This window comes from Naegleria gruberi (assembly GCF_000004985.1).
Source record: "Naegleria gruberi genomic scaffold NAEGRscaffold_1, whole genome shotgun sequence".
NCBI classification, from domain to species: domain Eukaryota; phylum Heterolobosea; class Eutetramitea; order Acrasida; family Naegleriidae; genus Naegleria; species Naegleria gruberi.
Window position 1 is genome coordinate 1,288,902 of NW_003163326.1, and position 135,541 is coordinate 1,424,442.

Below are 135,541 nucleotides of genomic sequence, written 5' to 3' on the forward strand. Positions count from 1 at the left end.
ATATAAACCTTGGTTTCACCTTCACCATTTCTAACTTCGATGGCTTCAATGACAATGTCTTGAACTGATTCAAGACTTCTGAATACAAATGTGTCCAATTCATTTTCATTGACAATATCTCTGATAAAGACACCTTCTGGCAAACGCATAGATTCATCATTAACATTAACAATAACACTGTAGACTGATTCAGAGAATGCAACAACGGTAATGTTCAATTGGGTCAATCCTGGAACAACCTTAATTTTCAAAGCATCGAATCCATAATCTTCAGAAGTCCATGAAACACCATTAGAACCAGTAACATAAAGATCTGGATCACCAAAAAGACCGTTGACAGAGATTGTTACCAAAGTAGCTTCGCTTGGCAAATTAAAATAGAAGGTATTCTTCTTTCCTCTTGGAGATTCAGCAAAGATGACTTCATTCTTGTTAATATTAATAATTTCTGTGATCAAAGTGCAACTTTAAGAATTTCATAAAAGAATTGATATTACATACCATTAGATCCCCAAGCAATAAAAGAAAAATCAGCAGATCTTTCTTGAGCAATAATACCAACATAGAATACACCTTGAGCAAATTCAGTGGTATTGTAGTAAACAATTCTAACATCACCAAAACCATTGGCATCACGATCAAGGCAATCAGCACAAGCAGTTTTTGGATAGTCAACGGTACTGATCCACATATCACAATCACCCGAGAGTGAGTTCAAACTAAGGGACACAAAATCTCCTTCAGTCATACCCCAGGTAGTAGTATTAACGAGATAATATTGAATTTCTCCCTTTGAAAGAGTCTTTGGAAGATTCTTGCCGGCAACGTCATAATTAACAACGACGTTTTGACCAAAAACCAGAGAGCAAAGTAAAAATGTGGTAATTGCAATGATAGCTAAAGGTACTCTCATTTTTTTTAAGGCTGATATTTTCTTTCTTGCGCTGTGTGTTGATTTAGGGGCGCGTCTTTTGTTAAGGATTGTTGAACAAACAATAAGCAATCCTGTAAACCAAATATTTTTAGTGGACGACAGAGCTATGGTGCCCTACACTATTATTTTGGTTAGTTGACAATTTCTATTGCCTATCGACCTATGAAGGTGGTGCCAAATGAGCTAACTTTGTACAGATTTAATTGTTATCAAGTCTTGAAAGTGCACAATGAGAAGACAAGAAGGAGAAGCAACAATAAGAAACTCCTCAAAGTGGAATCTTCACTTTTTTGTAACTCTAGGAACATTGAACAAATGGAAGAATTAATTTTCAAAGTCCTGTTCCAAATGTTTTATTTGAAATACCAAACTTCAACCTTCAAAACAGAGAAGGTTGTTTTTGAACCAACTAGTGGCTCATTGTCAAATGTTGTGCATCTATTACTTGTACCAATACAGAGCTGATCATCGATTTGTAAGGCAGGACCATCACCACCAGCACCAAATACCAATCTGTCCTTTCTACCCATTACGAAAAAGTCATTCTTCCTTGACCATTTGTATCTGGCTTCCACGGGATACATTGAGAATAAGAAGGTATCTGTCGTACCTTCAAAACGATAGGTCTTATCATAGGACTCACCACAGTAAGCTCCAAAAACACAAACATCTGCTGTCTTTTTCTTCTTTTCTACTGGTGCTTCCTTTTTAGCATTAGGGTCCTTCTTTAAAGACTTTCTTAATGATGTACCTTGCTCCTTATGTTTTCTAATCATTTCAATGACTTTCATGGCATCTTCTTCATTTTCAGAAATTTGTAATTCTTGTGTGTGAGGTTGATTTTTTTCTTCCTTTTGTTGCTTCTTGATATCGTCAATGTCACCATCTAATGAGATAGGAACGGCTGATATCAGAAGGATATTAGGGCCAATATCATTACAAATACTATACAATTGTGACAAACTATAACCATCTCTAGAGGTGGTGAATCTCAGTGCAAGAGTTCTCAACTTTTGCTTATATGAAAGCCAAGAAAAGAGTAACTCCCATTGAGAGATATCCTTAATGATTTCTGATTGTGAGGAAATCTTTGGCTTGACAAAGGTGGACATTTTACCAGTTAATTTGGCAGGATTAATTTCTGCTCTATTCTTTTCATCCAGCTGTGTAAGATATTTTCTTGAAATACCAAATTTGAAGGCTGTCTTGAAAAATTCATCTTCATCAATACTCAGAGAGGTATTTGTTGTGAGAATTTCTTCCATAAAGTTTGGTGAGAGAATCTTCAATAATTTTGGTTCCATAGTTTTCAATACTGCAAATGCTACTCTGTATAAAATCTTGGCACCTTCATTAATGAATGAATCCATAGTTCTCAAAACAAAGTTGAATGGTAAATATGGAACAAAGAGTCTAGAGAACCACTTATAGGTAACAGTACTGATATCAAAACCAATCTTTTCAAAATGACTTCCCAAGTTTGGAATATTCTTCTTAATGATATCACTAAATGATTCAATAAATAAAGCATGTTGCATCTTGTTAGTTCTAAAGTACCATTTGGATTCTCTGGACTTTTCAAGCATACAGTGGGCAGTTGCATAAGCTTGTTTTTCATTCATAATGATCAATAATAATTGAACAAGATCTGGTAATGGTGGGCAATAATCAATGTCCAAGTGATGATCAGCAAGAACACACAGAATTCTCTTTGCTGATTTGATACCATCAACATTGAGTAAACAAAAATCTCTATCAACTTCCTTCTTCTTAGTTACAACCTTTGGCTCACCAGTCTCTTCATCAAATTCTTCCTCTTCCTTCTTTGGTTCTTCTTTAACAGCTCCAGTTGGATTATCTACATTATAACCTGGTAACTTTGAACCAAATTCAGCAACAATTCTTGGATCTACAGATTCAATAAATTCCTTCTTGTTCTTGTGAACCTCGTTAGTGGTATAGTGACCGTATGTCTTTTCGAAGTGATTTTCATAGAAATATGGACTCTGTTTCAAAAGAGATTTTGAGCCAGAAATTCCAGTCCATAATAAACATCTCTTTGACTGAGGAATTCCAGATCTTATCAACCCTTTTGTGGATTTGGAAACTTCAGAGTGGCTGAGAGGGAATTTTTGAACATCCTTCCAAGCACCTTCCCTTTGTCTTTTATCGTCAGTGAGTAATGAATCAATTGGTATCTTTTGAATATCTACATAACGTGAAAGATGTAAATCCTCCAATCCATCAGTTTTTTCAATAAAAACAAAATCATCAGAATTGTCCTTTCTTTCATCATCAAGATCAATGTATGGTCCTTTTTCATCCACTTCATCCCAATTAAACCCACTTCCAACAGCAGAGTCATCATCATCAATAAATCCACCAGTCTCCTTTTTACTTTCCACAGAATTTAAAATTGAGTCTTGTTTTTCAATGGCACTTGGTAAAATGTTTTCAATTAAAAGTTTAACCATAGATTTACCTGTTCTTCCAGGTGGAATTTTCTCACCCTTGTATAATCTTGTATATCCGTTATGGAAAACATCATAGTATCTAATGGTTACATTTCTATTCAGTCTTAAAAAGGCTGTTTCTAACCAAGTCTCAGCACCACCAATAGACGAGAATGTCATTGTACTGTATGTTCGTTCATGTTGTTGTTATTGTTGTACATTTGATGAGGAATTGTTGTTATTATATTTGATGATGAGTTAAAGTTTGATAATGATTTGATGAAAATAGAATTAGGGTTGAAGATGAGAGAAAACACAAACCTCTGAGCTAAACATTGTTGAACTTTTCTCTTTACGTGGAATGTATAGACATTCTCTTGTTCATTACAATCAAGTTCTGCATTCTCCGTAACAATTTCAAATCTACATTCATCAACAAAAGTTATAATTGTATATTCTTCTTCTAATAATAATAATAATACATACTTGTTCAGTTTATCATTATAACTCATGATAGAAGTGATTGGATCGTAGGTAGCAAACCAATCGGATTGATCTCTTGATATTGATCCCATTAAATCGTGTCCATAAACTTTAGTCATATTTTCAGCATCCTCTTTTGATGGTGCTTTGAATGCCTTTCCTGTTTGAGCGGATTCATTTTCCAATCTTCTTCTTAAAATATGAAATGCTGGCCTTGGAATAATCTTGGCATATTTATCAGTATCTTCAAAGTATTTAACTACAATCATTTTCATTGGTTTTCTCTTCGGAATTTTACTTCCTTGAGCAGATGATGATGTCACTTCTTCTGTCATTCTTTTTGGTTATTAATAACAATACTCTTGGCAGCGATTATGCAGACAACGAAATACAAGAGAAGTGTTGTGATCAGAGAGATATTTTTTTTCGCTTTTGTTTATAGTCAGGTCTATTTTTGTGTTTGGTTTTAGATTTGATAATTATCGCACAGGTGCAATGAGACAGTTTATTTAATCTTCGGGCAAGTCTCTTTACACGATGTTGTTCTAATGTGCTCACTGTGTCATTGAGGTGTTAAGCTTCTAAAATCAATATCAATCAGATCAGGGATGTTCAGCGTGCTAAATGTCAAGCAGAACAGGACCAAATATTTCAATCCTTCAATCGAATGTGTAAGGATACATCCTCCTTCAACCATTTCTTATTTCAAATCAATATTGATTATTTCTATTTATACAGTATTTGATTCTTTACGTACACTATGTTGAACATAGTGCAACAATAGCACTGGATTTTGACTGAACCAATTGACTTGTTTTTGAGAATCCTAATTTCGCTCTACATTGGAGAAAATAATTCAAAATCTTGCAATACAGCTTCAAAACTTTTAAAAACGCAAAAAAATGACGACAAATAATTCATGGAATCCATTTCAATCCTCGGTGACCTTTTCCTCTATGGCACCTTCCATGATGAATACCATCTGTAATAATATTAATAATAATAATAATAATAGGAGAGAGATGGATGACAATGGATCGAATCAATCATCTTCGTGTTATTATCAAGGAGAAAATTCGACGACAATTTTGGGAATGAATAACAAGACACATACTAAAATGTTTCTTCGGAATATTGGTGGAGGAGCCTTGCTCAGTAATAATGATAATAATAATACTTGTTCATCTGATATTCAGCATCGACATGATGAGGGAGTGCTAGTTTGTTCTCCTCTTCCTCCAAAGAATATTCAACAACCACAAATTAATTCTACTAATAATATTGAAAATTCTAATATTTCGGAGAGTCAACAACAAGCAATTTTACAATCTGATCCACAATCAGATAAACCAACGAGTTCTCAACTTCTCTACATGAAACTTTCAAAGAATTTACTTGCTGGAGGCTTGGCAAGATGTGGTGCAGCTATGATTATGTTTCCTATTGATGTTGTGAAAACAAGGTTACAATTTCAAAGAGAAGATGCCTTCATGCAAGGAAAATTACGTCATCACTACAAGCACGGAATTGATGCCTTTACTACAATTTTAAAAGAAGAAGGTTTCAGAGGTCTGTACAAGGGTCTTTCAGTTCGTCTTATTTACATTACACCAGCCGCAGCTGTTAGTTTCACAGTATATGAACAATTTATGCAATCTATCCAAGGCAGACTCTCCACTATTTCATCAAAAGATAATTCCTCCGAGGAAAAGTCAAGCCAATTTTCATGGACTACTCCTCTTTTAACACTCTCTGCTGGTCTTTTGGCCAGAATTTTTGGTACTGCCTGCAGAACACCTTTCGATATTGTGAAACAACAATTACAAGTTGAGGGACAATTGAAATTGAATAAGACTGAAAGAAATTTAAGAAATGGAATTATTGGAACAGCAAAGAATATTGTAAAACAAGATGGTTTTTCTGGATTCTTCTCTGGATATTATGTAACTTTATTGAGAGATGCTCCGTTTGCCGCCATCTATTTTACATCTTATGAAACTATTAAGAGAATGCTTAGTATTAAGCAACAAAAGCATGAAATTTCAACAGATGAATTGGCCAAGAAGAGACCAGGAAAATCCATTCATCACTTGTTTGCTGGAGCATTGGCAGGAGCTATTGGCACAACATGTACAATTCCAGTTGATGTTGTCAAGACCAGATTACAAACTCAAAGCAAGACTGGCCTTAGGGAATATGATGGAGTAGTTGACGCATTCCGAAAGATTTACAAACAAGAGGGTCTGAAGGCATTTTCTAAAGGTTTGGGTCCAAGATTAATCTACATTATGCCTGCATCTGCTCTCACTTTCACACTCTACGAAAAATTGAAAGTATTTTTCAAAATTGAAAACAGCAACTCAACTGAATCCACTAACAGTGCTTAATGTAACTTGAAAATAATGTTGACGAGGGCTATTTTGTCAAACCTTAATTTCATTAAAGTTGAAAGTTTTGGAAAAGTGGAACATGGTATTTATTAAAAACTACCAAAAAATGTCATGTAAATAGGTTCAATTATTTCAAATCCTCGACCATCCATCTTTTTAATATAACTCAGGGCATCCTTACTTAATTTATCATCACCATAATGTTGTCTAATAAGATTTACCAACTTTTTAACATACTTCAAATGAAGTCTCTGATCATGCATCCTGCACACCAGATCCAAATCATCAACAGGTACTCCATTAAATTTCCAAGTAAAAGGACCACCATATTTTCCATACCAAAAGGCAACTTTGGTGTTTGATTTTGGGCAGGTTCCGAGAATTGCCAAACATTCCTTCTCACTCTCCAAAAGAGCTGGAGAGCCCTGCTTTATAATTGAAATGAATTGTTCCTTGTATGTTTGCTCATCTTCCAAAAGGTGTGATATTGAGGAATGATGGATTGAGGGTTGTGGGCTTGCAGATGATGGTTGTTGTTTTGCAAGCACAATATTTGAATCAGATGATGACATTATATAGTAGTGATTATGTTCCGACTGGGGCTGATGAATGTGATGATATTGTTTTCAGTGCAATTTTTACCGAAGGTGGTAAGGGTTTAAATATATTGACTATATTAATAATAACAATGTTTGGCAAATTACGTACCGAACAATTTTCATTTATTAAGCAAAGAAACGCTTTTACGCATAATCAGCGAGGGCATTCCATCGAGAATTTATGAGGATTGGGATCTTCAAAAATTAGAGAAATATATTCTGAAATTGTTTCCAAATGATGATTCAGTTCATGGAGAATTTCAAGTCGATCAACATGGCCATAAATATAAATATGCCTTCTTGTCCTCTCTTTAGCAGAAATACGTCTCAATATATTTGATTTGGATATGGACTGGATTCAAAGAAACACTGAGAAAAAACCTTATTAAATTCTTGGATATTGAAACTGGTAAATAAACAATTTGTTGTGATCATAAATTGTTCAAGTTTTTCACTCAACTACACTTGAATTACGAGCGCATTACAGTTCAGAGCTAGTGATCATGTGCTTAATTTAATTTCGTTTGTGCTTTGCATTTTTCAAACCTAATTTCACTCTTGCCAACTTTTATTTAACGGGTGGCACCAATTGCTTGGAACTTCAGATTATGGTGCTATTGTACACTATTGGGAATTAGTTGCTTATGGGTTTTGTTGTTTTCCAAGAATTGCTTATTTGCCCAACTTTTACTAAACTTCATATTTATTTTCAATCAACCAATAAATCACAAGAAAAGAACACAGCTGATGTTTTCTTAAGGTCTTGCTGAAGTACCTGTACGATTTGGAGTGTCAGATGTCCATTCATTAACCTTTTCCACAACCTTATCTTTCATTTCTTTTGCTTTTTGTCCAGCAATACTTGCAGCTTCCTTAACTGTCTCTGTAACAGCCTCACCCATAGTTGTTGCCTTCTCTTTGCCTCTTTCCATGGCATCTGACATGGTATCTTTTACATCTTCCATCTTGTCTTTGGCTTCTTCCTTATATTGAATAGTCTTGTCTCTGACTTTAGTGGTCATATCTTGTGTCTTGTCCATTGCCTCATCTTTCATTTCCTTGGCCTTATTCATGGTTTGTTTGACATTCTTATTCATGTCAGATGCCTTTTCTTTAACATTTTCCTTGATATTCTCCTTGACATTTCTACCCGTCTTTTTCAAATCAGCAACTCCTTCTTGTGCCTTTCTCATTGCATCACCAGTTTCTTGAGAGGCATTGAACATGTTGGCTCCTGGACTTCTAGGAGTAACATTTTCCGACTTGTCCTTTAAAATCCCACCTGCATCATAAATTCCAGGGTTTGCAGATCCAACTTTTTCACTAGTGTTCAAGCCAGAGTTTGGTTTGTTAAAATAGGATTCTCTGGACATTTCCTCTTCATCGATGGAAACTGGCTTGATAGTTACCTGAGGTTTCTTGGAGGTATTCAATTTAGATTCATTCTTCTCCAATGTTGAATCAATGTTGGTGTTCTTATTGATGAGACATGTGGAAAAGGAGCATCTATTGTAACGAGCCAAATACTTGGTGTTTTGTAAAACTATTCTTTTCATTTTCTTTCTGACTGTATAATAAATATATTCAAATCATGATTATCTTTTTAAATCTAATTTGGTTTCTTTCTATTAATCACTTATCCTTTTTAGTTTAGCTTGAAACCAATAGAATCTACTTCTGTACAGTTAACAAATTTATCAATACTAATTTGTTAATTTGACAAATATGGCCGAGTTTCCCAATTAAATATCAGCATTGAGTCCTCCAAACATTTTCTCTTCCATCTTTTTCAACTTTTTCAATTCCTTTCTTTCCTTCTTTTCTTCCTTCTTTCTTTTCTTTTCCTCTTTTGAAAGTTTCTTCTTTGGTTCTTCATTTTCCTTCTTTTCAAGTTGAGTTGGTGATTTCACAACAGCTGAGCCTTCATCCTCTCCATCCTCTTCTTCATCACTAGAATCGTGTCTTCCATTTGATGGTGATCCCTCAAACATGGTCATCATTAGATACTTGTGAAGCCAATTAGGATCTCTCTTTTTCATGGCATCATGATACAAAGTCCACTCAAAATCATCATTAGCCTTCTTTACTTTCTTATAAATCATTCCATCCTTTTCCATAGTTTCATATTTCGGAACATTTTCCTTCTTATCTTGTTGATATCTGTTATTGAACCGACCAGTAGTAGATGATGAATTTCTTCCTCCATTCCTGCCAGAATTTTGTTGTTCTTCCGGATCTTCGACAATCTTCTTATAATAATTAGGAGCATGATCGACACATATTATTCTTCCACCCAATTCAATGCCATTCAAATTATCAATGGCCAATATTGTCGAGCGAACATCTTCATAGGCAATAAAACAAAATCCCTTACTGGTCAATTCCTGTTCCTCACGAACCAAATCAATATCAACAATTTCTCCATATTGAGAGAAAACTGAGAGTAAATCACCTTCCGTCAATCGGAAATCCAAGCCTCCAATGTAGATGTAGGCTGTTCGATTTTTTTCCTGATGATGCCATGAAGATGGAGTGTTTGTATAGCCCAGAGAAAGTTCCTTCTGATTCAACTCGTTGATTTGTTTTGCTCTTTTCATTTTTTTTCTAAAGAATAAAAGAATATAATTCTTGTTGAATATGACATGAAAACCTCTATTTACTCTGACTTGTAAATATGATGTTTCAAAAGTTATTACAAGGCATCGACACTACAATTCAACAAGTATATTCCTGATACTAATTTTGACATCTTCTACTAGTCCTCTCAATTCAGAAAATTTAGTATTAATCTTAAAATCATTAAAGTTCTCTGACTTAGTATAGAGTTTATATATTATACAAAGGTTGATTAATGATATCCTCAATCATTATTTATTATTATTATTCTTGCTAATTAATCTACGCATGTAGTAGAATAAACTCAGTATTTCAGAAACGACAATTTATGTCGTTGTCAAAACGCATCCGGGCTCCCTTTAAACAATCCTAATACCAATCAATTAACACCTGAGAATGATAAACCTACTTGGGAGGAAGATTTTAATAATCATTTCGAACCATGGTCACCTACTAGATTCGAAGGTGGTGAAATTCAATTCCAATTTAAAGGAACAGAGTCTGCACTTTATTCTAGAATTAGTAATGATGAGACAAATCTCTATCAATTAAATGATCTTCCAAAGTTCGAACAATTTTGCAAACGAACATACTCTAGAATCAGAACACAACTCATGTCCAATTGTCAGGCCCATATTTCCATCACAGGCATGGTAAGAAGTGGAAAAACCACAATAGCCAGAGAAATATTTCCTTTTTTCTACACTAGAGAAACTAAATATACCTCCTATAAAATATATATAAATTAACGATAATTAATTGGATTTACAATGGTAATACTAAGCCAATAGTTGAATTTTTAAACAAAAACCCTTCAACCATGCACTACATTATATTTAACGAAATACAGCTATGTGATACAGATGTTTTATCAATCCTTAAAAAGATTTTCAAAATACCTCAATTGATAGGGAGAAACTTATTAAGTATTTGGATAGGAAATACACAAGCAGTGTTATTGAAAAGTTGAAAATGATTCCTTCGAATGCCTATTCTTTTAATGATAACTGTTTTACTATAACATATTATAGGATGGAAGTTTAAAAATTTAAAAGAATTAAAAGTATATTGCAACTACAGAGAAAAAAAGATTATAAATATAGTGAAGATTTTTGATAGAGATTTTGCTAAAACTAGATCTCAGTAGATTAATTAAAGAACCAACTTAAAACCAAGTTTTATCAATACCTTAGTCGATAATGAAATTAATTGAAAATTAAGAAGCTAAATAAATTTTCAAAAGGTTATATATTTGAAATTTAGAAAAGCTTAACAAAGTAATATAAAATACAAAGACCATTAATTTTTAAAAATCTTCTTAAGTTGGTTTATCATTTTTAAGAATCTAAAGAAAATGAATTTAAAGAAAGAACAAACTTTGTAAAAATATAACAAAAACATTGTTATTGGGTCATACTATTCCACCATTCTTTTTTAATATCAATTAGGTCTACCTTAGAGATTCATAATTCATATCGAGATTGATATGAAATATTCATTTTTTGTAAATGGAAAGTGAATCCCTTATAATATTATTATATACACCAAGCTATTTTGGGAGACTTTTGAAACCTTTTTTGTTGAAGTTTGTTGTATTGGGAAAAACAAACTCACCAAATTGTTAAAAAAAGTCAAACAGAACACAAAAAAACATTAATTACAATATTCATAATTTTATTAGCAAAAAAAGGAAATTTATTGTATCCTACAGGACTTTCATTTTAGGTTTTTGTTTGGATTATTGGTACATAATTTGAACACTTGATGTATTTTGGAGTTTATAATATCTCCTTGATATTGAATGTAATGTCATTATGATCAATTAAAAATCAATATTCTTCCAAAAAAATTCTGAAATACTAAGTTTATTCTACTATACGCGTGTACATTAATTGCTATTAGCTTAAAAAACCATCTGATCAATTCAATAAACCATAAAACCAAATCTGAAATATCTATTCTAACAATTTATTATATGATTTGTGTGTTTAGTTAATTTTTAAATTTAATGCAGAGAATAAATTATAGAGTTTTCGTCTTGTTCTTGATATCCACCACCCAACAATTTCTTTAGATAATTGGATATCCAAATAAAAATAACATTTTACTAGATCTGAAATTTCTATAGAAGTCTTGTTTTGTATTGTTATTTTGTGTTAAGGTGATAAGTAAATTTTTCAATAATGACAGACCTAATAAACACCTTCAAATTTTACATTATTTTTCATCAAGAAAACATCTTGAAAAAATGATTTAAGAAAGAAAAATCCAATCCATCATTAATGGTTGGAATATTCAAAACAATCTGATAAGTTGTAGCTATCATTGAAACATCTTAATGGTATAAATGGTCCGCATTGAATTTAATAAAGTGCTTTTTATTAAGGTTTGAAAGTTACTAAGATCAAATAAATTATCTGGCACCATAAAGTAAAAAAAATGAAACTACCCTCACAACCACACAAAATATTCAATAGGATTTATAATAATAATGAAAGAAATAATTTAATAGATGGCACAGAAATACAAGTCCATTATTTTACTAAATTATTTTATAACAATACAAATATTAATTTACCACTAAACAAAACAACATTATTAGGAAAAAAAGGAAATATAGTTAACTCCTTTGTTAAATTAATTCATCAATACTTTATTCGGAACCTAATTGAAGATTCTAAGTTGTATTGTTTTCTAGTAATTGTTATATATTGTACTTTGAATATCGTTGTTCAATTCATCGATAATCAATTTCAATTCATTTCTACAAACAACAACTTCTGATGAATTGACAGATAATCCATCATAACCATGAATGCATTTGCCCTTGTAAACTTCATTCAATTCTAACGTCTTGTTTAGCATTACAAATTTCTTATTTTTGTAATCTAAAATCTTATCCTTGTAAAAAAGTCATGAAATGTTTTGGACTTCTTCTTCCAAAATTCAAATAACAAAGATTAGAATATTTCTGCATTCCTATACAAGTTATGTTTTCCCAAATAAATAGGTGTGTTCTCTAGATAACGAAAATTCATTCCAATTTCCAACTCTCAATGCATAATAATAACCTCTAAGGGCTGGTAAAATTGTCTCAAACTTCTGTTGAATTGATATATAATTCATCATAGCCGTGAATGTATTTTCCTTTGTATACTTCATTCAACTCTAATGTTTTGTTTAACATAATAAACTTCTTATTTTTGTAATCAATTAATCTTTTGTGTTTTTTAGAATTCTCCAAATACAATTTCTCCAATTTCTTCGAAGAACATTATAAAATTTTCTGTAAAAACATCATGAAATGTTTTAGACTTTTTCTTCCAAAAATTCAAATAATAAAGATTAACGATCACAGAAACCCAAAAAAATCAACCAGTATTTTATAAATCAAAACACACTAACAAGAACCACTGATCCAACCATAACAACACATTTAATGAAACCGAAGTACTTTAATACAATATTATACTAAGAAAACTCCAACACACCACTCTCAAAATTAAAAACTCAATCTTCCTTATTGCAGCCATATGATTTGAAACCACGAATAAAATTTGATGAGTGTGGGATTTGAACCCACGCCCTTGCGGAACACGGTATTAATCATACCTTAACGTGTCGTCTTAGACCACTCGACCAACTCACCATCTCTTAAATTTTTTAATATTACTATTATGTTGATTTTTGAGGAAATACTTCCAAATTATTTAATCCCTTGTGTCATGACGTTTTTGATTAACATTTAATCCATTCCATTGCTATCAGAAATACCTTTAAAATATCTGTCGTATTTAAACGTGTTGAAGCTCTTCTAGTTTAAAGCCAAACATACTTGAAACAGACCACACTCATTTTAATTATTCGTGCTTCGCACTTTCGAATTCATTTTTAAAAAAATAACCATGTCCACAAATAAGACCACATCATCATCTGATGGAGAAGAACAGAGGAACAAGCCTGTTGCACGTTTCAGCAAGGAGGATTTACCAATACTTAAGACCTTCATGGAATCTGCGTTGAAAATCTACAAGACAGAAAGAGAATGTTACAAAGCATTTGGGAAAAAGTACGGCTATTCCGAAAGTCAAGTTAAACGTAACTACACTGAAAAAATTCGGCCATTACTTACTTACTGATAAAGATGATTTGAAAGAAAAATTTAAAAAACGAGCAGCCAATGATGACGACGTTGAAATGGAACGGATTTTTGATGAGAAAGAAAAGAAGAAACAAAAAATTGAACAACAAGTTGAACGTGCTAAAGAAATTGATGCTGAAATTGAGTATCAATCCGATTCATCTGAAGATTCTTTATTTTGCACTCCTTCAAAAACACATATTACAAAAGCGTTGAATCACAAGAATGAATCAGATGTTTACTTTTCATCATTTTGAGAGTAGAACACATCATGTTTTTGCTGTAAGATATCCAAATCATTTTCTGTTCGAATTTAAAGGTGTAAGTCGTAAAGAAAAGGAAATTTTGATTGATGTGAGTGTTTCTACTTCTTTAAAAGCAAGTGATATTCAATCAATTTTTGATTCAAACAACGTTAATATTGAAAAGTTAGAAGAAAAGACTGACATATCTACTTCAGTTTACACTTTGAAACAAAAGTTGCCTAAAAGTGCAGACGCACAGCTCATCAAACAAGGGATTGGATTGCTGCCAGATTCTGAAGACAGAGTGTTCCTACTTTATTGTGAGAAGAAAGTGGATATTTTAAAACCATCAAGTGCGAACTCTTTCGCGTTCTTTGCCTCTCCTAAACCAAAAAAACCTCAACTCGAAAGCACTCAGCAAACTCAAGATGCAAGTACAGACAATCAAAGTACGAGAGATGCAGATGAATAAATTTGCTATCCCACTAGGTGTCAATTACTAAGTTAACTTTTGTACCAAAACATTACTTCAATTAATGAAAAAGAACAAATTGGAGCATGACACTTTTAGTTTACAAAATTTATTCTTTTTTGACCAAGGTCATTATTATGCTACAATAATTGATATTTCGATAGCAAATCCGCAAATATACTATATTATCACTCAACTTTACACAAAAAATTAGAATCTCATTGCAGGGTTGTATCCTGGTTGTGGATATCCTCTACCCATCATTGGTGGTCCATTCATTCCCATACCATTGTTGAGTGGTGGAGGTCCATTCATACCCATTCCCATTCCATTATTAAGTGGTGGTGGACCATTCATCATTCCCATTCCATTATTAAATCCTTGTGGTGGATATCCTCTACCCATCATTGGTGGAGGCCCATTCATTCCCATTCCATTATTAAGTGGTGGAGGTCCGTTCATACCCATTCCCATTCCATTGTTGAGTGGTGGAGGATATCCCATACCTCTTCCCATTCCATTGTTAAGTGGTGGTGGACCATTCATTCCCATTCCATTATTAAGTGGTGGAGGATAATTCATTCCTCTTCCCATTCCGTTGTTGTTGAGTGGAGGAGGACCACCTGGAATTGTGAATGGTTGTTGTTGTTGTTGTTGTTGTGGAGGTTGATTACTTCTGGCAGTAGGTTGGAGAGGAGAATCAAATAAATTCAAAACGCTATCCTTGCTAGATACTTGTGTTCTTTGTCCTGTTTGAGTGTTATCCATAATAATGAATTCGGATAAATCATTTTGTTTTGGAGTATCTTCAAAAGTAATCAATGATGGAGTATTAGATTGTTGAACTGGTGGTTGCTTGACTTGTTGAACTGGTCTTGTTTGCTTTTGTGGAGGAGGATTAGCAATGTCATCTTGAGATGATACTGAACGTAAATTTTGTTGTCTGTTTTGTTGGAAATTTTGTGTAGAGATTGATTGTTTGAGTGGAGTGGTTGGTGTAGTGGCAGGTGATGAATCCTCACTATTCAAATCCAAATTTCCGTATTCTCTAGCATATGCATCATTATCAATCCAAAGTTTTCTCTCATATTTTGCTCTGATAAACTTTTCCACTGTTGCAGTATCGGTATCTGCTGTTGGTTTTTCTCTGTCCAATTTGGCTTCGAAAATGGTATTAGCCTTCTCATTACCAAATAATTCAACCATTCTTCTTTGTTCGTCATTCCATGAATCAAGACCAACACTTCTCACCTTGGAAATATGTGTACCTAATTTTCTATGCAAACCAGCACATCTTATACAAAAGAATACACCTTGAGTAGTACTTGCCCATTGTGGTCCTCTTGCGTTACAATCAGCACAAACCTTGTTTGATGGTATCTTTAAAAGATCATTGACAAGTTTCTTATTCCTTGAATTTTGTTCTTGTTTGCTGGACATTTTCCTCTCTTTATATAAACTGAAGATGATAAAATGACTAGAGTTTGATGAGTGATGATGAACAACAAACGGTACTTTTTTTTTAAAAAATAAAATTAATTTGAATTTTAATTATCAAATTTCATAGAGGAGGATTGGTCACAACGGTCAACGTTTATCGATTCTCATCATGGCAAAAACGATGACGACACATGATTACGCGGCAAAGAGAAGAGAGAACTTTTGGATAACAACTTGTATGAGACATTGTCAACAAAGACCGACTACAAGTGGATAATGAAAATTACTTGAAACAATTTCCAAATGAATCAATAATATTTTGAGTATATGAAAATCCTGATATTGGTTGACTGAATCAGTCATTACAACACTATTGGAATTTTAGATTGAAATACCAAAAGCAATCAATGGAGTTTAATTTGGTATTTACAAAAAATCAAAAAAGTTTAGTGATTAAAAAAATTGCAACAATATTACACTTCCGAATAGCTTGCCTTCCTTCTAATTGATCATCTTCATCATCAGGATATTATTTAATTAGATAGATTAATAATTTAGTGATTTTTGGATGAAAGAAAACATCAAATTCTAGAAACTCTAATTTTCATATGAATAATTCAACAGGAGAAAAGACACGATCATCATCATCGACTTCCTATACACCCATTCTACAAAATCAACAACAACAACAACAACAAGAAGGTTATTATAGTATTAATAATACAGAAGATTATATGAGTTTTGATCCTCGTAGACAAAATTATCAGAGAGGAAGTACCAACTATCCATTCACTCCACCATCATTAGCCTACACATCCCGATCGGTTTCATCCCCTAGAATTTCAATACCATCAAATAATGATTATTACGTAAGAGGAGGTACATCATCGTTTCAACAACCTTCAGCATTTTCACCGAGAGCTACTTCAAATGTACCAAATAGTTTTAATTCTAATTATTTACAAGTTTATGGCGTTCCTAAAAGCAGTAGAATACAGGATATGCCAATGGGATCATTGTATACCAGCTCTTTTGAGGATAATTATGGTAGAACTAGTGTAGGAGAGGATTATTATGAGGATGTGGAAGAGGAAGATTCTGATTTCACAAATGGAGAAGATAATTATCACATTGTTACAGGAGATGGAGGGGATTTTTATGCTGATGTCAATAATCAAAATAATGATGTTTATTATACTGACAATGAAAGAGAGGAAAACCCAGAACAAACATTATTGAATGAAAGAGAATCTAAAGAAACACAATATGAATCTTCGACGATGAAAAATTGGATCAGTAGATTATGTTCTTGTTGTTGTTCATCATCAACATCTCGTCACCACGAAAATGAAACCTATAGAAAGGATACACCAACATGGAGATTATTCTTTGCTACCATGTGTTTTTGTGCCATGCAATTGTGTTGGAGTTTGCAAATTTCTCAGCTTACACCTCACATTTTGGAAATGAATTTTCCAAAAATTTGGATCACCCTAGTTTGGTTGTGTGGACCATTGTCTGGAATTATTGTCCAGCCAATTGTTGGAGTTTGGTCAGATAGGTGTAAGAGTTCACTAGGTAGAAGAAGACCATTCATTCTTGTTGGGTCAATATTTATGGTGCTATCTCTTTGTTTCATTGTCAACTGTTTGGATTTGGGGTATTTATTAGGAGACACTATAGATAACACAACCTGGTCTCTCACATTTACAATTATTGGATTTTGGATTCTTGACATTTCTCTCAACACACTACAAGGACCAGCCAGAGCTCTTGTAGCTGATATTGCTGTGCAGAGAAAGCAGGATAGTGCCAATGCCTTTTTCACATTCTGGGTTGGACTTGGTAATGTAATTGGGTATGGTAGTAGCTTTATAGATTTTTCAGAATACATTCCAATGTATGCCACTCCACTGTGTAACAAGACATGTGTCAATATGAAAGTCTCCTTCTACTTTTCCTCCATTGTAATTATTATTTCATGTATTGGTACTTTGATATTTGCAAAGGAGCAGAGTTTGGATGTTTTGAAAAATACTCTCTTCGACCAAGGAAAGAAACCAGACCGATTACAAGAGGATGACATGAATTTGAGGAATAGATTGAAGAAGTGGTTCTGCAATCCAAATCCAATTGTGAGACTTGCAAAGTACATTTACAAACTTCCAAGAACTATGAAAGTTTTGTGTATTTATCAGTTTTTCTCTTGGATTGGTTGGTTCTCCTTCTTGGTGTATATTACAGATTGGGTGGGAGAATCAGTTTTTAGAGGAAATCCTGATCCGCAACATCCTGCTTACCAACTCTACGAGACTGGAGTCAGATTTGGCTCTTTTGGATTGGCTGGGTTCAGTATTGTATCAATGATTTTCTCTCCTTTCATTCCAAGAATTTCCAAACGATATGGCAGCAAGGTACTTTTATTTATTGCTCAAGTGATACTGAGCTTGTTATTATTAATGACCTTTTTCGTCAAGAACAAATACTGGGCAATTGTATTGATTAGTTGTTTTGGTGTTCCGTACTCTATTTCCAATACTCTTCCTTTCACTCTTTGCTCCACTTCGGCTGATGACTTTAATAAGGGTACCTATATGGGTATTCTCAATGTTTTTATAGTTGTTCCTCAGTTAATCATGTCAGTATTTAATCCAGTGATAGTCTATGTATTTGATGGTAATACTGTAGCTACACTAGTAGGTGGATCTATAGCAAGTTTATTCTCTTCAGTAATTGTTTGGTTCGTTAGAATTCCAAAAATTAGAAAAAAGAAGAGGAGAAATAACAACACGAATTAGTATCAATAGGATTGAGTTTACTTGATTCAATTGAGATTTAATTTTCCAATTTGTTGGCAATTAGGATGAAGGTTATATTGCTTTTAGGCTGAGAGAATAACCTTAAATTTACCGCATAAATTATTTTCTTTCATTTATCCTCCTCTATAAAGAAAGGTTGGATTCTAAACTATGGATTTTCAATATTGTGCTATTTACATAATCATCTTAAACAATTAATTCAACATTCCATTTTCAATAACTAGAAAATCAGATTCTGATATTTCCTTAAATCCAAATCTAAAAGCCATGCCCCAATTCTTCTTATTTGTAATAAATTCCAATTGATCCAATACTGAATGAACAGAAAGTTCCTTCACATTCTTTTCAAATTCTACGTTCACTCTCCACGGTTTAAAATCTTCACTCATCACCACCTGATAGGGTTTATCATCACTCTTTACAGTTCCAATTGCTGTAAACATTTGGCATGAATTTGCCTTTCCACTTTCTTCCATTTTAATTTTTGATGAATAGTAAACAACACGGTCGCCTGCCTTCATCCTCTTCAAGGGAGCAACCTTTCCGTGACAAGCTTGAGCAATAGAGAGCTCAATCCCTTTCCGAACATGATCTTTACTAGCAACGATGAGAAAATACTTGATGGCACGAGTTGTTGTTTTCATATTTTTTTAATGTTTTGAATTTGAGTGGATAACAGTTCAAGCGGGCAATAGAAATAGATTTTCAAAAATGTCCTCAGAGGACACTTTCTCATCTGCTGATTCAAGACACATTTTCAAAATTGAAACTTCTTTTGTTGAATTATTCTTGAAAATTCGAACTTCGTGAAAATCTTGAATATTAAAACGGAGATTTGAAAAGTAGTGTTTCTATGAAGATGGTTTAATAATTTAGATTAGTTTGGAAATGAGAAAGGTAAATTTAACAAATTACTGACACTCGATAAAAGGGAAGTCTGTAAGTTTAATATATTGTTTTATGTAATTTCGCATTCCTGAAAATCAGTTCTGATTCAACATTGCTTTATTGAGTTTTAATGTTACTAACTTCCAAGAAACTCTGTATATTAAATATTATTTACGTAAGTAGTAGTACTGAAATATTTACAAATTAATTGTTCACTCTTTCCTTAAATCCACACTTTAGACATTCATAAAATACAGTTTGACCTTCGTCAGCCGAACGTAACTGCATTGTAAAGAATTTTCTTTGAGGATGATGACATTTTGGACATGGTTCGTTGATGATAGAAAATTCATTACCCGAAGACTTTTCTTCCTTTAATCTTTCTTCTAATTCTGCAATCTTTGATTTTCTCGGGATGGACATTTTGAAAGAAAATTGAACATCATTATAGTCAGTAATATTAAATCTAGCACCACAACATGAACAAGCCCATGTTGTTACTGTCGGAGCTGTTGGAAAAGACAATAATGTACCACATTCGTGGCAAAACATTTTTGAAGCATAGAAATGAATGTCGGAAGATTTAGTTGCTGTTATGCCAGTGGCAGTGGTGGTAGCGGTTTCGTTGTTACTCATTTTTTTTGAATTTCAATTTAAAAATGAAAAATGTTAAATTGATGAGAATTTTGCAACTTTCTTGTGAGGTTAATTAGAAAATACGAAATCTAAGTCATACCATGTACTTGAATAGATTAATTGTTTCCACACCACTTCTAACATGATAAGGTAAGCAACAAAATTTGATGAGTGTGGGATTTGAACCCACGCCCTTGCGGAACACGGTATTAATCATACCTTAACGTGTCGTCTTAGACCACTCGACCAACTCACCATCTGTAAATTTTTTAATATTACCATTATGTTGATTTTTGAAGAAATTTTAAATTAAGCATTAATTGAAATTTGTAAAGTGAGAGAAGGAAATTTAGTAAAAGATACAATTTATTAGTTATTAACACAATTCCTTGAGTAAATTTTCTTGGAATCATTTGATAATGGTTCACGATTATCATGTTGGTTGGATTAGAGTTTCTTCTTCTTTTCGTACTGAAATCTTTTCACCTAATGACCTTTCGCGTTTAAGAGTGCCATTAACATGTTATTCTAGTTTCCAAACAGAGCTATCGGTATTTCTATAGTAAACTACGGGTTTTTCCATTGAGGTATTATTGAATATGATTTGTTTCTTCTTGAAATATATCGTTTTCAATTGATCTCAAATCAAGAATGGTTTGATTTTCATACTTTTGATTGAAATTTCTCCAATGAGAATTCATCATTGTTGATAAATATTTGGAACTCGAAAAATTATTTGAAATGGTAAAGTCTTTCTCTTCAAATCGAATGATAACTTGCTCTATTAGTGGTATTTCATTTTCATTTGTTGTCAAATTATTGACATCGCAAGTCTTGAATGGTTCAATTCCAAATTCATCATATGGTTCAATAAATTCAAAATCATTCACTACTTTTGACAGCCAATATAGTGCTAATTTCAAATCCATTTCAACACCCTCTCCTTTTTTGTAACAACAACCAAGATTAAATTGACCATCCTTGCACCCTTTTTCAGCAGCTTTGAAATACCACTCAAATGCTTTAACATCGTCTTGTTCTACTCCTATACCATCATCAAAGCAAACGCCAATATTTAATTGAGCTCTTGCATAACCCTTTTCAGCAGCTCTTAAATACCATTCAAATGCTTTAACATCGTCTTGCTCAACTCCTGCACCTTTTCTATAAATACATCCAATCACAAACTGTGCATCTGTATCACCCTTTTCAGCAGCTTTTAAATACCATTCAAATGCTTTAACATAGTCTTGTTGAACGCCTTTCCCCTCCTCAAAAAATGCTCCAACATTAAATTGAGCAGTTGTATCACCCTTTTCAGCAGCTTTTAAAGTCCATCGTTCTACACAAGTGAAAAGACAAACTGCATAATATCGATACCAACACAGCAACACAGGACCACTGATGGAGGAATTTATACAATTTTTTATTAGAAGAATAGGAAATCAATGCTGTTTGTTGATTTCTCTTCCAACCTTGATTGTATGGTGCATCTAAAATGACATAAATATTGGTTAAACCACAAAGTTCAAGACTGTCATTAATCGGATCTCTGGATGTGTAAGCGAGGATGAAGATAATCTTCTGATCATTTCCAGAAGGTATTGTTAACATCATGTTGTGGTGTAGCACATTGTAGGTTGTTGGCTTGTTTTTTTTTGTTGGAAAATTAAATTGTTATAATAATTCTAACGGTTAATTTCAGCGGTAAAACACAAGAATGATCCTTTTTGCTTTCATTTTTGGACGCTCCGAACTTCTTCAACCAATTTTCAAAAAATCGAGCTGTGGTTAATTATTAGAAAAGGTAGATCACTAGGAACGAAATCTCACCATAAGAATATGTTATTTGATGTTGGCTTTCAGAATATATTCAAATCTTTGTCCTAGAACCTTTCATTCAAAAATAAGAAGAACTTTTTACAAAAAATCAAGGTTTTCCACTGTATTCTTCCTGAAAGTGACTTGAGAGAACCATAGCACCTAGGAAAAGGATTTCAACGCCCTTATACATTAAACAGGGTCTATATTACAAAAATGTTATTATCTTGATCCTAGAACCTCTTCATTATATCAAACCAACCATGCATACATGATTTTCAAAATAACTAGAGCAGAAGAAACAAATCTGAGAACGTATTCGTGTAGATCAGCCTCGATCTATATGAAAACCAAATAACAATTCATCCTAGATATTATATTTATTTGGAGATTAGCTTGAGACAATAGTTACGCTTTGCGTTAACAGGACATTCCGCCCCCTTGCAAGAAATTGTTTATTCTGCTGGTTTGATGAGAATACCTTCAAAGAAAGAATTGGAAAGGATTTGCTTGGCACTTGGTCTCTTACTGGCATCCTTCTCCAGCAAAGATAAACAAATATTAATCAATGTTGATGAATAATTTCCTGATTTTTCCATTTCCTTTGTTAATTTATCAATGGCTTCTTCCTCTCTATTCGAAATAAACATGTGACTGACAGCTGTGGTTGTGTCTTTGGTCATGATTTGATAGATAGCCACTCCCAATGAATAGATATCGGTGTTGAAACTGTACTTTCCTCCAGTTGCGAGTTCTAAAGACATGTATAAAGGAGTGCCAGCATAAGATCTGTCAACTGAACCCATACTTGCTTTGGCTAGACCAAAATCGGCTAATACAACATGAATATTATCGGAATCAAGGTCTCTAATAAAAATATTAGATGGTTTGACATCTCTGTGAATAACTTTCAGTTTTGTGTGAACAAAATTCAAAGCATCACAAATCTGATAAATAATCTGCTTTACCTTTCTTTCACTACACCATTCCGTATCGTTCATTAGCTTGAGTAAATCACCATTCGAATAGAAATCCATATCAATACACAATAATTGAGAATTATCCACAAAAAAGTCATTAACTTTGATAATATTTTCATGATCAATGTTCATCAATTGAGAACCTTCTTTCATCATTCCATTCAATTCCTCAGCAGAAGAGTATTTGATGATTTTAAGAGCTTTTGTTTTGTTTTGCTTGGTATCAAATGCTTTAAATACTGACCCAAAGGCACCTTCTCCAATTTTAACTAAATCCTTATAACGAGAAAGTGGATTAAATGCATTTTGTGAGTCTGAACTCTTGATAGAGGAAAAACTCATGAGTGGTGTGAAATGTGCACTTTCTTGTGATGGGAAATCACTATGAGAGGGTATTGTTACTTCCTCAATTAGTTCAGTTTCCTCTGGTTGTTCTTGTTGGTGTAGGGTTTGTTTCTTCTTTTGTAACACCACCACAACAGCAACCACTACAATGACCACAATAACAATTACCACCACAATAAATAAAGCGACTAGTATGCCAACAATTAGTCCAATAGTTGCTCCATCATCCACAGGAATATTCTTATTGCCTTGACTTGATTTTGGTGATGCAGTAACGGAAATTGTTGGAGTTATTACAACGTTATTATCAATAACTGAAAAGGTTGTAAAATGTTTGGTGGCACAAGTAATTTCATAGATATTTGCTGATTTTGACTTGATAATTGTTTGAATACCCAAGGTTGACCAAGTATTGGAGTTCGTATCATAGTAATTACATGATAGATTAGAAGATTTTGTTTCAATATTATCAAAAACAATGTCTACTGTTTGATTTAGATTTGCAACTGAGACTTGTGCCAAGTTATCTATTTTTTGGATTGAAAGACTTATTATTTTGCTTACAATATTCGAATCTGTCTTCTTAGTCGTTGATTTGAAAATAAAACATGATCTCTTGGAAGACAAATCCACTTGAGAAGCAAAATTTGATGGGAATTTCACAGTAACATCTGAAATTTGATTTTGTTTTGAGTTAAGTTCTTGAGAGGAGAACAGGAATTGTTTTCTTACTGTGGTTTCTCCATCAGTTGACTCCACAACATTTTGAGTTATTGAACCTGGGCCTGATAAAAGAATTTCAGTCATTTGAAGAGATGTTTTGAATTGATCAAATAATATCAAATTCTGTGATTGACCAATTTCAACTAATTCATTCAACTCACTCAAATGAACTAAATCTATCATATAAGGAAGCGTCTTCTCACTATAATAAGGTAAATTACTTGTAATACTATTGACTGACCATGAGATCCATTCTTTCAACTCATCTAATTTATCTATTTTCTTATCAGAAAGGTATAAAAGTTTGTAAGTTTTGTGGAGTGGAGGAATGATGAGTGAAATTAGTTTATCATCCACATTGTAACCAACAGATCTAATGTCAGATAGAACTGATAAAATATCAATCAAGGTTGCTCTAACACTTGAAAGTGATGTCAGTTGGGATGATTGGGATTCCAAATAGGTCAACAAGAAATTCAATTCTTGTAACATTTCAAGACCTGAAGTTCTATTTCCTTTCATATAAGAATATTCGTCTTTGAAGTAATTCAACGGATCAGATGTTGGATTGGAAACACTTGTTAAATTTCTCATGAATTCTCCAACGTTTCCATTTCTGCTTAAAACTTTCACCTTAATGGAAGAATTTGGAAGAATGGTAGAGAATTTCATGGCTACTTTCTTTTTCAATGTATTTGAAATGATGAATTTACGTTTCAAATCCATATTAAATTCCATAAGAATCATTAATCGATTCTCAATCATGTGATCACAAGAAATTGTTAAATAACTATTGGAAAGTAAATTAATATCACAAGAAACTCTTGGTGAGCGTTCAGAGGTAAACGAGTAAGAGTTTGAAGCAACTACATCAACTCCATTCAGAGCTTGAATCTCGAAAATATAATTCTCCTCTTGATAGAACAAATCACCACTCATCCAGATGGAAGTTCTCAAATAATTATCACTTTGAGCTAAAATATTTGATTTAAGAGAATCACTCGATTGTAATCTTCCTTGACTAACCTTCCAGTTATAGTTTGAAAAGTTTCCAGTTATTTCTGCCTCTATGTAACATCCAGAATAGCTCAATGAATTCCAAGCTTTTGTAATCTTCACAGTGATTGGTTTTGATTTGGTTATTTCGAAGCGACCAACAACTGATCCACTTCCCAAATTATCATCTGAAGTACTAGCTTGAATTTGATAAACTCCAGGAGTAAGAGAACCTGCAGACAATTTAGCAATATTGGAATTTACACTGAATACCGATTGAGGAATTGTTGTTAATTTTGTGTCATTTTCAACCCTGAAAAGACTCCAATAGAAAGAAAGTTTTGAAAGTCTGAAGGAGGATTCGTTTTCAGCTGTAACCTCAATGGTGAAACTGTCATTTTGCGAATTCTTTGTGTCAACCCCAACGAATGACAATTTAAGATCCACGCTTGTGAATGGTTTGTACTGGAGAGTGACAGTGATATCTCTGGAAGTGGTGGAGTCTTTGGCAGAACACAACAAAGAAGCTTCACTCTCTTCCAAATTGGCATCTGAAAAGACTCTTATCATATGCTTATTCTTGAGAACATTGGTAAAGACATTTCCATATAAAGAAATAGATTGGGATGGAGCAAAAGTTTCAATTTCTAGAATACATTCAAATCCAGAACATGAAATTATTCTAGTATCCAAAATATCATTGAAAAATTCAATGTTTGGACCTGTGGAGGTGATTTTCAAATCTAGTTTTGAACTTGATTTTGAATTGTTCATCCAGTTGTTGGTATTTAAAACTAAACTAATAGATGATGTCGATGACAAATAGGTTTTTGGTATGATCAAAATATCTCTATTCAATCCAATAAATTCTCCAGTTGACCCACAAGTTGGACATGTCCATTTATAGTCAATTGATTTGGCAAACCTGTAATTGGAATCAATACTTGGTCTAACAATCAGATCAGAAGAAGAGGGAATAGTGGAATATAGTTTGGTTACCTTGATACTTGTGGAAGCGTAAGTTTTCGAATTGGATTTTGCTTCTTCCATACTAACATAAACTGAAATATTCGAATTTTTCAACTTGAGAATATCTCCAGTTTCTAAAATAAAGTTATAACCTAAATAGATTGTTAAATTAGTGTTCCACACACAGATAGGTTGTTCGCCCAATTTCAATAGAGAAGTAGAATCAAATAAACTTTCACATTTTCCATTAAACATCTCAAAGGATTCATCCCTTGCAATAATGGTTTGAACTAGTGGCGCTAGAGTAATGGATTGATAATTCATACTGAAAACGTAATTTTCACATTCCTTTCCAATATATCCATTCTTACAAGTACATGTATGTGGACCTGAACAATTACCATTTCCAGAACAAACACCTGGATCAATTTCAACCTTTTGATAACACTTGAAATATTCGCATTTAGAACCAGCATATCCATTTGAACATTGGCAGACGTCCTTATCTACACATTGACCTTTCAAATTTGAACAAACACTTGCATTATTACTATCGATTCCATAACAAGAAGTCAAGTTACAATTATTCCCAAACCATCCAGACTGACATCTACAATCATTAATGCCTACACATGTTCCCTTTCCATTACAAACAGCAGTCTTATCAGAGGTTATTCCATAGCAATATGGATAATCACATCTCAAACCTCCGTATCCATCAGTACAGATACAATTTCCAGGACCATTACAAGTACCATTATTGGAACATGCCTTTTTTCCATAACAATCGAATAATTCACATTGATTTCCATAGTAACCTTCAATACACGTGCAGTTATTGGGAATTCCACAAACTCCATTACCACTACAGACACTTCTATTATTACTCATTATACCATAACAATATGTGATATTGCAATTACTTCCAGTCCAGGAATTTGCTGTACAAACACAAGAGTTTGGAAGATCACAATATCCTTTTCCTGCACATACACCAGTTGAGTTTGCTTTAACTCCAAAACAAATTGGGATACATTCAGTTCTTTCTTGATTGAAATCATATCCATCCTCACAATAGGGCGTCAGTGATCTTATTGAATTATCTACTATATAATAAATCTTATTAGTTTCAAAGTCAGCTGTCAATTTTACAATTGAAGTACTAGCAATGGAATATCGTTCACCATTCTTTGGATATCTCCAAATATTATTTTCAGTGCTTGATATATAAACTATTGTATCACCGTTTGGCATAATTGCTAAATCCTTTGTCGAAGACTCTGTTTTATAGACAGTCTCAACATAATTATCACTTCTGAGAGTTCTTATGAGATTGTTGCCATTGTCTATATAGTAAATTTGATCAGTCCCATTTGCAAAGGCAGCACCAACACAATAAAACATGTATGTTTCATTAAGCGGTTGTACTATTGGTAGATCTGGACCTTTTACAGTATATTGAGTACCAATTAATGAACTGGCTCTTCCTTTGTAAATTGTTTCTACAGTAGAATAGGCCCAAAAACTATGGATAAGCCTGTCATCAGATGAAACTTTCAAATACTCAAGGGTATAATCAATATGTGTATGACGAGATGGTACATCTTCACCATATCCTATAAGTGTTCTTCTTCTTCCATCTGTGAGATTGTGAAATGAAATTCCTTCGTTTTCCATAACAAGCAAATTACCATCTGGTAATAGAGCCAGATCCATTGGATAAATCATCTTTGCTTCTGTTGAGAGTAAGCCAGGAATTGGCTTCTTTCCATACAAATCAGAGTTTCCAGCAACAATGGTTATCTGATTATTCTCAAATTTCTTAACGAATCCATTAAAGTTATTTTCAGTTATATAAATAGCATCATTAATGACGATTGCCTTATTAGGGCAAGATAAACCACTTATTGGCAAAGTTGTGGTTGCACCTCCAATCACAGTTTGTTGAATAGAATTTGCTTGACAATTTGCAACATAAATGGTATCATTGGCATGCACATATAAACCAGCTTTTGATGAAATTCCGCTCAAAACCGTTACCAAAGTGTTCGAAACTAGGTGCCTTAACCTTCCACCTTCAATAAACACGATACTTCCATTCGAAAGTACTCCAATAGCTGATGGCTCATTGATAGAACTCAAAGCTGGGACAAATTCACCACTATATTCATTTTGACCATTACCAGCGATTGTGATTATTGTGCCATTAGTCAAAATTTTTCTAATTCTGTAATTCATACTGTCTGCTATATAAATTTCATTATTTGAGGATAATGCAATTCCTTTCGAATAAATTGATGCCTCAGTAGCCAAAATACCATCTCCATTATTTCCTGAAACATAGTTTCCTGCAATTGTGTAATATCTTTGTTCACTCCAAACAAACTTTCGAATAACTTGGTTCATGGTATCAGAAACTAAGAAATCACCATTAGGATAAAGTGCAAACGAAGGCGTTGAATAAATGGCATCACCAGCAACAATTTCTAAAGTTCCATTCTTGTGAACTTTGTAAATGTATCTACTATAGTGAAAATATAAGAGATCTCCATAAGCAGCAATTCGTTTAGGATAATCGAAGGAATATGTGCCGAATTTACAATCTGAAAGTTTAGATCCTTCTGAAACAATCTTACTTGAGTAAGGAGAGGATAATAAGTAAACATTTCCATCGGTTGCTATCTTTCTAATAGATTTTGAATCAGAGAAAAAAAGTTCTCTTGTTTTTGGATTATACACAACATCGAGTGGTGAATCTAAATTGGCTTTGCTAGGTTTCACACCATCTCCATAATAGGATGTACTTCCATCAGGAGCACCAACAACTTTAGAATAATTACCTTTCGAAAGTGAAACTTTTACAATTGCATTATTGGACGAATCTGCAATGTATAGCTCATCATTTTGGTTGATTGTTGCATAGTATGGATTTTTCAAGGAAAGAGAGCTATTTTCATTGCCTGCAATTGTTGTGATAATACTAGTGTTCGAAATCAGACGAATCTTATTATTCCCCGCATCACAAATAACTAATTCATTCTTATAATTCATGAAAACACACATTGGTGCAGTGAGTAAGGCATTAATCGCCAAACCTCCATCACCAATAAATCCAGAAGTCCCATTTCCTGCCATAGTAACGACACTTCCGTTTTGAAAAATCTTTCGAATACAATTATTTCCACTATCTGCAACATAGAGCTCACTTTCGTCTAAACTAAATGAAAGCCCTGAAGGTCTATTGAATAGAGCACTCAATCTTGTTTGATTATTGTCAAAACCACTCACACCATCTACACCAGCATAGTTATCAATAATTCCAGTGCTTGAATTAATTACTCTGATGACATGCCTGTCAAAGTCGGTAAAGAAAATGTCACCTCTTTTGTTCATAATAATATCTAGTGGAGCAGAAAGGGTGGAATTAGTGGCAATTTGACCATTTCCATAACCTCCTACCTGTCCATTACCTGCAATATTAATAACTTGTTTAGTTTCGAATATATATTTCTTAATCGTGTGAGTACCCAATTCTGTAAAGTAAATATCCATATTCTTATCCAGTAAAATTCTTGTAGGATTGACAATAGAAGGATTATCAAGTGAAGTAATAATACCATCGTTATCAATTATTCTAATCTTGGTATTAGAAGAATCTGCTATTGCCATGAAGAAAGGTTTCCTATTCTTGCCGCTGTCCCACATGGCAAATCCAGTTGGGAAATTCAACACAGACTTCTCAGCAGGTACATTATCACCCAACAAATTTGTACCTACAACAAGTTCATTTCTATAAAGTATTCTAGCGGAAAGTGTTGTGTGTACAAGAATTGAAATTAGAACCAACAAAACTACCAGCACCGTTCGAAACATTTTTTGAATGAGTTGAAATGTACCACACCACCAATGTTTTTTTTTGTCTGTTGGCAAGACGGCCGTCTTCTTAGTTTGTCCTGATCTACCATTAGTTGATACTGAAAGCTCAACATGTCATGTGAGAAAACTTAATTGGAATTACAAAAAGGCATTTTAAACATAAATATAATTTGATATGAGAGTTGACAGCAACACTGTTACAGATCTCTTCTTGCCAAGTCCAATATTAAATATTCTACATGAAATATTTATTGCTTACCTTTAGATGATTACCATAGGATAATTGTGGTTAGATAGGTAATTTTATATCTCATCTTCCACCAATAGAAGATGGTACAGGGTATCAAGTAATACAGGTGAGGTACCAAGTATATACCAAGTATTTAGTTGGATTGAAAAAGAATCCTCCATAGGAACCTATTGTCGATAAACTTGGTATAATAAACTTTACAATAACAGTTGCGCACCAGACTAGTCTTCATGATTACAATATGTTTGATTGAAATTTACACAAAAGCAATACAGTATCTGTTATTCTTATTGCTTTTGTTGAAAGCAAAGTAATTGTGTAAGAGTTAATAATCTTGACAGGAACTGCACCCACACAAAACAATCTTTGATAGCAGGTTGTAGTTTCTTCATCAACAACTGCTGTGCATCACGAAAACAACTGGGCTATTAGGCAGACTGTGAGGATAACAAATCCATTTACTGTGTTTATGGTAAAACCATTACCGTTCCTTATTTCATTTTAAAATTTGGTGTCCATCAAAGCAGATTCCAGTAGGCTCAGTATCATTCTACAGCTGAGAAAATAACTTTCAAAAACAGTAACATTCCTTCCTTTTCAAATATCCAAATACTGTAAACAGATAAAAATGGACCATAGGTAAAGACCAGTAGCTTTCGCCCTTTCACAACCAAGTAACCAAGCAACATGTTCCACATATCTGTCGATGCACAGACGCACGGCTTATCTGTGAAAAACCAAACAAGAAAAAAGATGCAATCTTCTACTTTAGCTATTCTTTTGCTTTTCTGTTTGGTTGGTTGTGTTACTTGCGCCAGTAATACGACTGTAAGAGCTTACATCCTCGATATTCAATCAGAATATGAAAAGATAGACACTCTTGGGCAACGTCTCACAAAGGCGATTGATATGTTAAATTTTGCAAACATCAACTCGACCTTAATTCCTCAAATTGTTCAAACAAGAGCAGCTCAATTGAAAAAATTAACAACTGCTAGAAGCATGCTCGCTCTTGAAATGTCTGTATTGAGCAATCAATGTAATATGTTTGGAGGAGATGACTGCACCGTTCCTACATGTTCATATCATGGAAAATATATAAGTAATAATCAAACAGCTAAATGTGTATGTGATCAAGATTGGACTGGGTTAAACTGTTCTGTTCCAATATGTTATTCCATTCCTGCAACAAACAGCTCTGTGTGCTCAGGCTCTGGTACATGCATCTCCAATAATACATGTCTCTATCCAACTCCATCAAACAACCTTGTTGTTGACACCATTAGAATGTATGCGAATGGAACTGTTGCAAGAAGTTGTAAAGAATATCTCTCAACATTTAATGAGAGTGGACTCTATTGGATCAAACCAGATAATAACTATCCAAGTTTTGTAGTTCATTGTGAGCAGAAATTCAATGGTGGAGGTTGGATTTTAATTTCATCAAGAAACAAATCAATTCCTCCAAAATATTCTGATGTTGTAAAGCCACTCAATGATGGTTCGTCAATGGCAGATGATAAATGGGCCATTTTCAGAAATGCCAATCCTGACTTAATGTGGAAAGATTCAGATCGTGATGAGTATAGTGTAACAAATATTTTGGGATGGAAAAATGGAGCAAATTGTAAAGTATTAACAACAAAACTAACTGATCTGTTGCTTGCTCATAAGGAGAACACTGGCTGTACAATGTCAGGAAGTGATTATTGCTTGCTTGGTGATACTAGATTCGGTATGACTCCTTGTGCATCATGTGAGGCAACATACACAGCACCAACTTTGATTTGGAAAGAGTGGAAGTTCAAAAGCTATTTTTGGAATGATTCTCCTGAACTATCAAAAGCAGATATTTATTTAAGATAAATATTTTTGACATTGTATTGCAAAACTTAATTCTACCTCTACGATTCAACCCCAAGAATCAGATACAGATGTATTGAAAGAAAATTCAGATCTTTTTATTTTTGTGCTTTGTGAGATTTTAATTTGAATTTAGTTTTCATAAATGAATATCTTATTTGCCATTACAGACATATTTGGTCTCTTTTCAAGTTTTTCCAATAAGTCTTTCCAATCTCTGCATTCAATTTGCCCACCATTTCTTTCAATATTCTTGAATTGTTCCACCAATACTTTTGCTGCCTTTTTCAATAAGGTCATCTCAAAGTTTGGAATGAAATTTAATACAAATGGATTAATTTTAACAATTTTCTCTAATTCTTCTTCAGAGTTAACCTTTTTCTCAATAATTTTAATGCAACATGCTCTCTTCGCCACCAATCCAATCTCAAATTCATCCAAATTTTGAATAAGAGTTTTTAAACCATAACTGTAATATTTGTAATTCATTCCATTCACTAAGACTGCCTTCATCAGGAATTGATTATCCGTTCGAAATTTATCAGGTAATTCATTAATCACATAATCATCCATTTCCACTGCTTTCAAAACAACATCTTCATCATTTTCCCATGGTTCAATCCAATTGATCCAGTTTTTCAATTGTTTCAATAAAATATCCATCAAAATCTTTTCTACTTTTACTCTTCTTATCGGTGAAACCCTTCTCCCAAAAATCTTGTCGTTTTAACAACCATTTCGGAATTTTTTATCAAGAGGAAAATTAATATTTTCCTTTATTTTGAATGATAATAAATTGCTTTAAATTTTGCTATCTTTGCTTGTTTTTGGATGTGATAGAAGTTAGGGATATTCCGATAACTAATTTCAACCATGATCGTCAAATTTCTTCCTTTTTTGATCTCCAAAATAAAGGTAAATATTTTGGCGCCAACCTACCAATATAGATTACCTTCCATATTTAACTTTGTAATTTATTGACAACTCCGTGGCAGATGATTGGACGACTATTGACGATTCTTATCATAATCCCCACAAACATGAATCCATATAAATAGTGCTCATCTCTTCAACTTTAATATTAACTGTTAAAAAAAATGAAACAATTTAATCAAGTCACCATTCAACTTGTCATTGCAACAATAATTATTAGCTTTGTAATTACTTGTTCATCATCCTATTCAACTCCACGTACCAAACCCTATGAAAACACACTTCCTTTTCAATTATTGAAAATACAAGAATTATCATCTAGTCAACCATCCACTTTACAACGTAACATTAACATTCAATCCAAAGATTTAACCTATCCAATATGGCCACTACAATTCAATGCTACACTACTAAAAATCACACCATTCAACACAGATATTCAATGGACCAAACTATACTATGATTATAAGAATCAATTAGGTCGATTTGATTTCTTTGATTCCTATTATAGTATGAATAATGAATGGGGAAGTACAAACTTTACTATTTTATGGTGGAATTCAACTGTTTGGTATATCTATCCAAAATCTAATGAATGTTGGATTAGATCCAAAACTTTACCTTTAATTTCACCTCATTGGTTACAAATGACTCATTATATTGGAAGAAGTTTATTCAGGGGATTATATTCTGATTGTTGGGAATTTCCAAATGTTGATGAATTGGATGGAATGAAATATTATCATCGTGTTGCAGATAAAATGGAAGATAGAATTCCATTACGTTCCACTAATCAAGCTAATGATCCAGGTGCAACTGATTATGTTGATTTTGTTATTGGTCAATCTGATTTATCTTTATATACTGTTCCAAAATATTGTCCAAAATAAATATCCATTCCAATTTTTAATGTTTAAACATCTTCCCATTCGCCCATTATTTCATCATCTTCAAATTCATCTGCAATTTCAAGACCACTTGTTGTATTTCCTAAAAAGAATACAATTTGAAATGCATACTTGTTAAAGTATTTTCCACTTTGTTCTATTATTGTTGGTTTGTAAAATGATGGATTCAGCAAATCACAAAATTCCTCTGAATCAAAATAAAGCGACGTTCCACTTTTACGTTCTTGATAATTCTTCAATTCAATTCTATTATACTTTCTAATTTGAATACTTTCTCTATCAAATGATTCATTTGCAATTAAATATTTAATTTTAAAAATGTCAGTGGATTTAAACACTTCTAATAGATCAATAGAAAATAATCCACTTTTTCTTGATATAGGTGTCAGGTAGATATTAATATTATTTCCAAATACGTTAAAGAGATTGGAGGAGAAATTGTAATCCTCCAATACTTCAAGTGGAGTGAGAATAGAAATATTATGATGACTCATTGGTATATTCTTGGATAATTGTCTATCAATCCATGGATGTACTCCATAGAGTGGTGATGCTGAACTCATTGAGAGAGTATTATTTAAAGATGGTGATTTCTCCAATAACTTCATACATACAACAATCTTGTAGTCATAAGCATCATTTTTGAATTCTGTGGAGAGAATGGAAAAATGATTTTGTGAAATATTATCCAAGGCATGCTGAAATTTGTGGGAGTGTACAGAGTAATGATTTGAATAGTAATAAGGGAAAAAAGCAACATCAACTCTCAAATATTCCAATACTGAGGAAGAATCATCTTCATGTTGTGTCGATTGTAAATATAATGAACATGTTGCCAATGTATTATCTTCTCCACTATGAATAGTCATAAACCAATTAAATCCAAATGCTTTGAAAGTTTCAGAATGAACCTTTTTGTACATTTCCCATTTGATTGGTTTTGAAATTTCAATACATGTTGTGAATGTATTCTCTCCTTTCCAACAATCAGGTATTGGAGTATATTGTGGAATGACATTATTTATACCAGTACCACCCTCGCCAGTGTATAGAAAATTATTGTTATATGCCTTAGCAACCATCAACCCAAAAGGTCTACTCAAAGTAGAGAACCTTGTATTACTTGTAAACTGAGAGATACTGTCATGTGAAAATGATTGATGTAGATTAATCTTATTTTCTAGACATTTCTTCATAAATTTATCAACATATTTTTTAACACCAGATAAATCTAATAAATCCTCAGCAATTCTTGCAAAATGCTTAGCAATAATGTGTGGAACATTAAAATCCAATAAAATACTCAATGCTAAAAAGGTATCCACTGTTGAATTCAATGCAATGAATACTGGAAGTGCCTTAGATAGAGAATAGATTAATGCTTCTCTATCAAATGCGAAATTACCATTCTCAATCTTGTTGGCGAAATATTTTAACAATTTTGTAAAGGACGATCCGTTCATATAGTCAAAGCTAAATACTGATTGTAAAGTATAGCATAATATAGTGAATCTATATTCATCTTTGATGGGTAAATCCAACAAGCGACTCATATATAAATTCAATTCCACTAATTTTCTCTCCTTCAATAGATTTGGAATAAGAGTTGCATTCAATTCTTCAAAGAGATGATTGGCACTCTCTACTTTGATACTCTGTAAATTTTCAGTAATAGTTTTGAGAGCACGTTCCATATTGAATTTTCTTTCCTTAATCTTGGTACAGAAAAAGTGAAAATCTCTTTCATGTTCCAACAATGAGATTTCATTGATATCCCTGAATTGAGGACAATCCACTAAAAGTAATAATGTTAATTGTTTCATGGATTTAAATGTAGAGAGTAATTGATTGGTGAGTTGAGAACAACCGTTAAAATAGATGGATTCAATAGGAGAATCATTAGTACATAATTCATTCACAATTTCATCTTGAATGGATGATTGTTTCAATTTTAAAACTCTTAATTGAGTTAATGATTGAATATTCTTAACAAATCCCATTTCAGATCCTGAAGGATTTTCAAAAGATGAAATTGACAAGGTATATATTCTAAGTGGAAGTATCAAATGATTTGGAAATGGAACTGACATGTCTAAAATATTCAGTGTCTCTAGAGTTGTAAACTCTAATAGACTGATGGCATGATCATATACCATTGATAAATTTCTAAGTTTCTTCTTATTGGTTAGTTTCTTTACAATTTCAGATGTGATCAAATTACCAGTGATTGATTCAAGATGAGGTAAAGGAACAATCACCTTTTCTAAATTGTGATTTTCTATCGATGCATCCAAGTGAAGTGATTTAACATTTTGACATTTGGAAAGGAATTCAAAATTCATTTGATTTTCAAATCCAGTCACTGAAAGTTCTTTGAGGGACCTTCCAACAAGTACTGGAAGTAAAATGCCTGCTCCTTCCACTAAATCACAGGATACACTTTCTAAACGATTAAAACTTGAGGTGTCGGAAAGTTTCTTAATTAAATCTTTTGAAAATGAAACTCTTGTCATGAATAATAGCTTTAGTTTGTTTAAATTTGGTAAAGAACAAATTGCCTCTAATAATGAATTATTATTTTTGGTAGATTCTATTCCAACAATAAATAAACTCAAATCTGTCAAATGTTCAACAATTTTTCCAAAAGCATTATTTGGAACAGTTATATCTGCTCTAACAAATAAAGAAAGTGATTTCAACTTGAGAGGTTCCTTAAAAGTAGTGAAAATTGAATTAGTTAACTGAACATCAGGTATCTCTGGATACATGAAATGGAACGAAGAAAGTTTAGGTAAATTTTTCATTAAAAATTGTGCATTCTTTTCTGAAACACCTCTCAAACGTAATTCCATTAAATTTGGGCATTGGTTTGGAATGTTTTTTAAAACTGCTGTTGGTAATATGTAATCAACTACTAACTTCTCCAATTTTGAAGGAAATGTTACCTTGATATCCACTGAAATACCATTTCCTATTAAAGTTAATTGTTTCAAATTGGAAAATGATGAAAGTGAAAGGTTTTCAATATGAAAATCAAAACCACACATCAACAACTCTTCAAGACTATTCACCATTTGAAGCTTTTCATCAATGGCATCTTGTAAAAAGAATCCAGAAAAGGCATCACACGCCAACAAATCAAGCTTTCTAATTTTACAATTTAAAGATCGGAGAATTTTAAAGAATGATAAATCATCAATTTCTTCTCTAGCCTGAATTTCATCATTATCAATACTTTCTCTACTATTAATTTCTTGTAAATTTACTAATTTTGATAGATAATACTTGTTAATATTTTCCAATTGACCAGCTTTAACTCGGTAGGGAAGAATATACGAAGTTTTGTGGGTAATCCAATAATTCCAAATTAATTTGTTAAAATTATGATTGGTAGACTTGAGAGCGATTAAATGATGTTGTGGAATGAAGGGAAGGAGATGATCAAACAAGACTTCATTGGGAATATCCGAGAGGTGAATGTTGATCATTTTTTTTAAAGGCTTTTCTGAATTTCCTGTTTTTACCCGATTTTAGATTTTACAACAACAATAAAAATTCAAGAAATGGGTCTTTGATCCCGTGCTGATTTTTCTACACTACCCAACAAGTGCTTCGTCAATTGGAATACACTCTTCTAGTACTACTATTTAAACCACTAATAAACATCATATTATTCATCAAATATTTGTCATCATGTCAATTTACCATTGGCAAATCTGATACCAGTGTTGATTTTCAGCCCGATATCAAATTATTGAACAATAAAACAATCGAAGTGTAAAGTATACAAACTCCACCCCACACACTTATTTTGATGTGAATTCACATATTGGTGACTTTAATATTTATATGTTAGAAACTTTGCTTATAAACTGGCTGAATCTAGACTCATAATAGAAGTAGTACATTGATTACTAATAACATCATCACAAGTTTAAGATAGTTATCTTTTCGTTGAGTATGAATTGAATTATTAATGTAGTAAATTGACAGAATACTTTGATTTGCCTATGAATTGGATTTGTTATTTCCTATTCTGAAATCTTGTTATCATGGTCAATATTTTCTAAATGAAGATTCAGTGTTACATTATCAATTTTCTCTCTGAAGTGCGCAATTCAATTCGTCAATTATAATGAAATGGGCTGAGACATTACAATTTTCAAAAAAAATGTTAAACGACTCAGTTTCGGTTGTCTTGGACGAAACTATTGAAAGCAAATTACTGCAAGGAAAATCCATCCACAAATTTATCCCATTCAAGTCATTCGAGAAGATCAAAAGTTATTCATTGGCAGAGATGAATACTCCAGAAACAATTGTGATTTACAATGGAAAGATCATTATTGGTGATACTTACAATAACAATTTGGTGACGATTGACATGATTGAAGGTGAAAAGAAAGTTATTGAATTTAACGATTCTCCATTCCACCCTTTCCAGATTTATATCGAGAATGGATATAAAAAGGATGGAAAGCAAAGTTATGGATCTGCATTGATATTCTATTGTTTCACTCAAGGTGTTCAAAAACATGACATGAGGGATGTGTTAAATGAGTGGAATTCATCAAAAGCTATTTGGAAGTTGAATGTGTCATTTGGTTGCATGATCATTGATAAAACGAGGGGTGCAATTCATGTGTTTCCAAAGTATGAGTTCTTGTCTGCCTATGTTCCAGTTGTATTTCCTGAAAATACATCCTTTGATCTGGAAACTGGAGTAAAATTGAGTGATAACTTCAAGATCAATAGAGAAACATTCACATTTCCAGTATTTGGACCAGATAACTCTGTATTGATTCATGACGGAAATACTATTGAGAAATTAATATTGAAAGATGGAGAGTATTCTGATAAGGATATTGGTTTCAGATCTTTGAAGAAAGAAGGAGTGTATAGATTGTATTATGATAACGAGTTGACTGGACTGTTATTTGTGATTGGAAAGGATTATATTTCTGTATTGGATACTAATCTCATTGAAAAGTATTCTTACCCAATTGATTTTGTTTGCACACAAATAGCTGTCAATAAGGAAACAAGTGAACTATTTGTTTTGAGTGCCAATAACAAGATTTTACATGTTTACAAAATACATACTGATTAAAGACGCACTACTAAACAAATTTATAAATTTAATTGATTTCTCATTAAGAATAGGATTTTTTGCTAAACTAATCCTTTACAATATTAATCCTTAACAAGTGTTCAACTGTTTCTCTAATCATTACATTATTACCAATGAATTCAGTTAAACCCAATTCTCGTTTAATCTTCTTATTCGAATAATAAGATGGCTTTCCAAGATTACTATTAATACCTTGTCTAATTCCTTTTGGTTGAAATAGAGCTATTCCCTTCACTAATAGACTTCCAAGTGCTCCTTCCAAAGATAATGTTGGTAATTTTTTGAGAAAGTTTCTTTCTGGGAATTCCTTCTTGATTATTTCACATACTTGTCTTATTGAAATAGTTTCATCTCCACATGAAATGAAACGTTCTCCTTTGGATGGTAAAAATCTAAGTTGATTGTCCATGTCCAGTTCCATGCATTTCACATGTGAAAGAGCAACGTCTTTAACATCTACAAATGTCATGTGCATGTCAATTAGTGCTGGCTGGCATTTCGCCATTGAGAATTTTAGCTAAAATGTCATGGGATTGGTTGACTTGTTGTGGAAGAATTGGCTTACCAATTACACCACTTGGACAAATAGTTGCCATTTCAATGAAATCTTCTCCATGTTTAGTTTGCATTTCTTTCATCAACTTCCAAGGCTCTCTGAAGTGACTTTCGAATAAAAATAAGGATTTCTATCCACAGTTGACAATTCATTCCAATCATCCTCAGTATAAATCTTATCCTTCTCTGCTGTATCACATATAGCAACAATGGATGAAGTAATAATGATCCTTTGCAGTCTATTGTGATCTTGAGATGATTGTTCTAATCTGAGCTTGATACATTCATTCAGAATATTCAACGTTCCTTTCACAGCTGGATCCACCAACTCTAGCTGTGGATCCTTCACAGTTAACTTGTATGGACTAGCAACGTGATGTACAAATCGACATCCCTTATTTTGATTGTAATTAGTGCGCTGTTCAACTCAATTGAAGTGCTCATATGGAAGTTATCACTTGTTTGTAAAATGGTGTTTATTAATTGATTACCAATAAAATTACAACAAAGGTAATTGTGAATAAATAGCTCCAAATGGTAGCTGCTTGTGATGTTCTTGAAATATCAACATTAATTGATTTGGTATCTGAAAGTGTTTGATAAGTTGCCTTAAGAGAGGCTGAAGATGCAGCTGTTGCTGACAACTGAACTGAGAAGGAAGCAACACCTTCACTTGCCACTTTAGATTTATCACCAGTTATTGTAATACCAGATGATCCTACCATTTCCAAAGTGATAGTTCCTGAACCTGATTTGAGAGTATTTCCACTCGAATCCAACATTGAGACAGTTGCAGTGAATGCTGCACCACTATTCACAGAGGATGGAAGTGAGAGTTTGATACTGGAAGGTTGGGTTGGGTGACTGTGGTGGAGGTTTCACATTTACTACCAGTGTATCCTGAGAAGCATGTACACAAATCTTGACCACTACATGTTCCTTTACTGACAGTAGTACTGGAAGGTGCAATGCCATAACAAGTGAATTGAGATTGAGTGGCAGTCACTGTAAACTCAGCAGATGTCAATGAAGGAGCAGACATAAATTGGGTATTGATAGAAGCGAATAATTTAACAGTACCAGAGCTTGGTGCAGTGATTTCTGGACCTTTCATAATACCATTAGAAGCCATGGAAGAGTGTAAAGAACCAGGGTAGGTTAGATCAATTAAATAATTTCTTGGAACAACATTTCCATCACTATCGACAATTCTAACTTCAGGTGTGAATTTGGATCCAGCCACAACAAGTGAAGGAGCAATAATAAGCAATTTTGAAGCAGATTTGGAACAAGCGCAATAATTTTGTACATCAACTGAACAGGAGGTAATGCTATTCTTACATGAGAGTTTGGTAGTGTAATCAGTGGTATCAAGAATTAAGGAATTAGAGGCACTGAAACATTCTCCAACATTGTACCTGGTTTGTTCTTTAGAAAATTCAGCCACCTTGACAGAGGTATCAGTGGATGTTGTTTCAATAATGTAGGTGTGGTAGTCACCTTTTGGTGAAACCAAGAGATCCATTGCACTGACATAATAACCAGTTGGACATTTGGTAGGACATTTAACTTCAATTGAGAAGAGGAAGGATAAGGTTACACTTCCTCCACATCTAGGACAGGAACATGTGGCTTGGGATGCTCTCTTTTGAAATAAATTGACTGGTTGGGGAATGTTGGAAGTATCACTTGTGGCAACAGTCAACTCGTAAGCAAAAGTGAAGAGGAATAGACAAATGAGTAAAATTATATTAGAAACTTTCATTGTTGTTTTTTTAATACTTTCTCCAGGTGGCCAAGGTTTTCAGCAGCTTTTATTGAGTTTGCCTGAGTTGTGAATTCTGTGCGTCTTTCAACAACAATCAATATCCAATCATTTTAGTTCCGAAATCATTGTAAATTACATTCTCATATTTCAAATGTCATTGGGGTTATTGTTTCTATTGGTAAGTTATGGTTGAGTTTGGTACTTTCAAATTTACAATGAATCTTGCCGTGCAGCAACTTTGAAATTAACAAGAACTGATGCTCTAATGTTGTGGCTGATGAATCAGTTGTTTAAAGGCTTAATAACTTCAATGTCTCTTCAAATGTCTCCTTAATTAATGAAAATTTGATTCCTTGTATTTGGATTATGATATGTGGTGACAATAATGACAATAATGAAAAAAAATTTCATGAGTGTGGGACTGATAAAATTTGATGAGTGTGGGATTTGAACCCACGCCCTTGCGGAACACGGTATTAATCATACCTTAACGTGTCGTCTTAGACCACTCGACCAACTCACCATCTGTAAATTTTATAAATATTACTATTATGTTGATTTTTGAGGAGATATTTTTACGTTGGTCAAAAATGAAATTAAATATTACCGTATTAGAAAGTAGGCGGGAAGGTTTGAAAGAAGCAAGTTTTTTTGTGTGCAAATCCGTCACAAAAAAACTTGCTTCTGCAAACAGTGTGTAAAAATATTTGCATTAAGCTATTTTAACACGCGAACAGATAACTATATTTCACAACAAAAAAAAACAACACAACCAAACAATAATATATTTCACACAACAAGAAAACACAACGAAAATGCAAGCTCAAGTCAATTTTAATCAAATCAAGTCATCAATCTTTGTTCCTTTGGATAAGAAGAAATCTGATCAACATTGTTCTCTCCTTTTCAGCAATCTAATTGGTACTGCTTTACAATTCAGAGACAACAAGTACACATACTGTGGATCATATGATCTTTCACAGTGGTTGGTTCTCTGCTTTAATACTATGGTCAAACAAGATGAGAAGTTATTTGCAGATATTGTTATCCCATTGGTAGCATATATTTCGATTGTTGACGATGCATGTGATGAGAAGATTACAGACATCTCTATTGAAGAGATGAAATCACATTGCATGATATTTAGAGGTGAATCTGTACAAGCAACAAACCCAGCTCACAAGATGGGAAAACTCGTCTATAATTTGATCAAAGACAGTAGATTCGATGGAATTAGAGGAAAGATTTTAGAATTCTTGACCGTTGGAACCAATCTCATAGAGAAGGCAAAGAATGAATGCGAAAATAATGGACTTGTCTCTGAAGAAACCTTGCTTGCCTTTTTGAAAGAAAGAAGAGTCGACTCAATGTCCTCTCTTTTCTTTACTATTAATAATTTCTTTAATGACATTCCAGAGATCGATACATGCGATCACGTCATTGAATATAACCACTTGGCATGTGACATTATCAGTTTGTTCAATGATGTTGCCTCAATCGCTAAAGATGCCAAGAAGGTTGTTAACAATTATATCATTTTGAATAAGGGCTTGAAAGAGGGCATGTCATACAGCCAACTTAAACAACTCCCAGTTGAAGCCTTTGATTCATCCCTCAATGAAGTATTGGAATTAATCAAAGAGAAATTGCAACAAATGGAAACAATCAAATCCTCCAACCCAGACAACTCCAAACAATTTGAATCCATCGATGAAGTGATGAAAGGATATTGTACTTGGTGCATCATTTCAAAGAGATTCCAACATTCTAACCACCTCCTTCCTGAATACCATTCCAAAAAATCAGTACTCAAGGCAATGATTGAAACTGTGTTAATGCCATTCCTCAAACCTTGGTCTGATAATGATATGCTCACCTATCTTGATGATATTGAAAATTCCATGAAGAAATCCTCCTTTTCAAGCATATTGGACTCATTTGCCTACTCTATCGGAAAATTTTGCTCTTTTTCAATCACTAATTAATTGTAAATAAATTCACCTAATTCATTCAATAATATTCACAAGTAATTAATTGCAACAATGATATCAAATAGTAGTTTTTTTGATTCTAAAGTAATTAATTTAAATTTACCCATTCGGAATATGTAATGATGAAAGGTTAACAATTCATTTTTAATTAGTATAGCAAAGAAGAAGGCCTTGAGTATCCATCAACATGTATGCACTGTGTCTTCACTAATAATCACATGTAATTACTTGCAACAACAATAATTATTTTTTAAAAATTGTAAAGAAATTTAATTTTTTATTGTTATTTTAAAAAAATGTTCAGACAAGGTTTGCTCTCACTCTCCTCATCATTAAAAACCGTCTCGGGTTCTTCAAATTTGTTCGCTCGAGGCTTTTCCAAGCAATTATCTGGTGTTGTTGCTTTAAATTCCTCCCAATCATCTCTTCTTCAATTTACATCATCACTCAATGTTCAACAAACTAGATGTTATGCCATCCCTAGAAAAGTTAGAACTAAACTCTGGTATGAACAACAGGAAAAGGAAAAAGTGGACGGAAAGGGTAGAATTAAATATGCTAGACAACAACCTGAAGTTAACAATACTTTTATTCTTCAACAATTGTCTGTTCTGAAGAAGAATCGTAATTGGAAGAGAGCATACACTATCTTTAAGAGAATCTCAGAAACCAAGGCCAGACCAAAGGCTGAAGTTTTTCAAATGTTGTTGTACACAATCGGATATAGAGGAGGTCAAATGAAAGAAGCTTTTGAAGTTTTTAATTACATGAAAAAATGCCAAAAGGATGTTAAATCATACAATGTTATGCTCCACGCTTGTTCAAAGTATCCAGTTGAAATGAATACATATATTCGGGATCATGATGAAACAACAAATTCATTCAACACTGCTGTTAAAATATATAATGAAATCAAGGAACGTAAGATTACGTCGTTCACCATTTCCTACATGGCCAAGTGTGTTGAAAGTGCTGTTCAACAAAATCTCTTGGATGAAGCTGGTAAACAAGAATGGATTCAAACTCTCCAACAAGATGGTGAAGCATTCCTCCAAAATCCAAATGTTCAAAAAGCATTGACACAAGCTGCTCAAGCTGTTTCCACTGTTGTTGAAAAAGTTGAACCTGTTGCCGAACAAAAACAACAAGCCTAAATTCCACTCCAAAAAAACATTTAAATAACTAATCAACCAAATAAAGGATTTTTTAAAATTACAAAAATTTTAAATTGTGTAACAACTCTTGTCAACTTACAGAAATATTTATTAATAAATATGTAGCTCAGATTTTTGTTAATATTGTAAACTGAGTAATATAAACTGTAAGTTGATATTGAATCATTTTTGATCAAAACCCTTTTTTGAAGTGTTTTATAAATCAGTACCCTTATTCCATTGATTTCAGCATTCTTCGTTTTTTTGTCATATAAGTGTCATAGTTCATTACATATTTTTCCATATCCTCATCTTCATCATAACCATCACTACTATTTTCTGAATAGCTTTCCTCCTCTGATGGAATAAAATCTTCTTCATCCTTAAAGAATTTTGGATCCACCTCATAATCCTCCAAATCTTCAGAAGAAGAAGAAGAATCTGACTCGAGTGCTCTCTTCAAATTTTTGATTCCATGAGTAATTCTAGGTTTCTGCTGCTCAAAAAAGTCTTTCTTCTTGTAATTAAAAGCAACTCTTCCTAATTTCTTAACAAGAGCTTCAGTCTTTGCGTCCATGGTGGTTCTTGGTGAAATTCTCTTGTAGGAGAAGACTTTTGGAATTTCCATTTGCTCATGAATGATAGCAGCAGCCTTTTCAGAAGTACTACGATTTGCCTTGTTGGCTTCAGAAGTTAAATCATTAAGAGTCACAGTATTATTTACATTGTTCTGTGGTTGTTTGTTGTTTGAGGCTTCATTATTCTTCTTCTTGGTTTGTTTGTTATTATTATTAGTGTTCGGAGTGTTGTTATTGGCAGACTTTGTTGGTTGACTCTTCTTATTTGAATCATCAGGCTTCTTATTGTTATTGGCTGCATTGTTTGAATTATTTTGAGGTTTGTTGTTATTTGTTGGTTCATTATTCTTTTTCTTGGTTTGTTTGTTATTAGTATTCGGAGTGTTGTTATTGGCAGACTTATTTGAATTATTATTTGGCTTGTTGACTACTTCCTTATTACTATTTGAATTGTCCAATTTTACATTGTTACTTGTTGAATTATTTGCATTCTTGTTGTTATTATTAGTAGGTTGAGCCTTCTTTTGCTTTTTGTTGTTGTTATTGTTATTATTGTTTGGCTTTTGCTTGTTATTATTATTCGGAGTATTATTCTGTTTGTTGTTATTATTGTTACTATTTGGAGTGTTGTTCACTTCATTTGTGTTGGCTTTCTCTTGTGTGTTTTGCTTTTTCTTCTTGGCCATTTTTTTTGAAGTTAAACTATTAAATTCATTGAATGTGCAATATTATTTCATGACATGTAAACAAATAAATAAATATTACAAGAAATCAAATACCTTCATAGATACTTCCATCTGACTTAACATTAAAAGAATCCATAGATATCCATACTAATGGGTGTTATTAGATTTATTACCAATTCTTTGTTTCATTTAACAATATTGTTAAGGTCTTGTTTTTTTAAGGTGCAAAATAGATGTTTGAGCTTCTATCACATCCCAAATGTGAGTTGGATGATTTGGTTTTATCTCATACCCACTTGCTTTTGTGCTTCCAATTCCTTCTTCTTTTCCTCAATCTCTTGTTTGGATCGTTTGTACTCGGTGGTTCTCTTATATCTGACAAAGATGTCCATCAAGTCTCTTTCCACATGCTCTACCAATTTGTAAAAGATAGAATCTGGAATCTTCTTCTTTTCCAAATTGTCTAAAATCTCCTTTTCCCATATGGAACGGTTTGGTAAATTGAGTTCTAAATTGGATCCATACTGGACGTATTTTGAAATAATGGTAGTGGCGAATTTCTTCTTCTTTTCCTTTGATTTAATTTTGAGAAAGGCATGAGCATCTTCCCAAAACAAGATACCTTCTGGAACGAAGGATTCAGTGGCGAATTCCTTAAAGAAGGCTCTTGCCTTCTTGTCTCTCAAAATTTCTCTCACCTCAATAGAATTACCAGCTTCAGTACTATCATTCCATTGATATTTGGAGGTTTGGAATGACAAGATGATTGGAATTAAGCAAGAGACAACATTGTCAAACAAACAACCAAACAAGATAATCCAACCAGCTGGGAAATAATGTTCATATATCAAGTTATAACTTCCCCAAATACCAGCAACGAAGAATAGTAAAACATCAATAATCCAAAAAAGCATGACAACGAAAACTTCCCTTCTGATGAACCAATTTTCCTTAACCTTTCTCCAAATAATAATTAACATGACAAAACTGGTTACATAATAAATAAGTGTAAGCACTAAAACAGCATAGACTTTGGTTCCTACGAAACAACCTTGAAGGAATGGTTTTGTTGAATAATATCCAATATCTGTGAGGATTAAAATTACAAAGACAGCAAAGTGAATCATGTAAACAACAGCAATGATGGTAGACAGGGCTGCTTTGGAGCTCAGCTTGGCAAAGAGGTCGAGTTTCTTTGTTACTGTCTTACCTGATTGTGGTGGGCTATCTGTTGGTCTGTCATGGTCCAAGTTCGGGATTTCAATAGCTTCAATATCAAGATCATCATCATCCAATTCCGCAACATTTCTTGCTTCATCATTGTCTGTTGTAGTAGTTTCATCCTCAGTCATTATACTATTGCTGTTATTAGCTGATTGAGAAGTTATAACAGGTAGTGTTGGAGTGTTCGTTTCAGAAACAGGTTGGTTTGCATTAATATTTGCATCTAATAATTCAGTAGTAGAGAGAGGTGATGTTGGCTGTGATGATGTTTGTACAGCACTAGAAGGAGAAGGTTTTGTAAATATTGGTTGAGGAGGACTTTGCCTTTTCATGACCAAAGATTGTCTTCTTTCATTATAGGTGGTAATGAGCTGTTTCTTCTTACTTATTAAATACACGAAAATTAATCGCCAACATCTATTTTGGTTAATTAGTGTTAATATGGATGTGACTCTCGGTGAGAAAACTTACCTCAAAATGGCAGGCAAAAACAATCCTGGATAAGCCAACAAAAGCAGGAAGGTAAAGAAGAAACAAGGAAATTCATATCTTCCAAAAGCAAATCTCAAAGTTACCATGAGACTGACAAAATAGGTGGCAACAATGCTTACAATCATTAAAAAGATGTCTCTTGCTTTTACAGGTTGATAATTTCTTCTCCAAATTGCAAGAGAGAGAAGGAAAACAAACCACAGTGTAAATGCTCCAAGTAATGCCCATGAAACTGGCGACACATAACTCAAGTCCAATATTTCATGCCGAGTTGTAACAATTCCAGAATATACAGAGGAGAGAGATGATTTTAGGTAGGGAGTTGATGATGAATTGACAGCTAAACTTGCTAGTTGTTGCAATACTAGATCATAGTAACCATTGTTGTCCGAGTTAATATATGGGGATGCAGGAAAATATTGCAGAATGGTCGAATTCGAGTTATTGGACATGGTTAAAGTTGTATGGGATTTATGGAATAAATTAAATATCTAGTAGATGATGTTGTTTAAACAAAGCTTAGGAGAGAGGTTTAAATAGATGATGGATTGTTGATGATTATATGTAGATCTTCACCGAACAACACGTGGAACAACGCAGATATTAAACCTCTCAAAAGAATAATGATGATTATGAATGACTTCTTCACCACTACCACAATAATAATAATTACTGAGAGAGAATATGATGAATAGCAACAACGCTCTCGGCACGTTTTTTTTGAAAGTGTTGAGACGCGATAAAAAGGTGACAATTTGGAAAACAACTTCCGGAAAGAATGAATTTGAGCCAACTAGGCAGGTTTTACGGCTATGAGGCAGGTTTCTGTTCAGAAGAACTCAAACTTCTCTACCAATGTAGATGTTAATGGATGGTGTTGAAATTAATTTTATAAAGTTGATGCAATCAGAAGAAGATATGAAGGAACGATAAGGTAGCAATCAGATGAGCTGTTGTGATGCTAGTTTCAGAATCTTGTTCACCACGTGTGAAAATCATGATTGATCGAAATTGGGGACAGGTTATCATAATTGTCATTTTGTCAAAGTGAGATGATTTTATCAAGTAGACTCAATATATTAAACATTATGATTATGTAGGAGGAATCCTGATACATGGTGATGTCGTCTTGTTTACAGTAAATATTTACAATTCATCTTTACAATTGTAAAATACAAAACATCTACAGTAACTAGTTGAAATAAAGTGACATAATATACAATGTTCATAGATGTCTTCCTAAAAAACAAGCATTGATGGCCATTTAAGGTTCATTCAGAGATATTCTCTCCATGAATGTGGCCTTTCTCAACATATAGATATTTACAAACACCATCTCACATCAAGTCAAAAGTAATTGATAGAGGCTGATACTTTTTCTCGAGAACATTTAATCTTTTGGATAACAGGAAATAAATTACTTTATTGATTCTAGCATAAATATTTAACATTGAGAGTATTATATTACAATGAAGGCTGTTGAAAGTTTAAATTCAACCATCTTTAGTACATTGACTCCTTGAGGAATCTCTAAATTTGAAATATCAGGAACTTCTTCTCTATAGACAAGTCTGTTTTCCTTTTCATATCGAGCTTCGAGCTTTTTTGATTCAGCAAAAATTCTCCTCGTCTCATTCATAAAAGGATTACTCTTTGATATCTCATCCTGCAAATGTTAAACGATATCTGCCGAAAGTGGAACTACTTACAAAAACATCCATTTCTTCCAACTGTCTGTTGGCATTAATGATAAACGAAACTGAGATTCCACTCTTTCTATAATAAAATTAATAATCTGTGATTATATATCATCTAACTTACCCATTTTGATTGGCATCCAAGGCTAAATAGTACAATGTAATTCCTCTATATAAAATTCTATATTGAGCACAAATCAATCTCAATTCAGGATCTAATAAACATCCCATACTTTCGAATAGGGAAATTGTGCTCTTTTCGTTATTGTTTTTAAGTTTTGTATCCAGCATGATTAGAGTTTGTTGAGCTTGATCAAAAATCTTGAATACTGAAACACTGAGACGTGCAATAGTTGCTGCTGTCTTTCCTGTAGCAATTGCAGTGTGAATGGCAATAACTTGTCCAATACCTTGAGTGTATTCAACAAGTCCTCGAGCACAAAGTACATCCATCTCTGGAAGGAGTGAAAAGGCAGATTTTGGGAAGGATAACTTAGAACTGATGGTTGGGAAAGTGGTTGGGTATGGATTTGATAGTGGGGAGGAGGAAACTGGAGAAATTTCTTGGAGGGTATTAAAATCCTGTCCAGTAATATAATGTGGAATACCAATATTTGCCAAATAATTAAATACACCAGAAGCTCTTCTCAAACAAAGAGCAGCATCTTGATAAACTTCAATTATGGAATTATTATCAGCTAGATTTGCTGTCATTTTGATTTTTTCTGATGCCAAATTACACAATGCATATCCATAAGTATATACTACCATAAGTACTTCAAAGCTGATGAGTTTTGATGAAAAGTACTTTCTTGATTTTGAAAATGTTTTAGTTTCCTCTCCAAGTAATGCACTGGTCCATTCAAAAACAATACCATCTCTATCCTTTGCATCCTTTTGTGATTTTAATTGTTCATTTTCTGTTGCATGTAAAATTCCAGTTAAATATGGCAAGTACTTTTCGATTGCCTATTTGTATTTTTATCATCAATTTGTTTCATCAATTTTCCAAATATTATCCATTTAATTATTATTATTAAATTGTATACAATTATGATCACAATAAATACAACAATTCCATTATTTGCACAAATATACATCATCAATAACAACTGTACAAAAACAACAAGAACACATACCGCCACCAACACTTGAAAAGGTTTCGATTTTGACAGGGCAATAATCATGTGATCTCTAGCCTTTGTAGCCTCCTTCAAATTCTCCTTTGTCATATTTATCGATTCCTTCGAAGCACCCGAAGAAATTATCTGCAACTTTTCCAAGTTTACCTTCTTCGTTTGTGGTGCAGTAAAATCGTGAGGGAGAACCGTCATTTTTTTTAAAGTCGATGACTGTCTCGTTTTCTTTCATCAAATTTCTTATCCAATTTATTAATTTCAATGTTTTTAAAGTTTTAGTAATGTGGACTTTTCATATAAAACATTAATAATAATACTATGTAATATGTTGACTCAAAGTAAAAAGTAAATTGATTTGTTTGGAAAATTTGAATTGTAGGCAGAATCTTTTTTCGAATCTTTTTAAAATTTGAAAAAAAGAAATAAAAAATGACTGACGAATCTTCACCACACGTTACTCTCTGTGATGCTGCTTACCACGGCGATTTGGATTCCATTAGAGAAGTTCTCTCTAATAGAGATAATAGATATTATGTTAATGAATTTTTGAACTATGATGAACAAATGGGAGAAGTATGTGTCGCTATTGTTTTTTAAATGTGTATTCTAATATCGTCCGAATTTTTGATATTATTCATCATTATGTAGATGACCCCATTCATGTATGCTGCCGTTAAAGGACACATTGATTCCTTAAAATTATTCTTTGAATTGGGTAGACCGATTGTTAATCTTCCTGATGTAAGTTTGACCTTTTTCTATCTTTTTATGAATAATGAAAATAGTTTGAAGGTGATACTCCACTGATTTTGGCTACCAACTCCAAGCAATATGATGTTATGAGATTCCTCATTGAAAAGGGATCAACTATTGACCATATGGATGAAAATGGAGTATGTGTTTTTTCAATTCAAGCCAATTTTCTAACTGTTATTTATCGGAATTAAATAGATGAACGCTCTTCACATTGCTGCATCAAATGGTGATATTCTTGCAGTAAAGATTTTGCTTGAAAAGGGTGCTAACAAGAATCAATCAACAAGAGGAAAGGAAGGTCACACTGCCGATATGATTGCTGAAATGTACGGACACACAAAGGTTGCTCAATACATTCGCGATTTCCCTCTCTAAAATCATTGAGAGAATGGTGTGAAACATTACAAAAACTGGTCGAACCTTAGTTTGTGTTGCTAGAGTTTAAATGATGAAAAACTATGTCAATGTGTATAGAGGTGGAATTGTGTAATGTCGACAAGTGTTTTTGAAATAAAACCAATACATAGTCTAGGCCAATTTAAATACATATCTAAAAGTCCCATCACTAAAATCTGTCACTTTTCACAGGGGAATATTTCTCAACAAAAAGAAATTGCTCTCTACACTGGCACCTGCTAGTATGTCTGTTCTTTCAACAACATCAAAAAGTAGTCATCAGACAAGAAGAACCTCCGGAAGGGTGCAACAACGTATAGAACAATTAGAAAACAATGTCACCATCGATATTAATAATACAATTCAATCAAAACCAATTCCAATAACCAGACCAATTTCCACAACAAGTACTTCTCATTCAAGGTTGAAGCAATCAACAATTACTTCATCAGTAAACACACCAACCTCCACTTCATCTCTACCACGAAGGAGTAGAACAAAATCGAAAATGGAAATTTTCGAAGATGTTTACGAACAATTAGAACAATTGGATGAATTATATTTTGAAAATATGTCGATTGATGATTGTACAATATCATCATCACCAGTTATTCAATTTGATAACAGCTCCTCAGAATCGGCTGTAATTCCAAATTTACATGTCCGAATGAATAGTTTAATGTCTCGTCAGGAATACGAAACAAAACGAGAATTGATTTGTCAACAATATTATAATGCAGATAGTGATAATGATGATTTTGTGGACTCTAAAGTAGATAATATTTCAGAACATATTTCAATTGAAAAACAATTGAATCAATATTTGGATCCAAATTTGCACAAATTTTCATACTTGGAACTGAAAAACAAATTTCCCAAAGGTGTAAAGGAATCTGAAAAAGAGAAATACCTATCAGATGATGAATTTTTCACAATATTTGGCATGACTCAAACTCAATTTCAATCTCTTGGTGAGTACAAGAGAAGAAGACTGAAAATTGATAAAGGATTATTTTAAATCTCTCTCAAAAACTCATATTTCTGATCTAATCTTTTTCAATAATATTATTGTAAAGTATATTTAGTATTCTTAATAATAATTTAAAAGACACAACACCTTCAATAATTAAGAAATTCTAAAATTAAACCTCAAATAACCCGAAAAAATAACACAAAACATTTCATTAAAAAAAGTTTTTTTTCAAACAACTCTAGGAAATAATCAAAATGTCCCTGCTGGATGAATTCTTTGCCGATGCTGCTGATGATACGACAACTACAACGTCGACACCTCCACCACCATCATCATCATTATTATCACTCTCTGTGCCACCACATGGTGTGCCTCCTCCGCAATCATTGAATAATACAAACCAACAACAACAACAAGTAGTAATCTACTTTTAAATCATCACCATCATCATGTATTTATTAATCCATTTCTACCTTCGACTGTTGCTGGTATTGCTTCCCAATCTATTACAAATTTAACGCCCATTAATCTAAATCCACAGACCCTCTTTCCTTCTTCTTTGAATTCGTCAATGGTTATGGATGACGATGGATCTACTACCACTGATGAAGCAAGTTCTTCCGGAGCACCATCACTCTCTTCTATAAACTTGTCGAGCCATGCCCAAAGATTCCACCAAGATCATGACACACTTTCTACAACTTCATCCATGAGTACTTTTTCTTCGGGATCGTATAGTCATTTCGTCCCAGATATTAATAATCAATCAACCAGTAATGGAGTAGCTACTATTGTGCAACAACAACCACAGCAACCTGTCATCAAGCCAATTATTAATACTCCAACCACAATTTCACTTTTACTTCGTGATGAAAATTTCAACATTCATATGGAGAAAATCAAGGAATTTGTAAAATTGACCAACAGCGGAAAAGTCATCAAAACTGGAGAATCGTTTCAAACCGATGAAGAATATCCTTATATTTTAGCCAGTAATTCATACACCTTGTCAATTGACCAGGATATTGACCAACTGTTTATTCAGTTAAAATTATTATATTCGGAAAAGTTTAAAGATTTGGAGAGCAATATTATTGATCCAATGACTTTTGTAAATACAGTATTGCGAATTGGTAACGGTATTCCACTTGTGGCTCCTAGAGGTTCACAAAATTTCACAGATATTGATCTGAGTGATATTTTACCTCCTTCAACAATTATGATTCTTAAAGTAACAGCAGCCAATGATGGTACCTTTAAAGTAAATCTATCTGAAGATAAGTGGAAGAAAATTGAACAAATTTGTAGAGATGTCATACTTTTGGATGAACATAAGGAACATATTTTACAATATCTATCTATGAGAATGTCCTATGTTGCTCCTAATTTGAGCTTATTGGTTGGAACAAGAATTGCTGCCCAATTAATAGGTGCAGCAGGTGGAATTTTATTACTTTCTCAAACTTCAGCAGATGTAATTCAATGTCTGGGAAGAGAAAAGAAGAAACTTGAAGGATTTTCTACTAAGACTTACATGGGTATGCTCCCAAAGAGGAAACAAACTTCGACTGACTCAAAGGATGGAAACTATCTCCTCTCCTATACGGCCAATGATTTTTCTCATATGAGATATACTGGATTTGTTGGATTGTGTGATTTGGTGATGGAACATACTCCACCAAGAGAAAAACTGAGAAAGAAGGTTGCTCGTCTTGTTGCCACTAAATGTGCTCTTGCTGCCCGTATTGACAGTTGTAATTCGGCCAAGAATGGCTCAGAAGGATTACATCTTCGTGAGGATATTCAAATGGCCATCAAGAAAATGTTAGAACCACCAAAAAGAAAGGAGGACAAACCACTCCCAGCCCCAGATTCTATTAAAAAGTCTGGATCTCGAGGTGGTTCAAAATCAGCAGCTGAAAAGCAATTGGCCAGAACTTCAGAATTGAGAAAGAAATATGCCAGATTACCATTTGGAGAATCAGGTTCAGATGATTCCTATACTGGAGATGGATCAGGAACCATGTTGGGCGATGAAGGCAAGAAGGGATTGGGCCGATCTCTAAGTGTACACAATGCAATTCTTGCTTCTGGCAAACGATACGAAAACAAGCACAAAAAGAAGGAGAAAAAACATACATCTGGCTCATCAACTGGGGTCAATACTGCACTTTCATCTTCCTCGGCTTACTTTGATGGTATCAGCACAATTTCAAACACCTCAATTTTCAAGAGTGGTACTGCTACTCAAATCATCAGAACTGGTACTGCCACTTCCATGGCAATTAGCAATAACAATGAAATGGAAATTCTTAACCCTAATCTTATTGCAGAAGATCAGAAACGAAAGACAGAACAAAAGAAGGGATACTTTTCTATGGATACTAAATTTAAGAAACCATCAGATGTTATGGCACCACCTTCTTCCACTGAAAAGAAAAAATAAACTTTAAGGTTTCAAACAGTTTCTTATTTTATAAAATAGACATAGTTCAGTAAGCTGTTTTATAAAATTATTAGAGTTGAGTATTAAAAAAGTATCAAAATGGAGAATTTATTTTAAAGATCAGTCTTTTTCTTCTTCTTCTTTTTATCAGTATTATCCTTCTTGGTTGCACTGCTTGTTACTGGAACTGGAGTGGCAGCAGCAGCTGTTATTGATGGTTGTTTCAATGTGGAGGTCATGTGATCTCTCAAAATGTTAAATAAAGTGGATTGGAATGTGGCCAAATCCTTATTTAATACAATTGTGGAAAATTTCTTATCTTTACCATTTGTTACTCTAATTAAACATCCTTCATTTAATTTGTTTGCTGAAGATTTCTTTTTGATTCCACTTGAACTCTTTTTTAAACTATCAAAATGTTGTTGTTTTTCAGATTTTGGCTTTTGTTCCTTTGGTGTGACTGTTTAATATGTGCATTTATAAATTTCATCAATTCGATCAAAATTATTGGTTTAATAATTGTATCATGTTGAATTCCAATATAATATAATAATCCAAGTAATTGTCCATTGTTATGCATAAATAATTTCCATCCATCATGTAAATTTTAAATAAAAAGACGTACACTTTTTAAAAGTCATCCATACAGAATGTTTATCCTTATTTTCACTATACAATTGCGAAACTTTTGTAATAAATTCGTGTTTGTTATTAATATAAACCATTTGTTCCGATCAAAAAAGTATTATTATTCTTATTGTGCTTTGGTGCAATTTCCTCGTCTCAATTTTTTTTATTTTTAAATATTTTATTTGATTACATCATCAAGGCAAACTTGCAAGCCAAATTAATTTCATCACACACATAAATATTAATATTACTAGATTTCGGAATTCATGTTTTGCTGCTTAATAGACAGATAAAACGTGATTCACAAAATTTGATGAACAAGAGAATTACCTGACCACATCTAATAATAGATAATAAAAATTGAAAAAAATGAATTGGTATTTTACTGATCAAGAATTGGCTTTGCTTCCATCACTTCAGGGAGAGAATAAAATAACGAGGGAGAGTGAAGCTGAATATAGAAGATCAACAGCATCGTTTATTCAACAAGCTGGTATTCATTTGAAAGTGTAGGTTGAAAATAGTAGAATAGTAATTTTAAATTTCCGAAGTCCACAATTAACCATCGCAACTAGTCTAGTATTCTTTCATAGATTTTATGCTAAATATGAATTTCAAAAACATGATAGATTTGTATGTAGTAGTTGGTAGTTTTTTCGGATAGAATTAATATTTTGGAAATTAATTTGTTTGTGGATTATTGGATGTTGTTGTATTTATAATAATTTATTCATAATTATAATAATAATTATTGGAAATGATTGCAGACGGTTGCTATTGCTTGTCTGTTTTTAGCAGGTAAAGTGGAAGAAACACCAAAGAAATTAAAGAATATTATCGATTCTAGTGATGCTGTACGAAAGAGTAAACAATCAACTAAGGAAATGGAAAAATTAATTGAGGATGTTATTGAAAAGGAAAAATTATTATTGAAATTATTGAATTTTGATTTTAAAATTGAACATCCATATAAATCAGTCATGCATTATATTTACAATTTAAAGAAAGATGACAAGTATAAAGATAAGGTTAAAGAGTTGGCACAATATGCTTGGAATTTTGTGAACGATAGTTTCCAAACTCTCTTGTGTTTGCAATATCCTCCAAGAAAGATTGCTGCTGCCTGTATTTACTTATCAACAAATCAATATATCAATATACAATTACCTGATGGATGGGAACAATCAGATGTCTTTAAAACTACACACGCCGAAAATGAAAAGATTTCAAAAATAATTTCAGCTCTCTACCCTCAACAACCAAAGAAGAAATTACCATTTGAGGTTATTGACAACAACACAAGTGGATCAGCTAGTAGTTCAAGCAATGTTCAAGAACAACCAAGCACAACAGAAAATCCTTCCTCCTCAACATTACAAGACACTCAGGACTCGATAATGAAAGGAAATTCAGAATCTGCCACTGAGTTTTAAAGCACAAACAATGTCAATAAATAATTTAACCTCTTACAATTATGAATCTGATTAATAAGCCTCCCATTCAAGGTGTATCAGTAATGAAGAAGATAATCTGCTATTAACATTCGATTGGTTTTGTTAGAAAATCAACAAGAATTCTTCTTCACCTTCAAAGAATATTTTTTACATTTAAAAAAAATACAAAAACAAATATTTTGTGATCCGATCAATCTTCATCACGAATATTTTTCATCATCATTATTGGCCATCATCGCAAAGAATAATATTTATTGGAAAAAACAACTTGTACAAATGGTAAAACTTTCACCGGAATTAGTAGCATCATCAGCACAATTTTTCAATCCAATCAAGGAGAGAGAATTAGATTTGAGAGGAAATAAAATTGTAACTATTGAAAATCTTGGTACTACGAGGGATAGTTTTGATGTGATTGATTTTTCGGATAATGAAATTGCTAGAATGGAGAACTTTCCATTGCTAAGAAGATTACATACACTCTTTTTTAACAATAATAGACTAAATTATATTGATGAAAAGCTAGGAGAAAAGAATTTACAAAACTTGGAAACTTTAATATTGACTAATAATTATTTCAAGGAACTTTACGAGTTGAACGGATTAAAGACATTTAAAAAGTTGAAATCGATATCATTGCTGGACAATTTGGTAAATAAGAAGGAAAACTATAGGTTATATTTGATATTCCTCTTACCAACTTTAAAGTACTTGGATTTCATCAAGGTAAAGAAAATTGAAAGAGATAGATCTAAACACATCTATGGAACACTTGCCAAGCCAACAGAGGAAGCTCAAAAAATTCTAGGAATTACAAAGACAGCAGCTGTCATTAGTACAGAAACTAGTAACAAACAAGCATCTGCTTTAACAGAAAAGCCAGCCCTCTCTCCCGAGGAAATTATGAAAATCAAAAAAGCAATCATACAAGCCAAAACGCTTCAGGAAGTTGAATATTACAAACAAGCTCTCAAACAAGGTATTCTTCCAAAGGAGCTTCATTAGATTATGTAACATTACAAATTGTTGTTATTAATAAATATTTCAATTTCACTCTCCAAATTTCAATTTCACTTTGAAGCTCAATATCAAATTTTAACAAATAAAAAATGTCCCAAGATCACTCAACTTCATTACAATTAACTACTGATCAGACAAATTTAAAAAGTATTATTTGTAGAGCTCTCGAAAAAAGTGAGATATTCAGACAGCGTTTCGCTGAGAAATTCCATCAAACAACTCTGGAAAATTTGTGTATTAAAAGTTCTGCCATCGATAATGGCATTAGTAACAAGATTTTCACAATTGAATTATCCTCATCTTCTCCCTCATTAGTAGAAACAGCAATCGAGAAAAATTCGATCTGGAGCTGCATGGAAGTGATCCTTAAAATTACTTCTGACAAGTCCACAAATATTCCTTCATTATTTAACAAGACACTGAATGAGGCATGTATTATGAAATTCCTACATGCCAATCTTGCTCATCAATTTAAATCTCCAACAATTTATGATCATACAGATGGGAATGGGAAGGGAGAAAGTGAAATGGATTACATTCTGATGGAGAAATGTGAAGGAATGGCCTTGAATTTGATTTATGATGAATTGAGTGATGAGGAGAGAAGATTGCTCATTTCACATATAAGTGAGATGAGAGGTAAATTATGTGAATTTGCATTCATTCCAGAGGATTCTCATGGAAACTTAAAGGAAACTCTATTTGGATCAGTGCTAGATATTAAGGTAGTTAATGATAAGGTTGCTCATGTCACTGTTGGAAGAAATAGTGATGGAGATGGACCATTTGAATCATTTTCAGACTTTTTAATTGCTAATTTTGAAAAAAGGATTGAAGAAATGCTCAAAGATGAAAGAGTTTCGTCTCTAGTTTACAATTTTCAACAATTAGTGAAGTATCTGAAAGAGAAACCTCTTTCTATTTCTTCAGATTTATATCAATTATGTCACATTGATTTGACCCCAAATAATGTTATTGTCAATCCTTCCACCAATCACATTACTGGCATAATTGACTGGGAATGGGGAGTAATGACTCTCTTAGATATGGACATTAATGAATTAATGACATGGACAAGAAATGATCAAGAAATATCCTTCCTCAAAGAATGTCTCCACCAGCACATTCCCCAAATTGGTAAAAACTCGAATTTTTGGGAGGAATTTGAAGGGAGAAGAAAATTATTTCTAGCACTGGATTGGGCCATTCGATTATCAAGTTACAAGAATTGGTTTAGAAATGATGAAACAGAGGCAGAATCATTCATTGTGAAGGCATTGGAAAATACCAAGCAGTTTTTTATGGAAAATTCATTCTAAATTCTGCATTTTTCTTAATTTGGACTTGGGAATTGCAAAATTGAATTAAAACACAATAAAATTACAATGGTGTTGCTCTTTACAATCATAAAACAAATGAATACCAGACACACAGTTTTCAGAAAATCCAATGTGATGGATTTAGCAACATGTTTGCGTACCTCAACACTCAGAACCAATAATGCTCAGAAAGTTAAGGAAAAACCTCTCGAACCACTCATTCTCTCACCTATTAATCACTTGTGGGAAATATGTGTCAAGATAAATTCCTACTTGAGACCAAAAGATTTATTCAAAATAATGTTGACTTGTTCACAGTATTATGAATGGGTTGTCAAATATAATTTAGAAAAACATGTTCCAATTGGAGTTTCTTCATGTCTAGCAGTTTATTTTAAGTTTTCAGCAGATCGATTTAGAAAATATGAAAAAAGTTTATTGTTCATGATGGATAGGTTTGGGCACGTCATTTCAGAAAGTCAATTATTACAGATTTTACAACAGAGCTGTACCAGTGGATTGGACAGATTAATGTATTCAGCAATAGATTTGATGGATTCTATTAGGTTTGAATCAATCTTGGAATTGTATTTTAGAGATCAAAACTTATTCGATATGTTCTTTAGACATCCCAAGCTCATTGAAAGAGTGGAAGAATTTCAAGATTCTTTTATTGCTCATTTAGAATCAACTGATAGAGAGTTTAGAATGGTATACAAATTCTTCTTCAATTCTGAATTATTTAACTGCTTGATAGAAAATTCATTACCTTGGATTGAGAAGAATAGCCAAGTACTGAGAGAAATTAAGGATTTGGATGTCAAGATGAGACAAATCCCAAAACTCAAACAATTGGTAATTAAGCATTTTGAATCAGTAACGGATTGTAATACTGAACAATTGAGTAAGATAGTTTTGCAACTGTCAAAGAAAGAAAGAGAAACTGTGGAGAGTAAGCTGAATGATGAAGATGATTTAAACATGGAACACATGAAAAGTTATGAGGTCTGCAAAGTATTTGGTAAATCCATTCTCGAAAAAGCAAACTCTCAAGACAAAAAAAGCCACAATTTGATAGCTCTCTGCTTGAGAACAAATCCAGAGTTGGCCAAGGATTTTGATTTGAGAACATTTGGGTATGATCTTATTGTGAATCGTCAATTTGCAATCATTTCTGGTCTAGTCTCAACTTTTTCATTGAAATTCATTGAGCAATTAGCTCCCTCTCCAAGATCTTTCCTTGTAATGGTATTGAGAAGTGCTAATCCGCTTGGATCAAATTCCAATTACATTGGGCTTAGGAGTACTGAAACGTCTTCAAGAATAACTAGACACAAAGTAGAGCTGATCTACTTGATTGAAAACATGTTCCACAAATTCCCAGATATGAAAATTCGTAGGTTCAATGATAAGGTATTGAGAGAGGCCAAAAATCTCCATTCCAAAGAGATTGAAGCATCAATTTTGAAACACAAGGATTATTCAACTGAATGTGATAGCGAAAGTGATTGTAGCAGCAGTGAGGATGAATATTCTTTGGAAAGCGGTAAAAAAATTATGGATGAAATTAATAAGAAACGAATTGAGAGAAATCAAAAAAATAGAAAAGTAAGAAGGAGCTATAGAAATTACTTTGATGAAGATGATTATGATTCCATGTATGGGTATTATTGATCAATTTCTGATATCTGATGATGAATAAATAATCGAGTTTCCATTGTAACATTGAAAGTACTTTTTCCTTTCATTCTTTCTCATTGTCATCACTTTGAATTTCCAAATTTTGCAATATTTCCTTAATTACTTTTCTCTCTTCGTTTGAACATTTTTCAGATTCTAAAATTTCACATAGTTTCCAATCTTCAATTTGTGGACTTACAATATCCTTATCAGTTTTTACAAGCTCTAACAGACTTTTCAAACAGTGCCATCTACATGGCTCAAGACCCACTCCTTCATTAAGAACTGTTATTGCACCTTGTCCTATTAAATATTTGACGGATTCTTCGTCATTGCAGTAGCAAATGTTCATAATGGATATAAAAGCTTCTGATTTGATTTGAATTTCGTTACTTTTGGCAGAATCAATGATGAGAGGAACCAAACCAGCGTCTATCACATGTTTAATTTGAGTATCGCCTCCCAGTATATTAGCAATAGTTAAAAGAGCATCTTTTCTTATTGATATTCTTGGGCTATTGATCAGTGTTGGCATTTCTCGTAGTAATCCAGCATTCAACATATACTCTGTCTCCATATCATTCCCACTAGATATGATTGCAAAAATACGAAGTACAGGGCTATTGTTATTGGAATATTCCAGCTCAATTGATTTAAATCAATATTCAACTTACGTTACAATGGAATTGCTTTTTGATCTGAGAAAAGGGATTATTCTTGTTATAAAACCACTTTCAATAAATAATGAAATGCCCTCATCTTGAAAAAACATAATTTTTTCAAGAGCCCAACAAGCATCACAAAGAATTTGATCATCATCAGCAAACAGCAATATGTGAAGTGCTGACATGACCATTTTAGCATGATTCAATGAAACACATGGTTTACCTTTTGTTAAATTCAAAAGACATGAGGAGACTGAAAGCTGGTCTCAGAATTATTATCAGCTCACTGCAACTTACCAGATCTCATAAAAGTAATAGAATTGGAATTCTGTTCTAACTGTTTCAGTATTGTTGGTAGCACGTCCTCATCCAAAATCAAGTCTCTAAACGAAACCAATTCTTCAGCAATATCCCCAAGTACGTAATTACATTGTTCTTTCAAATCCAAACAATCGCAAGTTTTCAATAAATGTACAATGTGTGGAATGCATCCTAGTGAAACCATATTGGATGCTGAACTTCCAAAACTGAAAACTCTTTCAATAGTAGACATTACTTCATAATAAAGAATTTCCAACTTTTCTCTTGAAATTGTTTCAATTTTCTTTGTATTGTTGTGTCTTCCATTTTCAATATTGTAATAGATTGAAATAAAATCTTCATTGATAAATAATGCCATTCGCTCAACTAATTCAGTGACACGAGAAAGTCTTCTACTAGAGGCAGTAATGATCTTTCGTATTTTCACAACAGTTTCCAACACTTTTTTAAAACTGTTATATTCCATATCAAGATAATAGTGAAAAATCTTGAAAGTATCATCCGAGAGTGGAGCATCCTTTCGTTTCGAATAAAAATTGCCAAGTTTAGATCGTGATTTTGCTTCAATTACATTCCGATAGTTTTGTTTTTTAATCCATTCATAGCCTGGCGATAATTTCACTTGTTGATCGGTGATGTCGTGATGATTAACAAGGATGCTTTCTTCGGTTTCTTGTTGGTTCATTTTTTTTTGCAATTCTATTGTAAACTGTCTTGTTATTAATACATCATTTACAAAAATTCCATATGATCATCATCATTGGAAGGACGATGAACAAACCTATAAAGAGCTACCAGATATCTTGGATCCATTCTACTATAATTCTCAAAATTTTGATCCATAAAATCAGAATAATCCTCCCCTGATAGTATTTTCTCGGTATGTTCAGAAAGTAGCAAATTCTCATTGATCATTGTCAAATGGTAGAGAGTGAGTCGTTCCTCTGTATTAAATACAGTGTGAATCGTGTTTTCCAACAAGTCCAAATCAAAAATATTTGGCTTGAAACAATTTCTGAGCCAATGCAAATTAGTTTCACAATCAGTCCAACCAATGCAGTGATGCACTATGGAGAGAATATTTTCCTTGATTATATCCTCATCTCCCTTAATTTCACTCAATTTCTTCCATTCCACAATTAAGCTTGGAAATATTATGTCAATATGTGATTTCATATCAACAATATATTTAAATGAAGTCAATAAGTTGGATAAAAATCCAGTACGTTCCTGAATCTCAAAAATATCTAAATTGAAAGTGTCCATTATATATCTGATAGTGAAAGAGCTGCTCTGTGAGTAGTGTCGCCAAAAAAGTGCTTCCTCAATACGCTCTAGAGGAAAATTAATTCCTCTCTTATTTGCAATTTTTAGAAACTTGTCAGTAATTTTCAATTTGGCACAATCTAGAAAGGAAACTGCCTCAAGATCTATTGGATACAATTTCAAGAGCTCATCAATATAGACATCAGATAGTTTGCAAATCGAATCTAGGAGAAAACTATGCAAGTATCTGGAAATAATCGATTCACGACTTGTAAATTTCTCCAAGTGCTTGAAAAATCGCACCACTGTATGAGCGAGAGACAATTCTTCCTCCTCAGAGTCAACATTTCTCAAACATTGATACAGACCACTTTCTGGAAGCCCTTTCTCCATTCCATTTCTTTCGAATATTCCAATTACCAATGGTAAAATATCTTCAAAATATTCAATGTTCTGTAACAAGATACTTTCAAACCATGTACTGCTGAGTGGAGTTTTAAATTTAAGTCCAACAAAGTGTTGTAGAACGGTTCCACAATCCTCTACTGGAACATGTGAATGTAAATAATTGATACATGCACGAAATATTGAGAGCCAACACCTTTCAGAATAGTCCAACTCTAAATGATGCTTGTAAAAGAATGAAAATGCTTTCATTCCAAATTGAAAATCCTCTTTTGGACATGAACTACTTGGATGGTGTTCCCTTCCTGTAAAAACTGTCAACATTGGATAAAGGAAGGCCTCACTATGTTCACTGTAATTATACCAATAAAAGAATGTAGAAATTGCAATAGATCCTATAGATAATAATTGTTTTTCCATCAAGTATTTGTATCTTTTCCCATTCACAAACGAATTATTCTCATTTGATATCTCACTAATTGAATCATCATTCACTTGAGGTTTTTCCACAAATTTCTGAAAGGATTTTCTCTTTGCTGTTGAATCCTTCAATATGTGAGCAGAATACGAATTGATAAATGTATTCATCAATGCTCTATTCAACATGCAATATTTCGATTCACCTTTCCATTTGATTCTTTTCAATGATGAAATTAATACTTGTTTCTCCTTAATATTTTCTTCAGTATAGAGATCTGAACTGGAAAGTATACTTCCTATCATCCTAACCACCTCATCATTCCAAGTATTTCTATCACCATTATTAATTACGTTATTATTAATCTTTGCAATATTATGAAATTTAATTCCTCTCCCTATTGCTGCAGCTGAATGAACATTCATTAATTTATGAAATTGCAATTTAATATTAGACGAAAGAAAGTGTTGCAGAATAGTTCGCCAGAATGGTTCAAATCGATTCAAGTGTTTCGTCCACTCGGAACAAACCAGCATTGCATTGGCCAAATTACGAATTGGAAGAAATTCCAACACACAAAATAAATCATCCAGTGATAAATGTTTCATTTTTTTACTCTAAACTGGAGTCGATCAAAGGAATAATGGTTCAGAAATGAACCTGTAACAGGTTCAATAATTTAAAAACTATTTACAATAATATTAAAAAATAGTAAAAATTATTATTAATAAAAAAATGAGTAAAGTGATGATGGAAAAGAATGTTGAGGAAGATGATCGGGATGAAGAATTAAATTCGGATGATGATCAACACGAAGAACAACAACAACAAACTAATTTGGAGGATGCGTTTAGTTCTCTTGATAAACGATTAATTAATACATTAAAAAGTCAATACGGAGATGAAATTGTAGGAGATTTAGAATATAAACTAGGAAGTAAAATGATGATTGAAGATGATGATGATGAAATTGTTGAAATTATAGATGATGACGACGATCAAATGGAGGATGAGCAAGAAGTAAATGGTGATTCTGCAATTCCTTCACGATATGTATTTAGAAATTACGAACCAACAGATTATAAATTAAAAAGATACAAAAAGAGAAATTATGCCACTCTCAATACTAGTGAGAAAACATCCAAGTATTTCGCTACTCCAATAGAATCGACTGAAGTCATTTTACGTGATACACTTGCTCCACTGTTGGAAATTGCTGCAAAACAACAAAGCTTGGCAGGATTGGATAAACTTTTGGTTGGTGAAGATGATAGTGCAGAAATAGCTCTGCTGAAACCTAAAAAGCTCAATGAGGATTTAAAGAGACAGATAAAAACCGAATTGGAATATTTAGAGAAGCAAACTAATGTTGCTCTCAAGGATATGCTCCAAGAAAGAATTGAAGAGGAGGAAGAGGACTCTGAAGAAGAAGATTAATTATTGTAACAATACTAAATTATTTCACTTTTTAAATATTTATACTTGAGTTCTAGATAAAGAGTACATCAACCTATTTGTATTGAATTTTGATTTTACAAATTCTGAATATTTTCAACTTGAAAAAAATGTCATCATTGCGTTCATTAAAAACAATTTGTTCGGGGAATACTAGTCGAGGAATATTTTCTTTATACAGCAGCAGCAGTAGTAATTTGTCTACTCTTTCATTATCGAATAAATTCCACTCCTCATCATCATCATTTAATAATAATGCAATAATAGGAATGAATAATCAATGTGCCTTTTATGCAAGATTGGTGACTTCAAAGAAAATGGAAATACCATCGGAAGCCTCTACTCTCTCGGAGAAGAGGAAAATAATTCCAAAGGAAGTTATTTCAGAGGAAGATTTGGAAGAAACAAGTTTTAATCTTTCCTTGTATGTATATTCTTCTTCAACAACAATTAAATTATAAATAATTAATAGACCAAATTCAAAGAGAAATCACATATTAAAGGAATTGGAAAAATTACCACCAACTCTCGGAGAGGAAGATTTAGTAAAGAGAGAACAAGTGGAAAGAGTTTCTAAATTTTTGGCTCGTGTTGGAGTTTGTTCTAAACAGCAAGGAGTTGATTTGATAAAGGCAGGTCAAGTGAAAGTGAATGGTATTCTTATTACAGAGAGTGGACAGAAAATGAATCCATTCTATGATGTGGTGACTGTTAAAGGTGTAAATGTAAGGTCTTCTTTTTCAATTATTATGAAATATGCTTTAATTTATTCAAATAGATTACAAAGAAGGATGTAGAAAGTAATTTGGAAAATGTTAAATTATATGCCTATCACAAACCAAGAGGGGTTTTGTGTAGTCGTGTGGATAATGGAGGAAATAGAGAAACAATTTATCAGCGATTGGAAAGAATGGGTTTTGGTCATTTGATTTCTGTTGGAAGATTGGATTATAACTCTGAAGGATTAATTCTTTTAACAAATGATGGAAATTTATCGAGACATTTGGAATTGCCACAAACAGGACTTGAAAGACAGTATCTTGTCAGAGTTCATGGCCAAGTTTCACAACCTCTATTGGATTCTCTTCAAAAAGGTTCTACCATTGAAGGAGTTCACTATGCAGGTATGAAGGCCACTCTTCATAGAGAAGGAGAAAAAACTAGTTGGATTAAAGTAATTCTCCATGAAGGAAAGAACAGAGAAATCAGAAAAATATTCCAACAATTGAATCTTCCAGTGAGCCGAATTATGAGAATTCAATATGGACCTTACAAATTGGAAAATATTCAAAAAGGACAAATCAAAGTTCTAGAACTCAAAGAAGAATTTAAACAAAAATGTTCTAACATTTACAAAACAGCAGTCAGGAGTAAAGAGAAGGAACTGGAAAGAGATTTCAAAAACAACAGGGCTGGCAATCCTAAGTCAAACAACTCTAAAAGGATACCTGAATTCTAAAATATACTGTTCCAATTTAAGAGGCATTAAATGCATTTACTCTCGTACATGAAATCCTATTCTAAATCTTATTTTCATCAAGAATAAATTTTGATAAAGAGCAAAATGCACAATGTTTTTTCATACTAATAACTTTCTTGAATTTGACAAACCGATATTTCTACAACAAGTTCCCAAAAACTCATCAACCCTCAAAACCGAAAACTCTCATTCCGCACCATCTCTCTCAATACCTTAGATAAAAAAAATGAGCAACAACAACAATAATACATCGAATCAGTCGACGGTCTCACTCTCGGTGAATAACAATAGCAGCTCTTTGAATTTAACTACACCAACGAATCGGATTGGAAGATCACGTTCTGTTCTTTCAAAGAAGGCAGGAGTGGCGGGAATTGTGGGCTTGGTGGCAAATAATACGAGTGCCAATAGTAGCATTACCAGTAATACAAGTACTAACTTGAAAATTCCTGTTCAACGATTAAATCAATCAAAGGATGAAAGTAATACGAGTGGTATAAAGGATGATATAAATAATACGAGTAGTTTTAGTTATACTAAAGAATTTGAGGAAGAAAAATTGGGAGAGATGAATGATGATGAACTGTTTCAGAAACTCCGAGATATAATTAAGGGAGAACAATCGGAGGAATCAATATTACAAGCAAAAGTGGTTAATCGAATTGCTAGTTCAATCAATGAAAAGTATACAACTGAATACATTCAAGAATGGAAACAATTGAATTTATTTCATTATAAAAAGCTTAATCAACTTGGAAGTGATGCAAAGGATAACATGACAGATTTAAGTACTCTTGTCTATGATCTAATGGCTTTTAAGGATATTATTCTGGAATATTATACAGTATTACCATACAAATTGTTACAAGATATTGTACTGATTTCATCAAAGTTTTATAGAAAACAAAGTGATTTATTTTGGAATCTTAGCGAGTTTATGACATATATATTTTATTTTGAAAATGGAAATCCCAAACAAGCAGCAGATATTACGGATTCAGATATTAATTATGATTTTTTCTCAATGAGGCAGCTCATGTTTCAATACCACCAACAAGAAAAGTTATTAAAAAAATCATCATCTCAGCTGGAAGACTTGAAAAAACATGCAGAAACAAGTAAGTCATGACTATTAAGATTTCAATTGTAACATTCATCAAGTTATTTCAAAGAGATATCTGCAAATGGAAAAGGAGGTTGAATTTTTGAGAGGAGAAAATAAATTTCTGAAAGAAAATACAGCCAACGTGGAAAAACAAACTTTGAAATTGTATAACGAGTTGACAGATGCTTTTTTAAGAAATCAAGAATCGGCTGTTTCAGAAATTGAAACAGATAGAAGTTCTTCAGATGAAGGAGAAAATATCAAGAATAGCAAATATAATGAAGAATTGAGAGAGTTGGGATACAAGTTGGATTCTGAATTGAGAGGAGCTTTCCAAAAAATCAATGCACTCAAAGAAGTTTTAGACAATTCACTCACTCAATCCAACACTCTCAAGTCAACAGAGGCCAAAGTTTTCCAACAATTGCAATCAGTCTCAGTTCAATTGATAACACTCTCCAAAAAGTTTGATGGCAAGCTTCAAGATTCTGTTCAAAACATTTCCAAAGAAATTGATAAAGCTCTCGAGAAGAAACTCAAAGCTTCCAAGAGAGATATGGTCCAGTGGAGATTGTTCAACAAGGATGTAGTCTCAAAGAGTCAAATGAAGGAATTGTTAATGAAGGCGAGGGAGGATTTACTCTCCATAAAGGATGATAATGATGCAAAGGAAGAGAGTAGGGATGAAAAAATGGCTGAAAAGATATTGCAAGTTGATGAATCTCTCAAATCACTTATCCTTCAAGTTGCTCCAAACGAGTTTTCGAGAGTGCCAGAGGAGAACCAATTGAGAGGTAACAATACAGACACAAAGAGACCTATCAAATTACTCCAACAAACTCTCAATGAGATTAGGTACGAAAAGAATGCAGAGAAAGCTGCAAAGCAGTCATACCTTAAAAAGTTCACATCTACTGTTGCATTGGCAGTTGAGCAAAAAGATGCTGGAAGAAGTGCTCCCGTAAAGAAAATGTCTGCTTCAATATTTGACGAGCAAGCTCCCCAAACGCCAACTGAAGAGGACGCTGCCAACAATAATAGTCACTGTACTAGTGTAAACAATAGTAACACTGAGGAAAAGGAAGAACCATCCTCAATTAACGTTCAACAACCATTTAAGGTGGATCAAATGTTGAAACACATCGAAAAAATTACAACCAACATTCAAGAAGATAACAAATCGTTCCAAGTCTATCAGAAGAAACTGCAAGAAACGGAGAAGAAGTATGTTTCTAAAATTAAGGACCTCGAACGACAAGTTCTCATTCTACAAGAAGAGTTAGTTAAAAAGAATACAAAACCACAAGGAAAATCTCCAATCAACAAGGTGACAAATGCTGTAACTGCTGTAAATAGAATGAAGAGTGCAGCTGAGGAATCGTCGTCCAATCTACTCAGTACTGACTTTTCTACAAATCCAATCCTTTCACCATCTCCAACTCCTAATAATCTTCAAAATCTATTTGCAACACCCAAATCGGCTTCTACCTTAGATGATCAAAGATCATTTTCAAATAGTCCACAGCCTAAAGCTGTGGACAAGTCATTCCAAAATACTAACAGTAATTCTGGAATACTCAAGAGCCATGGCTCAAAAACGAATGTGCAACAACAACAACTGCAGCAGCAACAACAATCTTTTGTTGACACACCTTCAAAAAGTGTGACCTTCCAACTTCCAGCCAATGGAAGTATCAATCCAAATAATCAAACAATTCAGAATTCTGTTGACGTAAGGCAGAGTGTTGATTCTAAAGTTGGAAATCTTAGTATTTCTGTCACAGATAGCAGAGTCAAATTCCCTAATTCCAACTCTCAAAACACAACACCATCGAAATCATATGACCATAATACTGACAATCTAGTTACTCCTAACATTAATACCAACACTAGAAATGAAACAGAAACTATCATAATACCTTCTCCTCTAACTCAAGTTGTCATCTCTTCAAATGAGACCTATAATGGAGAAGTTTCCAGTCCAACATCTTTCCACACAGAAAATAATCCTCTAGTTCTTCAAATTTCATCCTATGGAGGATATCCTCAGAAATATGCCTATGGTAGTGGCATATCTACTAGCAACACTGCTAATAATTATGTTGGTATTGATATGTTACAACAACAGCAACCACAATACAATTACTATGACAGTGAAAATGAAATGGACTATCGAAGAGACATTTCTCAAAACCCTGATGCTGTTAAGGAGTGTCTCACTGCCCAGTCAATTGGTCCACTAGGCACAGCATCAGGCAGAAGAAGACCAGAGGAAATTAATATTGTTACCTATAACAGATCTAGCTCACCAGTTTCTAGATCAGAATCAGTATCACCAACAATGAGAAAGACTAGGAGAACTAATTCCAGAAGGAAAGAACTTGAGGACGAACAAATTGTTGTAGCTCCAAATGAATACGGTATTACAACAGATGAAGTACATGCTCTCCCACTTATTACATCCTTACTTTTAGAAGATCCTCAACTTCATGAAAAGGTTATGAGGAAGAAGAAATCAAGTCTTCCTTATCTTTTCAATAACAATAATGAAGAGGTAATAAATTAATGTGTGAAGTTTACTGCATTCATACATTACACTCGAGTGTAATTCGAATCAGATTATATTGGTTGGATAATCTAGGGTTGGCTTAGATGTATTTTTCTTAGTGCGATGCTGTTTAATCCTAGAATCCAATCTTGTGTTGAGAATTTCGAAATGTGCTAAACAAGTCTGTTTAGACTTTTGGTGATTGTTTACACGCTCGAAAAACCCTTTTCATAAAGACCAGAAGATTTGGTGGTATTATATACTGGTTTTTGGATAAATTCTGTGAATGAATTATCTCTGAAAGGGTCATAATAGTCAGAAACGACAATTGGTTCTTCAAAAATATGACCATCATAAATCATTCTCTTTACAATTTCAGAGATTGTCAAACAATCACACAATCCACTGTGGTGTTGGCCAACAAAAGACAAACCACTTTGATCAACCATAGATTTCAAACCACGAACAAAGGCATATGGATAGCATTTGGAATATTCCTTTCTCAAATCATAAAAAGTTCTGAAATATGAGTCGAATGAAATACCCTTTGTTGTTGCTTCCTTGATGAGTAATCCCTTGATATCCCATTCACTATCAGTTAGAATGCAAAAAGTTTTACCATCTGTAAAAGTTTTCTTGACATAGTTATGGAAGTTTTGAATGGCATTACTGAGAGAAATTCCTTCCTTTTCTAAAATCTCATCAGTAATACCTGTTAGTTGAGTGCAGAATGGTGTCAATTTATCACTCCAAGTTGGTTTTACATAGTATCGTTCCTTATGAATTACCTCCATTGATGCAAGGTCAAAAACAACAAATGGAAATTCAATCATTTCCTGATTGTCACGAGTAATAACTGGATTTACTCCATTATCACAAGTAGCTTCAAAATCAATAATAACTAAATAATCATATCTATGACGTCCATTATGAATTTCATAGAATTGATTTTGTTGTTGGAATTGATCAAAATCAATATAGGATTTTGACTTGTGTTTTCTAGCATTATTTGGAGGAGAGGAAGAATAATATGACTTGTTCTTTTGATGACGAGAAGGGAATCGGTTAGGAGTGTATGTTGATTGATTAAAGTTAGTAGTATTATTATTCTTTGGTGACTTGTTTTGATTACGGTTATTTCTATATTGATGATTAGGTGATCGTTTGAATGGTGACGATTGTACTTCTTCATTGACTTCTATAGGAAATATACAAGCATCTTCATAATCACTATTCTGAATAGCATTGGAATTTTGATCAAGAGTTGATGATGATGATGATGGACTGGTTGGAGTGTCCAATCTCATATTTGTAGTGCTTTGATAAAACATGATGACAGAGTAGTATACTGATTATATAATAACAATGATAGTAGTGGTTGATTAATTTGATGATGACAATAATTATTAATAATTAAATAACTTTGATGACTATTCAATAAGTAAAGCATAAAAAAAACCGTTAAATAAATAGTAAACTAATAAAAGTGATGTGATGTGTAAATGAGATTGTAGACACTCTTTTTCTTATTGTAACAACTTGATATTATTATTCTCTCGATATCAACCGACAATTTTTGACGTCTATTATCCTAGCAGTAGTGATAGTAGTAGTAGTTCAATGATGTGAATGTGATCAATAGTGAATTCCAATATTTTTGTAGGAATCCAATAAGTGTGTGATGATCAGCGCTTAGAGTTTTTATACTTGAGTATTCTAAACTCTCAACAACCAAAGAAGATGAAGTGAAATAGAATTTCTAATGTGATGATGAACAGTTATTTTGAACTGTCGATTGAGTGGATTGTTTTTTTGCGTTGAGGAGCGTCATCTCCCGCGTTTTTAAAAACCCTTTATATACTAAGCTCTAAAAATATTTTGATGTGGCTTGATGGCACAGGATTTGAACTATTAATATTTTGCTCATGATGGAGCAATGCAATGCTCTGATTGCACAATCAAATGCCAACTTCATGATTTGTTGGTTGACTAAGAAGGATTGATACGGAAGGAAGAAACCGAGATTGTTACAATACATCATCATGTCTTGTTGTATGATGGGTCTTAAAGAAGAGTTTAGAGTTTTTCCAAAAATGTTCATAGTATTTTCCAATATAAATGTACCATTCAACCAAAAATACTGTCAATGCTTTTACAAAAGATACTTATAACTACTACACTTTAAGTGAGTTTTTGGTTCTTTGAAATATGTATCAGTTTCGAACAAATAGAGTTTCATCAATTTGCATGTCCTTAATAAAAGTCATCAAACGTTCCGACGTATCTAGTGTTTTATTGAGGTAAAATTCATCGTTTGTTAAGTTATCATATTTCAACTAGAAATCATCCTTTTTTCTGAAATGTCAAGTTGTGTAATGTTGTGACATCTTATTGCCCCAATGACCTGTCTATGTCACCATTCCAAAAGTCAAAAAAATGAAAATTATTCTCGTCTTGTCTCTATTGTTGGTTATCCTATGCATTTCTTCCTTTTCTCATGCGCAAACTTGTGCTGACACTAAGACAGCCCCTTTTTCTTGTCCTACTTGTAAGACTTGTACAGGTCCTTCATCAACTTGTTGTGATGTTGTCAAAGATGCCGCTTCGGGTGCCTTTATGGACTTGGTGAAATTAAGAAAGGCCTCACAAGATTGCATCGACCAAGCTAAAGAGTTTACATGTGCTAGATGTGACCCTAAAAATCAAGGCCTTCCTACCGACATCAATGGTATTGTCTTGTGCAAGTCTAAATGTTTGACCATGCAAAAAGTTTGTTCGGGTGTGCTTACTTTCAGATGTGATGACGCACCAGAATCAAATTGTTGGAGTAGCGCCGAGAGTATTCGTCTTGTTGATTTAAAGTTTGTCGTGGCACTTGTGATTTCAATTTATTTGTTTATTTGTCATTTGATTTAAAGAATAAAATTAAATTTGCAAGCTATAGTCAACCTGGTGATAAGAACAATTAGATGATTTTATTTTTACCTATTCCCATATTAAGTGGTTTGATGTCTCGAATATCAGTGTGAGTAATATCGAAGTTCCAATATATAATTGCAATGTTGTTTATGTGAAGATTGCTCCTCTTCCATTTAAATAATATTCTTCTTCCTTTTTATTCCTCCTTGAGAAGAATCATAGCTCTCCGATTTGTAGTAATTGAGAAGAATAAAGAAACTACGAGCAGTAATTATCATAATTTAAAGAATGTTGTTATTTCATTGAGGGATTAACACCATCCTTTGAGAAACAGGCGTGCTCAGCTCTAGGCATGACATTTTGTCCTTCAAATCCATTCTGTTGCAATACTTCATGGTAGAAACGTCTGTCTTGATTTTCGGAATCACCATTTGGATTCAATCTGCAGTAATCCCATTCCTTAACATTTTCATTCAAAGTGAGACCATCCTTATAGATATAAGTCCTATCAACTAGTTTCCCTAAATGCCATAATCCCTCCACTTTGGCTCCTGAGCTGAAATATATAGTTCCTCTTCCATGAAATTGACCATCCTTCATCTCTCCTTCATATCTCATTCCTTCGGTAATGTAGGAAAATCTACAATTTTCTCCCTCCATTCTTCCATTATTTTCATCTCCCGAATATTTAGCATTAATAAATTCCATTCTATTTTACTCTTTTCGATATTGGCAATCAATGTGCTAGTGGTGTGCACCTATTTGAATTATTTACAGTTTTTTTTGTAGTTTGAATTTATAAAAATAGCGCGTTAACTTCAATTCTTCGTCTTTGAAAGTAAGAGAACTTGGAGGGTGAGGTCAGAATCAATAAACTCTTTCAAACGATTGTTTGGAGAGAGGTGATTGGAAATTTCAGACCATCTTGTTGTTTCAGTGCTGTAGTGAAGATATTCTGAGAGAAGCTTGATGGATGGATAGGAGGATTTGTTGAGAAGTGCCTCATTAAAATAGGTTGGGCCAACCAAAACAACCTGATCATGGTTTTCAAGCTCTCTTTGTAAATGTTCATTGAAGAGAGTGGAATTGTCAATACCTTCTAATCCTAAAACTGTAATATTTGGATGATAGTATGAAAGTAAGTAACCAGGAGGACTGTAAGTATTGTGATAAATTACTCTGGTATTGCTGCTGCTGCTGGATTGTGATTTGTTGATTAATTGAGGGATGGAAATCAAGCTCTTAACAACACCTGCTTGGTGAACAAACAGATAGAATAATGAAACCAAAATTCCATGTAAAATGCACAGGGACAAGAAGGTTTTGGATTGATATTTCCATTTTGATTCGTTTTGGTGATTAGCACTTGCATTGTCATTCTTTTTACCTTGACTCTGAGTTTCAAAATCATATCCCAACATGATAATCCATGGACAATAGGAAGGAAGAATAAATCTTGGTTCTTGGTGAGGAGCTATACTCAAAATAGCAATACCAGCCAACCAAGAGAAGAATGAAAGCCAAATAATATATGGTACTTGTGTAATTGGAACAGCATTAGAATTCCAATTATTGGTACCAAAGTTTCTGGTTATCAACTTGAAAATCCACATTATCATTTTGAAAATAATTACAAAGAAGGTACATCCAAATAAAAGAGGCATATTTACAAAGAAGTGAAGTCCTCTGAAATGGAGTGTGTGAAGTGCCAAATTTTCCACATATGAATTGTAAATGATATTATTGATTGGTGTAATGTAAATTGGAAAATTGAAAAAACTTGGGAGGGATTTCGAGTTCCAATCATCAATCAATTCCAACTTGTAGAAAATGTATCTAAAAGAGTTTTGATAGTTGCTTGAAAGTACATTGCTATAAAATAAAGTATCCAATCCAATCATTAAACTAAAGAAGAAGAGTGTTGAAAATCCAAATACCAACAAATTCTTAAATAATTGTGACAATCCAGAAGAAAATGAAGGTGATTCAAAAAGTGGAAGTGTTATAACCATAAGAATAACAGTAACTGAATAAAAGGCATAAATAAAGTTGCTGAAAAATCCCAATGTAAAAATAAATCCATAAATTATCAAATAGTAATTATTTCTTCCACTTTCTCTCCTTTTAATTTCCAACATGAATAGCAAAGCCAATAGGGCACTTGAAATAGTATTCGAAAATGTTCTAGTATGAAACACTAGAGAAGTGAAAAAGAAGGAATAAATCAAGAATAGGAAATTAGACTTGGATAAGAGAGTGCTCTTGGTTGAATTTTCAAAATTATGAGCCTGTCTACATTCTCTAGATTTTAAAATATTCCAAACAATTCTATCTGTAAAGAAGGAAAAAATAAATAATAATATTTTCGGAGCATAGAGTAAAAAGTAAGGAGAGAGATTTAACAAACTTGCTCTAATATTTGTATCAAATTCTTGTCCATATTGCATTAATAATTTTATAATATAAATTGGAAGGCCAGTCATTGTGAGAGGAATCAGAGTATTTCTCTGTGGAAAATCAAAAGTAAATTCCCACCTCAGGAAACTTTCATCCAACACTGTTCCGTTCAATGTTTTTACAAGATGATGATTACTATTTGGATGAATATCTTTCAAAATAATAGATGATGAAAATGATGGTGATTGAAAGAATTCATCTGGAAATATATATCCCATCGGAAAGATGAAGAATAATCGCAAAATCAAGCTAATCCATAACAGTAAAGAATATGATTTTTGCATTTTTTTTAAAATAAAAATAATTAAATGGAATATTCTAGTTTATGATCAACTCAGTGTATTCTCAAAATGAAATTTCTGTAATGTTAAATTTATAAATTACTTTTCCATGATAACATCTTGACCACTCAACATGAAAGGAACAAGTGGCTTTGGAATTTTAACACCTAATTTACCGTTTTCATCATAAAATTGATTATTCTCTAAAATAGTAATGATGGCTCTAGGAACAGCCATTGCAGTACCATTTAACGTATGTGGATAAACAGTAGTATTGTTAGATCTGTATCTGATATTCAATTTACGAGATTGGTAATCAGTACAGTTGGAAGCAGAAGAAACTTCACCATAACCTAAACGGCTTGGAATAAATGCTTCCATATCAATCTTTCTGAAAGCAGGATTTCCCAAATCATTACAAGGCATGTCAAGAATTTGGAAATGGAATCCCAATTCACTAAATATTTCTTCTTGAATGGAAACAATTTCATCTAAGAGAGCTTCACTTTGTTCAGGTTCACAATAGACAAACATTTCAACTTTGGTAAATTGATGTACACGATAGAGTCCTCGATCCTTGCTTCCTGCAGCTCCTGCTTCAGTTCTGAAGCAATGAGAAAGACCAGCATACTTCAATGGTCCCTTGAAATTAGGCATGAATTCATTACAATGGAGAGCAGCCAAACCTATTTCACTTGTACCAATCAAGCATAAAGAATCATTACAAGTTTCACCATTCTTAGTGGTGGTTGGTTCTTGATTTGAATTTTCAATTCTATAGATTTGAGAGTGTTCACCTCTTGGTTGGAAACCACATCCTTCAACAATTGATTGCTTCATCAATTCTGGTGGCATGATGATTTTAAAGCCACGTTTTAACAATTTGGAGATGGCAAAATTTTGCAAGGCAACTTCCAATAAGACACCTTCATTCTTCAAGAAGAAAAATTTGGAACCGGAACATTCATTGGCAGGTTCAAACAAGTCCAACTTTTCACAAATTTCATAATGTGATAATTTTGGAATTGTTTCCTTCTTTTCTCCAACATACTTGACAAGATTTGGTTGATTGGAATTTTCTTTAGAGAACTTCATGACACCTTCTTCGGTAAAGTTTGGTAATTTAACTGTCTTTTCACACAATTCTTGATACACTTCGTTTTTAATCTTTTCTAAATTTTGAATTTTAGTTTTAAATTCCTTTCCGATAACTTTCCAACTATCTGCTTTTTTGTTTTCCAAATCTTCTTTGATTAAATTTTTAATTTCAATAGGAACTTGTTCCGATGTTCTTTTACCTGCCAAGTATTCAGCAATTTCCTTTCTAAGATATTGCACTTGTTCATATTCTTGATCAATTTGAATATATTGTTCATAATTTTTCAACACTTGGTCTAAATCAATATTTAATTCTCTCAATTTAATATTTTCCTTCATTTCATCTTGTTTTTCAATCATCTTTTCAAAATTATAATTGTATGGTAAATTCTTGGCCTTGTGTTCTTGTTGTTGGCTTGCTGCTACATTATTGGTATGGAATGTTCTAGCAGTGTTATTATTACTAGTCATACGAATTAACCATGATCTACAACTAGCCCGTGCTGATGATGCGCACGAGCGTAAAAGTGATGAAGGAAGGCTTTTATGATGATGAAACATTTTTTAAAATAAATTTAAATAATTATTTTATTTAACCTATCAATTTTCGTTGTTATTCACAAGCGAAACAAGAAGTTTAACTGAGAGAATATTTGGAACATATATTTATTTGACCTCTTTGACCTTTAAACCAAAATTCAAGTGAATATTAACTTTGTAAATTCTATGTAAATCGGCCAAGGCATAGGTGTGAATATATTTTAAGGATTGTTGAATGATTTTGAGTTGACTGTTTGTTCTCGCAATTAAGTCAGCATCAATGATTAAATGTTCACCAGATTTTGACAATTCCAATTTGGTAATATTAATTACAGTTTGATATGGAATTTCCTTATTACATCTTCTATAGAGCTTCTCTCTAATAATTTCCTTAATAGTGTCCATGGTTGTGATTCCAGGAGTAACTTGATCCTTATCGAAAAACCATTTTCTGTCACGGGTCTTTTCACACAAGTATTTGATAACACTTTCCATACCATACCCAGTCTTGGCACTGATAATAAAGGCCTGATTGAAAACCCCTGAACGAACCAATTCAAATCTATATTCTTCACATCTATCCATTTCAACCATATCAGATTTGTTAATGAGGGCACACAAGTGGAATTGCTTATCTTTCTTTGCATAATTGGCAATTAAATCCAAAATATGATCAATTTCTCTCAATGGTTTAGTAACATCAATTAAAAGTAAAACAACATCTGCCAAATCCAATGTTAAGCATGATTCCTCTTGTAATCCTTCAATGGTTTCTCTGGCAGTTTTATCTGTTTTCAATCTAGAATATTCCATATTCAATATACCTGGTGTATCAAAAAATACAATTTGATTCTCCTCATTATTTAACACAGCCAATGATCTAGAACGTGTTGTTTGAGTTTTTGGTGAAACTGCCGAAACCTTTCTTGAAACAAATCGATTCAAAATTGTCGATTTACCAGCATTAGGATTACCAACAATTGTTACCTTCACTACTTTAGAATTCTTTGGTGAATGTTCAGCTGTACGTTTAAAGATTTTATGTAAATTCTCCAAAGTGAGTTCAATCTTTTCCTCCTTAGTTAACATATCCTTGAATGAAACTCTTTCCTGAACAGTGTTTTTAGCCTTCTTGTTATTTGTATCTATTTTCGACAGCTCATTGGAAGTTTGTTGTTCCTCTTGTTCAATAGGCTCATCAACAATATTCAATAATTCCTCACGTTTTTTCAAATCTTTATAATCATTCGGAAATTGTTTTTCAATGAATTGGTCCACTTTTTCACTAGTAAATAATTGATTAATTTTACTTTTAAATTGATCCTTTGGAATTTGTTGTTTTACTTGATTAATCTTTTGTTCAATTTTCTTACGTTTAGATAAAATTGAATAATTGGCAGTGTTGTTATTAGTTGTTAATATTCCTCCTCCGATAATCCTTGATAATAAATTATGACCAGTATTATTATTAAATATTGTTCTTCCTCCTATCAAAAAGCCACCTCCTCGTGATGTTGTTGTTGTTGTGGCTGTTGTTGAATAATTTATCAAATGTTTTCTCATTGTTTTTGCTTTTTTTCAAAAAAATTAAAATCAAAATTTTTGATGATTTAAAAATGTAAATTCAATCAAAAATTAAAGAACACAGGAAAATATTTTGAAACATGTTAAGAAAGAGTACTAATTAGAGGATTTTTTATGTAATTTGTAAATGTCCCCTCTCGCCTTGGTATTGTCCTAATGTGGCTTTTACGATTGTGATGTGAGAATCAGTTTCGAATACAGCAATATAAGAAGGATAAAAAACTATCAAAACATCTCTCAGAAAATGCGTCCATTATTACTTGGCAAACACTCTACCCATTCTAATAGTGTAGGAACGTTTCAACAACAGGATAATCATCACCAATATATATATCCCAATAATAATAATGGCCTTTCGAATAATAATCAACTAAAATCCAATAGTCCTAATTCGTCTCATGATAACATGACGCCTCTCCTTTTAAAAAATAGAATGACAGCTCCTAAAGCAATTGATAAAGAAATTAGTAAATGGTCTTGTCAAGATGTTGGTATTTGGTTAGATTGGATGAAACTATCACACTTGAAACCGATATTTATTCAAAATCAGATAAGTGGAGATGAATTATTGGAATTAACGGATGCTGAAATAATTAATGATTTGAAAGTTAGGGACGAATATGAACGAAAGTTAATTAAAGAATTAATTGATAATAGGGAAGTTTGGATGAAACGAGGAAGTAAAAAACTTTCAAATGATAGTTTGGATTCTTTGGAAGAATATCCGAAACCAATTTCACCCATTAACATGAGTCCACAAGCAGTGAAATATCAAGTTTTGAATCAAAAACCTATATTTCCCAATACAAAAAGTTCATTAGAATTGGATGAATTTTCAGATTGTGATGATTTGACAAGTGTTGGAGGAATATTTCTTGACAGATCAACTATTGCTTCTCAAAAATTGGAAGTATTATTAGAAACTCTCTATAAGGATGTAGGAAATGTAAAATTCAAAGTTTACAGAGGTAGTGATATTTATCTGATAACTCAAAAACGTTCTCAACTCTCATTCACCTCACTCAAATTGGAAATTATTGAGAGATATCAATGTGTCAAACCAACAATACTTTACAAGACGAGAGACGGTGATTTTATTATAATTAATAGGGACGAGGATTTGGCAAGAGTTATTTCTTCCTATCATCAGAATGGAGGCGATGTTTCTCAGCCAATCAAGTTACAAATTGAAACTAATGATTTGCCAATTGGATTGATTACTGCAACATCAACAGGTACGAATAGCAACACAAATTCCAATGCCACAAATCAGATGAGCAATAATCATCATAGTTTGCATAGTCCTCGGGAGTGGACTTATTCATCAGATCAATCTCAAAGCTCAACCAACAGCCTACCTCCAAATAATCAACTAGCTCAAAAATTAATTGAATTGGAATTGGAAAATATTGAGAAAAATAATTCAATAAGAGAACTGGAAATCAGATTACATAATCAACAGGTTGAACATGAAAAGCAAACAACCTATTCAAAATCTTTGCAGGACGATATTTCTACTCTCAAAATGCAACTCTATTCCTATAAGAATGGTACAGTGTTTAACCCATCGGGCTCTTTGAGCAAACAGGAAGAAATTAGTGAATATATCAAATTATGCAAGTCCTTACAATCATCACTCGCAACTGCTCAGAATAAGCTATTCGAATTACTTGGAAATCAATTGTAATTTATACATTTTGTACACTTAATAACAAATAAATGACTTTTCAGGATCAAAAGCATTTTGAGCACTAATTGCCTTTGGTTGCCACTCATCCTCCACAAAACTTCCTTCAACCTTAATTTGCTTTTTTTCTCCTTTTCCATTCTTTGATGCAAAGAGGAAAGATCCAGAACTGTTTGCTGGTGTTTGGTTAAAGTTCTTAGATTCATAGGTAGTCCCACCAGGCATCACCCAAGTACCAGTCTTGATTTGACCATTCTCCCAATGTGCTGCCTTATATGTACTATTATTTGAAGCAAAGTAATAGTCACCCACTCCATGTTTTTGGTTATTCTTCCATTCTCCATTGTAAATGTCACCATTTGCATAGTACATAATACCCTTTCCGTGCTTTTTACCATCAAAGAATTGGCCAATATACAGAGAACAATCCTTATACCTCATGATTGATTTATCATTGAGTTCAATTGATGGATGTTCTGTATTTTCAGGCACATGTTTTGGTTCAAGTACAGTTTGTTTCTTGTCCTTACAATAGGATCCTTCATAGAATGGATAAGGCCCATATTTAAGAACATAAAAAACTCTATTTGGTCCAAGTTTCTTGAATGGTTCCAATGTTGAAATGTAATCTGAAGCTTCTTGTAACTTCAAGTCATCATTTAATTCCTTAGCAAGTATTTCTTTAACTTTTTCATCTTCCTTCATTTTGACAATTTCCAAATCAACTGGTGGTATCGATTTTTGGGAGTTGTGTTGAGAGTAGTAAATATAGAGACAATCCTTTCCATGTTTCAAGTTTTGTTCGTAACCTCCCTTGTATTCATCAAAGTTGGAATAGATTGAACAACCCAATCCTTCTCTTTCATTAAATTCATTTACTCCACCCGAATATAATCCAAGTCTCAAAACCATTTTAATTCTGTTCTCATCTAATTGTTTTGATTCAACAGTAGATGCAATAAATCCTTCCTTATCAAAATCATCCTCAGCTGGCTCATCTTCTTTTTCACCATCTTCCTTATCCTTTTCTTTTTGATGGGCCTCCCTAGCACTAATATACAAATCCCAAATCATTTTATCAACTTTTTTAAATCCAGTCTCTTCATCAACCTCATCATAATTGTATGTTGGGGCTTTTACTTCTTCTTCCTCTTGTTCAGAGTTGTTTTCATCATCGTCATCTACGTCTCTTGGCATTTTTTTTGAATAGATGTTGTAAATTTATTTGGCGCCAAACATTTTAAAATCATTTCAGCGCCAAAAAAAAATGAAAAATCATCATCACAATCCTGTTCTCACGCTCATCAACAAGGAACCTCTATCACTTTCGAATAGTAAATACACACTAACGAAGATATTCACATTTATAAACAAGGGAAGAGAGGAGAGGATCGTAATTCAAATACCTACGGAATTAAATAACAAGGAATTAGAGCCTCCACAAGTTATTTGGTATTATGGAAGTTCGGATGCTCTCCGAGTACACAGAAAATATAAATTTAGCAGTCATCAACATCATCCGAATATTCCTATTATTCCAAATGATGTTTGCTTGTGTACTTTCTCATCAAATGAAAAAATGTTGTGTATATTATTGGATAATTCAAGGATTGAAATTTATGGCGAGTCTGGAAGATCTTTTATTGTTTCTTTGCCATGTAAAATGAGCAAAATTTGGAGCTTAAATGATGAATATTTATTAGTGGAACGGAAAATAGTCAACCCAGATCCATCTAGCACTATTCCTATTATTTATTATTTAACACATCCATTGGAAGATTTAAAAGCTCTTGCATCTGTTGTTGATAATCAATCAAATGATATGGAAGATGATATATTAATGACTGAGCCAATATATGATTACTTGAAAAGTGAAGAGGAAGTCATTGCTTACATATTTTTGAACTTGTTCATGATTACCTTCAATACTAACACCAAAATATTGTCAATATATTCAATAATGGAAGAAGGTTTTGTTCAAAGAATACCATATGCTGATAATAATGATTTCTCAGACTATTTGAAATGCAATTTGGAAACAGTTCAAATTTCAATCTTTCCACAAAATAATTTTGGTACTGAGTATACCCTCTTTTTGATTAATAACAATAGCCTATTTGCTTTCACCATCTTCAGAAATGATCTAGAAGAGGCATTCATTCTTAAACCAAAATTTTTCAAAGAAGGTGTTGTATCCATTTCTGAATTTAACTACCCTCTAGCAAATGAAACACTTTTTAATGGAAATATAGAGGGATTCTTACATTTGATGATCTTGGCAGAAAATTCCAATTACTCTTTAATATTAGTTTTGGATGGTGAGTTCATCATGTGGGAACAAGCCCTTGACAGTCAATATTCAAAGATTGAACATCTTGTGGACAATAGACTCTCCCTTAAAACAGCCGACTACTCTCTAAGATATAGACTTGATATTTGCCCTAATTCGAAACTAGTACAAGATTGTCTCTCAGTCTTTCAATCAGTCCTAACAAAGGACTTATTTTCGAGTATTTTCTACGACTTTCAAACATCTAGGATTGGAAATGCTAATGACTGGGATATTTTCATTAACCTGTTAAATTATTTAACATTTGGAGTTGAACCAAATAGTCCCACCACTCAGGAATCTGATCCATGGAAATTAATGGAACTTATCCATACAAAAAATAGTGCCACATCAAGTCAAATATTCAATACATCCAAACTGAGAACAAACAAACAGGTACTTATCCAAAACTTGCCTTTGATTCTGATTTCAATACACTTACTCTACGAAAATTACAAATTACACACCTCAGAGTGGAACAATGTAGAAACTCTTGTCAGATACCTTTTCAATCTTTCAAACAAATTGAAATGGAAAGCATTTAGTGAAGTTTACCAAAGGGACTTTAATTACACCTTGACTTTGACAGTGCCATCTAATCCAGTTGACATTGAGTTCCCGGTTGTTGAAAAGATTAAATTCCTCAACAATTACTACACAACTGGTATAATTGCACCAACCATTTTAGGATGGATTGAAGAAATATTTATCAATAAGAGTTTAAATGTTGATCTAATGTATCCTTCAATCACTAATTGCTCGGCAACAAGTCTTTCAAGAAAGATTTGCAGGTTTTTCTCTTTACTTGTTACCAATAAGGAAGATCTTTACAATGTTGAGAGCAATAATAACAGTGTTTCAATGGATATCAACGGTTTACAAACAGGGCTACTTGATTTACCTCCACACGAACGTGTAGCAATAGCTTTATTACAAGAGGGCTTCTCTAGTGTTGATGGATTGAGTTTTTTACCATTTAGTGTCTCACTTCCAATAAGAGAGGCTTTAGTACAATGTAGAAACAGCATTCAACCTGTAACCAGAACCCCTGAATACTGTAAGCTCATAGAAAGAGAGGATTTGGCTGTCAATAATCAAGCCCAATCTGAATCCGAAGTTCTACTGGATGGAAATCAAATCGTTTCAGAATTTACAAAAACGCTGGGAACAGGAGTCCCTTCTATTGCCAGTAATCAAGATTCTGAGGATGATATAGGTCATATGATTTGGAGTGAAGATAGGAGACTTGAGCAAGTGAGTAAAATGCTAGATAGTAGTATACCTACTCAGATTCAAAAGCATACACTTCAACTTAGCGAGGATGATTTGGATGGTTTTGATCCTAACGATGCACCAGAATTACAACGTAAAATCCTACTCAACATGAAGCAACAAGTTCTTTCATTCTGTATTGGAAGAGGAATGCTTTCCATTGCCAGCAAGAAGAATAATAATTCAGGATCTGTTTCTAATGATACCACGAGTAATATTTTGACAATACCTCCAATAGTTTTATCATCCAAACTTAAAAGAAATAGAGCTATTATGACCATAGATGTATCAAAAATAGTACCAGAAAATGAAATTTCTGCCTCGTGCAGCACTCAATGGGCTGAATTCCATAATGGGGTGGCCTCTGGATTAACAATTGGAAGAGACTCTAAAATAACGAAAGAGTGGATAATGTTCCACAAGCCAAACAAGAGGGCTGGACAGTTTATGAACAAGACTTCAAACGATAGTGTCTCTCATGCTGGCCTCTTATTAGCCTTAGGTCTACAAGGTCATTTGACATGTCTTGGACCAACTGATATTTATGGCTATCTTCAACAGAGACACGAAGCAACCACTATTGGAATTTTACTAGGATTATCATGCTCATATATTGGAACACAAGACCAATATATTACAAGATCACTTTCACTCTATGTTCCTTCCCTTGTTGTTGGAATGAGCGATATGGAAATGCCAATGGAAGTAAGTGGTGCTGCACTTGTTGGCATTGGTTTATTATATATGGGAAGTGGTCATAGATTTATGACTGAAGTACTATTGGGCGAATTGGCAAGACCACCAAACGATAATTCCACCAATTCAAGAGAAAGTTATTCACTTTCAGCAGGTTTTGCACTTGGATATGTCCACTTGGCCAAGGGTGCCAATGGAAGCAGTCATGAACTCAAAATGGATCAAAGACTTCTTTCCTACATGACTGGAGGAAGTAAACGACCAGAGTTTGACACATTTGCAATGATGGCATCCAAATCAAAGTCTCAAATGATACAAAAAGGAGGAAAAGGTCAAAATACTAGTGAGTTTGTTAACACCTCTTGTTCAAGAATTAAGGAAAATGAAAAGTTTGTCAATGTGGATGTGACTGGACAAGGTGCTTGTATTGCTTTAACTTTGAAATACTTGAAAACACACGACCTTACAATTGCCTCTGAAATGAAAGTTCCAGACACCAAATACATGTTGGACTATGTCAGACCAGATATGATCATTTTGAGAATCGTTGGATCGTCTCTAATTATGTGGGATCATATTAAGAATACTGATGAATGGATCAAATCCAAACTTCCAGGTGTACTGAATAATACTGCACCAATATCTATTGTTGAGAGCAGTGAACTCTCAAAGATATATGCCTATTCTGTTAGTGGATGTTGTATGGCAATTGGATTGAAATATGCTGGATCCCACGACACGAAAGCATACAATCTCTTACTTGGACTGTTACAACAAGTCATCAAATCAAAACTCAAAATATTCTTGAATAATGAACAAATGCAAATACCATACTCTGTCAATCTAGACAAATACACAACTGATAGAGCTACAACTGTTATTCTATTGAGTATTTGTTGTGTGATGGCTGGCAGTGGTAACATTGAAGTTATACGTATCATCAAATCATTAAGACAGAAATATGTAGCATCACCAGCTACTCAACAGGGAGGATATGGCATACATATGGCTTTGTCTATGTCTTTGGGTTTACTCTTCTTGGGAGGTGGACGTTGTTCACTGAGTACAAATGATAGATCTATTGCTGCTCTTCTTTGTTCTATTTACCCAATTTTCCCTCAAACTACAACTGACAATAGATACCATTCACAAGCCCTTAGACACATGTATATTCTTTCCACAGAAAATAGACTTATAGAAACTGTCGATATTGACACCAAAGAAAGATGTCACGTACCAATTCAAATAGAAACTACTCATGGCGATGTTCTACACAAACTTTCTCCTTGTTTGATTCCAGAGGCTCATCTTCTTAAAAAGATTACAACCATGAATGAGAGGTACTATCCTCTAACTATTAGTGAATTCCCACTTAAGAGCCATATTATTAATGTAAAGAAGAAATCAGGATATTTGACTTACAAGGATGATCCTAAAGGAATAAGATCAACTGTACATTCTAACTTTATATCAAACCTGGTTGATCAAGATCCTGAATCTCTTGTTAAATTATTCGAAAAAATGTCCTATCACACTCATATTGGACCATATGTGAAATATAGAATCTTTACTCAGAATAACATCTCATCGGATGATAGAAATATTGCCAACGCCATCAATTCCCTCTCACTTAATGAGCATACCTATGGAAATGTTGCCCTCATGCTCTATCACGCTCTAACTGAGTCGCTGACAAATGATTGCCCAGATGTTTTGTACCTATTTGAGTGTATCCTTAATTCTCTAAAGATCATCACAGACTCTAAGAATTGCACTCTTTCCAAATCAATTTATACCTCATGTTTTAAACAACTGTTCTCGTACTATAGTTCGAGGGATCATTTATTACAATCGAGAAATTCTACAATTGAACCAATCAAGCCCCTTATTTCTATTCACTTTATAGAATGCGTAAAATCGTATTTGGATAATTATTTCTCTTCACTTTCAATAGATTGGACAAAATTGTCAAACAAGGAACTAGGATTGGGAGCCTATTGCTTATTCTACAACCTTCCTTACCTTCACCTCTTGAAAGATTGTATCAAACAAAATCAAAAAGTCATGAACAGAGAGGCCCTTATTATTTACCTTCTTTCAATCCTTTCTCATTCCTCCATCACTCTCCCACACATTGAAAATATTATTTCATACTTGTCATCATAATGTTTATTTTGTTGCTAAGGAGGAATAAATAGTACTAGAAATTAATATAAGAATAACTTTAATGATTCAGATAGAATGTTAATTGCTTTTTTTCAATTAGTCACCTTTTTATAACATCCTTTTTACCAAAATCATACTAAAACAAATATGAAAATGTTGGATTCTTTTAAGGACATGGAGATGCAGGGTGTCACCAACACTGTAACAGTTTGCAAAATAAATCATCTTAAAAAAACTGTTCGTTTCAAAAAGACCTCTCAATTTCTTCTACAATCCGATTAACCTCAATAACACAATAAAACAACAACAGAAAGTAATCTTTAATAGTATATTAAATCAACACAAGAAGGAATAGTTTCAACAGGCATTGGCAATATAGAAATAGTTACTCTCAAAAACACAAAAGGAATCAAATTACTTATCAAAATATCATCATCAATTAATTAAGCAAAAGCTCATCAAATAATACAAAATATGGAAACTCAACAAATGACTCCTGAGGTTTACCTCTCACTCTCAAGAAGAAGATGCTCCACAGTACATGCTCTTCCACAAGATCCACAATTAGGTGAAGCTATGTTTACCTCATTCACATTTCCTCCAAGAAAACCAGGTCATGATGTGGTTGATGAGGTCTTAGAGGAGATGGAAGAGATGAATCTCAATGAAGAAGAACAAGACTCGACGGATCAATAAGTTTTGTTCCATCATTTAAGAAGTGATAATCATCACCACTATATTTATCATCAATGTAAACGAGGTAAAATATGTACAAAGACTTTCTCAAGCAAAAAGAAAACAAGAGTTTCTTGTTATCAGAATTGGGTTTAAAAACCCTTGTCAAAATATTTCGTTTATGCCTTCCTCATCCTTGATTCAATCCCTAGTACTTTAACTTAATTTATTATTACTCTTTATATATTATAATATTAATAAATTTATTAATATTTGCTTTCAAAAAGCTCACATTTGCAGTATTCAAACATATTCAAATTTCGTTTTGATTTGAATTTATTGAAATCTAATATCGATTACCCTAAACTTGACCATAAAAATTTTGGCGCCAAAAAAGTTGTTAAAATGAAAATTTAAAATAAAAAAAATGAGTTCTCAACTGCACTTGAAACGTCAACAAAAACAAATTCAAGATGCAATCGATAAATACTACTCTGGAATATCTAATGACAATGCTATGGATATAAAAAAGGATACACAATTATTATCTGGTCTTGTTGGATATCTTTCCGGATTTCAAGAGAGTGATTTGGCCTTTGAAACAAGAGGTGATGTCATTGAGAGATTTTTCGAAAAGTATTATAACAGTTTTATGAATGGTGGTAATTATCCACCTGAATTATATTCCGATAAAACAATTTGGGATTTGTGGCTTTTATATGCAGAGGCTCATACCAATGATCCTATTCCACACATTCAAACTCTACTTGAATTTGCTCCTAAATATCCAAAGTTATTTGAGGTCTGGGCCACTTGGTCGAGAAGAACAGGACGTATTGATGATGAATTAACAGCATATGAGGAGGCTGAAACGAGAGGTGTTGTATCCGAATTGTTATCGAGCATGAAACAAGACAGATCCGAATATTTCCAACCTCCACCATCACAACAACAAACAATTCCTGAACCTAAGATTAAAACCACCACCACCGTAACTAATACTGTAATCAAACAACCTGTTGCACATCAATCTGTGGAAACATTGGTTAACAATCCAAGACCACCTTCACCAACCCCACAAAATTATTTGATTGGATATGACAAGAATCTAATCTTTACTCCAGGTGCAGAGTTTACTTTTGAGGAATTGAGAGCAATGCACTATTTAAATACCACTGATTTAATGATTAATCACAAACAAACAATACCTAGTTCATCATCAATTTCACACAACCAATCTTTAATTGAACAACCTAAGCATCATGATTCCTCTATTCTTATGAATAAGAATTTTGAAAAACCATCAAGCAAACCTCAACAAAAAGACGACGACTTTGAATTTGATTTTTCAAGTGATATTACCACAGTACATGCAAGAAAATCAATGGCTGCAACTCCTACTTCTTACGCTCAACATACTATTGCCAGCTTTTTTGAGGGAACCATTGATACTGAAATTGAAAACAATTACTTTGAACAACGAAAGTTCCGTAAAGTGCAAGAACAAGAGAAAAAGAGAAAACTTGATGAAATTTCACAATCAACAAATAATAATTTTGCCATACATGAAGATACAACAGCTGAAATTAAGAAATCTAGGCTGACAGCTCAACCATCCAGTAGTACCTTTAAAATACCATCTCAGACATCTTCTGGCTTTCAAAATACAAGTCTTCAACAAGAACGTTCATTCTCTCAAAGAAATAGATCCCTAAGTGCATTCCATCAGTTTAATGATACAGGAGATGAATCAGGTCTCTATTTTGGAGATGAATCTAACATTTCAAAAACTTTCATTGTTGATAGACAGCAAGAAAGTGCGATATCATTGGAAGGAATATCAGCCCTTATTTCAAAATACACAAATAATGGAGTAATCAATCCGTACATGGAAGATATACGAAAAGTGTATACTAATATTGTTAACATAACTAATTGCTTTAAAGACAGTCGTATTACTGACTGTAAAGGAGTTGAATCTATAGATTTAAAAACTATTCTGCTGGAGCTAAGTAAAAAGAAGAAAGGTATCGACTATAATACTCAAACATTAAGCTTGAAGTTGAGTACAAAGACATACCTTGCCGAAGAAGCACTATCTGAACATGTGATCAAAATACAGGATGTAAGAAGTAACAATGGAATTAATACCAAATCATTTGCCTTGAAATTTAAGCCACCAAATGATTTCTATGAGTACTATGTGATCGATCAGCTGTATAGAAGAATACCAGAGAAGGAAAATCATAGATTCCCAAATATTCAAAGAGTTTATGTTATGGATAATGATATTCTATTGATGGAAAACCTTGTAAATAACATTACTCTCACACAGGCAATATCACAAGCAAAAATTGAGGAAACAATTGCTTTGTACTATACTTTAGAACTTCTCAATATTTTGCAAACTCTGCATAATAAGGCAAACATTACACACAATAATATTTCTCCATCTAATTTATTGCTTTTAAATGAAGATACTGATCTATCTGATTGGAGTATAGATGGAAAGGGTTGGAGTAATAAGGGTCTACTGCTCACCAACTTTTCCAGGTCTATTGATTTAGAACTATTTCCAAACCGTGTTGTTTTCCAAAGTGAACCCAAAACATTACCAGAAGTTTTCAAATCATCAATACAATATCCAAACAAGTGGAAATATGCATCAGATACTTGGAGTGTTTGTAACATCATCCACCAAATGCTTTTTAAGAAGGACATGGAGGTAACAACGAACGCTCAAGACAAGTATCTAATTAAGGAATCCATAAGGAGATTCTGGAAATTTAGAGATGTTTGGCAAACCATTTTCGATACTTTACTAAATCTTGACCAGACAAAGAGTCCAGATTATTACCAATTAATAGAAATGTGTCAACAGGCGTTAGGAACAAATGGAGACACAGTTAAAGCTCTTTTCTTGAGATTCATTGTCTCACTTTCTACTCAATTAAAACACTAATGTACAAATTAACTTAATTTATTAAAATATAAAGTTATCTAAACTTTTTTACCTTCCTTTAGCTGTTGTTAGTATTTAATTTGTGCAGATTATTAACTGAAAAGTTTGCCAATCTGATATTCTAAACACGGTTGATTTTCACCCACTTTTCTAGCTCAATTGAATATTTCCCAAATACCTCTTAAAGTCTTGTGATGAACAGCATAGGGTATTTCTAATCCTCCTCTCAATAATTTGAGTACATCAATTCCCATCATCATACCCACCATTCCTGAAATTTCTCCCAAAAGACCTTCAATGCTAGAGGTTAACACTTCTGTAATTCTGTTCTCATTGAGAGAGGAGTAAGCAAACGAAATGACAACTACATCTTTTTCAACCTCAGTCAATTTGACGATAGAGAGTTTTGATTCCCACCGAACTGAAACAAGAGACGGATCTTCAATTGTTGGCTTCAATCGAGTAGTGACATATTTTGTAAGGACGAAATAATTATCAACCTTGGAGATTGCAAAATTTGTTTCTGCAAACACTGGTGGGACTGTACCAGGTTCGTGGAAAGAAACTTGCAACCCGAATCTAGCATCTCGTTCCACTGGAGCTAGTGGTACTCTAAAGAATAAACTAATGGTGCCTCCATAACCAGTTGCATTGGCTGCCAATAGGTTCTGAGTATCATTATTAAATACTACAATTTCCAAAATGAAAATAATGGTTAGCTTTTCATTGATTCAACCAAACCTACCGTAACAAGTAAAATATTGGCCATTTTGTTCAATCTCTGTTATGGTGTGAGGAAGTTCAAACTGCTCAATAGTTCCATACTCTTGATTGACTGTTGTTGAATACATTAGTGTAAGATTACAATAATCACAATCCAAAGCAGCATTCCAATTACAAACCGTAATAGCAGGATAGTAGAGAGGTAAAGACTCCACATACGCCAATGAGGTTGTTGGATTACCCAAAGAAGTGACATAATTACTAATGGAATTACTGATATACCAAGCTACAAACACAATGACCATAATCCATGCCACAAATGTAATGGCTTCTCCTATTGTAAAATTGAATCTTAATCTTCCTTTTTTTGCCTTTACAACCACCAGATCTTCATCCTTTTCCATCTCTACTGGTTTCTTATCATTCTGTAAAGGTATGTGAATAGGAGAAGCATTCTCTTTAAATTCACCACTCGAATCAGCTAATTGCAATCCAGAAACTATTGAAATAGAGAGTGGTATTTGTGTTTTCGTCTCATATTCCGATAAGCTCTGTTGCTTAATCAATGGTGACTCACTATTTACACTACTAGCTGTTGAAAATTCCCTACTATTTTGTCTTCCGTTTATTGTTGATGATGAGAGAGTGGAGAGATTCCCCCTACTTTGTTCATTCATTTTTTTCTGTTTAAAAATGGCTATGATTCAAAAAATTCGTAAAACTTTTGGCGGAACAACTTTTTGGAAGTTCATCTCTGCAACTCTTAATGTTCCAATGATGGATTTTGAATCATTGTGATGTTGAGGATCTTTATTGTAATAACAATGAGATCTAGTGAAAATTTAAACCTAATACAGTTGATTGAGATAATCTTACTAATTTATACAAGTTTTGAAATGTTTTTGTGTAAATTGTCTTCCGAGAAGGATGAGATGAGAGAACAGTTGAATTCATCATAATTAATAACTCTATTTGTTTGGCCCATTAACATGAGCAAGTCGCCATTCCTTATAACACTCTCCTTAATGATGGTTTTTCCATCATAGTCATACTTAAGATTTGAATCATTACACAGTACTTTCATATGATTGACTCGAGCAAAATCTTGAAGTGAATCAAGGAGAGGACTTAACTCTCTCGAATGTAGATAAAGAGTTCGTTCTCTTTGCAAGATGGTCAGTAATTCGTCCTTTTGGAGTGCTTTCAGTTCTCCACCATTGAGTAGACGATCCGATAGATCAATTTGTATCAGTTCTCGAGTGGAATTATCTCTCAAATCTCTTTGGAAAATGAAATCCAATGGCTTTTTGAAAAGTAAATATTCCACCAATACTTGATTGGAAAACATGGATTCCTTCTCAACACGATAATGAAGAGCAACAATGTCTCTATCACTCCTACTACTTGTTGGTTGCTTCATTTCTTTCAAATTGGGAGCACAGAATTGTGGCTTTTCCAGTATGATATCATTATCTAAACTTGATGTCTTGATGAATCCATATATCTTGGTCTTTCTTCCATCGAGTAAAAGCTCATCCCGTGGCAGCGTTTTATATTCATCCTTTATTTGAGTGAGAAGTTGATCTACATATCGTGATCGGAAGAGTGAAAAATTTCTTGTTGAGTTATGACGACCATGAAATATTATGGATGACGATGATGATCCATGTAAGATGTTGTATTTAATAATTAAATTGTTGCTTCCAGTTGTTAGTCTTTTCATTTTTTTGAATTTGATTTATTTCATTCTAAATATTTTTTAAAACTCAACGATTTGTATTGGCGCCAAACATGAGTTCAAGTGTTATAGGCAGCAATTTCAACTACATTCATGTTGCAATGGCCAATATAAATTTAAGAAAACCTAATTTAAATATTGATAATGATTTAGGGGAATGTCCAAATGTTCTTAATGTTCTCTAAGGTTGGAGTTTTTTAAAAAAAAAATGCTTACAAATCTCCCTCAAGAAATTCATCACGAAATTTTCACCTATCTAGACTATGTGGGTGAATTGTGTCGATATAAGAAACTCATGATTCCTCGATTTAATCTCTCGGAGTGGACAAGAGAGGAATTTGAGAGTAAAATTATGGATTCTAATGATGAAATTTGCACCGATCAACTCGATGTTAACTTTGATAAGAAACCACTCTTTTTAACTTGTAAGGCATTCTACCATTCCGTACAGAGTTTTAAACCACTCTCTTTACATTTTAAAATTTTAGGAAGAAGTCAGAGTCCAAAACATGAATTTGATTTTTATAAATCGTTTTTGATATCTTTGTTTTCAAGTCATGATGATAAGAAACCTAAGAAGACTAATAGAGGTGATTATTCAGAGATGATATATGAATTTATTCAGAATATTGAAAAATTCACAAATTCATCTTTTACCTTTGAAAATGTTGAACATGTAGAATTTTGGAGCAGTGAATTGAAATTCTTTTCAAATTGCGATTTAAGCAAATTGATTTTGAGTAATTTTTACAATGTAAAAGTTGTAAATGTTAACTTTAGCGGAAATTACAGTAAAACTTTGCATTTTAGAGTTATAGAATGTCAAAGATTGAACAAATCATTTGTTGGACCTAAAATACACTCTAATTTCAATAGTACAAGAATTAATGTGGACGATTTAGATAGAATCTTCTCTCCAGGCTATATTTTGAATATAGAGGCGTACTTATTGAGTGCTATTGAAACAAACTTTCAAATAGTATTCGATTACATATTGAGTAGATATAGGATTGACATTGAATATTTCATTTATCTGTGTAATGTACAACCGAATTTTCTGTTTGGTGAAGACAAGAGTTTAGAATCAGTTTTGCAAATGCTACAAAAACTTCATAACAAGTATCCAAAATTTAAATTGTTTCACTTGCCAATTTATTCAGTGAATTATTTCAAATTGCTTCCAAGGTATTCATTTGTGGATTTGGATTTATCAAGAAATTTATCATTGAAGTTTGTTAAAACAATTTGGAGCAACCCTCAATTGAAAGAAATGACCATTACAAGGAGTGGAAATGACCTTTCGGATTGGGGAGAGTTAATTAATTCGCTAGAATTCAATCGTGGTTGTTGAAACTTGGTTTGTTATTAAATAAACGTTTCAGAGATTTTCATTTCCCTTTTCTTCCATGTCACATTTTACTTCTTTCCCGCGTTAAAAATCATCTCTCCTTTCTTTATAATAACATGCTTAGAGGTCATCAATAGATGGTGAGTTGGTCGAGTGGTCTAAGACGACACGTTAAGGTATGATTAATACCGTGTTCCGCAAGGGCGTGGGTTCAAATCCCACACTCATCAAATTTTGTGACCATCAATTGTGAGAAACTTTAAATACTGATCGATAACACTCTCAGATATCTCTAAAGTGGTATCGATAGTCATTTCAAATTTATTTATCCATTAAATGATTATAAATTAATTTTATTATTAATTATCAAATTATTTATTGATAATTTAAATGGATTAAAATCATTAATTGAATTAAATATTTCACATTTTGATTTTAACATCTTAAATTCTAATAGTATATTAAATAATTCTTGTGCTTTAACTAGTATACAAAAACAACACATTATCCCTAGCATTATCCACCCGATTATAAATTATATTAAGATAATATAAAACCAAATAAATCATTTACAAAAGCACATTATATGTATTCATTATCTATTGCAATGATTCAATATATTAATATTTTCATCCAATTAGTTTGTAAAAAATCCAAGTTACTAAAAGAGTTAATTGTAAACAAAGTGGATAGAAAAAAATGGCGACAAGGCAACCACAGCCCTCATCACATCAACCCCTGAATAATATTTCGCTGTCGTTTTTTGATATTTTGGCAGTTGTAGGTGTGATATATATCGTGTTCCGAGTCTTACGTTGGTTATTGAAGAGTTACATCATGAGTGGCGTTGATAAAAAGTTAAATCACGACTCTTCTGTTCAGAAGAGAATGATGAAGGAATATGCAAGTGGCGTGCTACCAACCTTGTCAAAATTTGAATTTATTACCACTGATGAGAATATTAGAGATGATGATGAAGATGCTCCTCTCTATAAATTCCCTTTGAAAAAGATTGTTATTAGTGATCAATCTAAAATTGTTGATGGTATTGAAGTTGAGTACATGTGCAAGATGAGCGCACCAAATTTCAAGAGTGATGACGCAAGAAACTTTCACAATTACACTCCATCATGTAACATTTTCAATTCGCAATCAATTGAAAAAGACGAAAAATTGAGTAGTGTGGAGGAAATTTATGTCTTTGTGCCTGGAAACCCTGGAAATTGCCTCATCTATCACGAGTTCTTGGAACGTTTATGTGAAAGATTAGACAATCAGGAAGAAGAAAAAAACAGATTGGTAATTGCTGTTAGTTTGAGAGGTCATTCCTATTACTATCCTTCCCAATTTTGGCAAGGTTTGACCTTGTTTAAATCCAACTCTTCCTCCTCCTCATTATACCATTCGTTAGAGGCATACAATTTAAATGATCAGGTCGATTATTTTACATTAATTGTGCAAAAGTTGCATAGACAATTTCCAAATGCCAAACTTATCTTACAGGGCCACTCCGTTGGGTGTTTTTTGATTTCCAAAGTTATGGAGCGATTGAATGTTTGCAAAAAGAAATCTCACCACCCAATAGTTCAGCCTCTTACACAAACAATTGTAGATAATGCAGTTGACAAATTAATATTCTTTTATCCGACTGTTCAAAACATGCACAGTGAAACTCCTAATGGACAATCTTTGCTTCAGTATGCAATCAAAGCTCCTCTTAGAGTTTATCTTGCCAATTTACTCTACAATTTAGCTTCACCAATTCTTCCAACATTTGTGATTAGATTGTCAAGAAGATCGTCACCAATTCTTGTTCCATGGATTCCTTACTATGTTGATAGTATGAGAATTATTAAGAATGTTACAACCTTAGCTAGTCATGAGTTTGAAGAAATTTTGGATTCTTTTGGAAATGATTCATCTCAAAATACTTTCAAAGATGCTATGAGAGATCACAAAGATAAGTTGAGGGTTATCTTCTCTACGGCTGATCTTTGGGTTCCAAGAAAACACGTTCTCTCATTCTTAGATCATGTATTTGATGTAAACTCATATGAAGGAAAAACCATCCTTGAATTGGAAAACTCAACAGTTGTGGACGAACAAGAATTTTGTAAGATTCTTGACAAGGCATGTTTGAATGTTGGAATATCAAATCAAGTAACATTTAGCCACACAACGCAACATGCCTTTGTTATCCATCAAGATAATTTGGAAATCACTAGTAAATTGCCTCTAAGATAGATCACAACAATTAAGGTATTAATTTATTGGAATTTTCAAATCATATCAGAAACGAAGTATCGAAATAATTTTAAAATTTTAAAATTCGAAATTATTTTTCGAATCAGTAAAGGTTTATTCACCAGTGTGTGAATCTTTTTATTCTGATGTGATTGATATCTACCACCTCTTGACAAGTCGTGGGTTCTTGTTGAAGCATACAAACTATTGGATCCATACCATTGGAGAGGGAAATTGCGCCAATTACTTTTGTAACGATTCTAAAAAAAATAACTCTTTAACTTGCCATAGTATTTTTTGAAGAAAAAATTCATAGCAAAAGTTTTGCGAGTATTTTTATCTATCACCACAACCATCATCGGCACAGCCAATTTGAAAACTTTACAACAACTAAAGTATAATCCTTAAAGGATCTAACACTCGTATAATAGTCTACTACTACTAAATACAATGTCTGATAGCGAGGAAGAAGTTTTGAAAAACGAATCATCCTCTGAGGCAGCATCAGAAGAGGAAGAAGTTCAAAATCAAGACGATGTCATGGAAGAATCAGAAGAAGAGGTTATTACCACTCGTAAAACTAGGGCATCACGAAATGTACGTTAGTAATATTCAAATAATTTAAATTAATATTTCATCGTGATGATGGTTTCGCTTATTCACAAAATTCCATAATTAAATAGAACTATAAGGAGCCAAGTTCTGAAAGTGAGGAAGAAGAAGTAATACGAGCACCTGTTCGTTCACGAAGAGGCAGTGCAAGAAAGGTATGTATTGTTGATTATGGGTTTATAACATTGGATCTTTGACCTCTTGTCAACACAACATTAGAATTATAATGAAGACGAAGCTTACAAAGCATTGGATGATGATGATATGGACGATTCTAACGAAGTAGTTGTCAATAACGACGATGACGAAGAAGCAGAAGTAGAAGCACCAAAAAGACAACGTAAAATCAGAAGAAATGTTGATCGGGGCTCAAGAACAAAACAATCAAGCACAATTGGTGCAGGAGACTATGAAATCCCAAAGAGAGACCTCAGAACAAGATCCAAGAAGATTGACTACTCTGAGGAAACACAAACCGTTGAAGAACAAGAAGATGAAGTTGTTCCAGAAGAACCTCAAGAAGAGGAGGAACCTTCTGAAGAGGAAGAAGAAGTTAAACCAAAACGTACAGTCAGAAGAAGAGCAACAACAACAACAAAACCTAAAGCAAGAACTACACGTGGTGGACGTCGTGGTGCAAAATCCAAAAAGGTTGATTCGGATGATGATGATGTTGTTGTTATGGATGATGATTCTGATGAAGAAGAGAGCTCTTCATCCGAAGAGGAAGGTGAAACAACAGAAGAACTCGGTGCTGATGAAGGACCTACCGTTTTTATGGATCAAGATAAAGACGATGTAATAGAATTAATTTTAGCTTGTCGAGTAAAGAAAGAAGAAGAAGAAATACAAGATGACGAAGAAGAAGGTTCCGAAGAAAAGAAAACTAATAGTGGCGAGGAAACAATAGAATATTTGTGTAAATATAAGAACAAATCTTACTTGCACTGCGAGTGGATACCTAGGTACGAGCTGGATGATGATATTCAAACCAGAAACAAAATCAATAGATTCAACAAGCAATATGATGTCAAGTATTTTGAAGGATTGGAAGAATATTTCAATCCTGAATTTACAGAAGTAGAGCGTATCATTGATCGTGGTGTTTGGGATGACTCTGAAGTTTATTGTGTAAAATGGAAAGGTCTTACATATAGTGAATCAACTTGGGAATTTGAAAATAAGATTGAAGACAAGGAAAAGATTGAGCAATACAAGAGGATTAATAAATTGCCAACACCAGAAGATAGAAGAATACCTGCAAGACCAGCTCCTCACAAATTCAAAAAGTTAGAAGAATCACCATCATTTAGAGATGGTAATCAATTGAGAGAATACCAATTAGAAGGTTTGAATTGGTTGGTATTTTGTTGGTATCAGAGAAGAAATTCAATTCTTGCCGACGAAATGGGTCTCGGTAAAACTGTTCAAACAGTTGCAACACTTGAATATTTGAGAGCTTTTGAACATATTAGAGGTCCATTCATAGTTATTGCACCTCTTTCCACTGTTGAACACTGGAAGAGAGAGTTTGAAAATTGGACAGATATGAATGTTCTTGTATTCCATGGTAATACTCAATCAAGAGAGGTAATGAAGAATCATGAATTCTTCTTCAAACATCCAAAGACTGGTAACTTAATTTATCATCAAAAGACATACAAGTTTAATGTACTCATTACAACTTATGAAATTGTCATGGCTGAATCATCTTACCTTTCAAAGATACCTTGGCAATATTTGGTTGTTGATGAAGGTCATAGATTGAAAAATCACAACTCAAAATTGGCACAAATTCTTAAGAATTTTAACGCTGTACACAAACTTTTGCTGACTGGTACTCCTATTCAAAACAATCTAACAGAATTGTTCTCATTGCTACAATTCTTAGATCCTGAGACTTTTTATGATCTTGATGTTTTCTCAGAGGAATATGGAAATTTGGGTGAGTCTGGTTCTGAGAAATTGGAAGGACTACATAAGTTAATTTCTCCATACATTCTTAGAAGATTGAAGGAAGATGTAGAAAAGAGTATTCCTCCAAAGGAAGAAATTGTCGTTGAAGTTGTCCCAACCTCAATTCAAAAAGCATACGAACAGGCTATTTTCAAGAGAAATAGAGAATTTTTAATGAAGGGTGTCTCCAAATCACAAAATGTTCCAAAGTTAAACAATGTTCTTATGGAATTGAGAAAAGTTTGTAACCATCCATTCTTGATTAGTGGTGCTGAAGAAAACATTACCAGAGGTATGAGTGACGTGGAAGTTAATGAGGCTCTTATTAAATCAAGTAGTAAGATGATTCTTGTAGACAAGCTCTTGAGAAAATTGAGAGAAGGTGGCCATAAGGTTCTTATTTTCAGTCAAATGGTTCTCGTATTGAACATTCTTGAAGATTACATGAGGTATAGAAACTTTACCTATGTAAGACTCGATGGTACCATTAAGGGATCAATCAGACAACAAGCTATTGATAGATTTAATGATCCTAACATTGATACATTTGTATTTTTAGTTTCCACCAAAGCAGGAGGCGTAGGTATTAACTTGACTTCTGCTGACACTGTCATTATTTATGACAGTGATTGGAATCCTCAAAATGACTTGCAAGCCCAAGCTAGATGTCACAGAATTGGTCAAACCAAGGAAGTCAAGATTTATCGTCTTCTTACCAAGAATACAAAGGAAAAGGAAATCTTTGAAAGGGCTTCAATGAAGTTAGGTTTAGATAGAGCTGTTTTGTCATCAAATAATGAATTTGTCCAATCCACTTCCAAGTCTAGTACGCAAAACAAACCAGCACTTGAAAAAGAAGAAATTGAACTTTTACTAAGACATGGTGCTTATTCTGCTTTCAAGATTGATGATACAGAAGAACAAAAATTGTTGATGGACGAAGATATTGATACCATCATGGAAAGAACAGCAACTATTGTCAGATATGATCAAGCTAAACCATCAGAATCTAATGGATTTTCTAACTTTTCTAAAGCTACATTCTGCTTCTCTGAAGACATGGAATGGGAAAATTTACTTCCACGTGAAAAGACAGCTTCAGGTTTGATGAAATTATTGAGTGAAGATTCTTCTTTGGATACTGAAGAACAAAAAAAGGAATATCTCAATGACGTAAAGGCACTTGTAGATATCAAGATTCATGAAATTGAAAAGTTCAAATATAAGCCAGATGATGAATTGGCAACTCTTCTTACTCAAATGATGTATGCCAGATTGTTAGATGAAGATCACAAACAACAAGCAAAGGCATGGTTATCAATTCTTGAACAACCAAGGTTGAGAAATGGTTCAACTCGTAATGAAGAGTCTGATCAATCAGATGACGACTCTAAAGAGACTGTCTCAAAGAAAAAGGCTGGAGGTTGGTATAAGGCTGAAAGACAAAGATTCCAAAAGTCTTTATTGGAAGTTGGTTGGGGTAAATGGGGAACTATTAGAGAGAACAAACTTCATGCTCATACTATTGAAGATATTCATTCTCTTGCTGAAAGTTTTGTCAGTCAACTTATTACTATGTGTGATGGCGAAAATGATGTCGACTTCCTCAAGATTTTGTTGCAATCCTCAACAGTGCCTGAAGATAATGACGATTTACCAAGTTCTTCCTTAAAGATTGAGCTCAAAAACACACCAGCAAGAGCTGGTGATATCTTGAAGGTTCATTTACCTAAAGATGCTGATCTTTCCACTTCAAGTATTGAAATTATTAAGATTGCTCAACAAGAAGCAAGAGTCTCCAAGAAGAAGAAAGCCAAATCTCAAGCAAGCAGTTCCAAGAGTTCCGGTAAGAACCTTTGCGTTAGATTCTACGAATTGAAGGAAAAGGATAAGGAAGGTGATGTTTGTGAATTATATGCTCCTGGTGTTGGTGGTGAATATTTTGTAAGGTTGAATTATAACGGACTTTCCAAGGCAAGTAAATCATTCGAAGTCCAAGGTGTTCATCCAGTATTAGAAGATAAGGAGTGGATTGAACAAGCCAAAAGAGCTGTAAAGACTTGGGTCAAAAAGCTCAAGTTTAATTTGCGTCTCACAAAGATTCTTGAAGCTTTTACAAAGTTGACCACTGATAATATTCCAAAGGTGGGCATTAAGGCTCCTACAGACTGGTGGGATAGGGAATGCGATAGGGACTTATTAGTTGGTTTTGATTTATATGGCTATGGTCGCTTTGATGAAATGAAAGAAGACACCTCTCTTTGCTTTAAGGAAAAACATGAAGAGCACATGAAAAAGGCAAAGAGTAGAAAGGAAAAGAAGGATGCTGGCTCTTGGCCAACTATTGCTGTGGTTAACAAACGTGCTAACAAACTCATGGAATTATTAGTTAAGGAAAAGGATATTTCTATTCTTGCAGAACTTAAATCTAATGAAAATGATAATGATGATTTGGCTTTTGAAGAAACTGAAATTTCTGAACCAAAAACAATTGTTGACTCTTGGAGTAAGAGAGAAAAGGCAGATATCCAAAGGACACTTATCAACTTTGGTTTATGTCCAGCTGAATCATCTGGTGAGCCTAACTATGCCAAAATTATTTCATTGGCCAATTTGAGAAAAACTGAAAGTGCTGTAAAGACCTACGTTACTCACTTGGTAAAAGCAGCAAAAATACTTAACAATGAAGAAGAAGAGAAGGATACTAAAGAATCCAAGAAGAAAGATTCAAACAAGCCAACAACTGATGATTTGGCTCCAGGTACTGCAAAGAAATTAATTCAAAGAATTGATATAATGAATAGTCTTTATACACTTGTTTATCCAAACTGGGATGAATATAAGAGCAAGATGAAATACTTGAAACCAACAGGTTCAGGTTTACCTAAATGGTGGAAGTCAGAAGCACACGACAAGGAACTTATCAGAGGTATCAAGAAACACGGGTTTGATTTTAAGAAGTTGTTTGAAGATAAGGAGTTCAAGTTTGGATCAAAGGATTCACCAAGAGAGGGTCTACTCCTTTCACGTATTGAAGAAATTATTTCTTTATTAAGAAAGATTGATGTTCAAGGATCACCTTCAAAAGCTAAATCGGCTTGGAACTTTACTCCAAAGAAGAAACATGTACTTCTTAAATCACCACCACTCAAGGAAAAGTCTGCTCCAAAAAGAAAAGTCAAGCGTCAAACAACTCTTGATTTCAAGAATACTGAAGATACAAGCGATCCAATTGAAGATTCAAGTGACAGAGATGAGGACAAGATGCAAGATGATGATGTTAAGCTATCTAAATCTGAATCCTCAGAACCATCTTCATCACAATCTGACGTGCCAACCATTGTTGAGGATGTTTTGAAGAAGAAGATTCCAAAGAAGATCCCAAAGAAGGAAGAATCACAACCAGAAGCCTCCAGCAGTTCTAGCAGTGGAAATGGTACACCACTTAAAAGAAAGAAAGAAGATCATCACGAAGATGAGGATCATCATACCCCAAGAAGAGGTGAGTATGAGCCAAATGATAAGAAGAGAAAGATGGGTTCCTCTCCAGCAGATCACAAATATTCTCCATCTCACCATAGAGAAAACAGAGACTACAGAGACCGTGATGATAGAAGAGACAGTAGAGATAGAGAGAGCTATCGTGATGATAGAAGAGACAGTAGAGAGTACAGAAGAGACAGGGATGGCAGAGACTATCACAGAAGGTAATAAATTTGAGAATAACTTTTTGAAATTATCAACTAGAATTTTTGGCGGTAACTAAATTTACAAATTTAAAGCCCATCAAATAAAATGAGTCAAAATAGAAACGAGAGGAGCCTCAATATGACTGGAGGAACAGACAATGTTTATGAAGATATGGAGGAAGGTCATACAGTATTTGAAGAGGAACATAAATCAAACATTAGCCCTCTTCTAAAAACTCCAATTGCTGAGTACGATGAGGATGAATACAATAAATCACCACCTTCCGAGGCAGGAACTGAGGATTCGGACTTGATGGACCCACCAAGTGGAAGAAGCTCTCTCAGGGAATTGGATGAAGTGAGGAGTGAGGTTCTTTCCGAATTAGCTGGTCTTATTAACGCTCGCTTATCATCAAATCAGAGCTTTTCTGCTGAGTTGGAAAAGAGATTAGAATTTGCAAGTAATTCAAAATCTGTTTCTCTACTTCAACAAATTAAACAAGAAGAGGAGGAACGACAAAGGAGAAGAAGGAAACAAAATTTACTATTGGAAGATACTGCAAATATTGATGATTTAATTGATAGGGAATTAGAGGAAGAATTAGCTGCCTTAAATGATCTTTCCAATGAATTGTCAAATACACGTTTGTTTGCAGAATCAATTACTGAGCAAGAAGCTTTCAATTATGAGACCCTTCTTGGGAAAACTGATAAAGTTTTTGAGGAAAATTCTCCTGTTTCAAGCGTCAGATCTTCAACGAATGGAGTGGAGACTCCATTTGATCAACAGGCAGAAGAAAAAGCGGAAGAAGAATATGAGGTCAAAAGAAAGATTGGATCTTCTCATATGAATTCCAGAAGAAAGCAAAGAGACAAATTTCAGACAATTAATGGTATTGAGGCATTTTTAGAAAAGTGTGATAATTTTTCATTCTTCAATTTTCCAGTTCTTTCAATTATTGAAAAGTTCAATAATCCTTCACTAGATTTGAGCCATTTAACTCTTGGAGACAAGGGTGCTCAGGCTATATCCTCCATGTTGAGACTTAATAACGTCATTCAGTCCCTCAACATTTCAGATAACAATATCACATCTCAAGGTCTTTATGATTTGGTAAACTCTTTAAAGAGAAACTCTACAATCAAACATCTTGACTTGTCTGACAATAAGCTAGGATTTGTAAATACTTCATCTATTGATTTGGATGAACCTCAACCACTCGAGCAGAACGCCTATGTCAATCCATACGAATTAAAAGATTGTGGACAATTACTATTACATTTAATTAGAAAGAATGAACATTTAGACACAATTAATTTGAATAACTGTCACTTGAATGATAGCCATCTAAAATTACTGACTGAAGGCGTATGTGACAACATCACATTGAAAGGATTGGATATTTCCTCTAACGATTTTACTGATAGTGCTGGTCCAACTCTGGCAAGTCTCATCATTGGTACAAGAGTTCAAATGTTCAATCTTTCATGGACTTCGCTTAGACGACAAGGATTGACTCATGTGGCTTCCAGTTTGAGACAAAACAGTTCAATTGTTGATTTGAACTTGGAATGGATTGGATTGAGCAACGATCACTGTAAAATGTTAGCTCAATATATAGCAGAGAGTGATATTATTGCTCGTTTCAATATTTCACATAACAGAATAAGTGAGGAGGGATTTTTAGCTATTTGCAAGGCTATGGAAATCAATACTTCTCTTATCAAGTTTGAAATTGGTTATAATACGTTGGGTAACACTGCCATGATGGCACTATTCAAGAGTTTGCACAAAAATCAAAACAATGTACTAAAACAACTTGATGCAAGGGAAACCCAAATATTTGTAATTGTAAACAAGGAGGCCCTCGAAGCAGAACCTCTAATTGAACCAGTTTACAAGATACCAGATAAAGTACCAGAGAAACCTGGTCAATCCAAGCAAAAACCTTCTAATAACAAGAAAGACCAACTGAATACAACAATTCCACCTCCAGAACCAGCACAACCTGAACCAACAGGGCCAGTGGAAACACTAAATCAAAGATTGGGAAGAGAAATGTTTGTGGCCTTGAGATATTTGAAAGTAATGCACCAGAGAGGAGAGTCTTCACTAGATATCAAACTCAGTAATGACATCGAAAAAGTGTTGGTAAGAGGAAAAAAGACTCAAAACGAATAAACTAAATTTGTTGTTTAATCAGACTAACATTGAACCTCCACATAAATGCATAATTTCATATAGATCGCAAAGGACTGACTCAAAGTTTGGTCTTTCTTGAGGAATTTGATGCCAACATTTTTGCATTAAATTCATATAATTGATAATTCCTTGAAGGGAATACTCGTCCAAGATTCGCTTTTCGTTTGGCTGTATAAACTCTCTTGACCAATGTTCCAATTGAGCATCATTTATAAATGGAATAGTTGGTCTTTTGCCTTTCACAATTTGAGTAATGACGTTGAAAGCGCTTCCTTCCTCAGTTTCCCTGAAAAAGTTCATCTTTTTGTGATTGTAAACTGTATATGGGTCTTCCTCAAAGAAGAGTGACCACATTATAATGCCGAAAGAGTAAACATCAAACTTGGATGCATTTTTAAATCTATCCTCCCTTGCAAGAGATGACGACATGGAAACTTCTGATTGGATCGAACCTGCAAATGACTCATATGAAAAACCAGACATGTTACCAACAAAATCAAAACTAGGTCTGTTATCAACAAAGTTCTCAGGCGGACAATAAAGAAGCGTACCTTTGTTGTAATAAATTAATTGTTTGAATTGTCAATAATTGAAACCTACCAATATTAAGGGTCATACTTGTTTGTAAAGTATTATATCCAACCAACTTGGATAATCCAAAGTCGCATATTTTTACAGATCTGTGCTCATCCAGGAGAATATTTTGTGGTTTTAAATCTCTGTGAGCAATAATATTTGGTTTCAATGTATGCAGATAATTCATTCCTCTACTCACTTCAACTAGAATATTCAGCTTTTCCTTCAAGGTAAGTGTATTCTTTCCAAGTTTACACTCAGAAATAAGTTTATCCAAACTTCCACCTTTCATATATTCAATTACCATATACTTTTGGTTTGGATTTGGCACACAAAACCCAAATAATGTAACTATGCAGAATGAGGATACTATTTAAAATGTGATTCACTTACCAATATTTGGATGAGATAAACTCATTAACAATGTTGCTTCCTTTTCAAATTCGTCATCATCATCTATTCCATCCTTCTTAATACTTTTAATAGCTACTTCCTTATTATTCCATTTGGCTTGATAGACCGTTCCCTGGCCTCCTTCACCAATCTTTTTAATAATCTTTATATCATCTGTTGAAATAATGAAAGTTTTTGGAGTTCTTGGGGACTCATCATTTTCAAATATGATTCTCTTATCAAGAAGAACTTGTTCCATTTCCTTATCAGCTTGTTTTCTTCTTTTAAGCAATTGAGATTTATACCTTGCAAAGCATATAAAAATAACTGCTATTAATGAAATTCCAGCAATAAAAGAGGAAAGAACTGAAGCAATCGGTATCCAATACCAAATATTGACGCACCCTGCTGCATCAAATATATACAAAGAAGGGCAATCAGTAACAATGACTTGAATTTTAGAATTAGCTCTCTGAAATTTTAAGGAAAGGGTGAATTTTTCAAAAGATTCTAACTTTTCATGAGAAAATATTGTAAACTCCATTCTTATTCCAGATTCACTTGCTTTTCCAGTTCGTAGCAAGTATTTAGAATTATCTGTTGAAATGGAGAGTAATCCATTTGGTCCTTTAATTTTCTTACCATACACGTCGAGTGGATCTATGACTATGACCAAAGTTTGACCCAAATATGGAGATATCATCTTTTTTTCATCCATTTTCTCACCTGATATGGCGTCAAAGACTTGAAAATCAAATTTGAAACAAGGAGAAGAAACATCCTCATTCTCAAATAATGTGTCAGACCTGTTGGAATTTTTGAATATTGACTTGGGATTGGGAGACTCAGTGTATCCAATATTTCCCAATAATGCACTGTTATTGATAAACTCACAAGAATCCAGAAATGCAACAATAGCAAATTTTGCACCTTCACCCACATATACCACACCTCCTCTTTCTGCCACATTGTTCTCGAATATACTAGCAGTAAAACTTGCACCACCAACAATAAAAGCAACACCTCCATAAGTGGTTGGGCTACCATTACCTATGAATTTGCTATTTTTCACATCCAAGAAGCTCTTTGTTTGATCTTGTTTAAACAATATTGCACTTCCTTCAGGTGCATTATTATAGTAAAAGTTACAATTTCTTATGCTAACCTTGTTATTGGTGAGGAAATTCAGCGCACCACCTTTACAATTTTCAAAAGTAGTGTTTAAAATGGCATGGTATTGTGATCCACTAAATGGCTTTAATGAACTTGAGGAAGCATCGTTATAATTAATGGCTCCAAGATTTGAAACAATATTTGAAAATATCGAATTTGATATCTCAAAATCGAAAATATCTCCAATTTTTAAGCAGTTTGCAGAAATATTGTAAAAATAACAATTTTTAACCTGTAGAGATTTTACAGAAATAGCCATAATAAGAGTATCTGAAATTGATTCATGGAAGGTAAGACTATCAAGTGAAATACCCATCAATGAAGATGTGTATAAAAAAGGTGAATCAATCTTTAGACTGCAATTTTTGATGCTAACATAAACTGAAAATGAAATATGAAAAAGTGGATAAGGGATTAAGGAATTTTCTCTATCAGATCCCACATTATCCATAGCTATATTTCTTGCTTGAGTAATGGAAATAAATGAATTATCAAGAGTAACCGTATTATGAAATACAATTTCATCTATCAATTCAATATATAAAATGAATCGAATATCGGAATCTTCCCAAACAAGACTTCTAGAATTGGTAAAAAGGCATTCATTATAAGGGTAATAAATTCTATCAAATTTAAAACCAGTAAGGAAAATGGTATCGTATTGTGAAATCATAATTAGATTAGGAATCATATGAGATATATTTTTCATGTAAAAAGAAGTTGATTTACGAGGTTTCACTGGATCTGTCCTTTTTTCATCAGTAAATTCACCAAATATTAAAGAGGAAGCACTGTTGAATATACAATTTTCCATAATAACATTTGGTGAGTGAGATAGTTGAATTTTTGCATTTGTAAAGATTATATTCCTTGCCTCAAATGATGCAATACTTGGAGAATCAGGCAGTATGGAGGTCGTATAATCCTCACAACCAATCAGTCCATTAGGGTTTAGAGAATTTTCCAAAACAATTATATACGACAGATTGTCATTTTCAAATAAATTGGGAGGTGCACATTGAGAAACACTTTGTACTCTTAATATTATCGTAAGTGTTGTAGTTTCATTGAAATATGTCGCATTAAGACTTTGATACAAATGATCCATAGCAGAAGGAATGCTTGGGCATAAATATAACGAATTTAACCCATCTGAGCATTGATTGTAGTTTGAATCCAAATTATAAGAAAATGTTATTTTCTGCAATGCCGATATTCGACTGGCTACATTCAACATCATCCATACCATGACTATTATCATGTACTGCAGCTGTTGCTGACTATATCGTGTTGTAGTAGCCTTAATCATTCTAACAATAACAATAATTTAAATAATAATATAATTATAATATATACAACGGTTGATTTGATGAGAGTATACACAAGATAATGATTGGAATTGTATCAATTTGAGAGGGTTTGATGAAGGTTGAATTTTGAGGTTTCTTCCCTCAATTTGCCTCAAAGAATCTTAAGATTTTTTTAAGATGATGAAAAATGAGGGTTCCTTTTTTACTACCAACTCGTTATCCACACCTTCACTACCTTATTGTGCATAACAGTAATAACTTTGGAGAAATGGAGCAGTGTAAGGATTGATAGTATTCAAGTTGAGTGGTTTGGTATGAATGGTTTAAGTTAGTGAAAGAGTTGATTTCAAAAAGGATGACCTTAATATGGTGCTTATTTCCTATAGATTTGAACTGAAACTTCAATCGCTGAATTGAAAATTTCAATTCTTCGATTCTGAAGGTACCCCCTATGCACAAAACAGAATCTTTTTGGAAGATAGATTTTGTAGATGTTGGTGTGACCAATTATTTTAATTTATAATATTATGAAGAATGGACCTCCTAAAATTTATGACGCAGTGGTGGTTGAAGATAAATAGGCTTGTTGGGTTTTTTGTAGGTTTTGGGAATGATAGAACCCTCCTCCCATATACATGTTAATTTTACCTTGCACATCTATTCCAATATAGATATTTCTTGCTAACAAGTCCAATAATTGAATAAAATTTGGATTATTTCCAATGTAGATTTGTGTTTGGAATGAGAATGAATCGAATCCACATAGGTCTTGCTTACAAATCAATCCACTTATCATTGTTTGATTTTCAAATGTGTAGGATATGGGTGTTTCTATATCATATTTTAAATGTTTAATACTGTCGAATAGCTTGATGTTTAACAATATTGAACTAATTTGGGTTGGAATCAAACTAGGGTTAAATCCTGATAGTACAATGTTAAATCCAACAGTTCTATCTATGAATGGTAATTGATAAATTTGAATCTCTTCAATATAAATATAAGGTTGTAAAAATAATAAATTATACAGTAATGTTGTAATGAATAGTAATATTAAAATAATAACACTGGTGCTTGTCAAACAAAAAGACCATTTCCACTTTCGTATTTGTGAAACTTGTTTTAAAAGTGTATTTGTAGAATGTGATTCGTATTGTTTTCCTTCATATTCATCAGCCAGTGTCGTAATATGTCTATTAGTAATACGTTGCAACAAGGCTTGATTATCAAAATCAATATTGCCATAATTATTCGGAATTTGATAATAATATTCTTGCTCCTGATCATTGTTATTAGGTGATAGAGGTCTAGTATTTGGTTCACTTGAATGTGTTGATGAGGAATTTTGTTGTTGCTGTGGAGATTTAGATCTCATCATATTGGACAACATACTCGCTGATGATGATGCAATATTATTTTGATTCATCACTCCTCCTAAAGATGATCCACCTCCACTAACAACCTGTTGTTGTTGTTGTGTATTATTATGAGCAAAATAGAGAAAATCTTCATTGTCGGAATCATTAGAGTCATTATCTTGATCGACAATATTGGCCAATGATTGCCGATTTATTGTTGTTTGTGTAGTGTTTAAAGATTGTTGATAGGATGATAGTGATGGCTGAAAGGAATTAATTGATGATGCCATCGGGTTGTGTTGTTGATTCATTTTTTGTTTCTTTTTGATTTTTAAATGAAAGATATTTAAAGGAGAACTAAATAACAAAATGAATAATCAAATGATTAATCTTTTTTTACTTTAAAATTATTATCCAAAGTAGAAAGGATAATCGTAAATAATATCACAATAAGAGTCGTAAGGAGATTTAATTTAATCACGTATGGAAGAATTGAAATTAATTTAATATTAATTTCAAATAAAATAATAAGAACAATTAATTTTTCCAAAATTGAAATTGATATATGTAATGCAATACAAGTAAATCCAATATAGGGTCTATTAATATTGAATTTGGTCCAAAAAATTGTCAATAACATGGTAATAAACGGCACAGTGAATAATACATTAAAAATTGTTATGATAATATGGTAAAATATCTGTTCCGAAGTTAATTGTTTTGAAATAAATTCATAAATATCATTTGATGTATTCATTAAATTAAATTCTATTGGAATTTGATTATTCAATTTGGTAGTAATAATAAAATATTCAATTAACACTATTGTCATTAATATTATTCCGAACATGACCATTGTTGCTAATCCACTCGAAGAATTGGTATTAGTACTAGCATTGTGAATTGTTGTTGTTGTTGATGGTGTTGAAGAAGTAATTGTCTTGTTGGTATCTGATGAAGACATTTTTTAATTTTAAATTAAAATTGAAATCTTGAACTTTTTCATAAAGAAAAAAATACCATAATAATTAACGGGCATCAATTTCTGCTAAAATCTTTTATTGAATTATGGGAATGTGCAATGTGCAGTACTGAAGAATAATATATACAAAGTATTTAACCATATATTATACAGATACGATTGCTAGATTTTATTATGGATGCCAATCATTATTTATTATTTGAATATTTCAAATTGCAAATATCCAAACAAGTTTATATAAATGTTGAAACTTTTAATCGAGATACCATTAGTGGAAATTTAGTAAATATTGATAAATCATTGAATATGGAATTAAATAATGTAAATTATGTAAAATATAAACCTAAAATATTTACAAACAAACAAGTGATTGATAATTCAAAAACATTACAATTTAATCAAATGTATATTAAAGGAATTCATGTAAAATATATTTATTTAAATAATGAACCAGTAAAAACAGTGGAATATGTATTTGATTATAGTGTACGTATTAATATTTGAATTTAAATAATTTAATTTTTTCAATTGAAAAGAAACAAATTAAAATTTATTTTGATAATCAACACAAGAGAAAAAAGAAACAAACTGTCCATCGACCCAAGCCAAGAACCATAATTTCTGACAAGATGATCATTCGAGATTATTAAAATTTATCCTTTTTTATATTCCTCAAGTCACAAAATTTCCTATTATAAAAAAATGTTCAAACAATCATCAAGCAAAATTCTACCATCACTCACATCGGTGAGCAAGAGATCATCATGGAATTTAATAATTAAAAAGAATTACTCTGCTCGTTTTTTTCAAACTAGACAATCAAAATCATTGCACGTTGCTTCTACCAACACTTCTGTTGCAACAAATTCATCATCACCATCATCCGTTGATATTCATGAAGTGAACAAGTTTTCATTACTTGCAAGAACTAATGAATGGTGGAATCCTAATGGAGCTTTAAAAACTCTTCATCACATTAATCCAACACGTATGGAATATATCCGATCACAAATTGTTAAACATTTTAATATCAGTGATAATACACATGAACCATTGAAGGGACTGAATATATTGGATGTTGGTTGTGGAGGCGGTCTTGTTTCTGAATGTTTGGCAAGATTAGGTGCTAATGTAACTGGATTGGATGCTTCTCTGGATAATATTAATATTGCCAGAACACATAATACTTCATTGAATAATTTAAATTATATTCACTCTACAGTTGAAAATTTACTTTATAATAATGAAAGTACAAAATTCGATTGTATTGTATCAGTGGAAGTTATTGAACACGTAGCTCATGCTCAATCATTTGTTCATAATTTATCAAAATTGTTAAAACCTAATGGATTTCTCATTCTCAGTACAATGAACAGAACTCCAAAATCATACTTGTATACCATTGTGATGGCAGAATATGTTTTAAATTTGGTACCTAGAGGAACACACGAATGGAGAAAATATGTTACTCCACAAGAAATGGTCATTTTCATGAATCAAGCCAATGTCAAACTATATGATGTTCAAGGAATGGAATATAATCCACTCTTGAATAAGGCATTCATTGAAAAGAATACTGAAATTGATGTTAATTATTTCATTACAGGTGTCAAGCAAGAATAAATTTCAGGGTTCAACTCAATTGTAAACATGCAAATCTTTTTTGATAACTACGAGCAGTTGGTAGAATTGTTTTCCCGCCATTTTAAAAAGTTAAATATAAAAAAAATGCCTCAACTTCAATTAAATGTGTTGTTCAGCAATGGAAAGGCAATTTGCTTTTTCCCAACCACATCACTACAAACAAGAGAAGAGTTTGAATTGTTCTTGGAAAGAGAGTATGAAAAATTCTATCCTACCGATAGTGTTGCTATAAAAAATGTACAATATCTTTATGTAGATAAGAACAATACTCCGATCAAGTTTGAATTGCCAACAAATTGGGATGATATCATTTCAAAGTCTCCAGCTAGGTCTAATATTGTAGAAATAATATTTGGCAAAAATCCAATGATTTTTGTGGAATTGGACAATCAACCAAAGCAAAACATTCAATACGAAATTGTTTCACCAATACCAGCATCATCTAGAAAAAAGCAAGTAGAACGTTCTACTATCAGCAATGTAGCAACTTCACTTGAATTCTCTACAAGTAGTGCAACAAGTAATGATGATGAAAAAGTTGTAATATTTGAAGAGGATGACGATTCAATTTTTGATAAGTTTATTGAAACTAAAGAATTGGAAAAGAAACAAACTATTTCCCCAGAAATTCCACAATCATCAGCAGTTGTCGATAAAAAAGAGAATGAAACACCAGCCACCACCACTACAATTACATCAAACCAAAATTCTCAACCAAGTCAAGATTCTCCAGAAATTGATTTTGATGAAGATATTATCTTTTCAGACAATGAGGAACAACATGTGGAAAAACAACTCTTCCCTGAGGAATCTGCACAAAAGAGTCAAGAATCTGACTCTATGGTTATTGACGACCTATCTCCTCTTATGGATGACATATTGAGCCAATCAAATGAAGAACCTGTAAAAATGACTGATGAGCTTAATGAAGCACTCTGTACACAAGCTGTAGATACACTCCTCACTCGTGATGAATCATCTCAAAAAGAAGAGGTTACCAAGAAGGTTGACCAACCAGAACAATCAAAGCAAAGTCAACCTCTATCAACACCTCAAAAATCATCATCTCAACCAAAATCTTCACAAGAGAAGAAGGTGGCACCAGTTTTTACTCCAAAATCCTCACAAGAGAGGAAACAGGAACAAAAAGCTACTCCAAAATCCTCAACACAAGAGAAGAAAGTAATTACAACACCAAAATCTTCACAAGAAAAGGTAACAACTCCAAAAGCCTCTCAAGAACAAAAAGCCTCACAAGAGAAGAAACAAATTACAACCCCAAAAGCATCTTCACAAGAAAAGGCAATAACACCAAAATCCTCACAAGAGAAGAAACCAGCAACAAATGAAAATAACTCAACCAACAAGCCAGTCAAACAATTAACACCAAAAACTCCTATCTCAATATTATCAAAGGTGAAGAATTACAAAACACCTAACCCTTCACAAAATCCTAGAGAGCAAGTTGCAGAAAAATCAAAGAGCACAACCAAAAAGAGGAAGAGAGATCAACTTTCTTCTATCATTGCTAAAAAGGCCATCGACTCATTGTCTTCCAGTAAGAAGAAAAATAAATAGGTTTTCAGCATTACAACATTTATTGAAATACCTGGAGAACAATGATTAAGAGAGAACTTCACATGAACGATTTCTCAAAGTTTCCAACAGTTTAGGAGAGGTGATGCAAAATAGCCTAGGATTCTTATTGTTCAGGCAGATTCTATGAGATCCAAACATCGTGCAAAGAACAAATTCAGGACACAATTACACATGACAAGAATGAATTTAATCATCTTCATAATCACTATCACTATCCTCAATAGCACTGGTTTTCTTCTTTTTGGTTGGTGGTTTTGTAGGTCTCTTCTTCTTTTGGTTGGGTGTAACTTGTTTCTTTTCAAAAACAACTTTTTCATCATCTTCAGGAAGTGAAGGGACTGTTGGTATGTAAAAATTTTCGTCTTGAAACGTGTTCATATCACTAGGTTTGGCAAAAATGTCTATTATTTGGGATTCGTCTTCTAAATTCGAAGGATACAGAGCTGTTTTGAATTCATTTTCACAATCGTTATCGTATTCATTTTCTCTTTCAATATACATTTCATTACAATCTATTTCATCAAAATCTGGAGAGAATGCACTCCAATTTTCCACAACGTGTTTAGTCCAAAATAAAATATTAGCTCCAATGGTTGCCGTTACAACAACAGGTCTTATATATTTGAAATTTTGAGGATGACACGTTAATGCAGTTATATTTTCATTATATGGACATTCTAGAATTTTTACAAGCTCACCATAAATAATATATTCATAAATTAGTACTTTGCTTCCATTAGTTGCTAATAAATAACTTGAATCATTGTGTACTGTTGTAGAATTCAAGAAGGAGCAGAGTGTATAATTTTCATGCATAATTGCATTCTTAAACTCCTTAATTTTTGTAAAGTTCACAAACTCTCCATTTCTTGTCTTTTCAAACTCGACTTTAAAAACATGAATGGCCATTCTAGTATTCACTGCAATATACCCACCATTCTTTGAAAATTCTAACTGTACAATAAAGTAAAACTTATTAGTTACTACTTGCTTTGATTTCAAATCAATATTGACATCTTCGGAAATGTGAAATGGTGTATCAACTGGATGTGATTGAAATGGAACAACTCTTAATGTTTCTGTATTTACAACTACTATTTGTCCAACAGTGTTTCCGATGAATATATATTTTCCACAAGGTGTGAAAAGTCCTCCGACACAATCCTTTCTCTTTACCTTGTATTCATGAAGTTTGATTGGAAGTTGTCTCCTCTCATCAGTTTGCCAATTTACAAGAAAAGGTGGATTATCAACTGTGCAACAAAGTACTAAACTCCTATTAAAACACATTAAAAATTATTGTAGTACTAAATAATACCTACTCATTAGATGGACAAAGGTAGGTTCTTATCAGTGGAGTTGGCATTTCAATTTTCTTTATACATCTACGTTCAATTATATCACAAATAAAAACCTTTGTAGAACAAGCCACCAGAATATATCTATAATCTTTAAACCATTCTATTGCAGAAATGGGATAAGATTCAATCATTGTTATATGTGAAATTAGCGAGAGAGTATCATAGTCATACACTCGCAAGGCTCCATCAACACATCCGATGGCAATTAAATTTCCTCTATGATTAAATTTTACAGCAGTTCCCATCTTTTCTGCCTCGCTAAGACTAAAACCCTCTCCCAAGTCTTCCGGATAGGCATCAATTAGCTTATCCAGCGAGGAACCCATCATTAAAATATTCATTTTTTTTTAATAATAAATATTATTGTGTGATGTAGATTTGGCGCCAAATTGTATTTGAGCAGATTCAATTCAATTTTGCGTATTATGGTTCAAATGCTGATATAACACTGTCTCTTCAAATAAATATCAAAACAATTACATTGATCACAAACTAACACACTGCAATAATTACCTATAGAATTAGAACAGTTTAGAATGTTGGTAAATGGTTCACTCTGATCTTATTATAAAATGTTATGATCCCCACATTCTTCAACCTCAATATTTGTTGGCGTTTAATGTTGGCAATCATTCATGCTTGATTTCTATTGTTGTTAAGGATCGGTACAATACACTAAACAGCAGTATCTCCCTTATTTTCAACCTACTAAACCAATGCTGCAATATGCATACCATTGTTTGAAACAATCAACACACCACATGAACCATTGAAATACTGTGGCATAATCGATTCATTCGATAAAGACCAAAATTAAGAGTACAAATGTTGACAGTAAACTCCAGTAAGCGCGAGATTTGTATTAAAATTACACGCTCTGTTTAATCCCTATAATCGCTCGTAAAAATCTCTGGTGGTCCATACCTTAGGAACCTTGATAGAAAATCTCCTCTATAACAAGGAATGCATTGTTATCTTTAGCTGAAATTACACTAGTGAGCGCGATGTGAAACTTCTTAGTAAACCTTCGCCCTGATCCGAAAGGTACAGTTTGAATGTGCCCCTCATATTATAGAGAGAAGTAACCATCCATTTTCACAACAACTCAATGTGGTATCCCTTCCACACACAACCAACACAACACCCCAATCTCAGCCAAAACATATATAGTGGTGTTAGAGAAATGGAGAGAGCATTATTCAAAAAAACAACTTTAATCCCCTCCCAAAGCTTGGCTACGTGTCTGTAGACTGGTTGTGTACATTCAATCCATCACTCCATTACCAATCCCTATTTATCAACACCACCATCACTAATCTTCCCTAACTCATTTTTCATTTTCCTCAATTCTTAACAATACACTGACATTTTGAACATGTTTGCCTTAACTTCATCACCAATACCAACTAGTAATGGAACGATCTCACACTTGGTTAACTTAACCAATGTAAAAACTTCCACTCATATATTATGTGTTCCTGACTATACGTCCTCATCAACCACTAGTCAAAACTCTGATGAGTATGTTTCAATTCTGAAAAGAAGTAACAACCGTACTCGTAAATCTCTCATTCTTGATGAAGATTCCACTTCAAGTTCCAATGAAGACGAAGGCAAGTCAAGAATGAGATCAGTAGACTTGAAAAACACGTTTACCACCTCACACCAATCTCAAATCATTCGGTGCAATAGAACAAGTGCCAATCAAAAGAGTTACATTTGCTATGATGATATTAAGAAGCATTTCTTTCTTCCAGAAGGAGAAGCTGCAAAACGTTTGGGGTGCTCCAAGAGTAAGCTCAAAAGAATCAAGACAAGACTCAATATTGAACGTTGGCCATACAGAAGAATCCAATCTCTGTTAAACCAAAAGTCAAGTTCCAACAAGGAAAATTCAAGGTTGATTGACTTGGCTGTTGATTTTGTTTTGAATTATCCAAACTTAATTACCAAATATTCCAATGATGATATTTCTCTTATTGCCAAACGTTTTGATAGAGTCAAGATTAGTAACCTTTTGTAATAGGACATGTTGTCCGATGATTTTACCCTTATTGCATTGTTAATATCAAGTCTGTATATAGAGTCCCCCAATTTTGCTTTCACTTATTGAACAATAAACATCAGTAACTGTTCCCACCAGATGTGCCAATAATGAACTCTGGTTCGATACCACACAAACCATTCATTGTAATTTGTTGGTTTGGGAGTGGGTTGCTGAAAATGTAAGAAAATACTATAACAGCTCATTGAGTTCAAAGAAGTTAATTGTTGTTGTTATTATTGTTGGCAGGAATCGACATTAAAGTTGGATTAATAGTAATACTCTTGGTCACATCATTTGTCTTGTAGATTCCAACAAGAGTATTTGCTAATTCAAACATATTGTTTCTTAAACTAATAATGATAAATTGAGCATCATTTCTTGTTCTCTCCTTTACATAATTTGCTACTATCGAAACATTTCTAAAATCCAAGGCAGCATCAATTTCATCCATAACATATATTGGTGTTGGCTTATAGTAATGCAAGGCAAAAACTAAAGCAAGAGAAGAAAGAGTCTTCTCACCACCAGATAGATTAGAAATATTCTTCCAACTCTTCTTTGGTGGTCTTACTGAGAAAACAATACCCTCAGAAAAAGGATCTAAACTGTCTACTAATTCTAATTCAGCATCACCACCAAGGGTAATGGTTTGGTAAATTTCTTTCAGTTTCATTGTAATATTAGTAAATCCTTTCATGAACTCATCAAGTCTTCTCTTTCTGAGATCTTCGTATTCCTTTTGTGCCTTATTTCTTGATTGGGTTACCGTTTCAAATTCCTTGTTTTTCATTTGATAATCATCTTCCTTCTTTTTAAATTCATCAATAGCTGACATATTTGGCTTCATCTTTTCCAGTTCGGATTCAATAACTGTAATATCATAATTGAGTGTATCAAAACCAATTTCGGAAAGTTCTAAATCAGTTTTTCTTTTCAATTTCTTTGAAAGACTCTTTCCTATTGGATTAAAAGATACTTCTTCAGCATTTGTAATCTCATCCTCACTAGTGTCCATATTGTCCTCATTACCTCTCTTTTCTCTTTCTATTAAATCTTCCATTTCAATTAACACAGCAAAATCTTCATCGAATGATTTTTCAATCTTTTCAATTTCTTCCTTCTTCCTAGTGAAGAGTCTTTCAGTATCTCTTAATTCTTTGCTAATATCTTCAAGAGTATTTTTCAACTCTAGTTCTTTTTCTCTAACGGTTTTGATTTCCAGCTTTACAGCTTCAAACTCACTTTCTTTATGTTTGAGAACATCTTCTTTTCCCTTTAGTTCTTCTTTCAAGCGTGATATTTCGTCGTTTAATGTAACACCCTGGTCTTCTAGTTGCTTTCTCTGTTCCTCAAGGGTTTCTATCTTCTTGACAATCATTTCAGCTTCTTTAATATCGGATGTGGTTTGCTTTTCCAATTTTGCTAATTGTTTTTGTTTACTCTCTTTCTGCACCTGAATCTTGCTTACCTTGTCTTGGGCTTCATCCAATTGCTTAGTCAATTGCCTAACTGTTTCGTTTTGTTTTTTTAGTTTTCCTCCACCAGCATTGTCAATTTGTTTTGTTATTTCCTTAATTTCCTTGTCTATATCTTCGTATTGCTTTTTGTGTTTTTCAAGCCTTTTCTCTAGCTCTTCTAATTCTTCATTTAGAGATTCAATTTCCTGTTCATACTTGCTAAGGTCCTCGGTTTTCATTTGATCCTGGATATCCTTAACTTGCTTCTCTAGATCAGAAATAGTATTTGAAAGAGATTTTGTATCCAAATCTATTTCCCTAATACTAGTATCAGACTTTTTACTCGCTATTCTAAGATTACTTATTTGTTGAGTTAATGAAGATCTGTTTTGTAAGGTGGCTCCCAGTTCAGTTTCAGCTTTTTGAAGAGATTGTTCTGCTTCTTCTACCTCTTCTTCGGTTATACGTACCATTTTCTTTAATCCTCCAGTGAAGGTCATTAATCCTCTTGCAGTTGATTTTGCACCTCCACCACCACTCAAAGTACCACTGTCTTCTATTACCTCACCATTAAGAGTAACCACTCTCCATCTTTTTTGATTGTATTTGGAGGCAACTGTTGCCTTGTCCAAATCTTGGGCTACAATGGTATTTTGGAATGCAAAGTGGAATGCAAGTTTGAATTTTTCATCTGTAGTAATCAAGTCAACTAAAAGTTGGGTTCCTTCCGGAAGTGGACCTGGATTTTGGGGTTTTTTAATCACATCCATAATAATGAATGTAGCGATACCAATATTGCTTTTTTTGAGATAGTCAACACATTTGGTGGCACTTTCAGTTGTTTCTACCACGATACCATTTAACAAACCATTGGCAGAAGCAGCAAGATCATACTTTTGATCTATAGTTCCTAAATCACCTAATCTTCCACATACACCTGGAATGTTTGAGTTGTTGACAAGTGCTTTTACAACTTTGTTCTGAGAGGCACTGTTTTGTTGATCTGTTTTCAACGTATGGAAGCGTTGTCTAAGCGTTCTTACTTGTTGTTCTGATTCTTGGAGACCAGAATTGGTTTGAGCCAACTGTTCTTCCTTTTCTTTTATCTTATCGAAAATTGACTTTTGAACTCTTTCCTCTCCCTCTCTTTGTTGTTTTTTAGTAGTTAGTTCAGCTTTGACCTTTTCAATTTCTTGCTTTTTTCTTTCCAAATCTGTTTTTGAACTATTTCTCTTAGAAGTTAGTAACTCTATTGTAGATTGTTTAACACTAATATCTTCATTAATCTTATTTTCTTTTTGTTTGAAAGGGGCTAACTCCTTTTGCTTTGTTTCCTTTTGTTTGGAGAGATCTGCAATTTCTTTTTTACATTCAGAATACAATTCTTCACAGACTTGAGTTGCCTTTTCCAACTCTGGAGCTAACGAGACTATTTCTTCGTTGGTATTATTCTCATCATTTTCCAATTCTTGTATTTGTGACAGTATTTCTTCCTTTTTTGTTGAAGCTGTTTTGATGGACTTTTCTAGATTTTGTTTTCTGGTTTTCTCAAGTTTAACTTCTTCTTTGAGTTGTTGATCTTGATTCTCGAGGTCTGAAAATTTCTTATTGACTTTTTGTAATTGTTTTGAAACGGTCTCTGCTTCTTTTTTAGCATTCTTAAATTCTTCCTCTTTGGAGCCTATTTGTTGTTGGACCGTTTGAAGTTTTTCCTTCTCTTCATTATATTGTTTTTCCTTTGTCTCGTGTTCTTTTTTCTTATTGTCAAGTCTTAATGAGGCGTCCACTAAGTGTTTCTGAATAAGTGTGTGTTTCTTCTCCACTAAGTGCCTTTTCTTTTTTAAAAAATTGACAGCTTCTTTCATTGGACCCTCCAATGATTCTTTCTCTTTTCTAGCACGGTTTGCTCTATTCATCTTTTCTTGTCTTTGGTCGTTTAGCTCTTCTACTAATACAAGTGATTTTTCAATTTTTTCTACATATTTGTTTGTTCCTATAATATCTTCAATATATTCGAGAAGACCCTCTTCATTCTCAGAAGGAGCCTTTGGTTTCATTAGTGAAATTTGTTCCACTTCTCCTTGGAGGATTAAAAATCTGTTATTGTCCAAATCAATTCCTTTAGACATGAGTAATTTTGTCACCTCTGCAAATGAGCTCTTCTTTTCATTTAATTTGTACACAGAGTTACTATTTCTAGTTACAGTTCTTGTTACCACAAACTCGGATTTTGGTACTAATTGGTAATCTTCTTCATCTGTTGTTTCGTTTTTGATGTAAATTTCTGCAAAATGAACAGAAACAGAGGCATGAGAAAGATCTGGATAATTTTTGGAAGAGTGAATCAATTCAGAAAGTTTCTTCAGTCTCAACTTCTTTCCCTTCTTACCAAATACGAATTGAATTGCATCAATAACGTTTGACTTTCCAGATCCATTCGGACCAACAATACAAGTGAAACTCTAAAATAAATTGTAAATAATAAATTTAACATCAACAAACCTTGTGGAAAGGTCCAATCTCTCTTTCTCCTGCATACGATTTAAAATTAGTCATCACCATCTTTTGAATTATCAATCTTTTTGTTAAAATTTTACCATCACCAGAAACTAATAGTTCGCTTGTTGATTGTTCTTGATCGTTGTTTTCAGCTTCGGATGATGAAGACATTTCGTCATCTTCAATGATAGAATGTTCGTCGTCAGACATTTTTTTTGTGATTTATTTTAAAATAATTTTGGCGGTAAAGATTGCCACCAAACTTTCTTGTGTGATAAGTGCATCAAGCTTAATTAGAATTATATACATTTATTGTATTTAGAAAGCAAAGAACAACAAGGCAACCAAAGTAAGAACAAAGAAGGAGACCTTCATAGCAGTAGCATTGTTAGCAGCAGTACAATGAACCTTGTAGCCACTAACACAGAGTCCATTAGCACCAGGCAAAGCCTTTTCACCAGTGGTACAAGCAGTATCAGTATAAGCCTTAAGGTTTCCACATCCAGAGACCTTGAGAGCCTTGAAATCAAAGAAGGAAACTTTGTCAGCAACAGACCTCAAAGCATCTGGAAGAGTTGGCATTTGGATACAGACAGAAGAATCGAGGTTAGCACTAACACTGAATGAGGCAGATATCTTAGCACCATCAGATGAAGAACAAGTAGCATCAGTTGGACCATAATAGCTAATCATGACAGTACCAGCTGGTGCTTCAGCAGGCATAGTCTTTTCAGCACAGAGAGGCTTGACGGACAAGCTACCAAGAGAAGTACAAGAAAGATCAGTACAGACTGGATCTAAGAGAGGAACCTTAGTATTAAGGGTAACGTTTCCAATAACATCACTTGAACAATCAGAGGTCTTGTAAATAGCAAAGCGTTCATGACCAGTACCTAAGGCCAAAACATATTGGAGGGAGACTAATCCCAAGAAGAGAGCAATAATAAATGATTTCATTGTTGTGTTATTTTGTTTTTGATTGTTTTATAAATTGATAAACTAAGGCTGCCTTTTATTTCGTCAAGGGTCAACCTGTGAATCTGATTACAAATCTAAGAGACACAACATATAGTAAGTTCATCCAGTAGTATTTCATTATAATCCCTAACAAGCGCTCCTCTCGCTTTCAGGGCCTTAATATGTAACGAATATCTCTACTTTTGTAAATTGTTTATACATTGCTTATAAAGTTCATTACCAGAACACTGGTTCAAAAGATATCACCACAATTCAACAAGCTTTTTTCCCAGCAATTGACGCTTCTGGTGTTCACAAGCGTTGAAAAGACCTGTTTATCTCTGATGACCAATATATGATAAGGGTTAAGGGGATTGGACTGTATTGTTTTGGCACATATTGTTATTATTCTTTATTGATGGTCAAGATAAGTGAATTGATTCATGATTCAAGATTTTGTCTTTCAGGTTTCCATCAACTTTTCGATTTTAAATTGTTCGTCGAAGAAGAGAGTTTCAAAATGCTGTCGTTGCAGACTGGAGAAATAGCATCTTTAGACATGATTAAGAACTTCAGGTGTTGAATTATATTGAACCACAGAGGATGCCTCTGTTGTTTGTGAAGTGGAATAGGTTGTAGTAGTTGGTTGAACAGTGGTGACCTTTGTGGTCTTTCTTGTTTCTATAACCTTACTGTGAGGTTGTACAATGGTGGCGTTTGCCAAAGGTGCCACATTACTTCTCAATATAAAGAACCATCTAATACCAACAATTAAGAGTATCATACCAATCAAGAGGAAAAACACAGAGACCAAAGCAAGAACGATCGGAATAGCCATATGAAAACATGTAGTTGGATCGTCGACTTCAGAACCCACACAAACTAGTGAAATTGTTAAATGGTTGGTAATCAAACAATACTTACTTGAATAGTAACTTCCAATACCAATTGATGCCAAACCAGCCAGGATACCAATAATAAGACATAAGGCTCCCAAAACAATTGAAATAATTGCTCTTCTCTTCTTAATTTGATAGTACACAGTGGCTCCTTTCTGACCAAGTCCACCATTCAATACAATTGGACGAATAGCTGAGAATTCAAACCCTTCCGGACGACCATCCAACAAGTGCAAAGCACGTGAAACTTTATTTGGTTTGCCTTCCATTATTACTAGTGTGTTATCCAATAATAATAAATAATAGATGTGTTGGGTGATTAATAAGACTGATCAGATCGCAACTTAAACTGCTTTTTTTAAAGTGAATTTGCACACAACATGAACTGAATGAAAAGGGAACAACAACGGTCACATGTTAAGGTTTAACTGAAAAGGGCGCTTGGCATCTATAAGGCAGATGAGGAGGGAAAGAAGTAATAAGGAAACACGCTTCACCATTCTTAAAGACTAGTGCATTATTATGGAAATATTGACTTCAAATACTATAAACAATACGCCTCTATTCAGATATTAATTTTAGAGGTCTCTTAATGTATTAATAAGACAATGGGTTTTAACATCCTTCTTCCATTTTTGTTTTTATATCTGGATTACTTCACATTGATTCATTATATTGTCTAAAAGTGCTTTCGTGACTGATGTTTGTCAGGTCTAATAAATATTAAAATATAAAAAATAATAAAATATTAATTTCTTTTTAAAAGCGATTTTTTAGATTTTATTAAAAAATGTCTCTCAACAAGGAAAGAGGCAACTCACTCATACGATCACTTCATCTTGGTAATGTTCGTCCACACTTACAAACCTTCGGAGGAGGATCAATTGGTGAGTTTTTAGATTCTGGTAATATTATGAATAGTGGATTATTGCCAGCTAGATTGGATTTATTCTCTACACCAACAAGAGGAAGAAGTAATACGAATGGTTCCGTACATTCTATCGTACCAGAGACATCAATTAATTATGAATTATTTTCTCTGAAGAGAATCATGTCTTTATCAACTGGTACCTATCCAGTTAGTCAATCTACACATAATTCTAATGATTATTTAATTGATACAGCACAATGGGAGGAAATTTCAATGAGTCAATCTTATTGGAACAAGTATATTATGAAAGAGAAAAAATCTGCTGATTTTTTGGATTATGATAAAGCATCATCAAATGATAGTTTGGGAAATCCGTCTAATCTAGATACAAGCTCGATTAGTTCTAGTACTAATGGATCATCACAAAATGTCGGAGATGATTTTTTCACAAATGCCATCAAGCAAAATGCAACTTCTGCATCACCAAGAAAAAGACCAACATCGGAAAACTATTCAAAAGATATTAGCAATGTTTCTAAACCAGTTACATTTAAAAATGTAATTTCTGGTGGATCGAGTACACTATATAATGTTATTGCTTGTTTGTGTTCGAATAATGTGATTGTGCTGAGATTTTTTGGTACTGTTAAATATATCGAGAGAGATGATGAAAAACATAAACATGGAAAATATAATGATGAGGATGAAATGTCTGAAACTGAGAGTGTCGCCTCTGTAGGCTCTGTTAATAATATGGGAGGTGCTAATCTTCGTATGGAGGATGAAGATTATTCCAACAATAGATTATGTTCTCCTATTGTACGATGTTTGAGTTATTTTCAAGAAAATGAAATTGATATAGAAACAATTTCAATGGAAGAGAGTGCTAGATGGTTGAGCTGCATTACAGCAGAAGGAGATGTATATATTGTACCAATTTGTAGATTATTTTTCCCTTATAATTTGGATAATAGTTATCCATTTAAGAAAAATCAAGACGATTCCAATGGTGGTATTAACTTACATCCATCATTAATGGATTATACGCTTTATCAAGTCGATACACCATCTGAAAACAACTCTCAGAATAATCAGTTCACCGAGGCTCTTTCACTAAATCTGATGAAAAACATGGAACTTGTAGTTGCCAACTCTTCCAGTTCATTGAAAAAACATCAACAAGTACAAAAATACTATCAACAACACTTGTTACAGACCCAATCACTTTTGGAACCAATTGAGAGAATTGTCATGACTTCCAACACCAGAACAAAGAGACAATATACACCGTTGAAGCATGGTCAAGTTACCTGTTCTGCATGGTGGGTCTCCTTTTCTAATCATCCCCTCAAAAAGTATTATGTGATATTTGGTACTGACAGAGGATTTTTAGTTTTTTAAATTTGCATACTCTGAAAGAAGATTCTATTATTGGTGGTTTCAAGTATGGTATTAAGAATATCAGAGTTATTTCTGATGATACGAGTGTAAAGTTTGCATTAGTTACATGTGGAAAAGGAGTTCACTACAAACAAATTCTGGAACAAATGGATTTAAATTTCCAAAGCTTTAGAAGTATTTGTGATTTTAATCAAACATCTGGAATGAGTTATGGAACAACCAAGGATGCCAAGAAGGATTTACAAAACGATATCGAAACATTTAAACTCAGAAAAATTGATCAATTCAGTGACTCAACCTGCTATATGAATGTAAAATGGTTCGATGAGAGAGGTGTAAATATGATATCATGTTTGGATAAGGAAAAACATAGTTTTTCACTGTATGACGTAGAAACAGTCTCAAGAGCAAATGATCCAACCACAAGGAAGAGACGGGACGAAATCTATCCTCTCTTCCAATATCATATCAATGAGAACACAAGTTTGTTACACCCAACTAATAGACTCTTGTTTTCAGTACATAGAGGAGATAGTACAAACAGGAGAGGAATATTGAGCTCCCCTTCTTTTGAAAGAGATGACAATGAATATCAAGAGAGATTATTTGTAATGAGTAGATCGTCTCTACTTGTGAATTCAAATTCTACCAAAAATAATTCAATCCTCCAGGAATTCCTCTTGCCAGCCAATGAAATGGTAAAAGGTTTCCTTAGTGGCTTTATGTACAGAGAGGACTCGATTTCACAATACAAATTCAAAGAAGAAGCTACACAATTCGAGTTGGAAGGTGTTATTTTGTGGACACAGACTGGTATTTATGAACTCCGTCAAAAGTATGCACCACTCAAAATATTTGAGTATATTATTTCTAACAAGCAAAATGTTGTGAAAGACAGCGCTCAAGTCGATCAATTTGGGCAAACTTTTGAGATGGACATTCTTAAATTATATGAGCAATATGCAGACGAGAAATTCGAGAGTGGAGACATTGATTTTGCATTTACACTGTACAACCTTTCGAATGTAAACGAGGTAAAATATGTACAAAGACTTTCTCAAGCAAAAAGATCAGAAGAGGCATTTAATTACTTGTTATCAGTTTTAGAAAATTCAGGAAGTATATCCCTATCAAAACGCAAGCAGCTGTCCAATCTTCTTTTTGATTGTTTTATGCAAAAGCTAATCTCATCAAAAGAATGTGATGTTGAGCTTTGCAAACAATTCAAAAATTTTTTACTGGCCAATACTGATATTAATCCACAAGTTGTCATTTCTCAATTAGTGCAATATTGTTGTTGTGATGAGTTTAAATCACAGGAGCAAACAATAATTAATATGGAATTAGTTCTTGAGATTGCCCACAAGCACAATCTTGTAAAGTATACTTTGCAATTTTTGGTTTCTAGAGGATATATCAATATTTTGACTGAGGAGGGTGGTATTAGATTTTTACATGATAACGAATATGCCTACACCACTCAATCTGTTGGATACGGCGTATTGTTACAACATTGTTCAACCAATACCAAACTCAAATTTTTGTTGGATTATCTAGAGACAATGAGAGCAACCAGGGCTAGGGTTTTCTCCTCTTCTGAGGAGGAAGAAAACGAGGCAGAAAAGGACGAATATTTTGGAGCAATGAATTTTGGAAAAAAGCCAACCAACACACAAAAAGAATCTCCTATCAAACAACAACTCTTTTTTGAAGACACTTTTGAAACAATTCAATATAATTCCAAGCTCTTTGGATTGATTCTATGCTTGTTACCGAGAGTGGATGATCTTTGCTTACTGTTGAATGTATGCACCAAGTTTAATCCAGAGGAAAACTCTTTCATCACCAAGGAAACAAGACAAACTTCTTCTGCACTAATGAAAGATCCATCCTACACAAGATATTTCCATTACCCTTATATTCACTTGGAGCAACACTTGGAAATTTTTATAGTGGCAATGTTGTGTCTTGTTAATTTGAAGAAGAAATTGGCATTCAATCTCCCAGATTCTACTAATTCTCTCAATATTTCGTCTAACAATCTTTATACCCATACACAAGAAAAGTTGGAACAATGTATCAAGTGCTATAACATGTACAGAAAGCAATTCGTTGTATCATACTGCTTGAAATTACATAACAAGTCAGTGCTTGCACTTATCTATGAGAAGGACGAAATGTGGATCGATGCACTTTGTTGTAAATTAGTACAACTGAAAGAAAACTTTAAGATTGTACTGCAGGAGCCTACAATGATGGAAAATTTACTCAAACAATTCTACACCATATTTGATCGCTATCTCACCAACAAATCAAATGAACTGGATGAAGAAACCAAACTAAAAATGTTGGAAAAGCTTTTCAACTTCTACTGTAGTCTTTCACTACCGGTTTCAAAACTCGAAGATCATTGTCTGAGGAATATACACATTATTGGAGATACTTTATCCCTTCTCTTACTGCTCCCATCTCAAAATAATGCAAGTGGAAGTATACTCAAAAAGAATCTCAAATTTTCTCATCAATTCTATCTTAAGATTACTCAAAGCTATGTTAGAAATGTCAAGAGGCACGAGAAGGAAGAGGAAAAGGCCTCCAAAAATCTTCTCCAACAAATATTTAGAAATATGGAAAAGGACTTGTACAAGAGAAATTACATATCAATCACTCAATCTGAAATATCAAGACTTCACCAACAAGATGAGAAATTGGTAGTGTTCACTTGTGGCGATCATTATACTAGAACTAATTTTACAAACAATATTATTCCAGAATTCAAGAACCGAACAAGTCAACTAATTTCTGTAATGAGCTCTGATCTCAACAAGAAGGTTTTCAACTTGGCAACGGATTACATTTTGAAAGATTACCAAAACTTACTCGAAGAAAGGTGCATGCACACCAACCAAGCTTGTCCAATTTGTGTCTTTAACTTTTTCTTAAAAAATGAAAAAGCCAAAGTGCAAAAATTGAAACCACAAGCAACCAGAATGTTCCATCACCAACAAATACTTCCCAACAATAGTAATCCTTCTAATTTAAGTGAAGGCACACTCCAGTATATTTCAAATATTGAGAAAATTACTTCTTGGACCTTATAATAAACTGGCAACTTTCAAAAATATGATATTTGATAGAAAGATCTCAACAAAATAATGAGTTACTTGGGATGTAATGAATTTCTGAAATTGTTGTCAAAAAGAACAAATATTGAAGAACTAATTTTATCTCTTTACAGGTCTATTTGTAGATGGTGTAGATCTTGTTCTGTTATTTGTTGGTTTGGTATCAAGTTTGGTTGATTGTTGAGTTGTATCCAATGGTTGTGGATTCTTTGCCTCCTTTGCTTTCAAAACCTTTTCTTGGATTCCTTCATAATTTGTTAAAAACACCAAACGATAAGCTCTCTTCCAAAGACGTTGATATCTACTGTGTACCTTGAGTCTCTCAATTTTTTCCTTCTCATTCTTTCTTTTATCTCTTTCCTCGTTTCTCTTTCTCTTTTCTTCCTCCATTACTGCAATAGCATTCTCCAAGAATACTACTCTCTTTTGGTCTCTATTGTAATCTTGAACAAGTTGGTTGTATTTTTGAGTGTGTTCACTCATGAAATTGTCATATTTTGTAACAAAATCAAAAACTTGTTGTTCAGAGGTCAATCTGTCAAGTTTCATGTCACCTTCATCCTTGTGGTGATCCATCTTTAGCTCTGCAATCATTAATTCACATTGCTTGATTTGATCCTTAAGCATTTCCTCAAATTTCAAGAATTTGCTATGTGCAACATCCTCTTGTGTTTTCATTGATCCACTAAATTCCTCTCTTTGGTTATTTGTACTCATTTTGAGAGCTACTAATTCTTCCTCAAGTTTCTTTAATGTTTCTTCTCTGGCAGACACTTCCTTTTCTCTGGTACTTCTCACTGAGGCAAGTTCTCTTTGAAGAGCTTTAAGGTCAGCATTTGACTTCTTTTCCCTTGCAGCCTTTTCATTCTTTTGGTCATTCATTACTTGCTCTTCTTCCTTGGTTGTATGTAATTTATCTGCATAAATATTAACCATCTCCTTCATGATATATACAAATCGTTCCAATCCTTCATCAGGTTTTAATGGATTTACTTGATCCACATTAAAATTGTACTGATTTAATAATTTACAAAGCTTCATATAGGTTTTCTTTACAGAAGACGAATCCGGATTTTGTACATATTCCTTAATTTTGGCATCTAGAGCCTGTTCTAGTTCATACAGCTCATAAACTGACGAAAGAGCAGCCTCATTAATTAAGAGAGGAAGCTCACCCGAAAATAACTGATGATGTTGTGGCAAGAATTGAAGGTAACGCGTTTGAGTCAAGTGCTCATTCAAAACCTTGATAATTCTCTCTCTTTCATCGGTTAGTTTTTGATTCATTTTGTTTAAAAATATTTGTAGAGGTGTGGTTTCAAAAAATGGCGGCAAATGCATGAAAATATTGTCATTAAACATTAAAAATATTTAACTAATATTACAAAAATATTTAAAATATTATGAAAAGGTGGCGATTTATTATTGAAAGCATTTCAATTCGCCGACTTGTAGGCTAAAATTTTTCCATTTAAAAAAATTCAACCACCATAGTGACGAAGGAATTTTTAAACCACTAAAATCGGAGTCGATTAAAATCTTCATCGTCAACACTACTATTATTTATAAATATATCGGAAAATGATGAATCACAGACAATTCAATCACTTGGTTAGGATGGTTCATACAAACTTGTTGCAACATAAGAATTTATTCTCGATAGTGCAACAACGTAATATGGGTTATGCTTTTTGGCCAAAGAAAGCTGCTGAAAAGATGCAAAAAGAACGTGCAGGAAATACACCAACTCCAGAAAATACAGAAAGAATTGTTAATCCAAACAAAAAGGGACACTTTTATGAAAAACCATTGACTGAGAGTGAAAAGGAAACTGTTAATCAATTTGCTAATGAAAGTAATTATCCTCTTCCACAAAGAGTAGAACAAATCTTTAATAAGGTTGCTCCTGTACCAAAGGAATATGGTGTTGGACAACCAAGAGCTTTTTTGAGAATTGCTGGTAAAAGGCCACAATTTTTGAAATTGGCCATTGCAATTGCAATTTTACTCGTCTCCTTGCAGATTATTAATCACTATGGTACTATTTTCTTATTGGATGAAATTGTCAAAGAATTGTTAAATGCTAGACCAGATATTGAATCAGTATTTGCCACCCATGATCGTAGTCAAGAAAAAGTACAACTTCATCATCAATATGTTTCTGAAATGGATGAAATCTTGTCATTCTTAGACAAGAGTTTGGAAGCTGATGAAACTTTAACAAAATACTATTTACAAACTGGAGTTATCGACAAGTTGTTAGACCTTTTACAAAAATCAGAGCACCCATTCATTTTACTTCACTCATTGACCACACTAGAAAAGTGTGTTAAATATGATCCAAAATGTACTGAATATCTCGTAAAGGAAAAGGGTGCTATTGAAATGTTGAACGATAAATTGTTAAAATTGGGTTATGAAATGATGCAAGAAAAGAGAATTCCACTCAACAAACTCTTGAACCCTATTGTAAAATTGCTTATCAAATTGTACAGTGAAAATAATGAATGGATTACTGAAAAAGACAGACAATTCCTCACATTGGGATTACAAATTGCTCAACCAAAATATTTCCACAAAATGGCACTCGAGATTGTTCAAAATTTGGCTACTAACCAAATGAATCGTATCAATACTGCTACTGAACAAGATTACTCAGATGAACAAAAGAGAACATCTTTGGAAAAGTCTCTAATCTCTGGAGATGTTGAATTTATGCAAAACTTGCAATTCCTTTCCCAAAATGCTCCAGTCGAAGAAGTTCGTACTGAGCTCACACTTGTTTTGGAATCACTTCAAAAATCCCACGAAGCCTACTTTAACAAGACTAAAGTAATCAATCCAATGGATGTCTCTCCTCTCCACAATGCTGGTTTCAAAGAGACAATGTACAGAAAATATGAAATGGGACCAAAGGAAGCTATTGGTAACGTTCTCTATCTTTTCATGATTCCTTTCATGATGGGATGGTTGAGATATCGTTGGATGGGTAATGGAGCTCCAGTTCCGTTCATTCGTTGGACAATGTTCCATGCTGCCAAGCTCTTCTTTGTCACAGATTTCATACTTGCTCCAACTGCTTCCTTCTTATTTGATCCATCTAAGAGCGATTTTTCTAGAAATGTCATGATGAAATCACCTGATGCAGTATTCCTTGGATCATTGTGTAATAGAGCATTGACCTATACTTTACAATTGAAGGCCTTCGCTGATACTTACTTTATTGCCTTCCCTTATCTCATGAAACAATATGAAGGAACTCAATTCAGTGTCATTAAGAACTCACCACCAGTCTATGCTTATAGAATGTGGGTTGCAAGTCAATTGGTAAAGAGAAAGCATGTCTATGGTCAAATCCCACTCCAAACACAAACCATCTTGGTCAAACAAACCACTTCAGATACAGCCAAATCAAGCAACTCTGCTGGTGATGAATGTCATTAAAGAATTCTTATATTAATTTAAATCTATAATTATTGATTGTAATACTGGTGTTAATAGATGGAAAATTTAAATAAAAATCTATTAGAAAAATGAGTCAACAACAAGATGCTCCACAAACTTCATCTCTTCCGAACACAACAACAACAGAGGCTGGAGCATCAACAACAACATCGGAACAACAAATCAACTCAATAACATCAACACCAAATATATCATTTGAAAGTAATTTATTTGCTAATCTTCCGAATCATGATCCCACATTGAAACGTACATGTTGTTCTTTCAATGATACTACAATTGCATTCGGTACGGAACAGGGGCATATTTACTTTCATGATAGATATACACTAGAATTAAAATTAACAATTACACATCAAGAGTTGGGTCAGAAGAGAAATTTTACTTTACCAATAACAAGAGTTTCTTTAACACCTAACTTGATCACCAATGATAAAAGGAGAGCTTTTATTGGAGCTGTAGATTCAGCATTTATTGTATATATATTTGAAATTGAATTGACAGTCCAACAAATTGGAAATGCTAATGTTTGTTTTCCTAAAGTGGCCAGATTGCTAAACTCTCATTCACAACACAAATTCGAAGTCACTTGTATTGCATGGGCTAATGATTTTCTCAAACTTTTTACTGGTGACACTTCAGGATTTGTTTTCGAGTTTAAAAATCAGAAAAAATCACTCCTTTCTATTGGAAATTCTACACAAATTTTGAAAGAGGATGGTGCAGGAATTGTACAGCTATCTGTTTCTGGTGATCATTTACTCGTCTCTTCAACAAAGCGTTCCATAGATGTTAATCTTTCAGCACAGCAGTATAAGGGTATTGGAACAAAACCAAGAGATGGTGTTTTTGGCGCATGCTTCCAATATGCTCTCAAAAAGAAAGAAGAAAACTCAGTTTCCACTCAAGATCAGTACACCATTTACGCATTTTCAGCCAGACCTGGAAGAAGAATTTGGTGTTCAGATATCACTACTTGTAAGGTATTGTCAACCCTCAAATTTCCATCTGTGTCACAAGTCAAAGATCTCAAATTTACTCATCTTCTCAGTGTAGGTCCATATCTTGCCTCATACAATGAAGAAACAGTTACTATTTTGGATATTGTCAAATTGAAAATTTTGGATGTGAAATATGGAATAGGAACAATCAAACATGCATCTAGCTTTGGATTTTCCATGTTTATTGTACATGTTGATGAAAATTCCAATCATATTGTCAGTAGAATAGACTTACAACTTCCAGAAAATGAGAAACAATTCTTTATCAACCAAATCCTACCAAAAGTTAGTAGACCAATTACAACCAATCCACAACAACCTGTGCAACCTCCACAACAGCCTCAACAAACTTCACAACCAGTCCAACAACCAGCACAGAAAAAGGACGAAAATCCACTTCAGCTCATTACTGGTTTGTTAAAAAGAAATGATACCCCTCCAGTGCCTCTTGTTAAAACTCCAAGTAATCCAATTTTAATCAACTCTCAAAAAGAAACAGCCTCTTCTAGTGGTAATAGTACGCCAACAACCCCTGCCTCCATTTCTACCTCTTCTATACCTAAAGTTATTGCTACAAGTAACAACACTCCAAAAGAAGAAAAGTTATTAGATTTTGAGAATGTAAAGATTGTTTCCACACCACCACCAAAATCTTCTTCCGCATTCTCTTTTTCATTACCTTCTGTTCAGCTCAAAGACAAATTTTCTGATTTGACAAGTGAAATGATGAAAAAAGCTGCAGCTGTTCTACCTAAACAAGATAAGGAACAACCAACAGCCAAACCACAAGAAGATATTAAGCCAACTGTAGAAGAGCCAAAACAACCCCAAAAAGATGAAAGTTGGTCTGCCCCAATGGTAGTCCAACCAAAGAAGATTAAAAAGAAGAAAAAGAAGCCTGAGCGACTCATTAGTTTTGATGGAAGTACCGCTGAACCAACACTCTTAATTGAAGAGAAGAAACCAAAAAAGACCAGCTCTAAAAGAAGAACAAAATCTAAGGACTTTGATCAACTCTCACAAGTTTCAGATGATACCAGTAAAACTGGCTCCCTTGGATCAGATAATGAGGATAGTGATAACACAGAAGATACTATTACAAGTTCTTCCAGCTTAGTTGATCCTTCACCAATTACTGAAAATTTACCAGCCATGGTTACTGAAGGTGACAAATCACCTGGTACACCTTTAGAGAAGGAAGAACCTGTTCCTGAGCAAAAAACTGAACTTACAGAAAGTACTGAAGTTACTAACGTTGCACCAATTATTGAGGAAATCAAATCTAACGAAGAAATTCCTTATGATGACAACAGTAAGGATACTTCAGTAGCAATTCTTGAAATAATTGATACCGTAACAACAATAGAAGAAGAAACAATAGATCATATTCAACCTTCTGTTACTGACTCAATTCAAGTAATTGAGCCTGCGGAAAATGAACAAGAAATTCCAGTTGAGTCTGTAGTAAGTGGAGATGAATCAACAACAAAACAAGTCTCACCAGAAACTACAGAAGAAATTGAAACTATTTCTGAACAAGAAAAACAAGATTTGGAAAAGAAACAAGAGGAGGAGAGAAGAGAATTGCAACGTATCGAAGATGAAAACAAAAAAGCTGAACAAGAGAGAATTAGAATTGAGGAAGAAAAACTTAAAGAACAAGAAAGGATTGCAGAGGAAAAAAGAAAAGAAGAAGAACGACTTGCGGAAGAGAG

At 33.3% G+C, this 135,541-nt stretch overlaps 63 protein-coding genes and 4 non-coding genes across 67 annotated transcripts in view; 33 read left to right on the plus strand and 34 right to left on the minus strand.

Annotated features, from left to right (window-relative positions):
• Positions 1 to 1,260: 1,260 nt before the first annotated feature.
• Positions 1,261 to 4,280, minus strand: NAEGRDRAFT_77827 (rabGTPase-activating protein). Its single transcript, XM_002683543.1, has 3 exons — positions 3,874 to 4,280; positions 3,709 to 3,810; positions 1,261 to 3,571 (listed from the first exon to the last, which is right to left on the minus strand). Exons 1-3 carry the CDS (start codon positions 4,203 to 4,205, stop codon positions 1,288 to 1,290), a joined length of 2,718 nt encoding a protein of 905 aa, XP_002683589.1. The 5' UTR covers positions 4,206 to 4,280; the 3' UTR covers positions 1,261 to 1,287.
• A 963-nt stretch (positions 4,281 to 5,243) lies between these two features.
• NAEGRDRAFT_28918 (uncharacterized protein) lies at positions 5,244 to 6,257 on the plus strand (the record flags this gene model as incomplete). Its single annotated transcript, XM_002683238.1, has 1 exon — positions 5,244 to 6,257. The coding sequence occupies one exon, from the start codon at positions 5,244 to 5,246 to the stop codon at positions 6,255 to 6,257; it is 1,014 nt and encodes a 337-aa protein (XP_002683284.1).
• Positions 6,258 to 6,349: 92 nt separating this feature from the next.
• On the minus strand, positions 6,350 to 6,832 carry NAEGRDRAFT_61589 (uncharacterized protein; the record flags this gene model as incomplete). The annotated part of the gene is made up of 1 exon (XM_002683544.1): positions 6,350 to 6,832. One exon carries the CDS (start codon positions 6,830 to 6,832, stop codon positions 6,350 to 6,352), a length of 483 nt encoding a protein of 160 aa, XP_002683590.1.
• Positions 6,833 to 7,544: 712 nt separating this feature from the next.
• Positions 7,545 to 8,415, minus strand: NAEGRDRAFT_56551 (uncharacterized protein; the record flags this gene model as incomplete). The annotated part of the gene is made up of 1 exon (XM_002683545.1): positions 7,545 to 8,415. One exon carries the CDS (start codon positions 8,413 to 8,415, stop codon positions 7,615 to 7,617), a length of 801 nt encoding a protein of 266 aa, XP_002683591.1. The 3' UTR covers positions 7,545 to 7,614.
• A 53-nt stretch (positions 8,416 to 8,468) lies between these two features.
• On the minus strand, positions 8,469 to 9,456 carry NAEGRDRAFT_77829 (RRM motif-containing protein; the record flags this gene model as incomplete). The annotated part of the gene is made up of 1 exon (XM_002683546.1): positions 8,469 to 9,456. One exon carries the CDS (start codon positions 9,454 to 9,456, stop codon positions 8,602 to 8,604), a length of 855 nt encoding a protein of 284 aa, XP_002683592.1. The 3' UTR covers positions 8,469 to 8,601.
• Positions 9,457 to 13,033: 3,577 nt separating this feature from the next.
• On the minus strand, positions 13,034 to 13,124 carry NAEGRDRAFT_t6. Its single transcript has one exon. It is a non-coding gene; the product is annotated as a tRNA-Leu (tRNA).
• A 717-nt stretch (positions 13,125 to 13,841) lies between these two features.
• Positions 13,842 to 14,333, plus strand: NAEGRDRAFT_61592 (uncharacterized protein; the record flags this gene model as incomplete). Its single annotated transcript, XM_002683239.1, has 1 exon — positions 13,842 to 14,333. One exon carries the CDS (start codon positions 13,842 to 13,844, stop codon positions 14,331 to 14,333), a length of 492 nt encoding a protein of 163 aa, XP_002683285.1.
• Positions 14,334 to 14,399: 66 nt separating this feature from the next.
• On the minus strand, positions 14,400 to 15,846 carry NAEGRDRAFT_77830 (arfGTPase-activating protein). The gene has a single exon (XM_002683547.1). It carries the CDS (start codon positions 15,771 to 15,773, stop codon positions 14,544 to 14,546), a length of 1,230 nt encoding a protein of 409 aa, XP_002683593.1. The 5' UTR covers positions 15,774 to 15,846; the 3' UTR covers positions 14,400 to 14,543.
• A 1,339-nt stretch (positions 15,847 to 17,185) lies between these two features.
• Positions 17,186 to 18,571, plus strand: NAEGRDRAFT_28984 (uncharacterized protein; the record flags this gene model as incomplete). The annotated part of the gene is made up of 2 exons (XM_002683240.1): positions 17,186 to 17,797; positions 17,852 to 18,571. 2 exons carry the CDS (start codon positions 17,186 to 17,188, stop codon positions 18,569 to 18,571), a joined length of 1,332 nt encoding a protein of 443 aa, XP_002683286.1.
• A 215-nt stretch (positions 18,572 to 18,786) lies between these two features.
• Positions 18,787 to 19,236, minus strand: NAEGRDRAFT_61595 (uncharacterized protein; the record flags this gene model as incomplete). The annotated part of the gene is made up of 1 exon (XM_002683548.1): positions 18,787 to 19,236. The coding sequence occupies one exon, from the start codon at positions 19,234 to 19,236 to the stop codon at positions 18,787 to 18,789; it is 450 nt and encodes a 149-aa protein (XP_002683594.1).
• A 448-nt stretch (positions 19,237 to 19,684) lies between these two features.
• NAEGRDRAFT_61596 (uncharacterized protein) lies at positions 19,685 to 20,116 on the minus strand (the record flags this gene model as incomplete). The annotated part of the gene is made up of 1 exon (XM_002683549.1): positions 19,685 to 20,116. The coding sequence occupies one exon, from the start codon at positions 20,114 to 20,116 to the stop codon at positions 19,685 to 19,687; it is 432 nt and encodes a 143-aa protein (XP_002683595.1).
• Positions 20,117 to 20,281: 165 nt separating this feature from the next.
• On the minus strand, positions 20,282 to 20,372 carry NAEGRDRAFT_t5. Its single transcript has one exon. It is a non-coding gene; the product is annotated as a tRNA-Leu (tRNA).
• Positions 20,373 to 20,706: 334 nt separating this feature from the next.
• Positions 20,707 to 21,733, minus strand: NAEGRDRAFT_61597 (uncharacterized protein; the record flags this gene model as incomplete). Its single annotated transcript, XM_002683550.1, is given in 2 exon segments — positions 20,707 to 21,517; positions 21,537 to 21,733. 2 exon segments carry the CDS (start codon positions 21,731 to 21,733, stop codon positions 20,707 to 20,709), a joined length of 1,008 nt encoding a protein of 335 aa, XP_002683596.1.
• Positions 21,734 to 22,617: 884 nt separating this feature from the next.
• NAEGRDRAFT_3611 (uncharacterized protein) lies at positions 22,618 to 23,184 on the minus strand (the record flags this gene model as incomplete). The annotated part of the gene is made up of 1 exon (XM_002683551.1): positions 22,618 to 23,184. A coding segment is annotated over one exon (567 nt), but the record flags the coding sequence as incomplete, so codon positions are not given.
• A 7,645-nt stretch (positions 23,185 to 30,829) lies between these two features.
• Positions 30,830 to 31,942, plus strand: NAEGRDRAFT_61599 (uncharacterized protein; the record flags this gene model as incomplete). The annotated part of the gene is made up of 1 exon (XM_002683241.1): positions 30,830 to 31,942. The coding sequence occupies one exon, from the start codon at positions 30,830 to 30,832 to the stop codon at positions 31,940 to 31,942; it is 1,113 nt and encodes a 370-aa protein (XP_002683287.1).
• A 129-nt stretch (positions 31,943 to 32,071) lies between these two features.
• NAEGRDRAFT_61600 (uncharacterized protein) lies at positions 32,072 to 32,602 on the minus strand (the record flags this gene model as incomplete). Its single annotated transcript, XM_002683552.1, has 1 exon — positions 32,072 to 32,602. One exon carries the CDS (start codon positions 32,600 to 32,602, stop codon positions 32,072 to 32,074), a length of 531 nt encoding a protein of 176 aa, XP_002683598.1.
• A 1,183-nt stretch (positions 32,603 to 33,785) lies between these two features.
• NAEGRDRAFT_45265 (uncharacterized protein) lies at positions 33,786 to 37,268 on the minus strand (the record flags this gene model as incomplete). The annotated part of the gene is made up of 1 exon (XM_002683553.1): positions 33,786 to 37,268. One exon carries the CDS (start codon positions 37,266 to 37,268, stop codon positions 33,786 to 33,788), a length of 3,483 nt encoding a protein of 1,160 aa, XP_002683599.1.
• A 683-nt stretch (positions 37,269 to 37,951) lies between these two features.
• NAEGRDRAFT_61602 (uncharacterized protein) lies at positions 37,952 to 38,890 on the plus strand (the record flags this gene model as incomplete). The annotated part of the gene is made up of 1 exon (XM_002683242.1): positions 37,952 to 38,890. The coding sequence occupies one exon, from the start codon at positions 37,952 to 37,954 to the stop codon at positions 38,888 to 38,890; it is 939 nt and encodes a 312-aa protein (XP_002683288.1).
• Positions 38,891 to 38,957: 67 nt separating this feature from the next.
• Positions 38,958 to 39,386, minus strand: NAEGRDRAFT_61603 (uncharacterized protein; the record flags this gene model as incomplete). The annotated part of the gene is made up of 1 exon (XM_002683554.1): positions 38,958 to 39,386. The coding sequence occupies one exon, from the start codon at positions 39,384 to 39,386 to the stop codon at positions 38,958 to 38,960; it is 429 nt and encodes a 142-aa protein (XP_002683600.1).
• An 894-nt stretch (positions 39,387 to 40,280) lies between these two features.
• NAEGRDRAFT_61604 (uncharacterized protein) lies at positions 40,281 to 41,231 on the minus strand (the record flags this gene model as incomplete). The annotated part of the gene is made up of 1 exon (XM_002683555.1): positions 40,281 to 41,231. The coding sequence occupies one exon, from the start codon at positions 41,229 to 41,231 to the stop codon at positions 40,281 to 40,283; it is 951 nt and encodes a 316-aa protein (XP_002683601.1).
• Positions 41,232 to 41,666: 435 nt separating this feature from the next.
• On the minus strand, positions 41,667 to 41,757 carry NAEGRDRAFT_t4. The gene has a single exon. It is a non-coding gene; the product is annotated as a tRNA-Leu (tRNA).
• A 292-nt stretch (positions 41,758 to 42,049) lies between these two features.
• NAEGRDRAFT_61605 (uncharacterized protein) lies at positions 42,050 to 43,219 on the plus strand (the record flags this gene model as incomplete). Its single annotated transcript, XM_002683243.1, has 1 exon — positions 42,050 to 43,219. One exon carries the CDS (start codon positions 42,050 to 42,052, stop codon positions 43,217 to 43,219), a length of 1,170 nt encoding a protein of 389 aa, XP_002683289.1.
• Positions 43,220 to 43,521: 302 nt separating this feature from the next.
• NAEGRDRAFT_61606 (uncharacterized protein) lies at positions 43,522 to 44,379 on the plus strand (the record flags this gene model as incomplete). The annotated part of the gene is made up of 1 exon (XM_002683244.1): positions 43,522 to 44,379. One exon carries the CDS (start codon positions 43,522 to 43,524, stop codon positions 44,377 to 44,379), a length of 858 nt encoding a protein of 285 aa, XP_002683290.1.
• A 232-nt stretch (positions 44,380 to 44,611) lies between these two features.
• Positions 44,612 to 45,643, minus strand: NAEGRDRAFT_61607 (uncharacterized protein; the record flags this gene model as incomplete). Its single annotated transcript, XM_002683556.1, has 1 exon — positions 44,612 to 45,643. The coding sequence occupies one exon, from the start codon at positions 45,641 to 45,643 to the stop codon at positions 44,612 to 44,614; it is 1,032 nt and encodes a 343-aa protein (XP_002683602.1).
• Positions 45,644 to 45,786: 143 nt separating this feature from the next.
• On the minus strand, positions 45,787 to 47,811 carry NAEGRDRAFT_77831 (RGS-domain-containing protein; the record flags this gene model as incomplete). Its single annotated transcript, XM_002683557.1, has 2 exons — positions 45,787 to 47,284; positions 47,339 to 47,811. The coding sequence occupies 2 exons, from the start codon at positions 47,809 to 47,811 to the stop codon at positions 45,925 to 45,927; spliced, it is 1,833 nt and encodes a 610-aa protein (XP_002683603.1). The 3' UTR covers positions 45,787 to 45,924.
• Positions 47,812 to 48,765: 954 nt separating this feature from the next.
• NAEGRDRAFT_77832 (uncharacterized protein) lies at positions 48,766 to 50,390 on the minus strand (the record flags this gene model as incomplete). Its single annotated transcript, XM_002683558.1, has 4 exons — positions 48,766 to 49,025; positions 49,069 to 49,135; positions 49,181 to 50,025; positions 50,196 to 50,390. 4 exons carry the CDS (start codon positions 50,388 to 50,390, stop codon positions 48,819 to 48,821), a joined length of 1,314 nt encoding a protein of 437 aa, XP_002683604.1. The 3' UTR covers positions 48,766 to 48,818.
• A 234-nt stretch (positions 50,391 to 50,624) lies between these two features.
• On the plus strand, positions 50,625 to 51,326 carry NAEGRDRAFT_61610 (uncharacterized protein; the record flags this gene model as incomplete). The annotated part of the gene is made up of 4 exons (XM_002683245.1): positions 50,625 to 50,768; positions 50,844 to 50,936; positions 50,981 to 51,088; positions 51,147 to 51,326. 4 exons carry the CDS (start codon positions 50,625 to 50,627, stop codon positions 51,324 to 51,326), a joined length of 525 nt encoding a protein of 174 aa, XP_002683291.1.
• Positions 51,327 to 51,591: 265 nt separating this feature from the next.
• NAEGRDRAFT_45271 (VHP domain-containing protein) lies at positions 51,592 to 52,365 on the plus strand (the record flags this gene model as incomplete). Its single annotated transcript, XM_002683246.1, has 1 exon — positions 51,592 to 52,365. The coding sequence occupies one exon, from the start codon at positions 51,592 to 51,594 to the stop codon at positions 52,363 to 52,365; it is 774 nt and encodes a 257-aa protein (XP_002683292.1).
• A 526-nt stretch (positions 52,366 to 52,891) lies between these two features.
• NAEGRDRAFT_45272 (uncharacterized protein) lies at positions 52,892 to 54,766 on the plus strand (the record flags this gene model as incomplete). The annotated part of the gene is made up of 1 exon (XM_002683247.1): positions 52,892 to 54,766. One exon carries the CDS (start codon positions 52,892 to 52,894, stop codon positions 54,764 to 54,766), a length of 1,875 nt encoding a protein of 624 aa, XP_002683293.1.
• Positions 54,767 to 54,879: 113 nt separating this feature from the next.
• NAEGRDRAFT_61613 (uncharacterized protein) lies at positions 54,880 to 55,491 on the minus strand (the record flags this gene model as incomplete). Its single annotated transcript, XM_002683559.1, has 2 exons — positions 54,880 to 55,226; positions 55,392 to 55,491. 2 exons carry the CDS (start codon positions 55,489 to 55,491, stop codon positions 54,880 to 54,882), a joined length of 447 nt encoding a protein of 148 aa, XP_002683605.1.
• Positions 55,492 to 55,765: 274 nt separating this feature from the next.
• On the plus strand, positions 55,766 to 56,864 carry NAEGRDRAFT_77833 (cyclin-dependent protein kinase; the record flags this gene model as incomplete). Its single annotated transcript, XM_002683248.1, has 3 exons — positions 55,766 to 55,905; positions 55,990 to 56,029; positions 56,164 to 56,864. The coding sequence occupies 3 exons, from the start codon at positions 55,766 to 55,768 to the stop codon at positions 56,827 to 56,829; spliced, it is 846 nt and encodes a 281-aa protein (XP_002683294.1). The 3' UTR covers positions 56,830 to 56,864.
• A 262-nt stretch (positions 56,865 to 57,126) lies between these two features.
• On the plus strand, positions 57,127 to 57,855 carry NAEGRDRAFT_29204 (uncharacterized protein; the record flags this gene model as incomplete). Its single annotated transcript, XM_002683249.1, has 1 exon — positions 57,127 to 57,855. The coding sequence occupies one exon, from the start codon at positions 57,127 to 57,129 to the stop codon at positions 57,853 to 57,855; it is 729 nt and encodes a 242-aa protein (XP_002683295.1).
• Positions 57,856 to 57,959: 104 nt separating this feature from the next.
• Positions 57,960 to 59,189, plus strand: NAEGRDRAFT_61616 (uncharacterized protein; the record flags this gene model as incomplete). The annotated part of the gene is made up of 1 exon (XM_002683250.1): positions 57,960 to 59,189. The coding sequence occupies one exon, from the start codon at positions 57,960 to 57,962 to the stop codon at positions 59,187 to 59,189; it is 1,230 nt and encodes a 409-aa protein (XP_002683296.1).
• Positions 59,190 to 59,285: 96 nt separating this feature from the next.
• On the plus strand, positions 59,286 to 60,907 carry NAEGRDRAFT_77834 (uncharacterized protein; the record flags this gene model as incomplete). Its single annotated transcript, XM_002683251.1, has 1 exon — positions 59,286 to 60,907. One exon carries the CDS (start codon positions 59,286 to 59,288, stop codon positions 60,861 to 60,863), a length of 1,578 nt encoding a protein of 525 aa, XP_002683297.1. The 3' UTR covers positions 60,864 to 60,907.
• Positions 60,908 to 61,158: 251 nt separating this feature from the next.
• On the minus strand, positions 61,159 to 62,135 carry NAEGRDRAFT_2029 (uncharacterized protein; the record flags this gene model as incomplete). Its single annotated transcript, XM_002683560.1, has 3 exons — positions 61,159 to 61,489; positions 61,544 to 61,787; positions 61,832 to 62,135. Coding segments are annotated over 3 exons (879 nt in total), but the record flags the coding sequence as incomplete, so codon positions are not given.
• A 452-nt stretch (positions 62,136 to 62,587) lies between these two features.
• NAEGRDRAFT_61619 (uncharacterized protein) lies at positions 62,588 to 64,369 on the minus strand (the record flags this gene model as incomplete). The annotated part of the gene is made up of 1 exon (XM_002683561.1): positions 62,588 to 64,369. The coding sequence occupies one exon, from the start codon at positions 64,367 to 64,369 to the stop codon at positions 62,588 to 62,590; it is 1,782 nt and encodes a 593-aa protein (XP_002683607.1).
• Positions 64,370 to 64,679: 310 nt separating this feature from the next.
• On the plus strand, positions 64,680 to 65,381 carry NAEGRDRAFT_61620 (uncharacterized protein; the record flags this gene model as incomplete). Its single annotated transcript, XM_002683252.1, has 1 exon — positions 64,680 to 65,381. The coding sequence occupies one exon, from the start codon at positions 64,680 to 64,682 to the stop codon at positions 65,379 to 65,381; it is 702 nt and encodes a 233-aa protein (XP_002683298.1).
• A 287-nt stretch (positions 65,382 to 65,668) lies between these two features.
• NAEGRDRAFT_61621 (uncharacterized protein) lies at positions 65,669 to 66,858 on the plus strand (the record flags this gene model as incomplete). The annotated part of the gene is made up of 3 exons (XM_002683253.1): positions 65,669 to 65,823; positions 65,872 to 66,124; positions 66,178 to 66,858. 3 exons carry the CDS (start codon positions 65,669 to 65,671, stop codon positions 66,856 to 66,858), a joined length of 1,089 nt encoding a protein of 362 aa, XP_002683299.1.
• Positions 66,859 to 67,105: 247 nt separating this feature from the next.
• Positions 67,106 to 70,550, plus strand: NAEGRDRAFT_45277 (uncharacterized protein; the record flags this gene model as incomplete). Its single annotated transcript, XM_002683254.1, has 2 exons — positions 67,106 to 67,787; positions 68,041 to 70,550. The coding sequence occupies 2 exons, from the start codon at positions 67,106 to 67,108 to the stop codon at positions 70,548 to 70,550; spliced, it is 3,192 nt and encodes a 1,063-aa protein (XP_002683300.1).
• Positions 70,540 to 71,839, minus strand: NAEGRDRAFT_77835 (exonuclease family protein; the record flags this gene model as incomplete). The annotated part of the gene is made up of 1 exon (XM_002683562.1): positions 70,540 to 71,839. The coding sequence occupies one exon, from the start codon at positions 71,837 to 71,839 to the stop codon at positions 70,739 to 70,741; it is 1,101 nt and encodes a 366-aa protein (XP_002683608.1). The 3' UTR covers positions 70,540 to 70,738.
• Positions 71,840 to 72,968: 1,129 nt separating this feature from the next.
• On the plus strand, positions 72,969 to 73,448 carry NAEGRDRAFT_61624 (uncharacterized protein; the record flags this gene model as incomplete). The annotated part of the gene is made up of 1 exon (XM_002683255.1): positions 72,969 to 73,448. The coding sequence occupies one exon, from the start codon at positions 72,969 to 72,971 to the stop codon at positions 73,446 to 73,448; it is 480 nt and encodes a 159-aa protein (XP_002683301.1).
• Positions 73,449 to 73,745: 297 nt separating this feature from the next.
• NAEGRDRAFT_61625 (uncharacterized protein) lies at positions 73,746 to 74,159 on the minus strand (the record flags this gene model as incomplete). Its single annotated transcript, XM_002683563.1, has 1 exon — positions 73,746 to 74,159. The coding sequence occupies one exon, from the start codon at positions 74,157 to 74,159 to the stop codon at positions 73,746 to 73,748; it is 414 nt and encodes a 137-aa protein (XP_002683609.1).
• Positions 74,160 to 74,269: 110 nt separating this feature from the next.
• On the minus strand, positions 74,270 to 75,934 carry NAEGRDRAFT_61626 (uncharacterized protein; the record flags this gene model as incomplete). Its single annotated transcript, XM_002683564.1, has 1 exon — positions 74,270 to 75,934. One exon carries the CDS (start codon positions 75,932 to 75,934, stop codon positions 74,270 to 74,272), a length of 1,665 nt encoding a protein of 554 aa, XP_002683610.1.
• A 337-nt stretch (positions 75,935 to 76,271) lies between these two features.
• Positions 76,272 to 77,824, minus strand: NAEGRDRAFT_77836 (seryl-tRNA synthetase). The gene has a single exon (XM_002683565.1). It carries the CDS (start codon positions 77,756 to 77,758, stop codon positions 76,289 to 76,291), a length of 1,470 nt encoding a protein of 489 aa, XP_002683611.1. The 5' UTR covers positions 77,759 to 77,824; the 3' UTR covers positions 76,272 to 76,288.
• A 129-nt stretch (positions 77,825 to 77,953) lies between these two features.
• On the minus strand, positions 77,954 to 79,390 carry NAEGRDRAFT_61628 (uncharacterized protein; the record flags this gene model as incomplete). The annotated part of the gene is made up of 1 exon (XM_002683566.1): positions 77,954 to 79,390. One exon carries the CDS (start codon positions 79,388 to 79,390, stop codon positions 77,954 to 77,956), a length of 1,437 nt encoding a protein of 478 aa, XP_002683612.1.
• A 66-nt stretch (positions 79,391 to 79,456) lies between these two features.
• On the plus strand, positions 79,457 to 80,688 carry NAEGRDRAFT_77837 (sterile alpha motif domain-containing protein; the record flags this gene model as incomplete). Its single annotated transcript, XM_002683256.1, has 2 exons — positions 79,457 to 80,573; positions 80,647 to 80,688. Exons 1-2 carry the CDS (start codon positions 79,656 to 79,658, stop codon positions 80,686 to 80,688), a joined length of 960 nt encoding a protein of 319 aa, XP_002683302.1. The 5' UTR covers positions 79,457 to 79,655.
• Positions 80,689 to 81,113: 425 nt separating this feature from the next.
• On the minus strand, positions 81,114 to 82,295 carry NAEGRDRAFT_56558 (uncharacterized protein; the record flags this gene model as incomplete). Its single annotated transcript, XM_002683567.1, has 1 exon — positions 81,114 to 82,295. The coding sequence occupies one exon, from the start codon at positions 82,293 to 82,295 to the stop codon at positions 81,117 to 81,119; it is 1,179 nt and encodes a 392-aa protein (XP_002683613.1). The 3' UTR covers positions 81,114 to 81,116.
• Positions 82,296 to 82,677: 382 nt separating this feature from the next.
• On the plus strand, positions 82,678 to 88,257 carry NAEGRDRAFT_45282 (uncharacterized protein; the record flags this gene model as incomplete). Its single annotated transcript, XM_002683257.1, has 2 exons — positions 82,678 to 86,735; positions 88,083 to 88,257. The coding sequence occupies 2 exons, from the start codon at positions 82,678 to 82,680 to the stop codon at positions 88,255 to 88,257; spliced, it is 4,233 nt and encodes a 1,410-aa protein (XP_002683303.1).
• Positions 88,258 to 88,663: 406 nt separating this feature from the next.
• Positions 88,664 to 91,198, plus strand: NAEGRDRAFT_61632 (uncharacterized protein; the record flags this gene model as incomplete). Its single annotated transcript, XM_002683258.1, has 1 exon — positions 88,664 to 91,198. The coding sequence occupies one exon, from the start codon at positions 88,664 to 88,666 to the stop codon at positions 91,196 to 91,198; it is 2,535 nt and encodes an 844-aa protein (XP_002683304.1).
• Positions 91,199 to 91,353: 155 nt separating this feature from the next.
• On the minus strand, positions 91,354 to 92,598 carry NAEGRDRAFT_45284 (uncharacterized protein; the record flags this gene model as incomplete). Its single annotated transcript, XM_002683568.1, has 2 exons — positions 91,354 to 91,886; positions 91,944 to 92,598. 2 exons carry the CDS (start codon positions 92,596 to 92,598, stop codon positions 91,354 to 91,356), a joined length of 1,188 nt encoding a protein of 395 aa, XP_002683614.1.
• Positions 92,599 to 92,801: 203 nt separating this feature from the next.
• NAEGRDRAFT_45285 (uncharacterized protein) lies at positions 92,802 to 93,644 on the minus strand (the record flags this gene model as incomplete). The annotated part of the gene is made up of 1 exon (XM_002683569.1): positions 92,802 to 93,644. The coding sequence occupies one exon, from the start codon at positions 93,642 to 93,644 to the stop codon at positions 92,802 to 92,804; it is 843 nt and encodes a 280-aa protein (XP_002683615.1).
• Positions 93,645 to 93,867: 223 nt separating this feature from the next.
• On the plus strand, positions 93,868 to 95,010 carry NAEGRDRAFT_61635 (uncharacterized protein; the record flags this gene model as incomplete). Its single annotated transcript, XM_002683259.1, has 1 exon — positions 93,868 to 95,010. One exon carries the CDS (start codon positions 93,868 to 93,870, stop codon positions 95,008 to 95,010), a length of 1,143 nt encoding a protein of 380 aa, XP_002683305.1.
• A 136-nt stretch (positions 95,011 to 95,146) lies between these two features.
• Positions 95,147 to 95,237, plus strand: NAEGRDRAFT_t2. Its single transcript has one exon. It is a non-coding gene; the product is annotated as a tRNA-Leu (tRNA).
• A 607-nt stretch (positions 95,238 to 95,844) lies between these two features.
• Positions 95,845 to 97,251, plus strand: NAEGRDRAFT_61636 (uncharacterized protein; the record flags this gene model as incomplete). Its single annotated transcript, XM_002683260.1, has 1 exon — positions 95,845 to 97,251. One exon carries the CDS (start codon positions 95,845 to 95,847, stop codon positions 97,249 to 97,251), a length of 1,407 nt encoding a protein of 468 aa, XP_002683306.1.
• Positions 97,252 to 98,127: 876 nt separating this feature from the next.
• On the plus strand, positions 98,128 to 103,530 carry NAEGRDRAFT_61637 (chromodomain helicase DNA binding protein; the record flags this gene model as incomplete). The annotated part of the gene is made up of 1 exon (XM_002683261.1): positions 98,128 to 103,530. The coding sequence occupies one exon, from the start codon at positions 98,128 to 98,130 to the stop codon at positions 103,528 to 103,530; it is 5,403 nt and encodes a 1,800-aa protein (XP_002683307.1).
• A 117-nt stretch (positions 103,531 to 103,647) lies between these two features.
• On the plus strand, positions 103,648 to 105,690 carry NAEGRDRAFT_61638 (uncharacterized protein; the record flags this gene model as incomplete). Its single annotated transcript, XM_002683262.1, has 1 exon — positions 103,648 to 105,690. The coding sequence occupies one exon, from the start codon at positions 103,648 to 103,650 to the stop codon at positions 105,688 to 105,690; it is 2,043 nt and encodes a 680-aa protein (XP_002683308.1).
• A 982-nt stretch (positions 105,691 to 106,672) lies between these two features.
• Positions 106,673 to 110,811, minus strand: NAEGRDRAFT_45288 (uncharacterized protein; the record flags this gene model as incomplete). Its single annotated transcript, XM_002683570.1, has 2 exons — positions 106,673 to 108,234; positions 109,812 to 110,811. The coding sequence occupies 2 exons, from the start codon at positions 110,809 to 110,811 to the stop codon at positions 106,673 to 106,675; spliced, it is 2,562 nt and encodes an 853-aa protein (XP_002683616.1).
• A 1,556-nt stretch (positions 110,812 to 112,367) lies between these two features.
• On the plus strand, positions 112,368 to 113,126 carry NAEGRDRAFT_3023 (uncharacterized protein; the record flags this gene model as incomplete). Its single annotated transcript, XM_002683263.2, has 1 exon — positions 112,368 to 113,126. A coding segment is annotated over one exon (759 nt), but the record flags the coding sequence as incomplete, so codon positions are not given.
• Positions 113,127 to 113,513: 387 nt separating this feature from the next.
• Positions 113,514 to 114,725, plus strand: NAEGRDRAFT_61642 (uncharacterized protein; the record flags this gene model as incomplete). Its single annotated transcript, XM_002683264.1, has 1 exon — positions 113,514 to 114,725. One exon carries the CDS (start codon positions 113,514 to 113,516, stop codon positions 114,723 to 114,725), a length of 1,212 nt encoding a protein of 403 aa, XP_002683310.1.
• Positions 114,726 to 114,932: 207 nt separating this feature from the next.
• NAEGRDRAFT_61643 (uncharacterized protein) lies at positions 114,933 to 116,448 on the minus strand (the record flags this gene model as incomplete). Its single annotated transcript, XM_002683571.1, has 2 exons — positions 114,933 to 116,022; positions 116,069 to 116,448. 2 exons carry the CDS (start codon positions 116,446 to 116,448, stop codon positions 114,933 to 114,935), a joined length of 1,470 nt encoding a protein of 489 aa, XP_002683617.1.
• Positions 116,449 to 117,482: 1,034 nt separating this feature from the next.
• NAEGRDRAFT_61644 (uncharacterized protein) lies at positions 117,483 to 118,130 on the plus strand (the record flags this gene model as incomplete). Its single annotated transcript, XM_002683265.1, has 1 exon — positions 117,483 to 118,130. One exon carries the CDS (start codon positions 117,483 to 117,485, stop codon positions 118,128 to 118,130), a length of 648 nt encoding a protein of 215 aa, XP_002683311.1.
• A 4,298-nt stretch (positions 118,131 to 122,428) lies between these two features.
• NAEGRDRAFT_45291 (uncharacterized protein) lies at positions 122,429 to 124,235 on the minus strand (the record flags this gene model as incomplete). Its single annotated transcript, XM_002683572.1, has 2 exons — positions 122,429 to 123,003; positions 123,992 to 124,235. 2 exons carry the CDS (start codon positions 124,233 to 124,235, stop codon positions 122,429 to 122,431), a joined length of 819 nt encoding a protein of 272 aa, XP_002683618.1.
• Positions 124,236 to 124,756: 521 nt separating this feature from the next.
• On the plus strand, positions 124,757 to 126,238 carry NAEGRDRAFT_61648 (uncharacterized protein; the record flags this gene model as incomplete). Its single annotated transcript, XM_002683266.1, has 1 exon — positions 124,757 to 126,238. One exon carries the CDS (start codon positions 124,757 to 124,759, stop codon positions 126,236 to 126,238), a length of 1,482 nt encoding a protein of 493 aa, XP_002683312.1.
• A 146-nt stretch (positions 126,239 to 126,384) lies between these two features.
• NAEGRDRAFT_77840 (uncharacterized protein) lies at positions 126,385 to 129,355 on the plus strand (the record flags this gene model as incomplete). Its single annotated transcript, XM_002683267.1, has 1 exon — positions 126,385 to 129,355. One exon carries the CDS (start codon positions 126,385 to 126,387, stop codon positions 129,337 to 129,339), a length of 2,955 nt encoding a protein of 984 aa, XP_002683313.1. The 3' UTR covers positions 129,340 to 129,355.
• A 107-nt stretch (positions 129,356 to 129,462) lies between these two features.
• Positions 129,463 to 130,650, minus strand: NAEGRDRAFT_45293 (uncharacterized protein; the record flags this gene model as incomplete). Its single annotated transcript, XM_002683573.1, has 1 exon — positions 129,463 to 130,650. One exon carries the CDS (start codon positions 130,648 to 130,650, stop codon positions 129,463 to 129,465), a length of 1,188 nt encoding a protein of 395 aa, XP_002683619.1.
• A 390-nt stretch (positions 130,651 to 131,040) lies between these two features.
• Positions 131,041 to 132,807, plus strand: NAEGRDRAFT_61651 (uncharacterized protein; the record flags this gene model as incomplete). Its single annotated transcript, XM_002683268.1, has 1 exon — positions 131,041 to 132,807. One exon carries the CDS (start codon positions 131,041 to 131,043, stop codon positions 132,805 to 132,807), a length of 1,767 nt encoding a protein of 588 aa, XP_002683314.1.
• Positions 132,808 to 132,896: 89 nt separating this feature from the next.
• The window catches only part of NAEGRDRAFT_61652 (uncharacterized protein), a gene marked incomplete at both ends in the record, with an annotated part of 4,548 nt that continues 1,903 nt past the window's right edge, over positions 132,897 to 135,541 (plus strand). Inside the window, one exon of the mRNA XM_002683269.1 lies at positions 132,897 to 135,541. This exon is cut by the window's right edge and continues 1,903 nt beyond it. Coding sequence (XP_002683315.1) covers positions 132,897 to 135,541 — 2,645 coding nt within the window.

Bases quoted from the DNA above. Each gene is read 5' to 3' on its own strand.
- NAEGRDRAFT_77827 (XM_002683543.1), bottom strand. From the start codon at position 4,205: ATGACAGAAGAAGTGACATCATCATCTGCTCAAGGAAGTAAAATTCCG. The intron at 3,811-3,873 runs GTATGTATTATT...TGATGAATGTAG, and splicing joins TATAATGATAAACTGAACAA to ATTTGAAATTGTTACGGAGA. The intron at 3,572-3,708 runs GTTTGTGTTTTC...ACGAACATACAG, and splicing joins CAACAATGTTTAGCTCAGAG to TACAATGACATTCTCGTCTA.
- NAEGRDRAFT_77830 (XM_002683547.1), bottom strand. From the start codon at position 15,773: ATGTCCAGCAAACAAGAACAAAATTCAAGGAATAAGAAACTTGTCAAT.
- NAEGRDRAFT_77836 (XM_002683565.1), bottom strand. From the start codon at position 77,758: ATGACTAGTAATAATAACACTGCTAGAACATTCCATACCAATAATGTA.